At 44.6% G+C, this 122,388-nt stretch overlaps 5 protein-coding genes, 1 long non-coding RNA gene, 1 other non-coding gene and 2 pseudogenes across 10 annotated transcripts; 5 read left to right on the top strand and 4 right to left on the bottom strand.

The window, feature by feature from the left end:
* Positions 1 to 6,341: 6,341 nt before the first annotated feature.
* On the bottom strand, positions 6,342 to 9,915 carry LOC136470682 (uncharacterized; annotated as a pseudogene).
* A 12,840-nt stretch (positions 9,916 to 22,755) lies between these two features.
* Positions 22,756 to 30,541, top strand: LOC136478224 (diacylglycerol kinase 7-like). Its single transcript, XM_066476581.1, has 13 exons — positions 22,756 to 23,431; positions 24,700 to 24,822; positions 25,027 to 25,164; positions 25,247 to 25,332; positions 25,861 to 25,957; positions 26,255 to 26,324; positions 26,570 to 26,652; positions 27,723 to 27,793; positions 27,898 to 27,975; positions 29,161 to 29,248; positions 29,534 to 29,650; positions 29,955 to 30,136; positions 30,234 to 30,541. Exons 1-12 carry the CDS (start codon positions 23,063 to 23,065, stop codon positions 30,114 to 30,116), a joined length of 1,482 nt encoding a protein of 493 aa, XP_066332678.1. The 5' UTR covers positions 22,756 to 23,062; the 3' UTR covers positions 30,117 to 30,136; positions 30,234 to 30,541.
* A 182-nt stretch (positions 30,542 to 30,723) lies between these two features.
* LOC136478221 (glutamate receptor 2.8-like) lies at positions 30,724 to 36,995 on the bottom strand. The gene is made up of 4 exons (XM_066476578.1): positions 36,557 to 36,995; positions 32,505 to 33,811; positions 32,085 to 32,397; positions 30,724 to 31,985 (listed from the first exon to the last, which is right to left on the bottom strand). Exons 1-4 carry the CDS (start codon positions 36,864 to 36,866, stop codon positions 30,937 to 30,939), a joined length of 2,979 nt encoding a protein of 992 aa, XP_066332675.1. The 5' UTR covers positions 36,867 to 36,995; the 3' UTR covers positions 30,724 to 30,936.
* A 2,876-nt stretch (positions 36,996 to 39,871) lies between these two features.
* On the bottom strand, positions 39,872 to 44,774 carry LOC136478235 (uncharacterized; annotated as a pseudogene).
* A 39,943-nt stretch (positions 44,775 to 84,717) lies between these two features.
* LOC136478857 (small nucleolar RNA Z247) lies at positions 84,718 to 84,856 on the top strand. The gene has a single exon (XR_010764527.1). It is a non-coding gene; the product is annotated as a small nucleolar RNA Z247 (small nucleolar RNA).
* A 4,313-nt stretch (positions 84,857 to 89,169) lies between these two features.
* Positions 89,170 to 92,228, top strand: LOC136478230 (peptide chain release factor PrfB2, chloroplastic-like). The gene is made up of 7 exons (XM_066476585.1): positions 89,170 to 89,541; positions 89,753 to 89,965; positions 90,081 to 90,182; positions 90,339 to 90,476; positions 90,624 to 90,928; positions 91,053 to 91,206; positions 91,671 to 92,228. Exons 1-7 carry the CDS (start codon positions 89,185 to 89,187, stop codon positions 91,803 to 91,805), a joined length of 1,404 nt encoding a protein of 467 aa, XP_066332682.1. The 5' UTR covers positions 89,170 to 89,184; the 3' UTR covers positions 91,806 to 92,228.
* Positions 92,229 to 95,538: 3,310 nt separating this feature from the next.
* LOC136478222 (glutamate receptor 2.8-like) lies at positions 95,539 to 99,204 on the top strand. The gene is made up of 2 exons (XM_066476579.1): positions 95,539 to 96,929; positions 97,012 to 99,204. Exons 1-2 carry the CDS (start codon positions 95,675 to 95,677, stop codon positions 98,106 to 98,108), a joined length of 2,352 nt encoding a protein of 783 aa, XP_066332676.1. The 5' UTR covers positions 95,539 to 95,674; the 3' UTR covers positions 98,109 to 99,204.
* Positions 99,205 to 99,990: 786 nt separating this feature from the next.
* Positions 99,991 to 103,933, bottom strand: LOC136478228 (E3 ubiquitin-protein ligase At4g11680-like). The gene is made up of 5 exons (XM_066476583.1): positions 103,547 to 103,933; positions 101,109 to 101,901; positions 100,845 to 100,970; positions 100,485 to 100,770; positions 99,991 to 100,404 (listed from the first exon to the last, which is right to left on the bottom strand). The coding sequence occupies exons 2-5, from the start codon at positions 101,684 to 101,686 to the stop codon at positions 100,189 to 100,191; spliced, it is 1,206 nt and encodes a 401-aa protein (XP_066332680.1). The 5' UTR covers positions 101,687 to 101,901; positions 103,547 to 103,933; the 3' UTR covers positions 99,991 to 100,188.
* A 5,650-nt stretch (positions 103,934 to 109,583) lies between these two features.
* Positions 109,584 to 113,570, top strand: LOC136478236 (uncharacterized). Of its 4 annotated transcripts, XR_010764220.1 has the most exons (4): positions 109,584 to 109,761; positions 109,933 to 110,828; positions 111,392 to 112,745; positions 113,148 to 113,570. It is a non-coding gene; the product is annotated as an uncharacterized lncRNA (long non-coding RNA). The 4 variants fall into 4 exon arrangements; XR_010764219.1 differs by having other exon boundaries at positions 109,933 to 111,568; XR_010764217.1 differs by having other exon boundaries at positions 109,933 to 112,745.
* The last annotated feature ends 8,818 nt before the right edge of the window (positions 113,571 to 122,388 follow it).

The raw sequence follows: 122,388 nt of genomic DNA, 5'->3' as shown, positions 1-122,388 counted from the left end.
GATAAACACGGTAGCAATTCGTTTGTATTTGTGAATTATTGTCCTAACATTGACTAATTAGGTTCAAAAGATTCGTCTCGTAAAGTTCAACCAAACTGTATAATTGATTTTTGATTTCATCTACATTTAGTATTCCATACGTGTACCGCAAGTTTGATGTGACGGATAATCTTCTTTTTGCATAGTGCTAGAGTTGGGAGTTTGGGGAAACTAAGGCCCAGTTTAGATTGCGAAAAATTTGTGGCTCAAATGGACACTGTAGCGTTTTCGTTGTTATTTGACAATTAGTGTCCAATCCTAGTCTTAATTAGGCTTTTACAAAGATTCGTTCTCGTGGAGTTTTCGTCTCTTATAACTTGTGTGTAATTAGTTTGTATTTTTATTTATACATTTAATGCTTTATGCTGTGCGTTTTCATATTCGACTTGTGACGGTAACATCTTAAAAATTTAGGCTGTTTTGGGAGGAAAACTAACAGGGTCTAAACCAAGGGCACACTGGGCCCAGTGCAGGCCTAGGGAGGGCCTATCTCGTTTAGGGTCCGTGTCAGTCTTAGCCGTCTAGCGAGAGCAGCTGAGATCGAGGAGCATTCCTATGCGCGTGTGCAACGGCTAAACGGCCCATGCAAATTTTAGCTGACGAAATGAGTGTGCGTCTGTTCTTCTGGGGATGATACCTGCTGGCTAGCAACTTGTCATCTGTAGTGTCCACAACTTCTCGTCTCTCTTTGCATTCTTCGAGAAGGATTCTGATCGGACGGCGAAAGCTTACGACTAACGGTTCCTGTACTCTTCTTCTAGGCGTCAATGCAAACGAACGTTCCGGTCTTCCAGACTTGCAGTTGCGAAGGATTTTGTCGGTCCATGGAGATCTAGAAAAAAGATGACGTCGACCGTCGTTGGCTCCTGTGTGTCTGATTGTGATGAGTGATGACTACTGCGGTTCCCCCACCCCCGGAGCGGCCTTCGCGATCTCCGCCCGCCCGTCCCAACGGTTCAATTCAATTCGAAGCGGCCCAAGCAACCAAGACGGCCGCCGTCCTGGCATCCGTCCCTCCCCCTCGTCATCAATTCAAACAAGAAGAACCTTCCTTTTCCACCACCCAAACGTCAAGGACGCTGCCGACTGCCGGGCGCCGGCCGCGGCGCGCACGTGCAGGTGCCGTCTCCCTGGCCTCATTCGGCTTGGCTGGAAAACACTGTTTTTACTGAATTATTGTAAGAGAAAAATATAGTTTTAACTAAAAAATAAGCTAAATAGTACGGATTATAAGGTAAGCCAAACGGGACCCTCTCGCCATCGCTCCGTCCCGGTCCCCGCGGTCACCACGTTCCTCCATACACTCCACACGGTGACCTGTAGCATGGGGTAGGCGTGTGGCAGTGCTTGCATTGCTGGCTTGCTGCCACCCAATGCCCCCCGGGCCACGGCAAGCATGCACGAACTTGTTCCACATCTTACATGGCATTGTTTCCAATCGTCGTGCCACTGTACTGGTGTTCATGTAATCACGTTATTCAAAACCCATCAATGGAAACTGATATCTATTCTGTACTATGAGTAGACAAGACGATGATATAAACGAAAGACAAACATTGTGCTCCCTCCGTACAAAAAAAAAGTTAGGCTCAAGGGGATTGTATTGCTACGTAATCGTTATAGCCAGCGTTAAGATGGATGGCAAGTGTTTTGCATTGATTGGTGTACGTGTACATAGAGGGGTAGCCATTGAAGATCGAGTGAATCCAAAGACGCATTGCGTGTAGTGCAGGACCGAGCATCATAGTTATTGGGACCGGACCAAAATCGAACCGGTGAGGCCGTTGGTTTACTGGTTCAACCGTTTTGAACCGATTGAACCGCCGGTTCAATTATTTTGAACCGGACAAATCGAACCGGTCACAAATAGTTTGAACCGGTGTATATATATATATATGCTATAATTAATAATTGACGAATGATAAACAACATAAATTTAATTACACAACTATAAGGTTCATACAAATGTATATATAGAATGACATGTTCATAATTCAAAACATCAAGTGTCTGATGATAATAACATAACTTTCGTCTTCATATATAGTTCATACTTCATACATCCTAGAAATACAGAAAATATAGAATCACAGCTCACAGTCACAGAGTCACAGAGACACAAGTTCGTAGGTTCTTTAATACAAAATATCAAGTGTGTGATAACCGATAACATACTAACATGCTAAGAGTTCCAAACACACAACAGAACACATGGTAGATGGTACTCAATCAAAATTCTATCAGTCAATTAACAAAGTAATGCATGCCATATATCTTAGTGAATATATCTAACAAATCTTACTGAATATATCTAAAAAATCTTATTGAATATATCTAACAAATCTTATTGAAAGCATATAAAAAATCTCACTAGGCAAATACCAAATAAATGCAGGCCATATAGTGTCGTGGAGTGGAGGTGTTGTCATCTAATAAATGCAGACAAATACTAAACAAGCTCACCATTAGGCAGCCATGTCGTGGAGTGGAGGTGCTGTCTGGAAGCCGGAGATTGAAAAAGCAGAGCAGGAATCTGGATCCGTCCACCGCTCGTTGTCCTTGGCTCCTTTCCCGCCGCTGCCAAGTGCAGTGCACTGCAGGATTTGCCCGCCGAGGCGGCTCCTTGCCTGCCGCTCGCCGCGGCCACTTCTTCCCACGGTGGCCCGCCGAATCCGCCCACCGTACCACGCAGCAGCCCGCCGCGGCCCCTCGCCTGCTCTGCAGTCTGCACCGCGCCCGCTATGGCTCCCTGCTTGCTCTACACAGCTGCCCGTCGCCTGCTCTGCACCGCGCCCCGAGTGACCAAGCCCCCGGCTACGCGCACGCCGCTGCTAGGAGGAGCAGAGCCGCCGCCGCCGCCCAAAATGACCACAAAAAGGATAAGAGTGAATTTTTTCCCTCCCTCAGCATCAGCCAGCAAACAACCCTAAAGGACTCATTTTTACCGATGTACATCAATGCCCCTAAGTAGATAAGATTGTCCTGAGTGCACAGAGGGGTAACTTTGAAAAGAATCAAAAGCCCACCAGTTCGTATGGAACCGCCCGGTTCACCGGTTTGATGAAAAACCGGCCGGTTCAACCGGTTTTTGAACATAGTCCTTTAGGGTCTTTGAACAGACGGTCTTTGAACTGAGCCGGACCGGTATAGGCTCTGGTTCGGTATTTTACCGGTCCGACCGCCGGTCCAGTCCGGTCCAAATAACTCGGCCGAGCATCAGGCCCGGTTGGAAAACCCTCTTTAGTCTCGGTTTCCCAACTGAGATTACGAATCTGGGACTAAAGCCCCCCCCCCCTTTAGTCCCGGTTCTAGGAACCGAGACTGAAAGTGAACCTTTAGTCCCGGTTGCTATTATCAACCGGGACTAAATGTCCCCCAGACATTGCACCGGGGTGGCACGTTTTGTCCCGATTGGTGTTTCCAACCGATACTAAAATGTTTCTTTTTTCCATTTCATTACTTTTTATTTTATGGTTTCTTTTTAATTCAATTATTTTTTTGTTTCGATTAGCTTTTCGTATACGAATTCCTACGCTGCTAATATACATCCATATATACGTACGTATAAGGTTCCGTTCGAGCATTATACGTAAATAACACACAAAAATGTATGAAACTATATATATATATATACAAATATGCATGCATGAAATATGTACACATATAATAAAGTCACAAATGTACTCATGTCCTTGAGATTTCTTGCAACCCTAATAAAGCATGGTGACCGCGGCCACGTGGCCAACCTGCCCGAGACCGTGTCGTGCACGAATTTTAAAATGTCGATAGCAACTAAACTATTGAGGTTGACACTAAACCGCCTTCAGTATGCTAAAGAGGGTCTATTAGGCTACCAATCCGAGCTAAAACACGACACCACCTCTTAACTCAATTTCACAAAATAAATCCTCAAATATGGCATTGTCTTATTGTCAATAAACTTAAAGAATCTTCTGTCTTGAGCTGAATTCAATTTCAAGTTCTATTTCTAAGCAATTAGAAATACTAGCTAGCAATGTTATTTTTCTACAGTAAGAGTTGCATTATCATCTACAAAGTTTGTACTTCTAACTTTATTTAGGTGTTGCACACATGTTCTATAATATTTTTGCTCAGTAAAAATTGATTTTTAACCGTCATTGACATGCATGAGTTATTGAATTAGCTTTTATTTAACATTTTTATTAGTTATTTTAGGTTACAAGAAATTGATCTACACACTTTATCACATGCTTTATCACATAAACATAATGCTCATGACAGGGTTTAGTAGTTTGTTTAGGGCATAACACCGAGGGTGTTACATATACCTCGTCAGTATTTTCTTGCACAATAAGTTCTTGCTTGTCTTCAAAATTCAGTAAGTATTGAGAGCCGTCATTGAACTCCGGGTCGGCCTTATTCTGGTTGTTGGGGCCATATTGAGTGCCAGCATTGATAATGTTCATCATGGCCTCATTCTGGTTGTAGTTGTCTTGCGGCTCGGCCATCTTAATTACCACAACTATATATAAATAAAAACCATACACTAGTCATGAGTATGCAAATGTAGCGAGTCGGTGGCTTAAACTTAAATAACTATATATAGACTTCAGGGGTTATTATTTATGCCGAGCTCGATCTGGTTAGGGTTTGCACATTGGATAGGTTTGGAGCGGATTCATGCCACTTTAATTATGAAGAATCAAATTCAAATACATATAGCTATATAGAATTTAGGGTTATTATTTATGCCTTCGTTAGGGTTAGGAGCGAAGCTCGGTCGGGTTAGGGTTTGGAGCGGAGCTCGGCCGGGTTAATGTCAAAGTATATCAAAATTCATGTCACACTAATAATGTCAGTATATCAAAATTTAGATATATATACCAAAAACTTCATAGCACTAATAAAACAATCTTTTCAATAGTGACGAAGATTCAAATATATTTCTACAACTACATATTGTAGTACACTACTATATTTTTTCTACAATTCATAGCACTCAACATTTTATCTATATATATATATATTCAAGTAAACTACTACATTTTTTCTATTTTGTCTACAAATAAAATCTATCTATTTTTTATGCCGAAAAAATAAAATGCACACACACATCACACACACACGGTTGCAATTGCTCACATGTGCAAACGGGGTGGAGTTCCTCCGGCGAGCACGGCGAGGGACTAGGATGGCGAGCATGAGCATAAGAGCACATGGTGAGGGTCGAGGACGACAAGCACGTGCGTGTAGAGGTAGCCGGGGACGAAGTTCAAGCATGGACGACACGCTCCGGCGGTGAGGACGAGCGAGGGCACCGATGGGGTGATGAGGCCGGTGCTGGATCAGAGATGTTGTAGGCCAGAGACGAGGACGACGAAGCGCGCACGTGATGAGAGGCGGTGCTGGAGGCAGGTGCGTGGAGCCAGCAATGATGAGGACAAGGATCGATGATGGCGACGTATCCAAATCAGATCTGGGTGAGGGCGAGGACGACAGCGGTGGATCCAGATCTAGGCATTGCGCATGGATAGGAGAGGTGTGAGTCAGTCCTCCGGTGGAGATGGCGAGAGAGGTGCGCACGTGTGGAGGCGGTGCTAGAGGCGATGATGATCGGGCGGCGATGGCTCGGTGGCTCTCGGGTAAAGAACACGAGATGATGGATGGGGAGAAGAGAGGAGGCGATATATAGGAGTGACCTTTAGTCTCAGGTGAAGCCACGGCCTAGGACTAAAGGTCCTAAAGGTTGACCTTTAGCCCTGGGTGTAGGCACTACCCGGAAGTAAAGGGAATTTTGGCGGGCCGTGAAAACGCAACCCATTTTTAGTCCTGATTGGTTGATCCACCCAGGAGTAAAGGTGTGCTATAGTTTGGCTTCCTACCAATTTCTAGAAGTTTTTTCTTTTTTATATATTTCTTTTATATAAATATGCAGAGAATTGTTAATTGCCTAGTAAATAAAATAATAGCCAAAAAATACAAAAAAATTCCTCGACCTGGTTTTGCATTATTGTACACAAGAAAAATCTATAACCTAAACTCTTTTGTTTTACCATATAAATATTTAACATAGTGTAAATAATAATCACAATTCCCACCATGCAAAAATGTACTACTTAATTAAATTCATTAAAACTATTCTCCATAGGAAATTAGTTTTCACGTCTTATTAACGTTGATCATTTGGTTTTTCATCACACATTCTCCATAGGAAATCCACCGTCAAGCAGAAAATTCATTTAAACCATAGAAAATATGAAAACATAACAAAAAAATCTGAAGTCATAATTATTACATAATAGGTCTAATACATCACCATATCAAGCGAAAACAACAATGAACTTCTTCTTGACATATGTCCCTTGGTTATGATCGCCCCATAACCATGGAGTATCCTCATTAGTTAGGAGGATGCTTGGGTCACTGTTTACTATGAAGGATGGAATTCTGTCATTCTTTTCATAATCTTCTCACATGTCAAAGCTGTCCTCGATTCCCATGATGTTTCTTTTCCCTGAAAGAACTATGTGACGCTTTGGTTCATTGTCTGAGCCGTTGTCATTGTTTTTCCCTTTTTCGGTTTGGTAGACATATCCTTCACATAGAACACCTGATTCACATCCTTGGCTAAGATGAATGGTTTGTCTCTATACCCAAGATTGTTGAGGTCTACTGTTGTTATTCCGTACTGATGGTCCACTGTTACCCCACCTCCAGTTACCTTCACCCATTGGCACCGAAACAAAGGGACCTTAAAATAAGGTCCATAGTCTAGTTCACATATTTCCTCTATGCGGCCATAATATATTTCCTTATTCCCATTTGGGTCCATGGCATCTATGTAAACATCACTATTTTGGTTGGTGCTCCTTTTATCTTGGACTATCGTGTAAAATATATTGCCATTTATCTCGTACCTTTTGAATGTCAGGATATGCCAAGATGGTTCCCTAGACAACAAGTATAGTTGTCATCCAGACTCTCATCACCCTGACATCATTTTCGCAACCAACCATCAAAAGATTCCATGTGCTGACGCATAATCTAGGCTTCAGTCCTCCCTAGGAATTCGGATCATACAATGTCCTTTTGTATCTCGATATATGGATCCACCAAGGAGGAGTTTTGCAGAATTGTGTAGTGTGCTTTACGGAAATAATCATCCTCCTTGCTAATATATGCTTTCTTCCCTAGTGTTCCCTTTCCACTTAGTCTCCCCTCATGCTGTGATTCAGCAACACCAATCAGGTCAAGGTCAAGAATAATATCAACACAGAACTCAATGACCTCCTCTGTTTTGTAGCCCTTGGCGATGCTTCCTTCTGGGCGAGCATGGTTGTGAACATATTTCTTTAGGACTCCCATAAACCTTTCAAAGGGGAACATGTTGTGTAGAAACACAGGACCAAGAATACTAATCTATTTGATCAAGTAAACTAGGAGGTGCATCATAATATTAAAGAAGGATGGTAGGAACACCAACTCAAAGCTAACAAGACATTGGACCATATCATTTTGTAGCTTTGCAAGATGCATTGGATTGATCGCCTTCTGAGAAATTGTGTTGAGGAATGCATAGAGTTTCACGGTGGCTAATCGTACATTTAGAGCTAGAATTCCTCTCAATGCAACCAGAAGCAATTGCATCATAAGCACATGGTAGTCATGAGACTTTAAATTTAGAAATTTCTTCTATGCCACATTTATTATCTCCTTTACATTCGAGGAGAAGCCAGATGGGACCTTGATGTTGTTTAGGCATTCAAACATGCTTTCTGTTGGGTTCATAAACCTAGGATCTCTCATGGACCTGCTTTCCAGCAAAAGCTTAGCCCAAGCAGTGGATGTTGCGAACAACGCGCAACTCTTGGGCCGGCCCAAAAACCTAACGACAGGCCAGAAGGGTGATCTAATCTCCGACCGAGAGGCCTGGCCAAAGAGAAACAACACCCACTTCTGACTCTAGACTATCTCTCCGATCAGAAGGCCTCGCTTCCAACTCCGGCCCTCCTCTCCAATAGGAAGGCTTGGCTAAGGAGGAACAACGCTCGCTTTTGACTCTGGCCCGCCTCTTCGACCAGAAGGCCTGACCGAGGAGGAACAGCGCTCGCTTCTGACTCTAGCCCACCTCTCTGACCAGAAGGCCTGGCCAACAACGCTTCTGACTCTGACCCACGTCTCCAACTATGGATACACCAAACCTCTATTTATAGCTCTTCTCTGACTGGCGCAGTCGGAGCCAACTGGGACCAACGACCGGGGACGCCCGCTCGGTGAGGACTAGAAAAATGGGCGGAACAAGTAAAGCAGGACACTCAAGTCAACCGCAATACCGAGGGCCGAATCCTATATGCCTATAGTACCAACATGACATATCAGAAGGGTGCCCTACAACCTTCCAGGCATGTCAGAGCCCAAGCAGTATTATGGGCGCTGACATTTGCCCTATAGTGCTGCAGGCATCTTCAACTCCCATACCATGATAAACACGGTAAGGCTCCTCCCACATGCCTCTGGGCATCAACAGTGTTGTAGGCACCATCATTTGCCCTACATGGAGAACACGGTAAAAACCTCCCACATGCGTCAAACATCAACAGTGTTATGGACACCTATAATCATCTTTACCCGATGACATAGGCGACAAGACTTAGTAGCATACGTACTCTCTCTCTCTCTTGTAAGGACATCTCCTTCATCTATAAAAGGGGACACACTCTCTCCCAATAAGAAGATCAATCAGTTCACAACTCAAACAACACACACGATCCGAACGACCAAGGATCCCAATGAATAATAGACGTTCGAACACTTAGCGCACAGCGAAGCTCCCGTCACTCACGACCCTTCAGACCAGAGTTTGACTGGACCTCTTGCACCCCCCCTCTTTCTCTTTTCCGTTTGTAACCCCATAGCAAACTTCAAGCACCTGGGCTTAGGAATAAAGTCACCGACCGACTCAAACTAGACATAGGGCATGTTGCCTGAACCAGTATAAACCCTGTGTCATTGAGTGCTAGGCCACATTCGATCACAACGTACGACAAAATTATAAATATTTATATGTTGGTCACTTTCTGCACCGACACTTTCCTTCTCTTCTTTGCTAAGAGTGTAGCTGGCAGGACTTAAGTACTGGCATCCATCATCTACCTTCTCTGGATGCAGGTTCTCTTATTCTTTCATACACTACAGGTCCTATCTTGCTTCTAGTGTGTCCTTAGACTTCCTATACACACCCATGAAGCCTAGCAGGTTCACACAAAGATTCTTCATTAGGTGCATCACGTCGATCGCGCTGTGGACCTCTAGGACTTGCCAGTAGGGTAGCTCCCAAAATATGGACTTCTTCCATATGGGTGCATGTCCATTAGCATCATTCAGAACAGGTTGGCTACCATGTCTCTTCCCAAAGACTATTTATACATCCTTGACCATATTGAATACATCCTCACCACTATGGTTGTCAGGCTTTGTTTGGTGTTCTGCCTTACTTTTAAAATGCTTGCCTCTCTTTCTTAGGGCGTGATTCAATGGAAGAAATTGACGATGGCCCATGTACACGACCTTTCGACATTTTTTCAAAAATATACCTTTCATGTCATAAAAACAATGCGTGCATGCATTATATCCCTTGTTTGACTCTCCTAAAAGATTACTAAGAGCAGGCCAATCATTGATTATTACGAACAACAATGCTCGTAGGTCAAAGTGTTCCTGTTTATACTCATTCCACACACGTATGCCTGTGCTGCTCAACAAAAGTAGAAGTTCCTCAACTAATGGCCTCATGTACACATCAATGTTGTTTCTAGGATGCTTTGGGCCTTGGATGAGCTCTGGCATCATAATGAACTTCCGCTTCATGCACAGCCATAGAGAAAGGTTGTAGATACATAGAGTAACATGTCAAGTGCTATGACTGCTGCTCTACTCCCTGAAAGGATTCATGCCATCTGTACTTAAAGCAAACCTTATGTTTCTTATGTCATCTACAAACTTCAGGAATTCTCTATCGATTGCTCTCCACTACGATCTTCTTTGTGCCATCACAGCAATTTTGCATGCTCTTTGTTTCTGAACAATTATTTCAAGCATGGTATTATAGGAGCATACCACATCACCTTAGTAAGGATTCTCTTCATAGGATGTTCACTATCGCTCTAAACATCACCAATGTCATCTCGCCTGATCTTATACCGCGATGCACAACATACCGGGCATGCATCCAAATTCTCGTACTCCTTATCGTGGTAGAGGATGCAGTCATTAGGACATGCATGTATCTTCTGGATTTCTAATCCCAGAGGGCAAATGACCTGTTTTGCTGCGTATGTAGTGGCAGGCAATTTGTTTGCCTTTAGAAACATCTTCTTTGCGATAGTCAGTAACTCCCCAAATCCCTTGTTGGATACACCATTCTTTGTCTTCTATTGCAGCAATTCCAGTGTGGTACTCAACTTTTTTTTGCCCCTCTTCAGTAGTCGGGTATAGCAATTTTTTATGATCCTCTAGCATGTGCTCGAACTTGATCTTCTCCTTATCACTTTCACATTCTCTCTGTGCATCACATATGGCCTAACCAAGATCATCATCGGGCTCATCTTCTGCCGCTACCTCTTCTTCAGCAGCTACCTCTTCTCTAGCTTCCCCCATTGTAGTATCATTAAAGGCACCGTATTCAGCAAAACCATGAATAATCATGTTGTCATCATCCCCTTCTTCATCATCTTCTTCCATTATAATACCTCTTTCTTCGTGCTTAGTCCAACAAATATAGTTTGGCATGAAACCCGGCGTAAATAGGTGTTCGTGAATTTTCCTTGAGTAAGAATAATCCTTCTCATTCTTACATAGAACACATGAAGAACACATAAAACCATTCCGCGTGTTTGCCTTGGCCACATTTAAGAAATCATGCACGCCCCTCATGAACTCTGGGGAGCAGCGGTCAGCATTGTACATCCATTGCCGGTTCATCTGCATTACGTATATGACGTACACCATATCAAAAACTTGTAATAACCCATATTATACAACATGCATGGTTAGTAGTTAATTAAAAGATTCAAAATATCCATCAATCAACATAATTAATTAATATCATATACCACATAGTTGTTTCACGTACTCTCAAACATTAATTTATTAAAGCCTTGATACAATGTAGACAATCTTAAATAGCACTAAACAAACTAAACCTACAATGCACTTCAGCAGAATAAGGATTTCACGACCAATTCCAACTAAAATAGACAAATCATTCTTCTGCTGGTTCACTGCCTCTTCATACATAGGTGCACTCTCATCAGTCGCCTCAGTCTCCTTTGCAAGAGATTTCAACCGTCACAAGATCCAGTGCCATCCCATTGAAATTACAACAACAAATCAAGAACTTTAATCAAAATCATCATGAAAAGGGGCCACAAACCATAGCAAAACATGACAAAAAAATTACTCACTTCGCGATCCGGACACGTGTAGAAGATGCGCCCTTGGTTTAGAACCTTCTTCTTCACCATGTACTCCCTCACAATCTTCTGCCCACACTTGCTACACGCAATGAGAGGGAGGTCCGGCCTCAGTCACTTAGGGACCCATGCGAGGTCGAGGACCCGGAAGCAGTCGCCATCTACGACTCTCTATACTCATTTTCATCAACTACTATAAGTTTCTCATTTTGTGAACCATGAAATTAAATGAGCTATATACTAAAAACCCTTTAATTTCTCAATTTACTAAACCATGCATGAAATGAGGCAATGAAAGGTGCATACTAGTTTTGATGAGCTACTATAAGATTCCTTCATCTACATATGCAAACTATCAAGTGATTTTGAGCTCAAATGCTATATAAATAAAAAATATCCACCATTATTCACAATCTAGAAAACAAAAAATTTCTCTATTTCTAGACCATGAAATGAGGCAATGAAAGGTGCATACTAGTTTTGATGAACTACTATAAACTTCCGTTATCTTCATATTCAAACTATCAAGTGATTTCGAGCTCAAATGGTATATAAATAAAAAAATCCACCATCATTCACAATCTAAAAAACCATAAATTTCTCTATTTCTAGACCAAGAAATGAGCCATGCTAGTGATGAAACAGAGGAGGATGAAGTTGGTAACCTTTAGAACCGAAGAATGGATGAAGGAATGAAGTCTTCACCAATCCCACAAGCATGAACTCCTTCCACGAGCAAGAACAGAGAGGAGGTAGAGAGCTTGAAATGGCTCGGGCTGGGGAAGGAAGAAAGGGAAAGCATATAGCCCGGGACATGTAGTCCCAGTTTGTGGTATAAACCCGGACTACAGGTAGCGTTCTAGTCCCGGTTGGAGCCACCAACCGGGATTAAAGGTTTAGTCACGTCTGCTAGCTCTAAACGGTACTAGAGGGTGACTTTTAGTCCCGGTTTGAACCACGAACCGAGACTAAAGGTCTCCTCCTGCTCCCCTCCTGCAAAAGCTACGCCTCTAACCGTTGGGCAGGGGACTTTAGTCCCGGTTGGTTGCTCCAACCGGGACTAATCCTGTCTTTAGTCCCGGACCCAAAAATGGCCAGGACTAAAGCCTCGAACCGAAAGTCTATTCTCTACTAGTAGAACAAAGCGTGGCATTTGGCGGGATCCTTTATGTTTCTCCATCGCCGCCTCCACATAATGACATAAGCAAAGGCACATGCGCCCTCATAAGTAAATAACCACATAAGACCTTGTTTAGTTATACTTGTATCCACCTTAATCTACGTGTGTTAGAGTGGATTAAGCTAAAACTTAGTGTAATTTCTATCTCAATTCGCTCCAACGCACGTAGACTGAAATAGATATGAGTGTGCATCCAAACAAGCCATAAGTAATTTAAACCCTTCAATTACTGGCGGTGAATTAGCGAGATACTAGTAGAAAATGGATGTGTATATAGAAGTGTATATCTACTCTACATTTTTTAGTGCTAATGTGCAGTGGTTACTGGATGATGATTCTATGATAGGCACAATAAATTTGCCACGTATGGCGGCCTTTTATTTATTAACTTGACTAACAAATATGTCCGTGCGTTGCAACGGGAAATAAAATGAAAGAGTCCCATGGAATAATAAGTTTTTTTGGTTTGGATAATAAAAAATCAATCATGTTTTATTAATTGTTGCCCGCGTCACTACACTTAGCCACATGTATATGGCTTTTTTTTTTATCTGGCTTGCGTATACAGCTGCACGAAATAAATCGATCATGTTTTATGGTTGCCCACGTCACTACACCAAACCACAGGTATATGGCCTTCTCTTTGTTTATCTGGCTTGTATATATAGCAACACGAAAGTTACAGAATCAAATTGCGCATAGCACCTGGGCTACTGGCTACCGCTGCTACCGTGCTAATGTGGACGGAGAGTTCGAACTGAAAAATTAGAAGGGTTCTCACCAGGACGTTCAATGGAAAAATAATAAATAAAAGAAAAAACAAAAATGATTTGAATTAGAATTTCTATTCAGGTTACTCGATCAGATTGAGAAGATCTATTTGGATTAGGATTTCTATCTACCTAGGTTATCCTAAGAAACCCCACATATACGACCTAATACGTTTTGGAATTGGACTCCGTATCATACTAGACAAGAGCTATTTTAACTCGCTATTCTAACTCGTATGAGAGCATGGGTTATATATATATAAGTCTGGACGAAAGAAACTCTCCATGGTTCGGTAGTTAGAGAGGAACGGACCAAAACAAATGGACGGTCCAACAAAATGATTGAAATTTTGCATCTTTATTATTAGGTATGTAGATATAGATATAGATATGTAAGGTGTGGAGTACTGCTTGGACACGAACTAATCGTAGCTTAGCTGGTTAGGTTTCTTGTTGCGAAATCTATCCATTCAGGCTCCGCTCGAATTTGGTTATTTTAGCTTTTTCGCTGCAAAGACTCGTGCTCATCTCACCGGCTGCATATAGCAGTTCCAAGTTTTATCTCACTGACAACCAACAACGGCAGGCTGAGATACATGTGTTGACTCCGTCAATTCGAGGTGCTCATATGGTTAGTGTGTCCATGTTTAGGAGTATTTGCATTTGTACTGTGTTTTGAAAAAAAAAAGCGAACACTAATCGGACAATTGGTGATTGGAGGAGCACATTAGCGAGATGTAATTTGGTTTTGCTACTTTGCACTGCTTTTCTTAGCTCGGGGACTACTCTTGCGTCCTAGTTATTTGTTTCCCTATTTGGTTAATTACTTGATCCAATGGATCCATGGGAACCAAACATTAAGGGCCTCTTGGACATAGAAATTTAATTTTTAAAAATAAGTTTAGTTTTACATGAAAAATGTAAAAATTAACGTTCCAAAGAGGGTTTATGAATGAAACTCATAAAAAACAAAAGATCATATAAGTTTTCCTTCCACCTTCAAAATAAAATCCAATAACCTAAGCATCTTGCTATATGAGACGAAAAAAGTCCAATTTCATGTCGAAAATCCCTGCCCAGGTCTAGTCCAAACTCGTCTGCTATTTTTCACGGACCACATCAAAATTATTTTTCAAACCGGACACAGGTCTAGTCCAAAACGTGTGCTGTTTTTCAATATGGAAACATCAGCCTAGGCTCGAGAGCTAGCAGCCTGTTCGGCTGGGACTAAAATGATTGTATATGATTATGAATTAATATTGTTGGTTGATTTGATGTGAGAGAAAAATACTATTTTAATTAGAAATTTACGATCGTTTACGACGGAGCTAACATGCTGTGAGTCGCGGTTTGCTGTCCTTGCGTAAGGCTTTTGTTCTGGGCCGGGCCGGGCCGGGCCTGAAATGATCGGGTCTAGACTCCACCATCAACCGACGTGTCCGACGATGGAGCTCCCATCCGGGCCGGCGGGCCCCTTCAGGCTAGAGGCTACCGCGTCGGCGCGCACGTGCCGCTGGCGTCTCCCCGGGCCACTCTCGGACTGGCCCAGCCGCGCGTTTCCAAATTCCAAACCCTCTCTCTCTGTGTCTCTCGTAACCCGATTCGCTTACATGACAGGTAGGCCTGCATGATTCCGGGTCCACATGGCAACCAAACGTGCGCTTCAAGGCTGAGGTCACAGGCAGACCAGACACTGGATTTTTTTTAAATAAATAAAACGTAACCAGACACTGGAATAAAGCGTGTGGTTGCATTGAGTAACTTGTATGGGTGCCAACCACATTCTGCCAACCGTTACACATGACAGACAGGTAGGCAAAGCTAATGTGCCAAAGGAACGCATATATATGGACACATGCGAGATGTTCGCTGGTCTGGTTCCAGCGAACCAGCCGGCTGGTTCTCTTCTGGAGATTCAGTCAGTTTTAGATGTTATAGTATTTTTTTTCACAATAAATTAGTTGAAATAGTATTTTTTAGCTAAGTTTTAGACCAGCGAACGAGACCATGGTTAGGTGCACTCGCCAAGAGCAAGAGGGAAATAAACGCGCACGTATCATTTGATTCCAACCGTAAAGATTGCTGCTGTTTTCGGCCATGTTTAGATTGCAAAAAATTTCAACCCGATGAATAGTAGCACTTTCGTCTTATTTGGTAAATATTGTCCAATCGTGGACCAACTAAGCTCAAAAGATTCATCTCGTGATTTTCAACTAAACTGTGCAATTAGTTTTTTTTTATCTACATTTAATACTCCATGCAAGCGGCTAAAAATTGATGTGATGGAGAAAGAGTGAAAAAACATCTAAACAAGGCCTTTGTTTCGAAAGAGAAGAGATTTGCTCCTCCGCCGGTTTGAAGTGGAGTGGAAAGGCCTCTCCATCCCGCCCTGTTAAAGTAGATGGACAAATGATCTAAATAATAAAGCCCAACATTATCATGGCCCCGTTTGGCTCGCTGAAACTTGGCTGAAAGTGGTTGAAAAACACTGTTCTGGTTAAAATATTGTGAGAGAAAAATACTGTTCCGGCTGAAAAAAGAAGCCGAACAAGCCGAATATAAGGTAAGCCGAACGAAGCCCATATACTATATATATATATATATATATATATATATATATATATATATATATATATATATATATATATATATATTACTGCCCTCTCTCGTGGAAAAGACTACTTTTTTTCTTTGAACTAATTGGGAGAAAGTATTTTGAGCATATTATTACATCCAGAGCACAATAGCGAGATGAAGATTGATCATTGGGAGTTTTATTTATTTTTTTTAAAAGAAAAGGCTCAACGGACATAATTGCGTGTAAAACCGTTCGTCCAGCTTTCTCGAACAACATAGCGTGGAGAATTTTGAAACATTATTTTAAAATAACACATTTTTGACCCAAAGGAAATTGCTTGTTGCAAAAGTGGCGCACTAAAATGCCAATGATGTGACTGTTGACCTGTGCTGGAACTCACATTCTAAAAAAGACAAGATCCAACCTAGTAAAATGATACGAGCAATTTATAAAAGATGACCCACGTGGAAAAAAGCCATCCACAAATTAAAAGGAATATTGCTAGATGTCATATCGTGAATAGATTCTTTTTCTCCTTTGGTCTAGAGACTAAGGCCTTGTTTAGATCACCTCTAAATTCCAAATTTTTTTATTCTCTCTTCATCACATCAATTTTTGTACGTATGTATGGAGCATTAAATGTAGGTAAAAAAAATAACTAATTGTACAGTTTGGTTGTAAATCACGAGACGAATCTTTTGAGCCTAGTTAGCCCAAGATCGGACAAAGTTTGTCAAATACAAACGAAACGTGCTACAGTATCCAGATTGCAAAAATTTGCAATCTAAACGAGGCCTAAGAGGCAACGGGATATTTGGATTTCAAGTTCTCAATTCTTCTCAGGGCCAGTTTAGTTCCACCCCATTTTGCAAAATTTTTCAAGATTCTCCGTCACATCAAATCTTTAGACACATGTATGAAGTATTAAATATAAATAAAAAATAAAACTAATTATACAGTTTAGACGAAATTAACGAGACGAATCTTTTAAGCCTAATTAGACTATGATTGGATACTATTTACCAAATAACAACGAAAATGCTACAGTAGCATTTTACCAAAAATTTTGGCATCCAAACAAGCCCTCAAAGCAACACCCTCACGATAATAACGTGGTTGAATCTGTCAGCCTATAGGGTATAAAAGAAAAGGCTCCTATGCCATTTGATTTGGAGGTGGAAGCGGTAATTGTGTTTGGTTGAGTCCGAAAGAAGGCGCTTGCCTACGAGGTTTTAGGACAGGTGTAAATAGAGTGAAAATTTAGTTCTTAACACCTTTTTTTATGGGTATGGCCACGCACAACACAGTGATATAGATCTGCGCCGGGGTCAAAGAAGATTTACTATTCCATGTAAACACGATATCCACTGCAGTATTCAAGTTTGAAACCTTTTATAGAAAATACTGCAATGTTCAAAGTTTGAAATCTAGAACGTCTATACTTGGGGCAGAGTACATAAGAACAACTCCCCATGAGCTAGCCAGCCTGGGCGACGATCCTGGCGGCCGCCCCCCGCACCCCCACCGCCTAGTAGATCCAACCACTACTGCAACCCCTGCCTCCTCCGGTTGCGTCGTCGCACGAACCTACGCCACCACCTCCTCCCCGCCGCCGGACTCCAACCCGGCGCCGGCGGCTCCCCTTCCCTCCCTTCCCCTCCTTGCTCCATCCACACCTGTAGACCCCACCGCCACCATCACAAGCCCTGCCTCTCCCGAATGCAACACCACCAGATCCTGCGCTGCCACCACCTCTCTGTCGTCGCCACCGCAATCCGCCGCCCCGACACAGGCTTCCACTTCCTTCCCCGCTCCACTCAGATTCGGAGCTCCCACAACACCGGTGATGCCGCGGGATCCGAAGCTAGAGCTAGGGTTGGGGCTGGGATCCGGAGCTGTCGCGGCCGCCACCGAGTTCACCGCCGCCAGGTCCAGGGCTAGGGCGACGCTGCGGGCTCCCTCAACACTAGCGACGCAACTACCGCCGGGCGCTACCGTCGCCATGCACACCCCCACCGGGCCCAAATCCGTTGCCGTCCTGCCTATGCCTGACACAGTTGGAAGAATTGAGGACGAGACACTGGTCATCATCGAGGATGTCACAGAAGGCGAGGACGAGGACGAGGAGGAGGAGGATGCACGCTCGGGCAGGTTCTCACCATCCTCCCTCTCCGCGCTTGCCCCCCTTCTTCCCCACCCGTTGGTCAGCTGGCAGGAGCAAGTTCCGATGTTGGGAGAAGGACCCCGGTGTGGGTAGCTCCGACGACGAACTCGCTTCTTCTGCCACGCGCTTGTCGTACCTGGATGCCGCTCGTAAGGCTCTTTGGGCCACGCCTCCACCGTTTGTTGGGGCTTCGGACACGACGCAGTGCACTGCCGCCATGGAGAGAACTCATCCAGTGCCTACGAGGGGGGAGCGGCGCCGTCGACACAGGACCGGTGTGCCCAATGGCTGTGGGACTCCACCGCTGAACGCCGTGCGAGTGCTCGCGATGCGTCACCTTGGTACGTAGCCGACGGCAAGAGTCCCGGTGCACCAGCGCCTCGCCCTGCGCCATAGGGCGTCGGTGCCTAACACATCCCGACAGCCCCATCGAGGGCCCAACATCGACGCCAATGGTTTCTAGATTATTGTGAGTCATCGTCATCGGCACTACCTGGGGGAAATGGCACCCAAACGCCACCGCCCCATCCTGCCGGAGCTTGCGGGTCTCTGCTTCAACGTCTCGCACAAGACCACATCGCCGCTCAGTGTCGCTCCCCGTCCCGCTGCTTCCGTTGCTAGGGTACCGGCCATCGGGCCAAGGCATGCAAGCGTGTGTAGGGTCAAGATGGCGGACTAAAGGGGGGTGAATAGTCCTTTCTAAAACTTAATCGTGTCGGCTAACAAATGTGGAATTAAAACTATCCGTCTAGTCAAGACTACACCCCTCTATCTAAGTTCACAAGCACCTTGTAAAGATCCTAAAGAGGCAACAAAGGTGTCGGGCTAACTAGTGCCCACCTATCTAATTCTAGCTTGCAAGGTCACATCAACCTATGCAGCTAGTACTTCAAGCAAACAGGGGAGCACCTACAAAAACTAGTGAAGCAAAAGCACAAAGCCACCTAAGCTCACTAGCAATGCTCAATAACAAGGCTACACAAGCCAAATTATAGAGCGTAAATTACTTAGCTACATAAACTAAGCAATGTGACTAACAAGGTTACTAGAACCAAATTAGCCACGCAAGGGAGCTACTTCTATGCTACACAAGCAAGAAGGCAACTAGCAAGCTACTAAAGCTAAACTAGTCACAAGAGCAACTACACAAGCACAATGTAAATAAAAGTAATACAAGCTTGTGTTCATGGAATGCAAACCACCAAGAAGATGATGAAGACAATGTTGACACGGTGATTTTCTCCTGAGGTTCACTTGGTTGCCACCAAGCTACATCCCCGTTGTATCGACCACTCACTTGGTGGTTTGGCGGCTAATTGGCATCACCCGCTAAGCCCGCATGTCGGGCACCGCAAGAACCTACCCCAAAAAGTGAGGGTAGCTCAATGACACGCTCAATTAGAGTTACTCTTCGCGATCCCCGCGGGGTGAGCACAATCTCCCTTACAAATCCTCCTCCGGAGCACCACACAATCTTCTTGCGTGCTTCAACAGAGTCACAAGCCACCAAGCCATCTAGGAGGTGGCAACCTCAAAGAGTAACAAGCATCATTGGCTTGCAATGCGATCACCTAGTGCCACCCGGAGCAACCTCACGATACAATCACACTAGACTCACTCACTTACTCAATTGAATGAACACTATCAAGCAAGAGTGGGTTAGAGGGATCCCAAGCATCACCACATAGACACCAAGGCTCTAGTGTGCTCAGCAACCGGCCAAATGCCAGCCAACATTTCTATTTATAGCCCCACGGGCTAAACTAGTCGTTACCCCTTCACTAGACTTTCTGTGATGCGACCGGACGCGCAGATCACCTTGACCGGACACACCCGGTTAGCGTCTGGTCATAATCCACCATCCACATGTCAGCATGGATTCAACCGTGCACGTTGATCTTCAACGGTCGGTAGCTACGTCCCAACGGTCAAGTGATGACCGGACGCGCCGAGCCCTAGCCTAATGCTATCACGGCGCGTCAGATCACGCGTGCCAATGCTCGACCACCATCTGACCGGACGTGACTGCGCGCCACCTGACGCTGCACCACCACCTGAGTCAGGTCGACTCTAGAGAGCTCCCGAAGCCTCTAAACTACGACCGGACGTGTCAGGTTGGTCACGATCGGACGCAGCACTTGAGTCCGGTCCTTCACTGCTTGCCACGTGTCACTGCTGCTCCTCACGCCAAGACATCAGCGTACGTCATGACTGATCGGACGTAGCCTCAGCGCGTCAAGTCACCTCTTCACGCCAACGTCCGATCACATGACCGAGACCGTGCCCTCTTTGGAACACATGACCAGACACGTAGGTCCAAGCTAGGCCTGTGTCCGGTCACCTCAAGTGACCTATTTCGCCTCCATTTCTTCGCCGAGTTGATCCGTTTCAACTCCAACTTCTTCTCCTTTGCAAATGTACTAACACCATCAAGTGTACACCACCATGTGTGTGTGTTAGCATTTTCACAATCATTTTAAAGGAGTTAATCACTCAACTTGCCATGTCACTCGATCCTAGCAACGATGCAAAGTTAGATCACTCGAGTGGCATTAGATGACCGATATGTAAACAAGTTTGTCTCTCTTGATAGTACGGCCATCTATCATAAACCCGGTCATCAACTTCTCTACATACCTATGACCGGTGAAATAAAATACCCTAGGTTATACCTTTGCCTTGCGCATTCTATTCCATCTCCTCAAATATCGATGCAACACATGCACCAACATGATCAATGATGATATGATCCACTCCATATCATCACGTGACCGTATTGGTTCATCGATCATGACCCCACTTAATCTTTACCATTACTTCGGTCCATCGACACTAAGTCATCACTTAACTTACCCTTCACACTTGCAACCGGTCCATTGAGCCAAATCATGTCTTGATCTTCTCCACCTTGATCATATGATTCAATGTCATGTCTCATGTGCAATGAGCTCCTTTATCATCATATGTGTGAGCTTTGCAATATCTTTGAGCCATCTTCACCGTCATGGCATATGTTGCTCACACACATGTACTTGTAGACTAATCATCTGTGTATCTTACTCAAACACAATTAATCCATCTAAGGTTGTCGCTCAATTACCAAAACCAAACAAGAACCTTTCAGCGTGGTCGTTTGCCTGCGTGCAAGCGAGGCTCTTTGCCGGCGTGCAACCCTTTGTCCTCAGAGGCACATCACCCCGGCCGGGTTGCCATGGCGAGTCGCCTCGATGGTTGCGACGCGCCAGGCCAGGCGACGACACCGTCGTCACCTCGTCGTGTGCAGCAGTCGATCACGCCGTCATCGTCACCATAGCAGCAGCCTACCGCTATCACCACCTCTGGGTGACACTGATAGCCGTCCTAAGATCAAGGTCTTCATTGTCCCGAAGAACACGGAGCTTGTCACGTCTGAAGCGGACTTTTCCCTTGTTTTTGTCGCGCTCGTTGGTGGGAAGCAGCCAGCTGTCTCGCTAGAGGAGTTCTAGGCGCACCTTGCCTCGACGTTCGAGGTGTTGGAGGGCGCGGCCAGCGTCTGTGCCAGGCTTGGGGGCAACTTTGCACGTGAGCGTCAGCTGGACGACCGCCCTAGCTCGTCGTGCGAGGTTGTTGGTCTTGAGGCTAAGGCGGACCTAGTGCTGTGGAGCCGGCCGAGGGAACTGCCACCCACAGTCGTCTCAGCGCTAGACCCAATGTTGGTTGAAGTGGCAATCCAAGTTCCGCCCCCAAACCGTCGCTCCACTTCAGAACCAGGCCATGGGGACATGGGCACCATCGTGGTCGGCGATCCTAGCGATATCCAGCCGGTCTTGACTTCACCCAGGGGAATGGAGATGCTGGGCACATCGAGGGACTCCTCGAGCGTTGACGACACGGGTCTGCCAGCGTCGTCGGGGCCTGTACCCCTACACTTCATGAAACACTGGAGGCGTGGTTTTGCCTTACGTTGCAGACGCCCCTCATCCATGGGCCGCCTAGGCTGCACAGGCACCGGACGTTGGTCTCCGTTCGGTCGTTGTGGCGTAGTGACCGTCTTGCTGCGAAGCCACGCGAGGCGGACTCCACCAAGCAGGCTCAGTGCGTGCTCATGCAGAAGCTGGGAGTCACAGCAAGCTTGCCCAACGTCAACTTTGAGATGGTGCGCAAGTACAAATCAACCTTCCAGGCGCCGTTATCGGCCTCCACGTAGGAGGCGCTGCAACTTCTTTTCGGTGGGGAATTTGACCCGTTGGCCATGAACTTGGATGAGGTTTGAGGTATATTCTTGTCTCAGTAGCAAAATTGTATCTTATATAATCACGACCGTGTGTGAGAGATGTGTGCTGTGGGTTTGATAATTTTATAACAAAATTTTCTACTTCTGCTTAATGAAAAACGTGGCAAGACCTGATCTTAAAAAAAAAGAAATCTAGAACGTCTAAACTCAACACCAGGAGAGAGTGTACCCATTTACGCGACGAAAACGCGGTCCCCGAATTGTACGGGCCGTCCTGCAGGAGGCATCCAACGTAAGCTACAGTACACCTCAAATATATCGGAGCGACGGCAGTGGCCAACGCGGCATCCACTGCAGACGCCGAGAGACGGACGCGGCTGCCGCTGGCGTCTGGCGAGAGCGGTAGGAAAGAGAAACAAGAGCGCAGGCAGGCATCGGCACCAGTCAAAGCCACCGTCTTGATTACCCTTCCGTTTGTAAAACCTCTGTCTCGCCCACCAATAAAGTCCACAGCGATTTCATTTCTTTCCCCAATTCCGTCCACCAGCTCGCACCAGAGACCAGAGAGCAGCACACCAAGCAAGCGCGAGGGGGAGAAGAGACGAAGGGAAAAAAAATTTCGGAGCTGCTGAGCTTTGTCCCCGGAGGCGGCGAGGCGTATAGCCATGGAGCGGGAGGGGGAGGCGCCGGCCGCCACCGCCGTCGTGCGGAGGGCGCCCTCGACGGCGCCGTCGGCGCGGGTGTCGATCTGGGAGTCGGTGCGCGCGTGCGGGGTGTGGTCGAAGGAGGTGGACAAGGCCGAGCTGCGGAGGCAGGTCGTCATGCCGCTCTACCTGCGCCGCGCCGTCGCGGTCGCCGTCAAGGCCAAGGACGAGGCCGCCGGCGTGGCGGCGGCAACCGCGGAGGACCAGGCGGGGGAGGACGCGGACGGCCCGGCGGTGGCGCCCGTGGTGGTGTTCGTCAACTCGCGGAGCGGCGGGCGCCACGGGCCCGAGCTCAAGGTGCGGTTGCACGAGCTCATCACCGAGGAGCAGGTGGGTGACGCCATGGAGATTCTCTCGATGCTCGTGCAACTCTGCTTGCCCCAATTTTACTCCCCCTTTTTTTGTTCTCCCCAAATCGTAGTTTTGCTTTCGCGTTTGTCGATGCCGCTTTGTCGGTCGCTTGGTGTTTGAGCTTGCAAGTGATCGCTCGTGACACTCTAGTGGAATTTCACAGCGATTTTGACCTCAGAGACGTGTTTTTAGTCGAATTCCCTGGGTTCTCACATTGGTATTTTTGGAAAGAGAATATTAGCGTCACGCGATCTGTATGACGGCTCTCTAATAAAGCAGTAAAGCCTTGTGTGGATCAATTCAAACGTTACATGTTAGGTTAGCAGGCCGCCACTGCCTTTTTTGTGGAATTCACATGATAGATTGATATTGGTTCGACGGAAGACAAATATTTGTTGGATGGCTTAAAAAAAACAGTTATTTGTTGGCATAATAAATGCTTTGTACCGTTGGCTGTTGGGAAGGCTGTAGCTATTTGCATCTCACTTTGTCACATGGCCTCGGGCCTCGTTTAGATTGTAAATTTTTGTAATATGGACACTGTAGCACGTTTCGTTTGTATTTGATAAACTTTGTTCGATCATGAACTAACTAGGCTCAAAAGATTCGTCCCGTGATTTACAACCAAATTGTGTAATTAGGTATTTTTTTTACCTATATTTAATACTCCATGCATGCGTCCAAAAATTGATGTGATGGAGAGAGTGTGAAAAAATTTGGAACTATGATGGGATCTAAACAAGGCCTCGGATATATATAGGAGCAGATGAAAAATATTTAATTTGGTTGGTAGCAGGCAGGGGACGAATGGATCATGGATGACCTAGATAGAGATCATGTAGCATGATCGTTCTGTGGTCTTTCTGGGGGAAACAACTTTCAGGGTGATAGCATCCAGAGGGCAGTGATGGGACGTCCTTCTACTTCTTAGCTTGACATTTCTCTTGATAGGAAACCAGAGCTGTCAGCGACACTGATTTTGACACTGTTTGAATCTATCTAAATTTCTTATGCATTAAATCTTTGGGAATTTGGTTAACTTGTTGGTTGCTGATGTAACTATGGAGTATAAAAGGGCTATAACTGATGAAAAACTATAGGTAGAAAATTTATACAATTCCATGGAATCTGATAGGCTTGTGCATTGCTCTTAAGAGGTTGGACACCTCATCTAGCATTTTCTGTTGTTGATACGAACTATCAATTGGTCGAAACTGAACAGTATATACTGACAACCATTTTCCCAGGTCTTTGATCTTTCTGTTGTGAAGCCTTCAGATTTTGTTCACTATGGTTTGAGTTGTTTGGAGAAGTTAGCTGACCAAGGCGATAACCGTGCGAAGGCCGTTCGTGAGAAAATGAGAATTGTGGTATGTGCTTGATTCCTTTTGTTGTAATAGTGCCTTTCTTTATATTAACAACACACATCCAATTTTCTTTCCCTATCTAATAATTTATGAAAGGCTGTGGCTTTCTTCACTAATTTGAGCATCCAATAAATGGTTTGTGATGTTGCTTACACATTATCCTCCAACTACTTTGTGTAACATCCATGTGCTAGTTTTTCCTGGCAGGTTGCTGGGGGTGATGGCACAGTTGGTTGGGTGCTTGGATGTCTCTCGGATCTTTATAAGTTGAAAAGGGAACCAGTTCCACCTACAGGAATCATTCCACTTGGTACAGGAAATGATCTTGCTAGATCGTTTGGATGGGTAATGACCTATATATATTTGTTCTTTTACTTCTCTATGTAAATCTGTTTTCAATCCAAACAACTAATTAGCTCGTGCATAGGGTGGCTCTTTTCCCTTTGGCTGGCGCTCAGCTGTAAAGCGTTATCTCAGCAAAGCTTCCACTGCTCCCATTTGCCGTCTTGACAGGTTTGATCTTTGTTTGTTTTTTTGGCACTTTTTTTTTGGTTATACACATTCAAGTTTGACTAGTTGATTATCTAGAGGAGAAAACAATTAATATTGTGGAGTAGCTGGTCTTCTACTCCACCTTAATAAAAGTTCTGATCTACTATCTGCTTATCTGCTATAAATTCGCCAATAGTGAAGCAAGTTATTGCTCCATATAACTTGTGCACGTCTTTGTCACATTTGATCTCTTAGGGGTCTTTGCTTTGTGCCCTGGCAGACTTGCCTGGCGCAGGCAGCGATCCCAAGTGTCCCATTTTGGATACCTGTGGCTGCTGTCGCTCCTAGGAGGGTGCAAACCAAACACACCCTTAGTACCTGAGATGACTACTTACTCTAGATAGGCAGAATAATGTATTGTGATATTAATGGGTGTGTTTGTACATCTATATGATAGCATCATAACATAGTATCTACTGTATATGTTATGTTCCTATGCAGGTGTTTCATCCGTTTATATGCTGATAACCTCTACTGTTGTCCATGCAGCTGGCAAACTGTAATTCAGATGCCAGAAGGAGAAATAAAAGAGTTGCCATATGCACTTAAGAAAGTGGAACCTGGAGATCGGTTGGAGGTCAGCCAGGTTTGACTATCACTTCATGTCTTCGTCTGGATTTATATGCTACTTAAATATAAGTCGCCTACATTCACTACTCTTTCCATCTAAGCTCCTCTTATCGAGTTTGTTTATACCTTACAAATGCTAAGATTGCAAATGATAACAGAATCTGATAAGTAATGTTAGAACAAGATAGTAACATAAAAATAATGTGGTTGCTTGTTAAAAAGGCGCTGGAGGTTGTATTTTGTAGAGTATGCCATAGTACATTTAGTGATTTCTGATTTGGATTTATTAAAATGCTAATCTTATATGGTGCAGGAGAACGGCACAGAGTTATCCGAAAAGGCTTCTTTCTATAAAGGAGTATTCTACAACTACCTTAGCATTGGTATTTCGTTTGTTACCTTTCTCTTTGTTAAGGGTTTTCTTTTTTATCAGTTGAAAGGTCTCAAAGGTTTCATTTGCTGAGATAATAATGCTCAAATATGAATCCTTCAGAAGTTTGAAGCTAGTGCAGTAGATAGACTCAGATGTTCCATTTCCTTAGGTTTCATCAAGAATTTGAATTTTGATTAATGTTTTTAGTTGTTATAGTTTATTTTCATTGATAAATTTGCTATTTACTTTGAATAGGGATGGATGCTCAGGTTGCATACGGCTTCCATCATCTTCGTGATGAAAAACCGTATCTTGCACAAGGACCAGTTGCAAATAAGGTTCTAATAGGAACCCTCCAATGGTGTAATCTTAATATTGTCTCGCTTAAATACTGTGCTGTATGTTTCATCATTGTTATGTATGAAGTGTGATTATTGGCTAGCTCTCTTATTTTTGAGAATTGATTATTGGCTAGCTCATTTTGTTGGAACTACATAGCAAATTATTTTACTGAGTGAGCAGCATATATCCTTCCACTGAGACTGCCGGTTAGCAATATCTTTGTAGGTTGCCTGTTTCATCAGAATCTCATAATTATGATGATAAAATACCATGTAACGCCACACAGAAAAAAAAAAGGAAATTCTTAATCTCCTTATATTGTTATATATCTGTTGGATGAGCTGATGGTACTGCAAATTCTTCTAGACTATAACATTTTTTTTCTTGAACAAGCATGAGAGCTGTGTATCATTTTATTAAGAAGAAGCGAATTAGTAAAGGTGAGAGGGCAGAAAGTCCCTCCCCCGAAACACAACCCCTTGAACACACCTCAAACACATACCCTGAGAGAAACTGGAAAGGATTTGCCACACAAAAAGTTGTAGGTGACCAGCTCGCCCAAAAGATAGGGCTGGCAGCTGTAAATATACTCCCTCCGTACCCAAATAAGCCAAACATTTATGAGTTTGACCAACTTTATAGGGAAAAACATATCAGTATCTATGATACCAAATAAGTACACTATGAAAATATATTTCATGGTGTATCTAATAATACTAATTTTGTGTCATAAATATTTGTGTTCTTTTCTATAAAGTTCTGTCAAACTTACAAAAGTTTGACTTATGACAACTCTAGAAGTTGATTTATTCGGGGGTGGAGGTAGTATAACATTATAACCTACGAATAAGGAAAAAGAAAATAGGCTTCAAAGGCTTATATATATGCAAGTTTTTTTTTTTTCCATTTCATTTCCTTTAGCATATTCCTCTGGTACCTCCCAACTTCCTTTGGGACTAAAAGGCTTTGTTGTTGCATGCCATTTGGTATGCCAGATTCATGTCTTGGGTATTTACGTGACATAAAGTGGTTCTGCTGATGATCTCTGTTTTCTTACCCTATGCAGCTGATTTATGCTGGATATAGCTGCACTCAGGGGTGGTTTTGTACACCTTGTACAGCAAGTCCTCAGCTAAGGTAAACGATATGCTTTTACATGAACTTTGAACTATTCCTTCTCTAAGCTGCTCAAAATTGTCCTGCTACCTATCCAAAGCTCACATAATTCTTTGTTGATGCAGGGGGCTTAAGAACATTTTGCGACTTTCCATTAAAAAGGCCAATTGTTCAGAGTGGGAGCAAGTTCAAATGCCTTCAAGGTTAGTTATTGATATCTTTAACATTATAAAGTATAAACAGGCTACGGCAAAGAGCCTTAAGAACCTTGAAAATTTCCTGTGATACTTTGCCACTTCGTATGCGAATTTCTGTGTAGTTTAGGAATTAGTTTCTGACATTCACACCTATACTTATACTCCCTCTAGTCATATTTACATGATGTTTGAGCTTTTTAGAAAGAGTACAAGAATACTTTATGTTTTCTATGTTTGGTTCCAACTTCGGAGTTTGCACTATTTATCGCTCAAATGAACTGTTGCAATCATCCCTTGATTAGCTAGCTAATTACTACTAGGGACCAAAGTACCTTAATTGCTAGCCTCTTCACAACGTCGTCTAAACTGGCAAGTTGGCCCCTGCAAATAGCACGGTTAGACTCGTTACAATATTATTTTAATCATCATAATCCCTTTGATGGTAAATATAAGCTTCTTAGATATTTGGTATAAGATCAATACCCTTTATTAAAAAAATCACAAAAATGAATAAAAGAGCAAAAACTTAGTACTTACAATACAGTTGTACATAACAAAAAGATGGGGCACTGCAACTATGCCATTACAAATAAATTTCTGTTGTTGCATTGGATATTCAGTTTTGGTATAATTGTACTGGAACAAAGTTATTATGTTTTATAATTCAAATCAGAGTATATCAAATAATGCTGGAGAGGAATTGCCCTGCTGGATTTACATATTTGATTAGTATCTAGAATGACTATGTACAGGTGCAGTTAGTTTTGGATTACCGAGGTAGTACATGGCAATGACTCTGATTTGCTACTGTACATGAACTGATATGGCAGACACCTATATGGCTCACAATTCTTTTTAGCTGCAAATGTCCTATGTAAAGGCATGAAGTTGTATGTGGAGCTTCTTCATATCAGTTTGCAACTACACTGGCATAGTCACAGCTGTATTATTCAAAGTGCACATAACTTTTGAACTACTATCTATATTATGTCACAAGATTCTAGTTTACTAATCAATATCTGAATGCCTTGGATACTCATCCAATTGTTGTGAAAACTGGATGGTATATCCGCTCATAACAGATGCTAGAATGCTAGATGAGCATGCCTATAGAGAATTATCGTCTAAACTATTTACTGTTGAGGAGGATGCCCTGGAACTGCACTCACATCCTTTTCTCTGATAATGCAGTGTTAGATCCCTAGTTGTCCTAAATCTATACAACTATGGCAGTGGAAGGCATCCATGGGGTGATCTTAAACCTGAGTATCTTGAAAAGGTTAGTACTTGGATTGCCATGTGAATCACATATGATTTGACAATTTTACTTTCTGTTCCTAAATATAGGCTTTTGAGATCTTTTGACAACTCAAGTAGATGCCTTTGATGTTGCAAAATGGTTTAAAAAATGGGTCAGCTTAGCATTACTTTTCTAGAACTATTACTGTTTCTTTCAAGAATATGAAGTAGCCAGAATCAGTTTCAACTAGTGGGGTTTGTACAAGGGTTTTGTTTCTTTTGTGCACAATGGAATGTGATGTTAGCATTTTCTACCGATTTGCAGAGAGGCTTTGTTGAAGCTCATTCAGATGATGGCTTACTTGAAATATTTGGTCTGAAGGAAGGTTGGCATGCTTCATTTGTTATGGCTGAGCTTATCAAAGCAAAGCACATTGCCCAGGTACTTTATTTTTGTTGCCTTACTTTTTTGCATCATGTGTCTGCAAAAGATTTGTCTGTTGGGATAATCAGAGTGATAAGCAACTGTGTTGTTGTGATTTTTTTTTTTTATGAGACACCTTGATGTTGGGTTTTTTTTGCTAGTCATAATTATTTGGTATATTAAGGTTGTAGAAATTTGTGGGGCTTAGTTTAGTCGATGTTATTGAGCAGTTTAGTCAATGTCCTGAATTGTTCCTAACACGTCTTGTCCTACGAATGCTTTTTAATGGACTATATGATCCAAATCCATTTCCTGCTATCAGGCTGCAGCTATCAAATTTGAAATGAGGGGTGGCGAGTGGGATCGAGCATATATTCAAATGGATGGAGAGCCATGGAAACAACCACTCTTACAGGAGCACTCAACCATTGTGGAAATAAACAAAGTTCCCTATCATTCTCTCATGATAAATGAGGAGCAATGAGATTTCCCTATGTCAATCAGGTAAAATTCCAAAGTCCTGTGTTTCTTTAGGGTACCATTTCCTTGTTGGCATATCATTTCCTGATATCACCTCTGGTCTCATTGCAAATTGTATCAGGGTTGCATTCATAGATCGTTAGAATTGTGTACAGTTCAGGAGAAGCGGGCACTAGATTCTTAGAACTGGGTGGACTGCCGCGAGGATGCATGTTCGTTGGCCTTTACCGTGCCATGGTCGAAGTCATGGCCGGCGCATGATATGGCACCATGCATTGTTGTATTGTATCATATGCGTTGTTGTATCCTAAGTTCTTTTTGAAGGAAACAAAAGCTTGATTTGTTTGTATTGTAACGTTGTGTGTCAATGCAAAAGAATAATCTGGTGAAAAACACCTTATTAACTGTCAAATTGGACAGTTTGCTGTTTGCACTGTCCTAGAGCATGTTCATTTGCGTACGCGACGTGGTTCGCTCTCAAAATTTTCTTTGCCGTGACAACTATATCATCGTAGAAGCGCTGCTTTTTCTGGTTCAGGTCAGTTACAAACATGTACAGCCAGTGTCAAGATGAATCAACATGCAAGTGGCACTAGATATTTTTCTTCCTCAATTTGCTAGTCAGTTAACCATATTATCGAACTGAACATGTATTGGCTTCGGATTGCAACACATACTCTCCTAATGATGCACTCTGGACAGATTGTACCACAATACAAGTAGTGCGTTGTCAGCACTTCGCTGAGCTGATGTATGTACACTGTCTAGACATACTGACTTGGCTTGTTACGCATGCCAGGGAGCAATTCTCCTGTAATGTACAGTTACGGGGCCGTTGATCCTGGCATGTCCACCGACACAGACTGTGGCGCCTCCTGCATCCTCTGCTCGAACGAGGTCCCGAGCTCTGACGCCGGCGACGAACCGGCGTTGATCGTCTCCGATGGAGTGGAGGTGCTGAAACTGAGCGGGCTCATGCCAATGGCAATGGCTTCCTCCTCGGCCGCCGCCTGCACCGGCCCGTTCCCGCCACGGCCATTCCTGACGGACTCAAACTCAACCCATCTCTGCGTCTGGTTCCCATCCCTGATGGAGTCGCCGTTCCTCGTCTTGAACGTGGGGCACTTGAGGTCCTTCTGGTCGAAGTGCCGCAGCCACGCGCGCAGCCGGCGCATCGACGAGCTCCCCGAGCCTTCCTCCTCCGGCCGGACCTCGCCGTGCTCGCGGTAGACGAAGGTGGCGAGGTAGACGAGGAGCATGAGGCCGGACACGACGCCGGTGATGAGGAACAGCCCGCCGAAACTCCGGAAGCTGAGGTTGGAGGAGCCGAGGGCGGTGCCTCCGCCGCCGCCCTGGCTCGGGCACTTACCCGGCTCGCCGAACCACTTCTTCTCGATCTGCGCCATCTCCTCGCCTTCCGCCAGCGTCAGGACCGCGCGCGACACGTCCGCCGTCAGCGGGCTGCCCATCGGGAAGACGAACCCGAAGCCGTCGGTCTTGTAGACCGGGCCGAACATGGTGTAGCCGTCGCAGTACTGCGACAGGAAGAGCCTAAGGTACGGGATCTCGTCGAACACGGCGGCGACCTGCCCGCTGGACAGCGCGTCGGCGTACTCCGCCGCCGTGCTGTAGCTCCTCATCTTGGCCTTGTCGAAGCCTAGTTTCTGGAGTCGTTGCTTGATGAAGGAGCCCTCCTGGTACCCGATGAATTCCCCGGTCCGCTGGAGCTCCCTCACGTCGGTCACCGCCGGCTGGAGCTTCTGGACCGTCAGCATCGACGTCAGGCTTGCCGTGTAGCTCGACGTCAGGATCAGGACAAAGAACACCCAGATGATCACCACGAACCTCGACAGGTTGCTCTCCAGCTTCTCCTCTGCACGATAATGATGCAAAGCTCAATCTTTCAGCCATTGTTCTTGTTCAAGAAAGAAACTAAAGTTATTGGTGCTGAAGCGGATTCGTGCGCGCGTACTGTGCGAGAAGACGAGCGTGGAGAAGGCGAAGTAGAAGCTGAGGCCGAACTGCTGCCACGGGGCGCCTCGGAATTCGGGGTTGATCCGGTGCTCGATCGCCCACACCACGAAGCCGGTGAAGCAGAAGAAGGCGAGGCTGGCAAGCCACAGGCTGGTGGTCAGCGGCTGCAGGAAGATCCACATGCTCGTGCTCGTCTCCGTGCGCACCGCCACCACCATCGACCACCCCGAGTCCGTGAACGGCATGCTGAAGTCCACCTTGCCCAACCTGCTCGCCGTGATTGTCACGTCGCCGACGACGATGTCCGCTAGCTGCAGTCACCATCGGTACGAACCGACAAAGCTTCTCGATCAGCACATATACACACCCTACATGCATGGCTGGTATCTACCATCTGTCCTGCTTGGTGTGTACTGACCTGTTCCGGCACCTGGGACACGAGGTTGTCGTAGGACTCGGAGCTATCATCGTATGGCACGTACTGGTAGCTCACTGGATACGGCATGTAGTTGCGGATGACCGCGTCGAACACCTCGATGCAGTATCCTGTGACGTTTGCAGTTCGGTTGGTCGAGTCGACGCCGACGAACTCCTTGAATCCATGCTTCACCGGCACGGCGACGCGAAGCTGCCGTCCGTTCGGCGACACGACCCAGCCTCTTGGGGAGGATATGGAATCACCTGGCCAAAGGATTTTCTTCAGCCCCTTGGCGCCGTCGGCGCCCTGAGTCTGTGTGATCCCAGCCTCCGGCGTCCAGAACCCCACCGCCCTCGAGCTTCTCCCGACGATGTTGACGAACTCGTACGCCGGCGGCTGCAGCTGCCCGTCGACGAGGGCGAAGTTACCGGCGAGGCCGCGGAAGGTCGTCTCGCGCACCGCCTTGAGGAGCGTCGCTCCGGTTGCCGACACGCCGAGCCGGTCCAAATCCGTGACCGCCGCGCTCTGCGGCGTTGTCTGGAATGCCGGGCTGGAGACACCGGCCGCCTCGGCCGCCGCCGCGATCGCCCACGCCGTGTCGTACGACCAGAGCATCACGACGGTCGGGTCATGCGGGTAGATGTCGGCGCTCGGGTACTCCCGCCAGAGCCTCGCCCTGAACCGCGCGGAGAAGTTCCTCACTCGGTCCGTCATCCGCACGAACGGCCGGAGGCTGACGACCCCTTCCATGGCGCTGATGTCGTCGGGGCTCAGCGCATCCACGACGCTGCCGACGCCGTCGGTGGCGACCCACGCGTAGTCCTCCGTCATCATCCCGGCCTTCCTCGCCCGGCGGAAGAACCGCGCGGCCAGAAACGGGTTCATGTGCACGACGAACACGCGCGTCGGCATCGCCTTGAATCCGTAGAGCATCGCGTCGATGCGGTCGTCGTCCGCGTCGCTCGGCACGGCGGCGCGGTCCATGATCCTGGCGCCGACGCCCTGCAGCGCGCCGGCGAGCGCCGGAAGGATGCCGGACCCGTAGGGTGAGTCCTCGTAGACGACGGCCGCCGCGTGCCACCCGAACGCGGCGAGGACAGCGGCGACGGGCGCGGCCTGGAAGGAGTCGTTGGCACCGGTGCGCACGAAGAAGGGCGTCTGCGACGGGGAGAGCCCCGGGGAGGTGGCGGAGGAGGAGAGCACGGGCACGTGGGTGCGGTTGCCGATGTAGGCCACGAACTCGGCCTCCGCCGACGTCTGCGGGCCGATGATGGCCTGCACCTGCTCGTTCTTGATCAGGTCCACCGCTGCAAGCAAACAGAAACCAAATGCTTCCCGCTCAGGAATGGATATGATGGAGCAGAAGCCCATAAACATCTCGGCCCAAAGGATAGTTTGGCCCATAGACCGGCAACAGGCGTTGGAATTGGAACAGAAAAGGATTCTATGCAGCACCTGCACCTCTGCACCAGATAGATTATTTTCTCTCCAAGATTCTTGGTAAAAAGAAAGTTGAATTCCTTTCATATAATATTAGTGTGAAATATTTTTCATTTCACCTGCTAAATAAATACCTAGTTTGATGCTTTGCTTGTTGTATGGCACAAGAACAAAAGCTCGTCGTGTGAAAGAAGTTCAATTCCATAGACACTGACATAATAAAGCATCGAATCCTGATTAATTCCTTGACAGAAGATGGCTTTATTCGTGATGAGTAGCTGATTCTCTTGGTGAGAGGACTGTAGACAGAAAGATACTAGGTTCTTCTACACCCATTTAATTTCGTTGACCAAATGATCAGCAGACCTCAAAAATTGCTTGGTTGCCAAGCAGTCTGGTTTGTCCCTGGTTGACTGATGACTGCCACTAGCTAGGCTTCACCACCACTCCACGTCATAATCAGTTAATCCTATATAGAAAGTAAAGACAGGTGTTCTCCTGTTCAAAATTGACCTCTAAGATAAAAAGCACCATGCATATATCTGCAGGTGATAGATGGGTTTACGACAATAATCACAGCTACTGACAGTGACCGATCGAGAGCTACTACGTTTTCAGACGCTATCAATGGAAAACCGGTCGACTATTCCGAAGGACCAACCGACCAAAGAGAGAGAGAGAGAGAGGTCTATGCACCAATTGCATAGCATGGAGCTGAGTCCCCATCGGTCAACCGCTGCCAACGCGCATTCGGAGAGCACGCAGGCTACTGGTGGTCAGTCCCAGCAGATCCGATCGGCGCGCGGGCTCAAAATTTCCACGCGGAAACCGCAGGAATTTTCGTCAGTTGTTTGTCACTGGTGTGGTGTCTGACGACTGACACCAGTGATCGCAACCCATAATTGCAACTAACTGCCCCGTCAGGCTTATAAATACATGCTTGGTTTTGGTTAGGTCGCCACTAGCGAAAGAGACGCAAGACGTCCGCTGTAAAACTGATCCCGTGCTGTCGTAAAAAGTCGTAGGATGTGATACTGAGAGGGAGCTGTACGGATAACAAAAATATGTTTGTGTTAGATAAATAGTACTCGTACTGGTTCAGAATTTTCTATTTCTATCTGAGTAATTCTAGTTTTGAATCTAGATACGCGGACCAAGGAAGTATACTACTTTTGAATGGAACCAGCACAATTATATGCCCTCCACGGTAAATTATGATTGGTATAAGAAACTGGCATGGAGAATGAATCAGCCGTAAAAGTTTGTGGTGAAAACTGGGCAGTAAGATTAGGATCTAATCAATCTCTGTCACCTCACCTGCTTCCGTACTTGGACTGAAGTCTGGCATGTTTGAAGGTTTGCACAGAGCGGGCCTCGAGCTGGACCATGCATACTTGTCGCTCGCCTAGGCACGTGCCTCGGTGACGGAACACCAAGAGCTAGCTAGTCCAAGTCTGAGGCATGGATCATAGCAGCCCAGGATCGGAGAAGGCGACATATGCATGGCGCCCTGTTGGTCTCTAGTAAATAAATAAACCTATTATTATTATCGTGTCGACGGGCTGACAGGCAGACACGTATATGGAGTATCTTGTGAAATCTAATACAGTACTTACGTTTTTTTGTCCTCTTGGGAAGACGACCATGACATGTACTAGTCGTAGTAGGTAGTGCAAATGGCAGTTTAATCGGCTGGTGCAGGAACTGTTAATTTCCGATTGCTTGGTGAGGAAACTAAAATCTGCTGGTGGGGGGGACCGGGAGACATAGCAACTCAGCAAGGCGTTTTTAAGTGTAGAGCCGGTGAAAATGTGGACCAGATAAACCCGTAAGATGTACTGGTTCTTGGGTCGGTGTCGTATGGCTAGACGATAGCACGACGCTCGCGGTACGTACGACTACACTAAAAGCTCGAAAGCAACTGGACAGCTGAAGGAGAAGAGTTGGGTCAGGAGCTCCGGCGACGAGTTCAGATCGATCCGAGGAGATAACAAGTTAGATGGGGACGCGCGGTGCAGCATGACAAGCACAGCTACGCATGCAGCCATGGCCCTGCTTGCTTGAGATGGAGCAGGCGGGCACAGCCACAGGAACTAGTGCTCGTTCCTGGCTCATATCACATAGGAACCAGCTTGTTCGGTTGGCTGGTTCATATCGTTGCTGGTTCGTGAAGAAGTACTGTTGGCTGGTTTGTGTGAGAGAAAAATACTGTTCCGGCTGAAAATTTACAATCGTTTACGACACGCCACAGCCAAACGATCGTTTACGCGGCTGGTGGTGGCGGTTAGTTGCACAGCTATAGAGAAGGTATGCATGGACAGGCAAGACAAGCTATGCCCAGTTGCCCACCATGCATATCTACACAGTTCACTCATAAAGTTTTTTTTTTTTTAAAAAAAAAACACAGTTCACTCATCAAAATTGAGCATGCATATCTACACAGTTTACTGATCATCAAAATTGAGCATGCATATCTACTACTAGGGGAGTATCAAACTACTACCGAATTGAAGCACGCATGAATGAATGCATCTGAATTCCGAAACGGCGCCGCCCGCAGCGCGTGATGAGGTGGGGAGAGACGATCGAGCATTCGAGCTTATATATATTACCGGCGGAAGCGGCGCCGACGACGTCCCCGGTGGAGTCCCGGAAGCGCAGCGCGACCCTGGTCCTGGAGCCGGGGCGCGCGGCGTAGTAGTCCTCCACCGCCATCTCAATGCCGACCTTCCGCCGCTGCCCAGCCAGCGACGGCAGGTTGAGGATGACGCCCACGCGCACCCGTGCCGGCGCCGGCTGCTGCGCCGTGGCCACTCGCAGGCTCGCCTGGCACCAGACCAGCAGCGCGGCCGCCAGAACGAGCTCGAGGCGGCGGAGGGAGGAGACGGAAGCAGAAGACGAGTAGTAGCGCAGCCTCCCCATCGTCTACGGCCTACCTACCACCACTGGATGGATCACTCAGGCACTCAGCAGCTGTCTGGGAGGTGAGCAGTGCAGCGCAGGCGCGGCCGGCGGCTCTGTTCTGATGCTACCGAATAACTACAGCCGCGTGAGCTGCTGCTTCTCCCAGCAGCTAGCGATCTTTTATGCCCGGGCCGCGCGAGAACCGAGCGTGGCGGGGCGCCCATCCGATGGATCGGAGGCGAGCCGCGGAGCCGGCCGGCGTGATGTGAATGTGACGTGGTCTGTGGAGTGTTGCATTGGTGCTACGACGTTTGACCATTCCATGAGGCGTGGGACCGTGGGGGTGGAGCACAAGGTCGTGACACGGACGTGTCACGGTGGCAGCAAGCGCGCCATGCATGGAATCGAACGGAACGGATCCAACCAAGCCCAACGGGGACGGGGAAACTCCGGGACCAATGCCATTGCCATGGCTACCTCGTGCTCCTGGTCTTGGTCGTCCGCCCGTGTATTGGCCTTTGCCGGGAGAGAAAAAATTATTGGAAGAACCGATCGAGCACACGTTAGTGCCTGCACCGGATGTTCTCTCACCCCAAATCAATCAACGGTACTTTTAATCATGACTTATCAGCCAAACAAGTTCAAACAAACAGAACGAATGTACGTATGGTTGCCGACAGCAGACCGACAATGTAGTACTAAGCGCGCGTTTAGTTGCAGGAAGTTGGAATTTGGGGTTACTATAGCACTTTCGTTTTTATTTGGTAATTAGTGTTCAAACATGGACTAATTAGGCTCAAAACGTTCGTCTCGTAATTTCCCATCAAACTGTGCAATTAGTTTTTTTTCGTCTACATTTAATGCTCCATGCACGGACCGCAAATATTCAATGTGATGGCTACTGTAGCACTTTTTGGGATTTTGGGTTCGAACTAAACATGGGCTAAAAATTGACCTCTCTCTCACTAGACTTTTACAACGACAGGCTGGTGCCCTCAGTGGATCCAATACGCGCTTGCATTGGAGAACATTTTTTTGCGTTAGAAAACAAGTATGTATCCCACAAAGTTGTGTGTACTGCTACTGAATACTGATAGCAGATATTGACCATAGCAGACCTTTACGACGACGGACTGAGCACTTCTATTATACTTGCAAAATAAAATACAAGCTGTGTTTGGAATCTGTATCCCGTATAAGACGGGGTTGGTTAGCTCTCAAGTGTGCAGTATTCATCCTGTGGTAACTAGTAGTACAAGTATATGCATTTCTCTTCTGGAAGTACTCCAATATCGAAGAGGAGCTGCGCCACCCAACATGGACTGACTGACAAAATCTTGTCCTCGAGAGGGAATAGAGGACAAGTCACAAGAGCAGAGAGAATCTTTTGCCAGACAGGAAGGGAAACTAAAAATTTGCTCATGGTAGGTAGTTGGCTATATTAATTTAATTTCACCACAATATGATACAATGTGAGGTGACAAGTGTACCTACTCGATATAACATCTAGAGTATCATAACAGATCATTAGATTTCTAAGCTGTGTTTTTTTCTAAAAAACGAAGAGTAGCACAGTAGTTGAAAAGCTAATTAAAGACACAGTATCCAACGACAGAAATTTTCCTTTTCTAATAAAAAATGGGCTAATAATAACGTAAACCAGAGATATATTTTATTCTGGAAGATATATCTAGCAGCATGACCCTTGCATAGGTTTATTATTGTTTTATATACATTTGTCAAAGGTGGAAGCAAAGCTGAAGTTTCCTGGGGTTGTCAAACGCTAACTTGAAACAAAGAAAGTCAAGACTTTGTCATCTGGTTTTCCGATTCAACTGAATTCGCTTGCATCTCTAGAAATTAATTGATTCGCCCACTAGGATTAGGCTCCACTCCACGCCTCCACGTCATATATAGATGTTGACGTTACTGGGAAAATAATTGTGACATTACAACGTCAAAGCTCTTGCCACCTATATTAGGGAGAATAACTTACGAAAGAAAGGGAGATAAAAACTTAGATGCAAAGTCAAACTTATTTATGATAATATAGTTTTTGTTAGTTTTCTAATGCATGCGATACCTTTTGTTTTCAAGGGGAATGCATGTAATGAGATCTTGAAACTTCAAGCTTAATTCAGAACATTCCTCCTAAACTTTGGTGATAGCATGCATTATGAAATTTAGTCACTTTCGTGTACTCTATCAGATACAAAGATGACGCTTAGTCCAGCAATTTCCATAGAACTTCCTTGTTGTACTACTCTGACGTGGAATTAATCTTTTCAAAGCAGCCTTGTCACTAGGGCCAGAACTCGGTATTTTTCACTCTTTCGTCATTTTATCCACTGGGTAAGACTGGTGAATTGTACTGATCGAATTGGTAATGACAACGAAACCATCGATTTTGCAAAGTAATTTCCCCTGCCGTGATTTTCTAGTACATGGAAATAATTGTTTTTGACGAGGCTCTACAGCTCTAGTTGAAAATCAACACATTTGATGCTGCTTAATTTGTCTACATCAAACCCAATTAACAACGACGCCATAAGTTTGTCACTGACGTCTGGATTTGAAAACCACCTTTGTCACTGTCGTCTGGATTTACTACAGGTCACTCCTTTCGTCATCTTATATCCTGAGCAAGACTGGTGAAGTGACCATTATTATGCTACTGAAAACGCGTAGCGGTTCCCATGGGAGTAATTTATTTCTAATTGGATAATTGGAGAGTGACAAATGGTAATCAAACCAAGCACCGCGACAAGAAAATTTGAATGAAGAGAACATGCTGTTTTAACGTAAGAGAAGGACTGAGAACAGCTTGTTTGATGGGGCACTTGGAACTGAATTTTCTGTGGACCAGTTCAGAGTCTCCTGACAACGTTGTTTATTTCGGTTGTCGGCAAGCATCTATAATACGCGAGGGCGACTCCCTGTCTGGCAACGTCGCTTACTGATGGAATCCAGGCATTGTCAAAATGATGAATGCAAACCCAATTTTACAGCGTAGTTTAGAATTTTAAGGCAACATTTTATAGCATACTTTTATAAGCTGATCCATCTTTACCTTCAAGATGAGAGAAGCGAAGAAAGCAACAAGCCTAGCTATATATTACATCGACCAGGTAACATAGCACTACATCAGCAATTCAGCATAAACTTTCGCACTGAAGCTCGATCGAAGAACAGCAGCTTAACAACCGAATGAAACGTGGAATATGTACATCTATTTGCACTAGGAGTGTAGGACGACTAGCCAAACTTGTTCTGAATGTCAGTGCCTTCGAGCTCACCTTCCAAATGCAACATCTTCTGCATGACCATGAGCAGCTCGGGCCATTCACAATACAGAACTTCCTCAATGTCGTCACCGTCATTGTACCCATGCAAGTGGCTTCTTATATTTCTGTTGAGCCACAGTAGATCATGTGGACTCGTTCTGTACTCGTTTTGAACATTGACAACCCACCGGTTGATTTTTGTATTTGCCTTGGCAGTATCCAACCAGTCTTCCTTGTAGGGGAGACTAGAGAGTCTCCTCTTCTTCTTCTTGTTGTTTGTACACCCAAGATAATCGACAATTCTATCGTGTAGCATCAGGAAGACCTCAGTGCTGTGAAGTGTGAACACAAGTAACAAAATGAGCCTGTAGCAAAAAATGGGTAAAATAAGTAAAGACATTACCGGTTTTTAATGGGCAGCAGTGCAACATTGTTTACAATCAAGAATTCATCTTTCATTGTAAGGGTGTCCGATTCCAAGAGCAGGAGGAATTCTGCATAGTCCGGAGGCAATTTGGTGCTATCCCCACCCGAGATAGTAATTAACGCTGTCAGGATCCTGGACAGGCGTTTGTAGTCATCTCTTACACCCTCAATACTGAAGCCTTTACCAGTGAAACTGAACCCCCTTAGCTTGACACTCCCATTGCTCCCAATCCAGATGTTGGACACCTGCAGAGGAGCAGCAAGATACTTGCCAACTGAACTGAGTGGTGGCTCCTCAGTATCAATGCAAGTTTTCTGCTGATCCTAGTCGCTTTGTCAGATAATCGCCAGAATTCTTTCGTTGTTCCTAGCACTGGGACCTGGATTAGCATCATGTTGGCCATGGCGTAGCTCATTGCATCGTACAGCCTCTCGGCGGATGACTCGTCGATGTCCTTGGTGCTAACACAGAACGCAAAATGAGTGAAGACAATAAAATTGAATCAACGGAGCAGGGAGAAGATTCTCGCAATTATCTGAAGAAGCAACAACGAGCAGCATCTTACTTTTAATTGACAGGCAGACTCCTGCCATTTTTTTTCAAAAAAAAAAAGGAAAAGTGCAGCATCTTACTTGCATTGACACTGAGAAGTCACCACCACTCTGCTAGCAGGCACCTCATTGCTCCTCTGCTGGTGTCCAGTGTTTGGACCATCACCCTGCCAAAAATAGCCAATCACGCACACTAAACCGAAACATTTCAAGTGAAAAATGTACTAACTCCTCAGGAGTAACACATATTGATCCAGGAGGATCCTCATCAGTTTCCTTTCGAGAAAGACCAGTCTCTTGTCTTATTTTTTAAAGAAAATAAATCTCTTGTCATGGGAGGTTGTCAAAGGCTGGGCCGCTGAGATTCTCATATTACTACCCTAAGTCCCTAAATGAAGTCATGCACGCATAAGGCGATCTACATGACGTGTCAGAGGATGACCTTGCACGCATGGATTCGACTTAAAAAAATCATAACCTTTATCTTGAAAAGGTAAAATTTTGCTTAGAATTAAATATTAATCTAGATTGTGGATTTCTGAATATGCTGTCAAGGATTTAATGTTTTACTAAATTAAATTACAAAACATGGAATTAAGACCATCAGCCGTGGAGCCGGCAGTCTGAACAAGCACATGCACAATATGGACACAAAAAGGAGAGGGAAATGGAGAACACTGTATGTTAATGGCAGTATTTCTATATATCAAAGCAGGGAAGTTTGGCCGCTCCTCAGGGTGTCCACGTCACCCGAATTCCCCTGCCCGTCCGATTCTGCGATCGACGGCCCGTATTGGTTCCAACGGTCGCTACAGTACACCCCACCCGCTAGGAAACCCTCGCCGTCTCTCCCCGACCCCGACGGCCTCCTCCTCTCCGCTCTCTCTCTCTCTCTCTCTCTCTCTCTCTCTCTCTCTCTCTCTCTCTCTCTCTCTCTCTCTCTCTCTCCCTCTCTCGATCCATGCCACCATGGCGACGGTGCACGGACCGCACGGCCGGCGCGGCCGCCCTCCTCCTCCCCCTCCCCCCCCCCACCCCCCCAGATCTTGTTAATACCGATGTAGATTCAAACCTGCATCAGGCCAGCACCGACGGTGAGATTGAGGTCTGCCAGAGGTGAAGGAAGAGAAAAGGGAAAGGAGGGGTAGGACTGGAGAAGATAAACAAAGGAGATATAGACCCGAGACCTTCAGTCAGGCCGAATGGGCGATTGTTCATGATGGCATGGCATGCAGGATAGGGGTCGATTGACTTTCGAAGTTTCGATGAACATTCGGCTTGCTTTTCATCAGGCTAGTTCTCTTGCTCTACTTCATATAGAATGTGTTCCTTCGGAAATAAAAGAAATATTGTTTAAGCATGCAAAACACCAACTCAAATGCCAAGAATAAATGGTACTGTGGCAATGACAGTGTGATTACCCTCTGAAAAATGATAATCCTGTATTTTGTTTTTATTACTAGACTTACCGAGAAATATTTTAGTTCCTCAATGTCAACATATTTCAAATCCTCAAGCTCAACATCACCTGCATTAGACCCCTTAACGCGTGCTGCACATCTAATTCAATCAAACACAATGTCAATTTAGATCACGCCATGACTCAAGAAGACTAGACGAGAACTGGAAAGCTACCTTCTTAAGCTATCAAGAACCTCCAGATTATTTGGGTCACACTTCAAGCCCTCTAGGTAAGTTGCCAAAGCATTTTCATAACTTTCCATCAGGAACTGGACTTTAGCTTTACACACATAGCCCTTCAGAAAATTTGGATCTAGTTCAATACATTTCTCTGCATCCTCAAGACCTTGAGAAAAGGCTCCCAGATGGATGTGGCATAGAGCTCTGTTGCTAAATGCCTGTAAGATCAACCATAAATTAAATGAATTGCTACATCCAGGAGTGCCAAAGAAAAAATGGGTCAGTTCCACAGCATGTCTTTACAGCGAACAATGCATGCCAAATATGACCGATCATAGATGACGTTTTACCAATGCAAAATTTTAATTTACCAAAACTTTTACAAATTTCAAAAGAGGGTCTGGTCATATTTATTTGACATTCAGACATGGGGGAGTTAGCTTATTTTCTTCTTGTTTTCTTGCCTGAAACGTCATCTATATTTGACTGAAGATAGTACTACTTTACTAAGGATCTGGAGTTGCCTTTACTTGAGAAGGAAAATCAAGGGAACAATGAATATGCTTACTCTTGGATCCTTTGGGTTCATTTTCGTAGCTCGCGTGTAGTGTATTGCTGCTTCATGGTATTTCTTCTGAAAATTCATTGCCTGCAGCATTTCACAGTAAGGGGCAATTGTATCATTGTATGGCATATAACTAGTACTTAGGAATTGGATACATGATGCTTAAAAAACACAGATTACTAGGAGAAGTATCTACTCGTCCCTTTCTTTTGTGCTCTGTCTTCTTTCGCATGGAAATCCCCATACTATATACACACAAAAGTACTAAATGGAAATTTCTGAGAGTATTTCATTGTCGACCAAAATGTGTGTTTCCTTTGTGATTGATATAAAAGAATGCAGAACAAAGAAAGAATCAAGGAGAAAAGATATCCAAGCATGGACCTAACATTGGGAACAAGGATATGGAAGTTCAACAGCGCCAACATATTGAGAAGAGATAGTCTTATTTTATTTTATTTTCCTTTAGTTTCTACTTTCTTTTTCTTCTTGTTGTTTTCTTTTCTCTTTCTCTTGTGGTCCTTGTCCTTTTTGTTCTTTGCCGCCTTGGCTTTGCATATGTACAGCTTGCATTTCATTTTAATTTATTTAAATTAGGTAGGGGCCTCCCCTCCCGACTTCCTCAAAGAAACATTGCCCGATTTCACATTTCAATAGTGCTGTAATCGAGCAACATCCAAACCTTTCTCGCGGTATTGGTTGGCGGCCTCCTGATCCAATCGCTCCTGTTCCTCAACCTCCTTCCTCACGCTCTCCGCCTCGTTGAGCTTCTCGAGCGTCTCCTCGCTGTAATTTTTGGCCAGCGACAGCTTGAGGGCCCTTATCGCCGGCGTGTAATCCGCGGCGCTGCACGCGAGCTCGAGCAGCGCCGACGCCTTCCGAGACAGCGCCTTCGCGATCAGCTCGCTGTCGGAGCCCAGCTCCCTGCCGCGCTTCACGGCCTCGTCGCAGTCCCTCACGCACTCCTCGTACTGAACATGTCCCAAAGCGTTAGCGGCCGGCGGGTCGCAGCGAGGATATGGGATAGAATCAAAGAGGGAATGGAGAGGGGGAACGCGAACCGGGAGAGACCTTGCCAATGCGGAAGGAGGCGGCGGCGCGGTTGGTGAGGAACGTGATGTCCCTGGGGCCGAGGGTGTAGTGCTCCACGGCCTCCTTGGCGCGGCGCGCCGCCTCCGCCTGCTCCGCCTCCATCGCGCAACGACTCCCAGTGGGTGCGCGATGCGGTGGCGCTACGGCGATTGCGAGGGTAATTGGTCCTCCGCCAGCGGCTTGTGGAGGTGGCGGTCGGTAGTGCAGCGGCGGCGAGCACGAAGGAGCGGCGGCTTGCAGAGACAACGGCCGCCGCGGGTTGGTTTCTGTCTCTGACAAGTAGGAGTCACCGGGGTTGAAAAAGGGCTTCGCGTTTAGTGGGACATGTAACAATCCCCACTTTCCGAGCCGTCCCCACTGGACAGAATCGCGGGCCATCACTATAGCCGTTGAGGTAAAGATGGACAGAATCGCGGACCATCAGTATAGCGGTTGAGGCAAATGTTGTGTTTGCTAGGCTTTTATAAGATAATTCTAAAAAAGGTGTCATTATAATTTTCGCGGTATATTAGATCCTACTTTCGGTTTCTGTTTTTCCAAATGTGTGATTTTGTGGAGATGTTCATAGCTATTTCAATACAGATAGATAGGTAGGCTTTTCTAGATGTTTCAACCAAACTTTTTCATAACATATAGCAGCTTACAACTGTTTTTTTCGTACCTCGCAATTTACAACAGCTTTTCTACGGCTCAGCTAAACCAAACTGACACCAAGTCTCAGCTTCTCGTGACGTTTGAATGGCCGATTATATGAGAAAGGGAACAAGTGAGTCGAGGAGAGAAGAGAGGAGAGAGTTGAGAGTTAGGCTCTCGTACAAGCAACAAGTTGGACTTGACATGAGAGCCTATACACTGGTGGGTCCATAGTTCCATGCATCAAGGTGAATGTAAAGAGATTAGTAAAGAGAAGGTGTGGCATAAAGGTAAAAGTAACAATAAAAATGTTCTTATACACGAATAAAAGATCACTATCGTATAGTTTGGATCTTGCAGTTTGGCTGATTGCTAAATATTTGGCTTTATTATTAAACTTGATCTTAGATTAATAGGTCCTAACCCATCCATTTATTTTAGAGGCTAGCCCTTCTGATCAATTAACGCATTAGCCTTAATTTTGTGGTCGATCAGTCTCAGTGGATAGTATCCAGGTTCAAAAAGGCGGCGCTAGGCGGTCGCCTGGGCGCACTAATCGGTAGGCGAGGGGGTTCCGCCTAGCCTATGGGGTAGGCGGGCCCCTAGGCGGGTGGACGTCGCCGGTGAGGGAGGAGCAGCCTCTGGCAGAGTCTGACGACAGGCAAGGGGTGTATGCGGGTGGTGGCGGGCGCGTGAAAGGTCCTTGTTTGGTTTTAGTAATTGAGTGACAACCTATATGGACTAATTATGTTTAATATGAGATACACATGTGATTAGTCCATAGGTACATGTGTGTGAGCAACATATGCCATGGAGGTGAAAATGGCTCGGAGATGTTGCAAAGCTTACACATGTGATGAAGGAGCTCATTGCATATGAGACATGACATTGAGTCATGTGACTAAGGTGGAGAAGATCAAGACAAGGCACACGACAACAATGCAAATGGATATCTAGTTTGGTTGTTTCAAGTAGTATCTAGACTCAATTGATTCTTCAAGTGGTATTCACAAGTAGTGTCTAGATCAACTTACAAGTGATATCCTACAAGTGGTACTCATAAAGATAGCAAATATTCAAGAAATAGCTCTTATTGACAAATCAATCATACACGTGGTATCACATTTCTACACGTGGTATCAATCATACAAGACGGTGGTTCCACAAGTGATTCTCAACTTTAAATGATCATTAAGTGAAGAATGCTTTCCTCATCTACAAGAGTTCAAGATTAATGGATGACCCATGCTATGACATAGGGGGAGGTGCCCTACCAATCGGTATCAAGGTCAAAAGATCCTACATGAGTGATATCAAGGGCTACAAGTGGTGTCATTCCAACATATGGTGGCATCCATAAAAAATATAAGATTCAAGTGTCAACCATCTATCCCTAGAGCAACCTTTTGTATCAAGAGATGCACACCTTTTATGGAAATTGATGACAAAGGGGGAAAGATTAGTACAAAGATATCATGGAAAGTTGGATTTGGACATGGACATAGGCAAAGACGGAGCAACATTGAGGAATTGAGGGATCAAAATTCTTGAACAAGAGAAGCACATAAGTAGGGGGAGCAAGCTCATGAACTTGTTTGATTGCATTTGATATGTGCGTATTCATATGCTTGCTTGCATTGCATAAGTTTTTAAATTTAATATGCTTGCTTGTGTGGTGTATGCTAGTTGTAGAACTTGAATGATGATTTGATAACTAGTATGCATAAGACGGTAGCTAGACTTATATTTCTACACGTGGTACTAGAACCTTGTTTATAATATTGATCTCATGAGGTCTCTAGTGTTTATGTTGTCTAGCTACTCATGGTGCTAAGGATAGTGTTAAAATATGCACTCCGATTGGTATCACTCATCAAAGGTTAATTCTTTACATCTTATCATCATTGGTAGTAATTACTCTCCCACAATTCCTATCTATGCATATGTGCGAGCTTTAAACCAAATACTCTAGCACATATATAGGGGGAGCTAATACTATCAATTCGGGTTTGTTGTACTTGTCCAAAATTATTTACACATGATAAAATTGCTTGGGCAAGCAACATGAATCCAAAAGAGCTTAATTTCTATATCTTTGTAGAGTTGTCATAAATTACCAAAAAGGGTGAGATTGAAAGGTCCATGTTTGGTTTTGGTAATTGAGTGACAACCTAGGTGGACTAATTGTGTTTAATGTGAGATACATATATGATTAGTCCACAGATACATGTGTATGAGCAACATATGCCATGGAGGTGAAAATGGCTTGGAGATATTGCAAAGCTCACACATGTGATGAAGGGGCTCATTGCATATGAGATTTGACATTGAGTCATATGACTAAGGTGGAGAAGATCAAGACAAGGCTTGGCTCGATGGACCAGTTGCAAGTGTAAAGGGCAAGTTGAGTGATGACTTGGCGCCGATGGACTGAAGCAACGGTGAAGAGCAAGTGAAGTCAAGATCAATGAATCAATACGGTCATGTGATGATATGAAGTGGATCATATCATTTGTGACATGGTTGGTGCATGTGTTGCATCAATATTGGAGGAGATGGAATGGAATGGGCAAGACAAAGGTATAACCTAGGGCATTTCATTTCACCGATCATAGGTGTGTAGAGAAGTTTATGACCGGGTTTAGAATAGATGGTCGTATTATCAAGAGGGACAAACTTGTTTGCATATCGGTCATCTAGTGCTACTTGAGCGATCTAATTTTGCATACGTGTTAGGATCGAGTGGCGAAGTGAATTGAGTGATTAACTCCTTGAAAAATGTTTGTTGAAAATGCTAACACACATACACATGGTGGTGTACACTTGGTGGTGTTGGCACATTTACAAAGTTGAAGAAGTTGGAGTTGAAACGGATCAACTCGGTGAAGAAACAGAGGCGAAAAGAGGTCACTAGAGGTGACCGGACGTTGGCCTCAGCAAGACCTGCACGTCTGGTCTTCATGTGCAGAGCAAGGCGCGGTCGCGGTCTCCAATCAGACGTAGGCACTTGAAGATGATCGGACACGATGCTGGTGCGTCCGGTCAATGCTGATGATAGATGACGTGGCGGCACTGGACTTGGCGCGCAAAGGCAGAAGGGATCGAACGCTGGCCTGTGTCCGGTCGTGAATGATCTAACACGTTCGATTGCTGAAAAGCATCTCTGGACCATCTCTAGATGTGATTAGATGTGGCATGGGGCAGCGTTAGGTCAAGGCACCAGTGCGTTAGGTCTTTGGCTCGGTGGAGAGAGCGCCCGGGTGATCGGACGTGGCACGAGAGCGTCCGATCATGGCCCTGTGCGTCCGGTCATTGTTTAATGAGCGAGAGAAGCAGTCGACCATTGGGATCACACAGCCATGGTTAAACGTAGGGGTCACATGGCAGTCGATCTACGACTAGACCCTAGCACCTGCATGTCCGGTTGTTATATGCTGTGAGTCCGGTCGCCTCGTAGTGAACCTAGTGAAGGGGTATAACGGCTCTATTAGCTTGAGGGCTATAAAACCAAGCATTGGCCATCCTTGGGCTTGTTGCTGAGCATCCTTGAGCCTTGGTGGCTTGTGTAGGTGTGCTTGGGAGCCCTCCATCTCACATATGTTTGATAGTGTTCATCCGATTGTGTGAGAGAGTGATTCTAGTGCGATTGCATCATGAGGTTGCATCGAGTGGCACTAGGTGATCATGTTGTAAGCCGGTGGTGCTTGTTACTCTTGGAGGTTGCCACCTCCTAGACGGCTTGGTGGCTTATGACACCATTGAAGCATGCAAGAAGATTGTGTGGTGCTCCGGAGGAGGATTTGTGAGGAGGATTATGCTTACCCTACGAGGATCGTGAAGAGCAACTCTAGTAGAGCGTGCCATTGAGCTACCCTTACTTTTGGGGTAGGTTCTTGTGGTGCCCGACGTGCAGGCTTGGCGGGTGATGCCAATTAGCCGCTGAACCACCAAGTGAGCGGTCAACACAACGGAGACTAGCGTGTTGGCAAGCACGTGAACCTCAGGATAAAAGTCATCGTGTCATCCTTGTCTTACCATTGATTTGTATCCCCTTTACACAAGCTTGTCTTTACATTTCATACATTGTGCTTGTGTAGTTGCTCTTCTAATTAGTTAGCTTGTGTAGCTTGCTAGTTACCTTCTTGCTTGTGTAGCATAGAAGTAGCTTTCTTGCATGACTAATTCGATTTGAGTAACATTGCTTAGTTTGTGTAGCTAAGTAATTTGCACTCTATAATTTGGCTTGTGTAGCCTTGTTATTGAGCTTTGCTAGTGAGCTTAGGTGGCTTTGTGCTTTTGCTTACTAGCTTATGTAGGAACTTCCCCGTTGCAAAGTACTAGTGCATAGATTTGTGTGACCTTACTCTAGAATTGATTAGGTGAGCTCTAACTAGCCCAGCACCTTTGTTGTCTAATTAGGATCTTTATAAGATGCTAGTGAACTTAGATAGAGGGGTGTTGTCTTGGCTAGACCGATAGTTTTAATTTCGCATTTATCTCGATTAGCCGACGCGATTAATTTTAGAAGTGACTATTCATCTCCCCTCTAGTCCTCCATCTTGACCCTACATGTGGTATCAGAGCAAGGTCTCTTATTTATGGTCTTCACCGACCTGAGAGGATGGCAACTAGTGGGCTAGATGATTGTGAGACACATTTTTAATGGCACAAACTTTGCACTTTGGAAAAATCACATGCTTGATCATTTTCATGCAAAGAGATCTAAGTTTTGGTTTATTGTCACTAGCGGTCTCACTCACGTCTTAGGCCATAGAAATCTAACCAAAGCTCAATTAGTTCTCTTTGAACTTGATGCATATGCTTATTGTTATCTAATGGATGCTTTGAGTTTTGATTTGATTAAAAAGATAAACTACGTGGGAACCGCCCATGAGATATGGGAATCAAACAAGCACACCTTTGGTGATTCCTCCACATGGGATGATGACAAGTTCAAGAAGGAGGAGCCTAGGGAACAGGTGCATGAGTGTGTCGAGCATGACCATAATTTGGTGATTATGAAAGATTGCTCCACCTCATGGTCAAGTGATGATGATGATGGTACTACCACAAGATCACTTGACAAGATTGATAATATTTCCATAAGTGATGCACATGATGATCCTACCCCATGCACACTTGATGGTGATGATGGTTCATGCTTGGGCTATGAGAGTGATGTCTCTACAAGCTCTCCTACATCACCACACTGCTTCATGTCACAAGGTGACACTAAAGTATCTAATGCTAATGTGGTTGATCATGTTGATTCGTATAATGAGCTTGTTAGTAGACTTGCTAGCATGACCATGTCTTTAGAAAATGAGAAATCTAAAACAATGAAATTGGAAAATGAAAACTCATTTTCTAAAGAACTCATGTGAAGAACATAAGCACTTACTTGATGTTCTAAAATCTTCACATGGTGAGCTAAAATTGACTCATGAGAAACTACTTGCATCTCATGAAGAATTATTAGAACAACATACTTCTCTCATTAAAGTATTTTCAAATAAACTTAAAAGGAATGAGAGCTTATCACATGAGTCAAGTGATCAATTGCAACATGTGACTAACTCTTGTGATGTAGGGAAGAAGTATGTATCCACCTCTTGTGATGAATTATTATCTATGCCATGTTATTCACATTTAGATGCTTGTTCTACTTCTATGTCTTGTGAGACTAACCTTTTAAAGGAGAACAATGAGCTCAAAAATGAAGTGAAGAATTAGAGGTGCTACAACTCAAAGGTCACCTTTGAGCATATGTTGAAGAATAAAAAAAGCTATGGTGACAAGGGTGGAGATGGCTTCATCAAGAAGATGACCAAGGGCGAAAGAGAAAGGGCAAGAAAGATAAAGAAGCAAGAAAAGGAGAAGCTATCTCACTACATGTGCTTCAAATGCCATAAAGTGGGTAATCTTGCTAATGGTTGCCCCAATGAAGAAAAGCTCAAGTTAAAGAAAGAAGAAGAGAGGCTAAAGCATGTCAAGTGCTTTAAGTGCCGTACATAGGGACATCTCACCTCAATGTGCCCAACCAAGCAAGTGGTGAAGCAACAAGAAGAGCCTCAACCAAAGCTACAAGTTGAGCAAAAAAAGACACCCCAAGAGCAAGTCAAGATCAACCATGGAGATGGTGGTGACTTGAAGAAAAAGATGAAGAAAATAAGAAGGGGTGAAAGAGCAAGGCATCCAAAGCTTACTCAAGATGCCAAGATGATGAACAAAAATCAAGATGAGAAGAAAGTGTATGCTCACATCAAGTGCTTCAAGTGTGAGGATATGGGACACTTTGCCTCAAGGTGTCCAACCAAGCTTGTGAAGAAGGTTCAAGCAACTCATGAGAGGCAAGGCAATGAGAAGCAACACATGAGCAAGGAAGAAAAGGCTCAATCAAAGAGAGTTTGCTACTCATGGCGGAAAAGAGGACACATGGCTAATTTATGTCCCCTAGGTAACACTCCTAAGCCTATTTCAATTGATGATGATTCTATGCTTAGGAATGATAGCAATGGTACCTCATTGATTGTAATTGCAAAATATCCTGCTATTCATACTAAGGCTATGCCTAAGTATGTTGCACCTAACTTAAGAGGACCCAAACTAGTTTGGGTACCATCAAAAAGTGGATGATTGTTTGTAGGTATCATGGGCATTAGAGGCTTGGTTCAAGTGGTATTCATTGTGTTGATCATGTGATTAATCCAAGTGTTGACAAGTGATGATTATTATCCCAATGCCATGACAATATAGTGAAGTCCAAGAGCTATCAACATATAAGTGCAACATTCATATTGTGGATGATTTATTGATATATTTGGTGGCTTGCATATATATTAGTTGAAGCTTGCTATTGGATGATCATGAACTACCAAGGTATATCTCTAGTTGATCTCATTCATTTGGATGCATATGAGTTGATTGAATTGGATAAATATGTATATATTGCTTGCTATGAGATGATTGAATGGACTAATTGATTAGTAATTAAATTTGGATTGATTTGAGTTGGATCAATTCATAAGATGACCTTTAGTAAGTAGATTGAATGGATATATGTTTTGTGAAAGAATTCAAACAAGTTGAGTTCAAGTTTGATTCACATTTGGTGAAATATAGCTCAAGTATTGAAATATGTCCAAAATTGCAAAAACTGAGCTAGCTATGATCTTAGCCATGTTTGAGTGATAAAATCTTATTGGATTGGCTTGAAATTTGGTATGCATGCTCTAAACTTATGGTATTAAGTATGGTATGAATTTCATGAGAATTAGATAAGAGATGCTTCAGTTTTAGAGTAGATCTTATCAGCTACAGTGCAGCAGTTTTTAGCATGTGGCAGTGGTGGAATAATTAAAATCTAGTAGCAATATATAAGTCAAATAAAGTCCAAATTTTTATATCTGCTAGATGACTTAGTGAAGCACATCTCCACCAAATCTTGTGGTATTTGGATCTGTACATTGGGAGTTATGAAATAATCTTTGAAGGATACAGAATCTGCTAGAAAAGTGACAATTATTGGATTGATCAAGAGTTACTTGGATTGAAAGGTCCTCAAGTTAAAAACATGTTTATAAGAGATTGAGGCACCTAAGTTTGGTTTTGAGATGAGATAGAAGCATGACAAGTAATGTGAAAGGATCAAGACATCCAAGAGAGAGGTGAATTAGGCTAATTCTAAATTTCTTTCAATAATCAAGCCCTACACTTAACCCATTTCACCCCTTTGTGCCTAAAAGTGTTTGTATTATTCTACCGCATAAAAATTTTATACCCTAGGTTCTAATCCTACTCTATCATGGCAATTCTAAGAAAGTAAAGACATGAATTGAATTGCTCAAATGTAAATGCTCAAAGTAAAGAGGGGGAGAGGAATGCAATGATGTTTTTCCGAGGTATCAGAGAGTCGCCACTCCCTACTAATTCTTGTTGGAGCACCCACGCAAGGGTGTAGCTTCTCCTTGATCCACGCAAGGATCAACTGCTCTCTACGGGCTGATTCTTCGACACTCCATCATAGTGAATCATCCACAACCACTCACACCATGACTTGGGTCATCCACAAGCTCTGCTGGATGATCACCAAGCTTTCGATCACCACTGAGCCGTCTAGGTGATGGCGATCACCAAGAGTAATAAGCATAAACTCTCACTTGACCAAGACAAGCCTAATGAGAAAGGTGGATGCACACTTACCACTCCCTGTACACTAATGAGGTCCTTAATCTTGGATTCTCAAATCTCAATCACCCCACTAGGCTTTTGCACTCCCTTGCAATCCAAAGGTGTTTCTCAACTAAACAAATGGGCAAGAGAGCTGAATTGGACGAGTAGGAGATATATTTATATACCCTCATTCAAGACATGACCGTTAGCGTCCAACTCAGCATTTTTCGAAGTGACCGGATGCACAGGTCAATATGATCGGACGCGCAGGTCAGTTTATCATGGCTATAGTGCATGACCCTATCAGAGAGAGCCATTGGAGTGACCTAATGCTGATCAGCATCCGATCAGCGTCCACCGAATGCGTCTGGTCATTGAAAACCTTCTCTGGACCCTTACTGGTGTTGACCGGACTTAGCAAGCCTTGCCTCTGGTCATTTTCCTGTACAGCGTCCGATCTTCCCCGTCATCGTGGCCCCACTGCTATAGATACCGCTGGCTACATGTCCGATCGCCTTTTGCTTCAGCATCTGGTCGATGCCTGAGTCTTTGCTGTGCACATAGAAGAACTAACTGAACTCAGCAGGTCTGCGTCCAGTCCCTATGCTCCCAGCATTCGCTCATCAATATGACACTCCATTCACATCCAATTCGACACACTTTGTGAACGAAGTTGAATCCACTTGATCTTTGGGCTGTCCCTGAGCTACCTAGTGCTAAGTTTGATAAGTGTGCACCACACCTAAACTATTAGACTCACTTAGGTCAAGCTACTAGTTTATACCCTCCTTAATAATATGACCAAAGGAAAAATAAACTCCTAAACTACTCTAAGTGTCTCTGTAATGCCAAACGACACTTAGAACTAGTTCGTCCTTAACCTTGTCATCCATCCTTTGAAAATCAAAATGATTTCCATCTACAGGGGCAGGAAAACCATAATTGCCCAACCAATCATCATTACCATGACCTAACTCAAATTGCCTCTACAAAATACATGTTAGTCATAGTATCTCGTGTCATCATTAATCACTGAAACCCAACTAGGGGCCTAGATGCTTTCCATCTTCCCCTTTTTGGTGATTGATGACAACACTACCTTGAGTATATATATGAGAGATGGGTGAGGTTTTCAACATGCTTGGTTCATATAAGCATTTGACATTAAGAACAAAGGTGTTAGGCATGCTTATATGACCCAAGTCAACATAATGTACTCACAAGATATGAAGTAAGCACGAGTACACAAAGTAAAGCTCATTTGAATCGGAGTATAACGTGGAAGCAAAACAAATGAGCAAAAGCAAGTGACATGACATAAATATATCAAAGTAGAGAGCACACATGTCACATAAGTCTCACAAACACACAAATATCACAAATATCACAATGCATGAAAGTAAATGTAAATGCATGAAGTAGCACGTAAAAGAACAAGTCCATCTCACAAGCTTCCTCTAAATCTCACATACATGCTGTCGGTGTTTGTCCACCGATAGCCTACCACGGGGGTCCCCAGGGCAGTATTGTTTGGGCTTTAGCATATATGGAACTCGACGGTTAACGCAAAAGATAGTCAATTTATCCTAGTTCGGACCCTCGATCTTTGATCGAGTAATAGCCCTACGTCCAGTCGGCGTTAGCCTTTGCATTGGATTGATCATAAAGTGTTGTGTTGTACAATTGTTCTTTGAACTCCCCATCCAAGGGGCCCTGCCCTCCTTTATATAGTCAAGAGGCCAGAGTCCTAGTCGGTTTACAATGAGAGTTCCTAGTAGGATTATAGAGTAATACTACTACTAAGATTACAGGGAAGAATCCTAGTTAGACTAGTTCTCCCTTCCTTGCGGGGTATCCCATGGGTCCCGCACCGACAAGCCCCCGAGCACTTCATGGTTGAGTTTTGGAAGCCTCATCTTGTTCCTTCAAGTCTTGTCGAGCAGGAACAAGCGTCGTCCGAGTGCTTTCTTGAGCGAAACCGTATAGCGCTTCATGAGATCTTCGCGTGGCGTGTACCTTTTTGAAGAAAAAGTACTCCCATTTGGATGTAGCCCCCAAGCCTCTTGCTGTTTGGCACAAGGAGCTTGAGGGTCTTTTCTTGAAATCGCCCTGATTCTTCATCGGAGGGCTCCCGAGCATATACTTGGGTTCTTTGTCTAGGTTCTTTTTATCATGTGGCCTTGAAGTCGTCTGTCTTGAAGAAGTCTTCTGAGTGATGTGCGCTTTTTTGAAGGAAAAAGTGCACTCACTGAGTGTAGCCCCTAAGCCTCTTGCTATTTGGAACAAAAAGTTAGAGGGTCTTGAATTTGAGTTGTTCAATGAATTGAAAACTTCCCCTGTTGTAGCCCCCGAGCATTGTTCAAAAAGAACTTGGATACAGAATCTTGGCATATTCTCTGGTAGTCTGCTGTTGTTAGATGTAGAGTCTGCTGCTTTTAGACATAGAGTCTGCTGCTTTTAGATGTAGTTGTATGGTGGTGGTTGAGTGTAAATGCCTTTTGTTTACGGGTTGTACTATGTTGGTATATTCTCTTGAATATGCTTGTTGTTGAGTACTGTTCCTTCACGCCTGAATTCCCCTTCATTATTGAGTTCTGTCTTTTCACTGTGTCCTTTATTAGGCTTGTTCCGTTGGTGCTCTTGGTCCATGTACACCGCTCCTTTAGTCTATAAATAGCCCCCTGGAGTGCTGTTTTGATTCATTGAGCATTTTGTTGCTTGTTCTGAAGTCTCTATAGTCATGAATATGGTAGTTTATAAAGTAGAGCAGCATTCGGACGTATTTTGTAGTTCTTGTATGTCTTGTCATAGCTGGAGGAAGTCTTGTGATAGAGATTAGAGGTAGACTAATCCCACAACAGTAATGTACCGGGATGTACATGGCAGTAGTTGGAGGAAGTCTTATGATGTGGGCTTTGTTCCTTCATCTAGCAGTTCTAGGTTGATCTTTGCTGTTTGTCTTGAGACTGACTGGTACAGATCAACACCATATCCAGCATTACATTGGACTTGGGTAGACATATGCTTGCCGGCCTTCTCTGCTCCATGTTGTCCTATCGTTCTGCTGATTTCTGCCTTGGGTGCACTACGTCCGTCCTTTGAAGAAAATAGTGTAGCCAAGTGCGGTTTGTTCTACCGAGTAACGATTTGGAACACGTAGTTGTTCTAGAGCCTAGTTGTTTCTAGGTTCCTTTTTGCTACTTGCCTGTCGTAGTTCTGAGTTCATTGGGTCTTGTAAGATGTGTAATCTTGTATCTTTTGAAGTCATTCGTAATAGATAGAATCTTGTCTTCTGAGTTGTCATTCTTTATTCTACTAATGTCCTGGTTGTCTATGAGATTTCTGAGTTCTTTATGTTAGAACCAGGTTGTTATGTTCCTTGTGAGGTAACCTTTCGTTGCTTTATGGCTGATGAGTTCTTTTGCAGCCATATGGTACCTCTGCCATTTTGCTGGATGGATAAGTCTAAAATCTACCCGTTGAACTATATCATTGTGTGGATTTGTGCCTTCCATTATTTTAGCTGTGTCAGTAAATAGACCGTTGCGTTCTCATGTCGTGTTAAAATGGGCCTGGTGGGCCGTGTTTTTATCAGTGTAAAATCTATTTAAAGGCCTTTGTCCTCCTTTTCTTTGGTACCCTGCCTTCGCCTTGAAAAAACCCTAGCCTTTGCAACTCCGCCATCGCCATTGCCACTGCCATCTAAGCGCTGCCGTTCGAGCCTTATCTTTCCCTAGTGCTTTTTTGTCTCCATTAGTACATGGGTAGGAAGAAAGCCACGAGCAAGTCCTAGGCAACCTTCATGGACAAGGAGTCATCTCTTTCTATGATCGAGAACCAGGAGTTTGTGGCCATGAGGGCTGCCCAGAAGTCTTAGCCGGCTCCAACAATGACTAAAGACTAGCTTCGCGAGCTTGTTAGCGATGGTTTGATCTAGAGCAAGGACATTACTGAATGGAGAGCTCCAGGCGGGATTTGGGTCCCTGCTCTAGGCCCTAGTGAGATTATTCTCTTCATCTCCTTTATCTGTGCTGGACTTTGCCTTCCTGCTTCCGCCTTCCTTCATCAATTTCTTGGTTATTTTGGGGTTAGTTTGAACCATCTTACTCCCAATGCCATTCTCCATCTTTTTGTTTTTGTTCATCTCTGTGAAGCTTTCCTTGGAATTCCTCCTTCTCTTTCTCTCTTCCGTCACTTCTTTTATCTAAAGCCTCAACCCCGCCGCAAAGACACCAATGTTCTTGGTGGCTGTGGGATTTAGTTTCACTAGGGTCTTAAAAGCAAGTTCTTTGACTATGACCTGGTTAACTCTATGAGGGATTGGCGTGCTGACTGGTTCTATGCCACTAATTTGATTCCTTCTCTTGCTGTTCATTCTGGATCTGGTCCCTCAGTTAATGACTGGTGGGAAAAGAACTCCCTAACATTAGACGAGCTCTAAGTGATCCAGCCGTTCCTTGAGTGGATAAGCACTCTGAAGCAGTAGGGCTTGATTGGCTTCAGAATCGTCTCAAGTTTTCTTTGTCGTCGTGTGTAGCCTCTGAAGGAGCGAGAGAACTTTGGCTTTGAGTACTCTGGGGCTGAGGATCCTTCATGCATGGTCCTGACCCTTGAGTTGACCGACGAGGAAGTACTTGAGCGTCTTTAGAAGATGCTAAAAGGAGCAAGCGTTGTCCCGCTTACCATCTCCGAGTTCTGTGCAAAGAACCCGCCTCCAGCTGTAAGTTGTTTTCTCTTTGTGCAGGTACTTTTTGTATTTCTTTTTACTGTATCTATTTTTGCTTAATCTTCCTTGTCTTGTTGTCTTATTCTTTTCATAGGGATTCGGGCGTAACTTCATCAACCTGATTCCCCTTCACGACCTCCCTGCCATTGTGGGGGCTGGGGGTAGTCTTGCTAGGGCTTCTTTAACTAGTAAGTTGCAAACCGCCGTAATGCTTCCTAGTGTTTCTTCCACAAACCCTGATGTATATGTAGAGTATGTTCCTTGTTCAGTTCCCTGAGGCCCTCGTAGTGTTGGAAAGAGGGGGCGAGCTAAAAGTTCTTTTGGTTTGTCTTCTGCTAAGAAGTCCCGCCAGTCTAGTACTTGTCTAGGTACTCCAGTTGTAGCTAGCATGCTCTTAGGTGAGCATATTAATACACTCTATCCCTTTGTCTTCTTATTTTTATCTTGAACCGAGTACTTTTGTCCTTTTTAGCTGGTGTTTTGGCAACCTTGGTCGAGAGTGAGGCGGAAGAGGATGATGGTGCTGCCCTTGTTACTTGTCAGTGAGTTGTTTTCTTGCTTTCCTGTAGTTGAAACCTTCTTTTTGTTCTGACTTTGGTCTTGATCTCTTTGTAGTAAGCGGTCGTCGGGTACAAGTTCTTCTGGGGCACCGGCACCGAGTTCCTCTGAGATTCTAGTACCGAGTTCTTCCGTAGCTCTAGTACCAAGTTCTTCCAGGGCTCCAGTACCGGCTATGCCGCTCCTGCTGCCAAGTGGTGGGGACGTCTTTGCTGTCGTGGTTCCCCCTGCGAGGTCTTCTTTTGGTCTTATGAGGAAGAAGATAGCTGAGTAAGTGATTCCTTGTTATGCTTTTTTGCTTCTCTCTCCTTCCCTCGCTCATATTCTTTATCGTCGATTTTTCTTATGATTTTGCAGATCCTCGCCTTCCATTAACCCTCCATCTACTTCTTCTCAGTCCTCTGACCCACCTCTGTGCGCTAAGTCACTAGACTTGGGATGTTTGGTCGGCAAGGTTGCTATGAGGGAAGCTGGGTCCTCTACCGTTGCTGATCCTATTGCTCCGGAGGTGACCGTGGCCACGGCGGTGGGTACTTCTAGAGAGGTAGCCAGGGCTTCCTAGGATATAGCCCTGGTTCTGCCTTCTTTGCCTACGCCAGCTTCTCCCTCTACTCTCCTTGGAACCAGTAGTCATCGCTTGGATGATGAAGTGTTGCTGTAGTTCGATGCCACCCATCGTCTGTCAGAATTGACTACTGCCTGGAAGGCCCTTTTGACTTCCTTTGGTGAAAAGCTTCAGGTGAGTTTTGCTAGAGTTCTTTCTTTGGATGTTTGATCTTCATTTTCTTCTTATGCTTTCTTTCTCTCTCTCTTTTTGTTCAGTCTTTCTCTCGAGATCATACCGGCTTCTTTTTCTCGTCCGAAAACGAGAAGAAGTTGTCTTCTGAGGTAAGCGCCCTAAAGGCTAAGCTTGACCTCCTCTGGACTGAGTTGGAGACTGAGTGTCAGATGCACCAAAAGGAGGAGAAAACTCTTCGTGCTCGGGTGGTAGAGGTAGAGAAACAGAAGGATGCTGCGAAGAACGAGTGCAAAGGTACCACAGGTTCTTTTTGTTTCCTTTTGTATTTTGGCTTCCCTTTCTGCTGACTTTTTGTTTTTTCTTTTGTACTCTAATTTTCTTTTCCGCTGACTTGTTTCTGTTGCCTAGTCTAGCTCTCCAAGTTGAAAAGTAGAAGCTCTTGGAGGGTATTAAGGAGATGAGGACGCTCGCTCGAACTAGCCACAACAAGGCCAAGGAGGTAATTGCTCAAGCTGAAGAAGAACTTGTGCTTGCTAGATTAATTAGGCGTGGAGCTAACAGAGATCTTGTGCAGGCCCAAAAGACTATCGAGGACTTGACTGGCAAGTTGACAACAGCTACTGAAAACTAGAAAGCTTTGTGGAAGTCTTTTCAGTCAGTAGCCGACCTTCTTCGGACTTTAGCAGACGATGGTCATTCTTGGGCTCAATTCATTCCCCAAGTGCCGACCTGTTTCTAGGAGTCTGTGAAGCGTTGTGCCCATCTTTGCACCAGGAACATCCTTAACTAGGTCCGGGTTCTTTCTCCAGACTTTCCTTTGTCCAAGGTTGCCGATGAAGCCGAGAGCCAAGAGTACCTTGATGTTGTCGAGAGGTTAGAGCCCAAGGTCGATGACTTAGTTAGGAAGATTGTAGATAATCTCAATATTAATGTTTCTACTCCTGATGACAATGCTTGAATGTAATCGGCCCCTGCACTCCGTCTTTTGTAACAGAATACTTATACTCTTTCTTGAACAAAGATCCTCTATCTTTGTTGATGTCTTCTTTGTTTGGATGTCTAATCCTTGCTTACTCTTTAAATGTGTTGTCCAATTGATCAGAATTTTCTCCGAGTAGCTATCGATTCTGATTCTCATCCATGTTGTATAAACCACTTGCTGTATGTAGATCGTTGTATTTGACAAATTTTCTTGATTTGCCGAGTACTTGTCTGGCTTTCATCTGTGCCATGTGAAATAACTCGGTGTATGTAGATTGATGTCTTGACAGACTTCCTTGACTTGTCGAGTGCTTGTCTGGCTTTCGTCTGTGACCTATAAACAACTCGATATAGCCTGTTGTGTCGACAAACTTTGCATTCTTGTTAGTATTAAAAAAAGACTTAGGATATCTCTAGCTTCTTCTTCTTGGCTTAGCTCATAGTGTGGTCAGCATCTGGTCCTATCTATGGTTGCAAAAGTATCCTAGGACCGGCAAGCCCCCGAGCGCTTCACAGTAGAGTTCTGGAAGCCTTGTCTTATTTCCTTCAAGTCTTGTTGAGCAGGAACAAGCATTGTTCGAGTGCTTTCTTGAGCGAAACCATGTAGCACTTCTTGGGATCTTCTGAGTGTAGCCCCCGAGCCTCTTGCTATTTGGAACAAGGAGCTGGAGGGTCTTGTCTTGAAATTGCTCTATTTATGTTCAGGCTTATTCTTAGTCGTTTTTCTTTTTGGTTCAGGTGTTAGCTTATTAGCTACCCTCATCGGCGGGCTTAAGCATGTTTTTAGCTATTTTGCTCTCGGCCGGTATGCTCAGGCGTCTTTTCAGCCAGGCATGTTTTAGCCATTTTGCTTAGTGAAGACAACTTTGGAGAAAGTCATAACAAGACATGTTTTGTGGAAAGTCCATTTTATTGATCGTGAATCGTTGATAAGCCATAATAATACATATGTTGTTGATGAGCGCTATCTTTGTTGATCATGATCGTTGATCTCTTGTGTCTTGTATACATATTTTCCCTTGACTTGTTTTCATGTGTAGAATCTTTGTAGCTGACTGATGTGCCATGTATTGTTGACTTCTTTTCTGTCTTTAGTTATCAGCTTGTATGTGCCTGGTCTAGTGACTTTTGTGATGATAAAAGGACCTTCCCATAGACTGAGTAGTTTATGGCATCCGTCGGTTTTTTGTATTCTTCTTAGTACTAGGTCTTCGACTTGTAATGATCGAGACTGGGTATTCTTGTTGTAGTAGCGTCTTAGTCCTTGGAGGTATCTTGCTGACTAAAGGGTAGCATTTACTCTGACTTCTTCTGTACTATCGAGTTCTAATCTTTGGGTGTGTTCTACTTCTCCTTCGTCGTATTGTTCTATCCTTAGTGATGTCCAGATCAAGTCTGTGGGTAGTACTGCTTCTGATCCATACACTAGGAAGAAAGGTGAGTATCCGGTGGCTCTGCTTATTTAAGTCCGTAGCCCCCATACAACCTTGGGTAATTCTTCAATCCATTTTGATCCATAGTCTATTAGTTCTTCATACAATCTTGGTTTTAATCCAGCTAGTATGAGTCTGTTTGCCCTTTCACCTATCCGTTGGCCTCTGGATGTGCGACTGATGCACAATCTATTCTAAAACCATAGTCTTGTGCCAAACTTTGGAATTATGTGGCTGTGAAGGGAGAACCCAAATCCATGATGATTTGATTGGGCATGCCAAAGCAGTGCATAATGTCTTAGATGAACTCGACTACTTTGGCTGCGCTGTATTTTGCGAGTGGTTTGAATTCAATCCACTTGGTGAACTTGTCAATTGCTACGAAGATGTACTCGAAGCCGCCTTTTGCTTTCTTGAGGGGTCCTACTTGATCTAGCCCCCAGCATGAGGAAGGCCAAGCTGGTGGGATACAGATGAGGTTGTGAGCTGGCACATGAGCCTATCTTGCGAACATTTGACAACCTTTGCATCTTCTGACGAGTTCTTCTGCGTCTTTCAAAGCGGTTGGCCGGTAGTAACCGGTGCGGAATGCTTTTTCGACTAGTGTTCTTGAAGCGGCATGATTTCCACAGCAACCTGAGTGTATTTCGTCTAGGATCTCTTTGCCCTCTTCAAATGAGATACATTTTAGGAGTACTCCTGATGATGCGGCTCTTCTATAGAGCTTGTCTCCTACTAGGACGTAGTTCTTGCTTCTACGAACAACTCGGGTAGCTTCTTCTTTTTCTACTAGCAACTTGTTTTCTTTGATGTAATCAATAAAAATCTAGGTCCGTGAAGTGGTGATTACAAAGATCTAGTTGTCTTTGGCTGAGATTTTAGGGGTTATCTCACTGAGTTATTTGATAGAGGGAGCTGATAACTCCTCTATGAATACACCGGGTGGAACCTTCGCCCTATCTGATCTAAGCTTGGCGAGGATGTCTGCCACAATATTAGAATCGCGTAGGACGTGTAGAATTTCTAATCCTTGAAAATGTTTTTCGAGCTTTCATATTTCAGCATAGTAAGCGCCCATATTTTCTTTGGTGCAGTCCCAATCTTTGTTGACTTGATTGATTACTACTGCTGAATCTCTGTAAACGAGTAAACGTTTGATTCCGAGAGTAATTGCCACTCGTAGCCTGTGGATGAGGGCTTTGTATTCTGCCTCATTGTTTGTAGCTTGCCATAATATCTGAAGGACGTACTTGAGTTGCTTTCCGTCTGGAGAAATTAGGAGGACACCTACACCGACTCTGCCTAGCTTGAGTGATCCATCAAAGTACATCTTTCAATGATCAAGGATGGTACTTGACATAGGTTGTTGAATTTCTATCCATTCGGTAACAAAATCAGCCAGGGCTTAAGATTTAATTGCCTTCCGTGGTGTGAAATCGATATTGAGAGCGCCAAGTTCAACTACCCACTTAGATATGCGCCCCGTTGCATCTCTGTTGTGTAGGATGTCTTCGAGTGGGAAATCTATCACCACAGTAATCCTGTGGCTTTCAAAATAGTGGCGAAGCTTGCGTGAAGTGATCAGGAGGGCGTAGAGTAGTTTTTGCACATGCAGGTACCAAATTTTTAATTCTGACAGTACTTCACTGATGTAGTATATGGGACGTTGTACTTTATATACACGCCCTTCTTCTCTTTCTACAACAATCGTAGTGCTGATCACCGTAGAAGTTACCGCAATGTATAGCATCATGTTTTTGTATCTATTCGGAGGTGTGAGAACTGGTGAGGAGGTGAGGTATGCCTTGAGCTTCTTGAAAGCTTCGTTAGCTTCTTCTATCCACTCGAACTTGTCTGTCTTCTTCAGCAATTTAAAGAAAGATAACCCTTTTTTGTCCAGTCTTGATATGAAACGATTGAGGGTCGCCATGCAGCCTGTTAGTTTCTGCACATCTTTGATACTTCAAGGAGGGCCCATCTCTGTTATGGCTCAAATCTGCTTGGCGCTTGCTTCAATTCCGCGATGACTGACCAGGAATCCGAGTAGTTGTCCTAAAGGAACTCCGAATACACATTTGTTTGGATTCAATTTTCACCTCCATCTTTTCAGGTTTTTGAAGGTTTGCTTTAGGTCTTTAATTAGTGCATCCAGGTTCTTTGTCTTTACCACTACGTCATCCATGTATGCTTCTACGTTTTCGCCGATCTGATCACCAAGGTGTGTTTGAATAGCTCTTTGGTAGGTGGCTCTAGCATTCTTGAGTCCAAATGACATGGTCTTGTAGCAGTAGGCACCGAACGAAGTGATGAAAGATGTCTTGCTCTGGTCTTGTTCTTTTAATGCAATCTGGTGATATCCTAAATAGCAATCAAGAAAGGATAATAGGGTGGATCCTACCGTTGAGTCAACTATTTGATCAATGCACGGTAGCCCAAATGGATCTTTCGGGCAGTGTTTGTTGAGATCTGTGTAGTCGATGCACATGCACCACTCGTCTGTATTCTTTTTCTATATTAGAACTGGGTTTGCTAGCCAATCTGGATGAAGGATCTCTCTGATGAACCCGGCTGCCAATAGCTTCATGATTTCTTTTTTAATTGATGCTTTCTTGTCGGGTGAGAATCATTGTAGCCGTTGCTTTACGGGCTTGGAGCCTTTGTTGATATCAATTCTGTGGTCAGCCAACTCTCTTGGGACACCTAGCATGTCAGCTGGCTTCCAAGCGAAGATATATTTGTTGTCCCAAAGAAAGTTGGTGAGCACGAGTTCCTATTTTACCAAGAGGTGGGCGCTGATGGTTGCTGCTTTGGAGGGATCGCCAGTGCCTAGGTCGATTTGCTTGACATCGGCTTCTTTTGGTGGTGCGAGGATGCTGGGCTTTTTAGCCGGTATCTCTAACTCTTCTTGGCTTATTTCTACGGCAATAGTGGCTATTTCTTTTCTACCATTGTCGGCTTGTGCTTTTGCTGTAATTTGGATTGCCTGAACATCACAGTCAAATGCGCGCTTCAAATCACTTTGAAGAGAGAGAACACTATTAGGCCCTGGCATCTTAAGCAACAGGTATGGATAATGCGGTATTGACATGAATTTTGCTAGTGCTGGGCGCCTGAGGATTGCGTGATATGATGAATCAAAGTCCACGACTTCAAACTTGATGAACTCTGTACGGTAGTTTGAGGGAGTCCCAAAAGTAACCGGTAGAGTGATTTGTCCAAGTGGCATTGCTGCCTTGTCGGGTACTATGCCATAAAAAGGTGTGCTTGTTGGTGTGATCATCCCGGCAAGTTGTAGTCCCATCTTTCTTAGAGTTTCTGAAAAAATGATGTTGAGTCTGGCTCCTCCGTCGATTAGTACTTTTGTAACAGTCATACTGGCAATGGTTGGATCTAGAACCAGTGGGTAATGGTCTGCGTTCCCTACACTGGTCCATTGGTCTTCTCTTGAAAATTGGATTGGATATTCTGACCAATTGAGATATCTTGGTGTAGCAGGTTCTACTGCCATGATGGTTCATAACGCTAGCTTTTCTTGATGTTTGCTTCTAGAATCTGGAACTCTGGCAAAGATTATTGCTACTATCCCTCTAGATTTTTGGAATCCCTTGTCTTCATGGTTGTCTCATTCTTTTTTCTGATTGTCTTCTTTATTGTTCCCCTTACTATCTTTTCTAGTGTATCTTTCGTTGAAGGTGTAGCAATTTCCAATGGTGTGCTTTCCATTGGGGTGCAAGGGGCAATGTATGTTCTCAATGTTGTCATATCTTTTGGGCTTGATAAATTTCTTTGATTTGTCAGCCATTGCTACTGTGTTGTCTGGTCCATGTTTTCTTTCCTGTTATCTGTTGTTTCGATGATTTTGTCTGTCTGGGTTGTCTCGGTTGTTTTTATATGGGAATCTTTCTCTTGTTTTTTCCTCTGTAGTAATCATCTTTTCCACTGTTCGTCTGAATTCTTCATTGTTTCTTGGGTTCTCTTTGCAGAAATCTTGAAATTGCCACCTAGCCATGATTCCGTGAGAGAAAGGTTCGATTACTTCTCGTTATGTGATGTCATGTACTTGAGCTCGTAGTTCACCAAATCATCGATAGTAATTTCTTAGACTTTCACCTCCTTTCTGCTTGAGTCCTTTTAACTTTGCGTGGGTGATTGGGTGTGTAATGATACCCACAAAATTTTTGCAGAAAACTCTTTGCAAGTCCTCCCAATTTCTGATTGATCCTGGATTCAATTTGTCAAACCATTGCAGTGGCATGGTTTCTAAGGCCATGGGAAAGAACAAGGTCTTGATGTCATCGTCTCCTCCGACCAATTCAATTGATTGCAAGTAAATCCTGAGCCATTGCTTTGGTTCGGTCTTGCCGTCATACTTGGAGTGGTTGGATGGCTTGAACTTATGAGGCAGTCGTATTGAAGCAAGTCTATTTATGAAACAAGGGAATCTATCATGCGTTTTGGCTTCTGTGTATTCCAATTCGGCACCCCCTTCTTGCCAACTATTGTCTTGATGAGGGTAGTTTTGCGTGGCTATCTGAGTAGGTGCTTTGCTTCTGGCCTTTCTTGGTTGTTCGACTCGGTCGTTTTGACTATGATTCCTTCGACTCTCTCTGTTGTGACTTCCACTTGGTCCAAGTCTTTTGAAAGTGGACTTCCTTTGATTTTGATCTTCCTATTTATGAGATGTTGCCCTTCCATCGTGTGTCCTAAGGACTATTGATCAGAGGAAGTCCCAGAGCTATTCTTATTTTTCATTGGGATATGAAGTCAGCCTGAGTTCTTCTAGTGCTTCTCGGATCTTATCGTAGGGTGTATTCGCTGCTCGTCCTTCTTCGACCTCTTGCTTTGATTTTCTTCTATTGTACTCGGCTAGGTCTGACTCATATTTGATCCAAGTGTCCTTTCGCTGCTGAGCACGGTGTTGCCGTCCTTATTTCAATTTGTTCTTTCTCTCTCTGGTCTACCTTTGACTCTTAGTTTCACCATCATGCCCCTGGATAAATGGTGATATGTTGGATTTGGATTCATCTGAAGACCTGACGTCGGGTGCTTTTAGGGGGACCAATGGTGATCGAGGACGGTGAATCATGAATACTTCTCTAGCGTGAGTTGTTCTGTCATCGTTTATGGCTTCTGTACTACCAGAGTTGTTGATAACTCCAGTAGAGGCTTCAAGGTCACAGATCGAGTCTCCTTCTTGGTAGGGTAGAGCTATTGTTGTCACGTTGTCGACTAGTTGGGTGTTAATATCTTTAGGAACGGAACCCGGCCAGTGGATGATGCAGTCCTGAGATGTTATAGTTAAAACGAGACCTTCCTGGGCTCCTTTTAGTGGTATTCTAAGCACCGGATTGGTGGATCCTTCGGTCCGTGTCTGATAAGATGTTGCCCTGTTGTGGAGTCTGAACGGAAGAGGACCCGACTTCTTTTGAGTGTACTCCAAGTAGTATTCTGATAGGTTGACGCCGTGGTCTGGAGCTTCGTCAGAAAAGAACTCGGGTTTCCGAAAGAACTCGAATAAGACTCCGTTTTGGAAGTGGAACCTGAGTTTGAATCGGATGTGCGAAGTCACGAAATCTAAGTCAGATTGGACATTATGAGCTGCGTGAATCTTTCGGCAAGCTGTTCTGTCGTTGTCGCCGAAATGAAAAAGTCCTGATGATGATCTGAATCTCTAAGGAGACGGTTTTGAAGCTTGCCATCGTCGCCTGCCTCGCAGATCCATGAACCGAAGATGAAGGTTGATCCCTTCGAGAAGATCATATTGTCGAGGTCCATCGAGCTCTTAGATGTAAAGTCACCGAAAGCCCCTACCTAGCATGCCAGCTGTCGGTGTTTGTCCACTGATAGCCTACCATGGGAGTCCCCGGGGCAGTATTGTTTGGGCTTCAGCGTATGTGGAACTCGACGGTTAACGCAAGAGACAGTCGATTTATCCTAGTTTGGACCCTCGATCTTTGATCGAGTAATAGCCCTACGTCCAGTCGGCGTTAGGCTTTGCATTGGATTGATCTTAAAGTGTTGTGTTGTACAATTGTCCTCTGAACTCCCCATCCAAGGGGCCCTGCCCTCCTTTATATAGTCAGGAGGTCAGAGTCCTAGTCGGTTTACAATGAGAGTTCCTAGTAGGATTACAGAGTAATACTACTACTAAGATTATAGGGAAGAATCCTAGTTAGAATAGTTCTCCCTTCCTTGTAGGGTATCCTGTGGGTCCCACACCGACACATGCATAGGCTCAGCCCCTCTCGAGTCTGATCGATGCCTGCTGCTGTATCAAATCAAATGAAATCATATAACAACTCCTATCATGCAGGGCATTGCAGTGCAGTGGCTGTCCATTTCATTCCAGCTTTCAGATTACACATCCAAGTCTGTATTTTTCTCTAGATAGGTAATGGAGAGACCGGCCTGTGTCCTGGTTCTAAGGGACACATATAGGCCCGTTCATTTGGTTGAAATTGACTGAAAAATACTGTTCTGGCTAAATTATTGTGAGAGAAAAATATTATTCAAACTGAAAAAACAAGCTGAATAGTGCCATTTTTAAGGTCAGCCGAATGGGGCCATATTTAAGTTGCTGAGAAGGATATGTAAGAGATGGTACTACAGTCATATGGGGGATAGCAGGAATTGAAAGCTTAAGGCTATCTCTAACAACAACACCTAAAATATAAGACACATTCGTTCTTTAGGTAGCGCTATAGGCAAAAGGTTCAATACCTATTCGACATCTTCTCCAACAACAAGACCCAAAAGAGAATCTTTTCTGCAAATGAGTTTCTAGGAGAGAGGATGTCCATATTTGGGTTGTGCCTCTCAGGCAACCCAAAATAAGTCTCCCGTATAGGTACTCTGTTAAAAGCTGATTTTGGATCTCTTGCTATTTATTTTAGGCTTAGTTGTCCATATGGGTTTCTGTTGGAGACTGTGTAAGGAGTGTCATTACTGACGAAACCTGAAAGGACTATAGAGCCTTTATTGGCATAAATGTTGATGTTGTGTTCTCGGAATTCTGCTATCATCATGCATGGCAACATTAGCAAAAGTAAATGGATAATAATAGTTTTTCAAGCCATTGCTATGTACGTAAGTAGTCAGGTCACTTGTGAAGATTAATCTGCAATATTGTAAAAAGAAAAATTGTAATCTAGGGGTACTTAGAAACCATTGAATTTTAAACAAGGACCATCCAATGGGACCAAGCCTGATACGCCTAGTAACATCACTTGACACCTGACAGAATATGTTCTTGCATCGCCTTCGCCAAAGGAATTAAAATCTGGCTCACTAAACTCTTGGAATGGACTAGGAAATTTCTGGCTGCAGTAGGTTTGTTTTCTGAGTCCCTTGGCACTACAGTTATTAACATGCATAATTGCACAAATACTCCGTACTCGGCGTCCTCTTGATATCTTGAAATAAGTTTACATGATGAATGCTTGAGAATCTGAGATGATGTTAGTGCAGAAAGGATTGAAGATCTGCTCAAGGAATCGTCCCTGCATTTGGAACTTCCAATACCTACTAGGGTAGCACAATACAAGATGAAATCGGCAGCAGTATATTTTGTAATGAGATTTTCTTTCAAGGTCTTCCATGCAACCTATAACTTATCAGCAAAGTCCGATTATCTGTGATAGAAAACTCTTTGAAGGGCATTTTCTTTCTTTCTTTTTGTTCAACCTTTGAAGGACATTTTCAAATGCCAAGTATATGATCAGGTGATAAAAAACAAACAAAAATAATAAGGAATAGGTCTAATTTCCTACCTTGCCCGCTATATTCAGCCTGCTTAAACGTACCTAGTAAGGCCCAACAATATTAGCATGGGCCTATGCAGGGCTCATGTTCCGGCTGGTCTAAAACTTGGCTGAAACTGACTGAAAAACACTGTTCTGTCTAAATTGTTGTGGAAGAAAAATACTGTTCTGGCTGAAAAAACAAGCCGAATAAGCTGAATATGGGGTAAGCCGAACATGGCCTCAGTGGGCCTGCAAACATTGAACTAGCTTCCATGAAAAAATAGCCCAGCACAAGCAAATTTATTTTCTTTTGTTTTTCTTCATTAAGAAGAGTCAAACAATGATTCAGGCCAGCAGCATGTTTGGTTTACAGGACAAGGCAATCCGGGATGATCTGTACCTGAGCCAGAATAGTGACGTCAGCGCAACGCCACGCAGTAGGTCTAGGAACCAAACCGATCGGTTCTACCGAACCAAACCGATTGGTTCTTTGGTTTTTTAGGAAGTTCGGTTCTCAGGAAACTCGGTACCGATCGGTTCTTCAAAAAACTCGGTACCGACCAAGTTTGGTTTCGGTTAGTTCGGTTCGGTTCTCGGTTCCAACCAAACTAACCGACCAATTATTGAACATGTTACATTAGAAAAATTCAGCAACATTTTGGTTGTTTTCAAGGCATAAATGACATGGCAACATATGCAAATCAATAAGTCACAACCAAATAACCACAACCAACACATTAGCACATTAACAAATCACAAGTTCACAACCCAATTACTGATATCTTGATACAGATTTACAAGTTCCTCCCATCGGTTTTGGTTCTTTGGTTATTTCGGTTAACTGAAGGGAGGAACCGATTTAACCGAACAAAGTTTGGTTCCTAAGAACTAAGAACCGAACAGGTAACCGAAATTTTGGTTCTCGGTTAGTTCAGTTCGGTTCTCGGTTCTTGGTAAAATTTGCCCAGGGCTACCACACATAATAGAACAAGGTTGTTTTTGCTGGCTTAAACTGAAGAAGAGTACTCGAGATTCCTTTGGGTGTGTGTGTTATTATTCTTAATCTCCTTTTTATGTTTTTTCGTGATCGTATAATGTTGTCTTTTGACTAATTTGCATTATAGGCCCCGTTCGTTTCGCTGAAAAAACAAGCTAAAACATTGTTCCGGCTGATTTATTGTAAGAGAAAAATATTATTCTGACTGAAAAAACAAGCCAAAAAGTATGGATTATAACACAAGCGAACAGGGACATAACAAACTTGTTACATTTGCTATGTGTTTTCAAGATCCACTAAGCAACAACATGTTGCAGAGAACAAGAAATGTTCTCTTATTGAACTGCATCCTAGAACTATGCCAACAAGAGCTGCTGCGACGCGACCCTGAGCGAGTCCTGGCGGCGTCGACGCTAGCCATGGTGGCGCCTCAGTCCTCCACCGATTCGCTGGTTCCACCCCTCCACCGCCTTGTCTTCGACCGCCGCTATGGCTGGATGTAAGAGACACACACGACCCCCAGCCAGCTGCCCCATCTCTGTCTCACTCGCTCGCTCGCCACTGAGATCCTATTTCCATGTGCTCTGATGCTCCCTCCCTCCCCTTCCCTCCCACAGCTTTGATAAGTGGATGGACCCCGTCGACCAAGCCCTCTCCTACGGCCGCGGAATGTTAGTGCTTCCACTCCCATGTTCCATGGATGCTGGATTTCCTCAGGCAGAGTTCCTTCTTTTTCCCAATTTTCCTAGCCTCAACTCTCATTCATATCTGCACTGTTGCTTCTTAGGTTCTGTGCGGTGACGACGACATGGTCGCTGGTGAACGCTATGGCGTCCTCAGTAATCTCCTTGCTGGCAAGTTAGGATATGTGCTCAGTTTTGTCATCTTTGCTGGATTAGATAGTTGGGAAAAGGGGGCTGCTAGGATGCATTGGAGAAATCTAGGCAATAATAAAGTGCCATGCTTGCATCACTTTGTTCTTTTTACGGATTTGCAGTGACAATACAAGCTCTGGTATTCTAAGTTCTGAATTCTAACATGGATTTATCATTACTCCCTAGATTCACTGTGCTTTCACAACATCAGTTTATGGTCACGTCTTTTAACGTTTGGGGTTTATTATGAGTACAAGCTAGGCAACATCATCAGCACATGATTTACCCTCTCCCCTTTGGCATCAAGCACCAAAACCTAAGGGTCGGATGACAGGATAGGAGCAGACGAGTCAGATGTTGAGGTACGGTGAGAGATCTAAAACCGAGTTGCATCATCCTCAGACACTAAACTCTGAGCGGTCGAACCCTCTGGAGCTAGAAGTGTGGGTGAAGTGGTCTAGGTCTACTCGATGGACTTAGTAGGTGGGTTGGTCGGCTGTGACTCGAAAGCTAAGATGGTGGCCTGACCTAGTGGCTTAGAAGTTGTCTCTGTAGGAGCCACTACTATCACTGTCTCTATAGGAAGTGGAGCCACAACTACCTCTGTCGCTGTTGTTGAAGCCTCAAGAGTAGGAGTGACTATCGTGGGCGGCTCTAACAAAGCAACAGAAGATGGGAGAGTCCCGGTCGTCCTAGTAACCATAGCGGCTGAAGTAGGAGCAAGGACTCGAAACTCTAGAGGTGTAGGCTGTCCTGTGAGCTCACTGAAGGTAGCTCACTGAAGGTGGATTGGCATGAGTTGGTGATTATTTGTGGCCATCTCCCGGTGATTACAAGAGGTCTTGTGCCTTCCCCAGTGGAGCGTCGAAAGGTAACTCTAGTGGATTGCTCGTGTCATTGAGTAACCTCACTTGTGGGTAGGTTCTTGCAGTGTCCAATTATGTGAATGAGGTTTGTGCAACACCTCTTAGCCGCTGAACCACTAAGTGTGGGTCAACACAATGTGGACTAGCATGCTGGCAAGCACATGAACATCGGAAGAAAAATTGGTTGTCTCTTACCCTTTGGTATTCTTTTGGTGATTGAATTAGTATTCATCTTGTGATTGGTTCACTCCTCTACACGGTGGTATAATCACCCTACTTACTCATTTATATTCCCACAAACTAGTTGTAGCAAGCTCTTTAGTGTAGCTAGAATTGAGAGCTTGCTTTGTAGTTTAAGTTCATCTAGTGGAGCTCTTTAGTGTAGCAAGTGTGAGAGTTCTTAATGAGTAGTGACTTAGCAATTTGTGTGCTTAGTGATCATAGCAACTAGAATTGTTAGATAGGTGGCTTGAAATCCTTGTAGAGCTAGAGCAAGTTTGCATTTAGCTATTTGTTATACTAATCAAATTGCTCTAGTGATCTTATAGATTTTTAAATTAGCTATTCACCCCCCTTTAGCCATATTAGGACCTTTTAAGTGGTATCAGAGCCATGGTCACTGTTTGATTTAAGGCTTAACAACCTTCGGTGCAAAATATGGCTCAAATAGCATTTAACCATGTTGGGGACAAACCATCATTCTTTGATGGCACATCTTTTGATTATTGAAAGAGAAAAATGAAGATGTACCTTTGGTTCAATCAATGACAAGGTGTGGGATATGGTAGAGAATGAGTTTGTCATTCTTGACCCTACCAATCTCACCGATAATGATAAGATCAACAAACAATGCAATACCATGGAACTTAACACAATATATAATGGCATTGATTCAAAAGTGTTTGAGCAAATCAAAGATCTTGAGAAGGCAAGTGAAGTTTGGGTGAGACTAGAAGAAACATATGAGGGCACTTCAATGGTAAAAAGTGACAAGCTCTATATGCTCTAGGACAAGCTATCAAACTTCAAGATGAAGGATGATGAGTCCATTACAGATATGTTCTATAGGCTACAAGTCATCATCAATGATCTTAAGAGTTTGGGTGACAAGGTGAAGGATGAGGACTTCTCTCACAAGTTCTTGATGTGTTTGACAAAGAGATTCAAGACATTGAGAACCATCATCTTTAGAGGTGGATTGAAGGATGTCACTCCAAATGAGGTGCTTGGTGATGTGATGACCGAGGACCAATACAATAGTGATGGTGAAGAGCCTATGAAGGAAGAAGACAAGAAGAAGAGTGTGGCATTCAAGTCTAGCTCATCATCCAAGAACAAGGGCAAGTCCAAGAAAGAATCAAGTGATGATGAAGATCTTAGTGACATTGATGATGAAGCTATGGCTCTCTTTGTGCGCAAGATGAGAAATTCATGAAGAAGAAGGGCTATGGTGCAAGAAAGAGAAGAGATCACACCAAGAGCAAACAATATGTGAGAAGATGCTATAATTGCAAGAGACCTAATCACGTTGTAGCGGATTATCCCTACAATAGTGATAATGACAAGGATGAGAAGAAGAAGCACAAGAAGGATAAAAAGGAAAAGGAAAAGAAGAAGGAGAAGATGACCTTCCAAAAGAAGAAAAAGGGTGGAGGCTATGTGGTCACTTAGGATAGTGATGGCTCTTCGGATAGTGATGACTCTAGTGATGATGACAAGAAATCCATTAAGAAAGCACTAGCAAGCATCGCCATCAACAATAAGCCTTCCATCTTCGACACTCCATCGACATACCTCATAGCAAAGCCTACCAAGGTAAAATATCATGTGAGTGATGATGATGATGAGGAGTACACCAAGGAAGAGCTCATGGACATATGTGAGCAAGTGTACACTTGCTTTGAGATGAAGAGAAAGGAGTGCAAAGAATTGCGCAAGAAAGTTAAATTTCTTGAGCAATCCTTTGATGAGCTCAATGCCACTCATGAGAGGCTAATGGAAGCCCATGAGAAGTTTGGCAAAGCTTACTCTAAGCTTGAAAAGGCTCACTCCTCTCTCATCGAGCAATCCAAGAAGGAGGAAACCAAGAAGGAGCAAGTGATTGTTATATGTGATGTGGGATTAACTTGTGATATTATTGATGAATCTTTTTATAAGTCTATTGTTGTTGCTCCCACTAATCCTTCTTGTAGCACTACCACTTTTACTTCACCTTTAAGTAATGGTTTTACTTGTGATGCCTCACTAATGATGGAAAATGAGACCCTCAAAAAGGAGGTGAATGAGCTCACTCGTGCCTTAGGCAATGCCTATGGTGGAGATGCCCACTTGCTAAAGTATTTGGGTAGCCAAATGTTTTCTTTCAACAAAGAGGGATTAGGCTATACCCCCAAAAAAGGCAAGGCGGCCTTTGTTACTCCCAAAGCTAGCTTTGTGAAGGGCAATGGTCGGTTTTGTAATAGATGCAAGCAAGTTGGGCATATAGAGTAATATTGCAAGACTAACAAGAACAAGCAACCTAATATTTCCTCAGTTAGATTTGATTCTTATTACTTGCTTGTTAAGGGTGCCAATAGTGTGAAGGCTAAGTTCATTGGTACACCAATTGTGGGCCCAAAGAAGAAGGTCATTTGGGTACCAAAGACCTTGGTAACTAACCTTCAAGGACCTAAGCAAGTTTGGGTACATAAAAAGAATTGATCTTCTTTTATAGGTTAATTATAAAGCCGAAAAAAGGCATTGGGTGCTTGATAGTGAGTGCACACAACACATGATCGATGATTCAAGAATATTCAATTCAATCAATGAAAATGAGAGCAATGGGATTGATAGTATCACACTTGGTGACAATGGCAAAGGCAAGGTCAAAGGTCTTGGTAAGATTGCAATATCCAATGACTTGAGTATCTCTAATGTGCTACTACTAGAGAGCTTGAACTTTAACCTATTGTCGGTAGCTCAATTATGTGATCTTGGTTTCAAGTGCATATTTGGTGTGGATGAAGTAGAGATCATAAGTGTAGATGGCTCTAACTTGATATTCAAAGGATTTAGATATGAGAATCTATACTTGGTTGATTTCAATGATAGAGAAGCTCAATTATCAACATGTTTGCTCACTAAGTCTAGCATGGGTTGGTTATGGCATAGAAGGCTTGATCATGTTGGAATGAAACAATTGAACAAGTTGATCAAGTATGACCTAGTTAGAGGCTTGAAAGATGTCACATTTGAGAAGGATAAAGTTTGTAGTGCATGTCAAGCCAAAAAGCAAGTTGATAATACACATCCTAAGAAGAGCATGATGAGCACATCTAAGGCATTCGAGTTATTGCATATGGACTTATTTGGACCAACCACATACAATATCATTGGTGGAAACAAATATGGATTTGTGATTATGGATGATTTCACTAGATATACATGTGTGTTCTTTCTTGTTGACAAGAGTGATGTATTTGCAACCTTCAAGACATTCATCAAGAGAATTCACAATAACTTTGAAACAACCATCAAGAAAATGAGAAGTGACAATGGAAGTGAATTCAAGAACATAAGAGTTGATGATTTGGGTGATGAGTTTGGAATTAAACATCAATTTTTGGTCAAGTACACTCCACAACCAAATGGCCTAGTTGAGAGGAAGAATAGAATTTTGATTGACATAGCAAGATCAATGTTGAGTGAGTATAATGTGAGTCATTTATTTTGGGCTGAAGCAATCAATATGGCTTGCTATTATAGCAACTGCCTCTATTGACATCCCATGATGGAGAAGACACCATATGAGCTCTTGAATGGAAGAAAATCCAATATTGCATACTTTTGGGTTTTTGGTTGCAAAGCTACATATTGAAGAAAGGCACTAGATTGAGCAAGTTTAAGAAGAAATGTGATGAAAGTTTCGTGCTTGGTTACTCCACTACTAGCAAGGCTTATAGAGTTTGGAATTTGGCTAGTGGTACTCTTGAGGAGGTTCATGGTGTAGAATCTGATGAAACCAATGGTTCCTAAGAGAAAGATGAGAATCTAGATGATGTGAGAGGCACTCAATTGGTCAATGCAATGAAGAATATGGATGTTGGTGATATAAGGTCTAGAGAGGTGATTGATATTGAAGATAACAAAGATCAAGTGCTCTCTAACTCAAATGTGCAAGTTGACACAAATCAAGCTAGTCCATCCTCTCAAGTGCAAAATCAACAAGTGGCTAGTTCATCATATCAACCAAATGATCAATCAAATGCAAGCAATCAAGTGCAAGTGCTCCAACCAACCAATGTTGCAAGAGATCATCTATTGGATTCTATCATTGGTGATATCTCAAGAGGTGTGCAAACAAGATCAATATTAGCATCATTTGTGAACATTTCTCATTTGTGTCATCTATTGAACCTAAGAAGATAGATAAATCTTTGAAGGATGTTGATTGGGTGAATGTTATGCATGAAGACCTAAACAACTTCACAAGAAATCAAGTATAGGAGTTAGTTGATAGGCCTAAGAATCATAATATGATTGGAACAAAGTGGGTCTTTCAGAACAAGCAAGATCAAGATGGGATAGTAGTAAGGAACAAAGCAATATTAGTGGCTCAAGTTTACACTCAAGTTGAAAGTCTTGACATTAGAGAAACATATGCCCTGATTGCAAGATTAGAAGCAATTAGGATCTTGTTAGCTTATGCTTATGCCCACAACATCAAGTTGTACCAAATGGATGTGAAGAGTGCATTTCTCAATGGGTACATCAATAAGCTTGTGTATGTTGAGCAACCTCCCAATTTTGAAGATGAGAAGAAACCTAACCATGTCTACAAGTTGAAGAAGGCTTTGTATGGATTGAAACAAGCACCAAGAGCATGGTATAAGAGATTGAGGGATTTCCTACTCTCTAAGGGATTCAAGATGGGAAAGGTTGACACCACTCTCTTTACCAAGAAGCTAGGTAATGACTTATTTGTGTTGAAAATCTATGTTGATGATATCATATTTGGATCAACCAATCAAGATTTTTGTGAGGAGCTTGGAAAGATGATGGCAAGTGAGTATGAGATATCCATGATTGGAGAGCTTAGTTATTTTCTTGGTCTTTAAATCAAACAAATGAAGAATGGCACGTTTATGAGTCAAGTCAAGTACATCAAAGACATGCTCAAGAAGTTTGAAATGGATGATGGCTAGATGTGATGTTTAGTGTATGCATGTGAGCTAGATTTTAAACCTTACCAAGAGAAAGTCATTTGAAGGCAACAAAAAGAATATTAAGGTACTTGAAGCATACACAAAATGTTAGATTGTGGTATCACAAAGGAGCAAGATTTAAGTTGATTGAATATTCGAACTCTGATTATGTGGGATGCAAAGTTGAGAGAAAGAGCACATCAGGCACATGTCAACTATTGGAAAGATCACTTGTGTCATGGTCATCAAAGAAGCAATATAGTGTAGCATTTTCAACCGCCGAAGTGGAATACATTTCGACCGGTAGTTGTTGTGCTCAATTACTTTGGATGAAGGCTACTTTGGGTGACTTTAGAATCAAGTTGAAATAAGTGCCATTGCTTTGTGACAATGAGAGTGCTATCAAGCTCACCAACAATCCGGTTCAACATACAAAAACAAAGCACATAGATGTCAGCCATCATTTCATTAGAGATCACCAACAAAAAGATGACATTTGTATTGAGAGTGTGGGAACCGATGATCAACTTGCCGATACCTTAACCAAGCCACTTGATGAGAAGAGGTTTTGCAAGCTAAGAAATGAATTGAATATACTTGACTTCTTGAAGTTGATGCACCATCATATATGACATGCCTATCCTTCGAGCAAAGCAAGGTAAAGTTGATTGACATGTCATTCATCCATTGCTAAGGACTTGTTTAGTGCATCTAGTCCTTCCTCACATGTTAAATAGGTTCATTCATGAAAATCAAATGAATTTGATGCTTGTATGGTACCACTATTGCTTGTATGCTTGAAATTATCTAGTGGTAGCATATGACATGTTTGTGGGCTTGTGAACCTAGTGTTTGATCTATAAAATGAGCTATAAGTGTTTAACTCAACATGGTGCATGATAACCCTTATTTGGAGGTGTGAAGAAGCTTACCCTTGGATCAAACCGAGTTAAATATCTTTTGCAAGTGATCTAGATTGAACCAAATTACGAAAATGATCCTCACCTCATATGGTTTCACCCCAACCTATCTAAAATTTGAGCTCAACTTTTGTGCTAATTGTTGACAAAGGGGGAGAGAATACACAAAGATAGCAAGAGATAGGGGGAGCAAACAAATGAAAAGACACTGTAAGGGGATCAATTAAAATTTAAAGCACACAAGTAGAGGGAGCAAGCTCATAAACTTGTATGTGGCATTTGTATGTGCATTACATATATTTGATTGCATGGCACAAGTTTTAAAATTTTATATCCATGCTTGTGTGGTGTATGCTAGATCATAAAAAATGATTGATGAAATGAAAAACTAGCATGCATAGGAAAGGTAACTAGACTTGTGCTTATCATGTAAAAACTAGACCCTTTCTTATAATGTTGATTTCATAGGGTTTTCTAGTTTTTGTGAATGTCTAGTTACTAATGGTGCTAAGGATGGTGTATATTGGCAACTCTAATTGGTATCACGCTTCAAAGGTCCATTCTTTATATCTTAGCACCATTTGGTAGCTATTACTCTCCCAAACTTCGTATTCATGCATATGTGTAAGTTTTCAAATCCAAACTCTTAGCACATATGTAGGGGGAGCTAATACTACCAATTTGGGTTGATAAAACTTGTCCATAATCTTTTACACATGGTAATATGCTTTGGCAAGCAACATGAATCTAAGAAAATTTCATTGAATATCTTTGTAAATAGGTTGTCATTAATTACCAAAAAGGGGGAGATTGAAAGTCCTAGTTTGGTTTTGGATAATTGATGAAACCTAGCACAAACCTTTGTCATGAGCGGTGATATGAGCTAGGTTGGTGCGATCCAAGTGATTGAGCAAGATAAGATCCATGGTGATGAAGATGGACATGTGTTGACGATGATCAAGCTCTAACTTAGAAAAGAAGAAAGAGAAAAATAAAAACCGAGAAGATTAAGGCAAAGGTATAAGATAGGCTTTTATTTTGCACTCAAGACGCCATAGAGGGTGTGACTTAGGATCGATAGCCATACTATAAAGTGGGGAAATCTTTGGCTAAATGGTTTATCGAGTGCCACTAGGTGACATGACTTTTGCATATGCATTTAGGAACCTAGTGTGCTAACCTTGACCCTAGTAAAATGCTTTGAAAAATGCTAACACACGTGCACATAAGTTCTACACTTTGTGGTTAGCAAGTTGCAAGCAAGGGTGAAGTAGTTGTGGACTTAGAAAAAGAAAAAGAGGAGACAGTCCACGACCGACCACTGGCCGCGCGGTGATCGGACTCACCCCAGGCGCCTCCTGTCATTTATACCGAGGAGCAGTGGCGTGGCCGAGAGTGACCGGTCACTTTTTCAATCGAACGGACTCAAGCGCCAGCGCACGACCAGATGCTCAGGGCATGCGTCAGGTCATGGCTGACATAAGGTGACATAAGTGTCGCAGGCGTGCGGTGAAGGGCGAGACACTGACCAGATGCCAGGTGTGTTAGGTCACCTCTGATCGAACATGTTCGGTCACTAATTTTTGCATCTGGACCCTTACTGGAAATGAACAGATGTCGTATTGCTCAGCGTCAGGAGCACCGGAGTGTCATGTCCGGTCATCATTTAACTTAAGCGCTGACCATTTTCAACCATTGAAATCTGACGAACATAGTTGAATGGTGGGACACGTGGCAGCCATTAGGTGACCAGACTCACTCGACCAGGCGTAGGGCGGCGTCCGGTCGCAACGTCCGGTGAGCCCACGACAGAGCCAATGGCTCTATAAATAGTTGGTGGCTGGCTTGGGGCTCTCTTTCTTGGCACTTTGACATACTTGACATCCTTGTGAGCCTAAGAAAATCCTCCCACTCATCTCCATCATTGATTCATCATCATAATGAGATTGGGAGTGATTCCAAGTGCATTTACTTGAGTGATTACATCTAGTGGCACTTGGAGATCGTTTTGGCTGTGGATTTCTTGTTTCTCTTAGTGGTTGCCACCACCTAGATGGCTTGGAGCAGCGGTGGAGGATTGGCATGAGTTGGTGATTGTTCGTGGCTATCTCCCGGTGATTGTGAGGGGTCTTGTGCCTACCTTGGTGGAGCGCCGAAAGGTAACTCTAGTGCATTGCCCGTGTCATTGAGTTACCTCACTTATGGGTAGGTTCTTGCGGTGTCCAATTGTGTGGACGAGGTTCATACAACACCTCTTAGCTATCAAACCACCAAGTATTGGTCGACATAATGGAGACTTGTGTGCCGGCAAACACGTGAACCTCGGGAGAAAATTTGGTTGTCTCTTGCCCTTTGGTATTCTCCTAGTGATTGAATTGGTATTCATCTTGTGATTGGTTCACTCCTCTATGCGGTGGTATAATTACCCTACTCACTCATTTATATTCCCGCAAACTAGTTGTATCAAGCTCTTTAGTGTAGCTAGAATTGAGAGCTTGCTTTGTAGTTTAAGTTCATCTAGTGGAGCTCTTTAGTGGAGCAAGTGTGAGAGCTCTTAGTGAGTAGTGACTTAGCAATTTACGTGCTTAGTGATCATAGCAACTAGAATTATTGGATAGGTGGCTTGCAACCCTTGCAAAGCTAGAGCAAGTTTGCATTGAGCTATTTGTCATACTAATCAAATTACTCTAGTGATCTTGTAGATTTTTAAATAGGTTATTCACCCCCCTCTAGCCATATTAGGACCTTTCACTGAGGCTTGGCCTTGAGTTGTCTATCACTACCAACTATCAAACTACCTCACTGCCCAACTCGCTGCATAGAAGATAGAAAGATAGATATACATGTAAGCAACATATGTATCTTGGGAAGCAAGAACCTATTGGAAGCAAGCAATAGGGAAGAAAAGAGCAAATATGGCTTGCTACCTTAGGATGAGTCCAGGACCTACGAAGGGATAAGATGTTGATCACGGGGGCACCACAAGGTCAAGGCAAAACCACTGCATGCAGAAACAATGGCACATGGGGGTAAACAGAGTTGTACGCTAGTTTAGGCAATTGACCAAACAAAGTGGGCAAGGTGGAGGATCACCCGAAGAATAGCTACTGTGGCCAAGGAAACATCAGAGCATAGCTACTGGATGATAGAATAGGACACTACAATAGAGTCAGCAAAGAAAGGGATCAAGACAGTGCACTAAATTTGGTTTAGACATTATGCCGAGCACCTAACGGGCGTTCAGGGAACTCACCCAGGGCAAGGACAACAGCTAGAGAGAAAACACCCAGGAGAGAGCCCTAGACGTCGAGAATGGTAGGAGTGAGGTCACCAGGGTGAGTTTAGCCATCGGTGAGCTAGCAGAAGGAAGTGCACCAGTGACACTAGCGAGCATGACATGGTGGCGAAGGCACGGTGAACACAGGTGTGCGGTGGCTCAGCGTGGGTGAGGTGTACGTGGGCGATTGCTATGGCAAGGGGAGGCATGGACGTGGTAGGTAGATGTGGTGGCACAGGCATGGTGGCTAGAACAGACAAAAATCATGGTAGCACGGTGTTAAGGTTAGCAAGCGGGCGCGCGGCGGCGTACAGAGGGGTAGCCAGGCGTGGCTTGCTTCCGAATGAGGAAAAGAAAGGGATGTGGGCCTCGATTGATAGAGGTGAGAGTAAACATAGGGCGGTTGCTAAATTGGGAAGTGTGGTTCCTATGCGTCAGACAGAATAAGAAGATTAAAAGCGCTTTGACTCCATTAACCGGACGCGCCGAAAGAATTGATCTGACGCTGCTCCCTGACAACTTGTGCTATTATTGAACCAGCACATGTGCTTCTACTAAAATTATATAGGCCATTTCAGATATACAGCTAAGTCACAAAAGACTATAATTAGACCCCAAAAGACTATAGTTAGCCCTGTCCAAAATGCTATCTAACCAGCCTATACACATTAGAACTGAAGGTTTTCTTCGGCACAAGTTGGAGCTGTTATGAGCTGAGTAAACCTACCAATGACATTGTAATCTTGAGACTCCAGAACTTCATCTCTATTGCTGCCATCATTTTCCAATTCAACTTGGGGATGTACAACATCATTTTTATTTTGTGGCTACTAATAAAAATTCAACCAATTAGTTTCGATTGGAATGACAACATCATGCATACATTATGTAGCTTGCAAGTTTGCAACATACCTTTGTTCCTTTTTTTCTTTGGTTTAGCGGATTTTGGTGGTATGATAGACTTTGGTGGTATGGCAGATTTTGCTTGCTTCGCTTCCCCGTCGTAACTTATCGATCCAAGTCCTCTTTCTCTTCGAATTTTTTGACTGGACTTCCTTTTTCTTCAACTTTGCAGCACTAAGCAAATCATCACTTTGGTTCATATTTGGGTCAACATTTTCTTGTTCATTTGTTGGTTTTTCATTCACAGCACAGTTGGATACATTAAGTTTATCCTCAACTTGTGTGCAAAGGCAATCAAGAGCATTGTCGAGCAGCAAGCAACATTCTAGAGAGTTGGCGGCTTTATATGCCAAATTGTGGTATTTATGAGACATAAACTTCAATCGAAGTTGAGCTTCCAGTTTTGGGTTTTCTATCACATTTCTTCCTTGCCTATCTTGAATACTTCCGGTGCAAGTGAAGGAGGTGATTGTGTTCAAGGACAACATCAGTGACTTCATAATTTCCTTCCCCTCAGTTCAATGTAATTGCCATTCGTGCTTTGCAATCGGTTCTTGTTTCAGCTCTAAAACACCTTGTCACATGCTCTCTTTCCACTTTCCTTCGATGGCCTTCGTTGGCACAAACAAATCTACATGAAGTCACCTTGCCATCAAATTTGCTTAAATTTCTATATCTTTTTCTCACATCAAAGCCTGTACGACCCCCATATGCCACCCAAAATTGCAAGCCTCGTCTGGATTTCAAAACCTCAAACCAACTTCAAGTGTTCCCTTGTCAAGTTCTTCCATTGTCTTTCAATATCTAACCCAATTTTCCTTGTCAAATTATGTCACAAAGAACAAAAATTATAGCAAACAATTACTAGCACATGATGGCAGATTTGCATTTTTTATCAAACTAAACATAGATACTAGCTAGACTGGTATGGATTTTGGTAAAGAATAAATAGCAGCATTAGACTTAGACACAATCTGATAGGAAGCTAAGAAGAGGGGCGGTTCTGATGCCAGGCGGTGAAGCAACTCACATGGGTGGTGCTCCTCGCTAATGTCCCTGCAGCTGCAGCACTCCTAGAAAGCGTCCTTACGAAGGACGCTGGTTTGCTCGGTGCTCCTCGATGTTGTCTCAAGGGCAGCGCTGCTGGACGGCATCTTGTCGTCAGACTATGGTCTAGTGTTGTTGGGCTACCGGCGTAGCATGGCTTGGCTCTTTCGGGCGGAGGTTGTAGGTCAGCTTGTCTCCTCCAGGCAGTGGGTGGCGCAGCGCGTGGGAGACCAGGGCGGTGGTCGGTGGGCGGCGGCACAGTGCGTGAGAGACAGGCACGGCACGCGCGCAAATGGGTAGCCGCTCCCGCTTGTTTCTACGGGAAAAGCTAAAGATGTGCTGCAAAATCATGACCGAAAGGTAAGCCAAGGTCCAAAAGGTAAGCCGTGACTTCCTAGAGGGAAGGCACCGAATCTGAGTCCATCCCAGACGACCATTGTGACTCGCCCGTGGCCCCACCGACTGTTCCAAGTGAGATTACAGCGGCTGCATCACGAGCAGTGGTGCTGCCTGTTAGATGATATGATAGGTTTGCCCTGGTATGACCAGGTTCATTGTATTCTAGATGAGATCCTATTAGTTCGGTATAGATGGCAGGTTAGCCTAGATTGAAGGGATCATTGTTGTAACCATATATTGTTGTACTTACCACCATGGAGGGGTGATTCCTCTGGTATATAACACGCAACCTAGGAGACCGAGATGGCACCTGGTTCCTCCCAAACTTACATGGTACCAGAGCCATCTTCCTAATGGAGTTCGATCATGGCGTTCGCATCGGCGACGCTCGCCATCATCTCCCTCGGCCTCCTACCGGTCACCGAGAAGCTAACCAGGAGCAACCATGCCATGTGGCAGGCGTAGGTCTAGTCTGCCCTAAGGGGTGCTCAGGCGAAGCACTTCATTGATCTGGCAAGTCAACCGCCAGAGAAGTTTCTTGCAGCCAAGAGCGAGAAGAAAGTTGAAGGCAAGCCGGCCGTTGTGAACCCGAAGTATGAGAAGTGGGTCGCTAAGGACCAGCAGGTCCTCTCCTACCTCCTCACCTCTCTCTCGCGGGAGATTAGATCTTAGGTCACCACGGTGACCACGGCGGTGTCGGCTTGGGCCGCCATCGAGGCGCTCCATGCGTCACAGTCAAGGGCTCGTGTCATCAGCACTAGGATGGCGCTGGCCACTACGTCCAAGGGCGTAGCCTCTGTAAGTGATTATTTCACTAAAATGAAATCTTTGGCGGATGAGATGGCCTCAGCAGGGCGAAAACTGGAGGATGAGGAGCTTGTCTCCTACATACTAACCGGGTTAGATTCTAAATTTGACTCGGTTGTGACGGCGGTGTCGACACGTGTGGAGCCCATCACCGTGAACGAGCTTTATGCTCAACTCATCGCCCACGAGCAGCATCTGGAGATCTGCGGCGGCGGACAGCAGTACTCCACGAACATGGTTGCCAAGGGTGGCTGTGGTGACCGCGATGACCGCGGCAACTACTCCTACAACAGCGGTCGCGGCAGCGGCCATGGCAACCGTGGTGGCTTCAACCATGGTGGCCAGAAGGGAGGCCACAGAGGAGGACGCTTTTAGCCTGGTGTCTTTTGCCAGTTGTGTGGCAAGGAAGGGCACCCCGTCATTCGTTGTTTCAAAAGGTTCGATGCGTCTTTCACAGGACCACCGCAGAAGAGTGCATCTGTAGCAACTAGTTTGTATGATGTGGATACAAACTGGTACATGGACACGGGCGCCACCGACCATATTATTGGAGAACTAGAAAAGTTGATCATCCGTGACAAGTATCACGGCGGGGAACAAGTACATGCTGCCAACGGGACAGGTATGGAGATCACTAATGTTGGTCATAGTCGTTTGCATTCCCCTAATCTCCATCTAAGAAATATCCTTCATGTCCCACAATCACACAAAAATCTTTGTTCCGTTAATCATCTCACTCGAGACAATAATGTGTTTCTTGAATTTCATCCCAATTATTTTGCAATCAAGGAGCAGGTGACGAAGAAGGTCATTCACAAAGGCAGATGTGAAGGAGGGTTGTATCCCTTGTAGTCAGCCCAAAATAAGCAAGCACTCGGTGTCATCAAGCCTTCTGCATCCCTATGGCATCATAGGCTAGGCCATGCATCATCCCGTGTTGTGCAGCAAGTTCTGCACCGTCATAAACTTCCTTTCGTTCATGGGTCAAATAAGACTAGGGTTTGTGATGCATGTCAACAAGGCAAAAGTCACCAATTGCCTTACCCTAAGTCAAGTAGTTTGTTAAGTCATCCTCTAGATTTAGTTTTTTCCAATGTATGGGGGCCTGCCCCAAGTTCTGTTGGACACAAAAACTACTATGTGAGTTTCATTGATGATCACACCAAATATGTTTGGGTTTATTTCTTGAGTCACAAATCAGAGGTCTTCCAGTGTTTTTGTGATTTTCAAAACCTCATTGAACGACAATTTAGTTGAAAAATTTGTACCATACAAACAGACTAGGGTGGAGAATATCAGGCCCTACACTCCTTTTTTAATCGCATAGGCATAGATCATCATGTCTCATGCCCTCATGCACATCAACAAAATGGTTCAGCGGAACGCAAACATAGGCACATTGTTGAGATGGGTCTCACACTTCTTGCACACTCATCCATGCCATTGAAGTTCTAGGATGAAGCCTTTGCCACAGTTGTGTTCATCATCAACCGTCTTCCCTCTAAAGTCATCGCCGATCACACTCCTTTTGAGCGTCTGTTTGGGAACCAGCCTGACTACAGCTTCTTTCGCACCTTTGGGTGTGCCGTATGGCCCAACCTTAGATCATACAATTCCAAGAAACTCCAATTTAGATCCAAACAGTGTGTCTTTCTTGGCTATAGCAATATGCACAAAGGCTTAAAATGTCTTGATCCAAAAGAAGGCCATGTCTACATCTCTCGTGATGTAGTGTTTGATGAAACTGTTTTTCCGTTTGCTTCACTTCACCCAAATGCTGGTGCTAGGCTTTGCTCAGAGCTTGCCCTTCTTCCCGACATACTCAAAAACCGCTCCTCGGATTTTAGGGATGCAAATCTACATGATCAACATTTGTTATCTCCCACCTCTACTAATGAGTTACCCAAGTCTGGTGGTGTTGTTGCTGAAACAGGAACAGGAACGATGTATGCTGATCATCATTTTATGTGTTCCCCATCAGGGAGCTACCCTCCAAACGAAGCTGGTCCGATGGCGGCTGCGTTAGGGAGTTTAGGCAGATCAGCCTTGGGATCAGGAGGCCTGGTCCGGTCGAGAGTGTCGCCTTCCTCGCCTCACGACACGCGGGGGAGCACCTTCGGAGCCTCTGTGGCACCTTCAGATGGGATTGGCGTGGCCACACCAACCCTAGCATTGCACGATGATCCCGCTGACTAGGAGACAGCGCCTGGCCAGCTGCATGGCGACGTGACACCAAATTCGGCTGAGATCCTCTCGCTGGGGTCCTCTACAGCGACTGGATCCGTTTCATCTCCTACACCGAGACCTGCAACTCACCTACAACATGGAATTCAGCAGCCTAAAATTCATACTGATGGCACAGTACGCTGGTGCATGAGCTCTCAAACATCTATAGAAGAGCCGACCACAGTTGAGGAAGCACTTGGTGACCGAAATTGGGTAGCTGCTATGGATAGTGACTTAGTGAGCATCAAGCTTTGTTACGCAACAAGACATGGCACCTCGTGCCTCCCCCCAAGGGGAAGAATGCCATAGGCTGCAAATGGGTATATAAGATCAAACGTAGAGCTGATGGCACAATTGATAGATACAAAGCACGCTTGGTTGCAAAGGGGTTCAAACAACGGTATGGGATTGACTATGAAGACACGTTCAGTCCAGTTGTGAAGGCAGCAACCATACGTCTGATCTTGTCCATTGTAGTCTCAAGGGGTTGGTCTCTTCGTCAACTCGATGTACAGAATGATTTCCTTCATGGCATTCTGGAAGAAGAAGTGTATATGCATCAACCACCAGGCTATGCTGATAAAGCTCATCCCAACTATGTTTGCAAGTTGGACAAGGCACTCTACGGGCTTAAATAAGCACCTCGAGCATGGTATGCAAGGCTGTGCAAGAGATTGGAAAGTCTTGGTTTTGTTCCATCTAAAGCTGATACTTCGTTGTTTTACTACAACCGGGGCAAATACTGCATTTTTGTGTTGGTATATGTAGATGATATTATTGTAGCAAGCTCCTCACAAAGATGCAACAGAAGCACTGCTAAAAGATTTGCAAAAAGAATTTGCACTGAAGGACCTAGGTGACTTGCATTAGTTCTTAGGTATTGAAGTTAAAAAGCTATCAGATGGGTTACTGCTCTCGCAGGGAAGATATGCAGCTGATCTGCTTGCTCGATCTGGAATGAACCGAGCCAAGGCTGTTGACACTCCTCTATCTGTTTCAGAGAAACTCAGCTTAACCGATGGTACAAAGCTTGGAGATAAAGATGCAACACGGTATAGAAGTCTTGTTGGGGCATTACAATATTTAACTCTAACAAGACCAGATATATCCTTCTCTGTCAACAAGGTATGTCAATACCTCCACTCGCCTACCACTATACACTAGAGTGCAGTAAAAAGAATCTTGCGGTATGTTTGTGGTACTCTGAATTATGGGCTTAAGATCAAGAGATCAAAATCAATGATGATCAGTGCTTTCTCTGACGCTGATTGGGCGAGGTGTCCTGATGACTGCAGATCAACTGGTGGCTTCGTTGTGTTTCTAGGTGAAAATCTAGTGTCATGGACAGCCAGGAAGCAGGCGACCATGTCATGGTCTAGCACCGAAGCTGAGTATAAGGCCTTGGCAAATGCCACGGCTGAGATGATGTGGGTGCAGAAGTTGTTGAGCGAGCTCAAGATTGATCACCTCAGGGCTGCACGATTGTGGTGTGATAATTTGGGGGCAAAATACTTGTCTGCCAATCCAGTGTTTCATGCTAGAACGAAACACATAGAGATTGATTTCCACTTTGATAGAGAACAAGTGGCGCAAAAATTGTTGGACATCAGATTTATTAACTCAGCCGATCAGTTGGCCGATGGCTTCACCAAAGCAATTCCCGCTGCGAAGCTACGACAGTTTAGAGTCAATCTTAACATTGTAAGTGGCTAAGATTGAGGGAGAGTGTTAGATGATATGATAGGTTAGCCCTGGTATGATCAGGTTCATTGTATTCTAGATGAGATCCTATTAGGCCCCGTTTAGGTCCAAAAATTTTTGGATTTTGGCTACTGTAGCACTTTCGTTTGTATTTGGTAATTAGTGTCTAATTATGGATTAATTAGGTTCAAAAGTTTCGTCTCGCGATTTCTCACCCAACTATGTAATTATTTTTTTTTCGTCTACATTTAGTACTTCATGCATGTGCCGCAAGATTTGATGTGATGGGTACTGCGTAAAATTTTTTGAAATCTAAACGGAGCCTTAGTTCGGTATAGATGATAGGTTAGCCTAGATTGAAGGAATCATTGTTGTAATCATATATCGTTATACTTGTCACCGTGGAGGGACGATTCCTCTTGTATATAACACGCAACCCAGGAGACCGAGATGGCACCTGGTTCCTCCCAAACTTACACTGGCGACCACGTGCAAGGCTGCGATGGCGAGGAGCTGTCCTGTCTAGACGGGCTGTGCCTGTGCGCGAGGCGAGCTACATAGCGGCGGCGAGCACGTTTCAAGCCCACGAAAATGGCCTCCCGCCTCTTAACCAGATCAGCGGCGGCGCGCCTCGTCTCCCACCTCCACCGCAAGAGGCCAGGAACTACTCACTGCCTCCTCACGCATGGCGCCGCCTTGGTGGCCCTCCTGGGGCCCACTGATGGCCTCCCCCACGCCGCCGACTCCACTCTCCTCCGCGTTCCGGTGCGGTGGTTCTCCTCTCCGTCCACGGAGGCGGTGGCGGAGGCTCCGATGACCGCGGACGGCCTGACGGTAGACTCGATTGCCGACAAGAGGTGGACGATTCTTCCCGAAGCCGAGAGCGACTGGCGCAGCCATGCCGCCGCCGTCGCGCAGTCAGTCAAGCTCATCAAGAAGCGCCTCAAGGTACAATATTCACATGACATCCGATACTTAGTGCTTTTCCGTAGGCCAAATTGCCGAATTGCGTTCTATTGTTGCGCAAGGATGGTCCGTCATCTTAGGTTCTCGATTCATTCAGGCACTTCAGCGAACATCTTATGTGCGGAGTGTGTTTATGCTCGCTAACTGGGCATTTCTATCCTGTCTGAATTGAGCATTGTTTTTACTTGTTCAGTGGGGATGGATACTTGACAGAACGAAACAATTGGCTGTGGTGTTAGAGAGGCCAGACCTCTGGGAAGATCCAGTTTTTGCTGGGAGGGTTAGCCGTGAGCAGGGTGAGCTCATGGGCAAGATTAAGTCAGTGAACCAATTTGAGCAGGAATTGATTGAACACATTGAGATGTTACGGCTTGCACGTGAAGAAAACGATAATGAACTTGAGATGGTGAGTACAGTGCTCATTACATGATATAAAGCTTGAAATACAGCACAGATCCATTTTCCATTCATTGTACAAACCATCTATCTGTTTCAACTTTTATTTTAACTGTTTTGTGCAGGAAAGCATGAGGGCTTTAGCGGATATGAGAAGAAGTGCAAAGGAGAAAGAACTTAATGCGTTACTTTCTGGAGACAATGACTCTTGTTCTTGCTTCATTGAGGTTTATTTTGTGTCTCCCTCAATAATTTCATTATGTTTGTAAGAATTTTTCAGCTAACTGCTCCATCTAGAGCACTTGTAGTTGAAGTGCCAATGCTCATCTTATGCTTTCCTAACGAGGTTTTCAGTGGGTGATTCCTTATGATGATGGTTTCAGGTTCAGGCAGGGGCTGGTGGCACCGAGAGCATGGACTGGGCTGCAATGGTCATGAACATGTATAAGTCATGGGCCCAGCAACGAGGATATACAGTCACTGTGGTAGAAGAGATGCCTGGTGAAGTAGCAGGAATCAAGGTTGTTTTTTTCACTAGTATGTGTTGCTGAACATACAGTTTTTTTGCTATGAAATCTATTCCATCTGAACCATTTATTTTCTAATATGAGTAGTATTTAGATTACAAAAAAAAAAAGGAACTGATCTTAAACAGCTGCTTTTTCCAGAGGGCCACTATCAAAGTTGATGGTGAATATGCATTTGGATATGCCAAAGCTGAAGTAGGAGTCCATAGATTAGTGCGAATTTCTCCATTTGACAGTGGAAAGCGGCGGCACACTTCCTTTGCAGCTGTTGCTGTAATACCTATTCTTGGGGATGCCGCTAGCCGATACCAGATCAAAGATTCTGATCTTAGGATAGAACGTTTCCGTTCTGGTGGCCCTGGTGGTCAGCATGCCAACACTACAGAGAGTGCCATTCGAATTGTGCACATTCCAACTGGTATAAGTGCAACATCTCAAAATGAAAGGTAATTTTGATGTCTTCTCCTTTGCATTTCACAAGTTTATTCTTTGCTCGTTATGCTATTTCTACCGTTGAATGTTTTAAAAACATAAATGTTAAAGTTCTGTACTCCTAATTGAGAAATGCAGATCACAACACATGAACAAGGCATCCGCAATGGCAGTGCTCCAATCTCGTCTTGATCAGCTTGAGATTGCCCGCCAAGCACAGATGAATGCAGAGCACACACAATCACTCAACGAAATCAGCTGGGGCAACCAAATAAGATCTTATGTTCTCCATGTAAGCTTTCCATTTAGAATACCAAATTAAACTATCAACTCTTGTTATGATAAAACTGTGACCTCTCAGTAGCATTATCTGTGTTCTCAGTGTTCCCTTTAAGCTACTAGTCTATGGAGTTAATCTTTCTATTTCTGTTTTGTTTCCATACTCATCTCAGGATTTTTAAAAATTAAGAAGCTGCAAACTAGTGATTTCTTTCTGGTCCTTTATGGATACAATAATCACATGTTTTGATCTAAATTTTCTGACATGATCTTTCTAACTAGTGAAGTTTTGAAAAAAGAGAACATAAATCTTTCTATACAAATTATTATTGTCATAATCTTTCTAATGAACTATAGTATGGAATAGAGATGGATCTCTTAAGTGCAAACATCATAACTTACTGTTATTTCTGTGAGCATCCCTGTATAGTGTTCAACATATATCAGTAAATAGTTGTTCTTGTTGTGTTTTGTCAGCCATACCGTATGGTCAAAGATCTTCGAACGAACTATGAAGTATCTGATCCGGATTCAGTTCTAGAAGGAGATCTAGATGATTTCATCTTGAACTATTTGTCTTCGTCACTGGATGAAGCAGATGTAAGTACCTGAACAAAGAATCATGCTCGCCATTTTTCATGAGCTACCTGACAAACCACTTGGCTTTGAACAAACCAACTGAGACACTGCTGAAGTGCTAGCAACTGGAGGTGCTGATCCGGTCTTTTGTTTGGTAGCGAATACAACACGAGCTCAAATGATGAAAATTTAAGGTAAGGGATAGTAGTAGGTTGCAAGTGCAAAAATCAGAGTTAGCTGCGCAGGATAGAGTTTATATAGCAGACCAGGCAATATAGTGAAAATATTTGCTTGATAGTCGAGATGCGGTTACTTTTTCTGTACTGCCTTTACCGTTTGTGATGGATGTATAAACAGTCTGTCTCTAGTCAATCTAGCTCTTCTTTACTGTAGTGACAGTGTTGCACCCAAGTAGCTGAGGTGGTCTACAATAATTGATTGTTTTCTCCCATTCGTTGTTACATTGTTTGCTTGTTTTACTTTTTCCTAATTTTTTGTTGGGAGATTAAAAAAAAAGAATTACCACTATTGATGCGCTGTCAAACTGTCTAATACTACTAGATTATATTTTGGGCGGAAACTGTCAGACAATTTGACTCGAAAGTTTAGTTGTCCTGGTTAGTGGTTAGTGACACAGGTGGACTACCAGCCTATTCGTTTCGGCTTATTCGCTCGTATCTGGCTTATAATCCACGGCTTGAACAGCGTTTTTCTCTCACAGCAAACCAGCCAGCAGTACTTTCAGCCATGGCTTATAAGCCAATTCAGCCGAAACGAATAGGCTGTACAACAGGGTGATCCCTTGTCACCATTAGTGTTCAACATGGCTGCCGATGCACTGGACCACATATTCGCTAAAGCAAACCAGAAGGGGTTCATCAAGGGGTCCTACCTCATTTGTCCCCAGGGAGTTTCACTCAATTGTAGTATATTGATGACACGGTTATTATGACAGGATGTGATGATCAGTCCATTAGGAACCTAAAGTCTTTGTTGAATTGCTTCGAATGGATGTCAGGCTTCAAAATCAATTATCATAAGAGTGAAGCCATCATACATGAAGAGGTCCAGATTGCAACATTATAAACTGCTCAAGGGGTTATCTCCCCACGAAATATCTCGGGATCCCCTAAGTGACAGGAACATGGGTGTAAAGTCCCATGATTGAGAAAATGAAAAGGAAGCTGCAGCCGTGAAAAAGGAAAGAATGTGACCTCAGGGCGTAGACTGAATGACTGATTCAGACGAATGCTTCTCTAAGTAGCATCCCATCATCTATATGTGGGGACACATCAACCAATGGATACTATTAGATCCAAATATTTTTGGAGGGGGGGACATGATTCAAATATCACATGGTCAAATTTGAGAATATATGTAGGCCCAAGGATTTGGAGGTCTGGGAACATCAACACATAATTTTTTAACGAAGTCTTACTGCTAAAATGGATTTGGAGATTATACAATGGAGATGAGAATGACATGTGCTGCCAGCTGCTCAGTGCCAAATACATGAAAAACAAATGCCTCTCGAACTGTAACATAACAGCAAGGGAGGCTCACAATTCTAGTTAGGCATCAAAAAAGTGAAAGTAAATTCAAATGAGATCTTGGGAAATGTAGCTAACATTCTGTTCTTGGAGGATACATGGATAGGAGATATACCCCTGAAGCTACCATATCAAAAACGTTTCTCGGTCTGTAGCGATCCTGGTTGCACTGTTCAGGATTGCTGGGAGGAGGAGGATTGGGGGTGAGAATTCCAACGAACCTTAACTTCACTATATCAGATGACAGGTAAAGGATTTCCAAGACAAAGTTGTTTGGAAGTTGGAGAAGAAAGGGATGTACACTACTAGGTCTATGTATGGACTCATGGTGTCTCCTTATATTTTTGTCCTAATAATGACACAAAGTATGGTCCGAACTCCAAACTCTACCCTAATCAGCAAATCCAACTCAAGTCGCAAGTGTAAATAAATCGTATACATTAAGCACAATCCTAACAAGATCCGTGGACTGAAGTAGTGGGCATATTGGAGTGGTTTGTTAGTCGTGTTGCTGCCAATTTATCCGAAGTCTAAGACACACTTTTGAATGATTAGCAGAACTTGTACTTTGATGACGGTTTTCCAAATTACAGTGTTGTGTGGTGGTTCAAGCATCCCATGATTCTATGAACCGTGCTCGATAGGCTGAGGTCTTGTTTGGCCAAACTCTAATCCACTCCAATTCACATCTCAATATACGTGAATTTGCGTGGATCGAAGTGCAGCCAAGCAAACCCAAGATAAAGAAGTCGTGCACTCTTCTAGGAGATGACACCTATGATGTCCGGTGTGAGATGTGCATTGTGCATTGATGCACATGAAGGGCATTCCAGAGATACAAACTGTTGTATGCGTAACACCGTACGTGATGTTGGCCTGCAGATCCCTATCTTACCTTTTAGCCACGTGTTGTGTTCTGGACTCTGGAGTCCTGACTCCTGAGGACTCGAGCTTTCTTTTGACATCATTCCCTAGCTATGTGCATGTTTAGTTCCCAAAATTTTGCAAAATTTTTCAAGATTCCCCGTCACATCGAATCTTTGGACACATGCGTGAAGCATTAAATATAAATAAAAAATAAAATTAATTACACAGTTTAGACGAAATTCACGAGACGAATCTTTTAAGTCTAATTAGACTATGATTGGACACTAATTACCAAATAACAATGAAAGTGCTACAGTACCATTTCCTAAAAAAAAACGCAAGTAAACAAGACCTATGTTGCACACTTGGGACGTAACTCTTGTAGATAAAATACAACAATGTTTGGGGTGCTCACTGCTCAGCTTCGTCTATATCGGATGCTGGTGGTTAGCCGGTGTTTCCAATTGCTACCTCATCTGCATGTCGCGTTCGTCTGAGAGATCTAGGGCGCTGTAAAAGTAAATAAACTTCACTCAGCAAGCCATTGGTCACTGCCAAATAGTCGTTCAACGAGGGAGCATTCGAATAATAAACAAGGATGGGGGCGGCGCGATGCATTGCCATGGCATGCCACGGAGACACGCAATCTCGCCGCTGCCTCGCCCAGTATAAGAAGGTCCAGGTCCAGTCCTAAGGGCACAGGCAGCAGCAGCAGCAGCAGCAACCGATCGTCTTGGAGATGCAGACGCGTTTCGCCGCCACCTCCGCTTCCTTCGTCCTACTCTGCCTTCTGGCTGCTCTGCTCGGCCACCGGACCGCTGCCGCCGCTGCGGAGGCCGTCAATGTCGGCGTCATACTTGACCTGGCCTCTGCACCCGGGAAGAGATGGCGGACCAGCATTAGCATGGCGGTGGAGGACTACTACGCCGCGCACGCTAACTCCACCACCAAAGTGGAGCTGCATTTCCGGGACTCGTCCGGCGACGCCGTCGCCGCCGCTTCCGCCGGTGAGCTCGCCGTCACGGCAGTCTCTGGCAGCTGTCAGACACTCTATAACTCTGAGATGACCATGACTGACCTGTCGCTTGCAATGCAGCGGTGGACCTGATCAAGAACGCCAAGGCGCAGGCCATTATCGACGGGTCGCGGACGGCCGCCGAGGCCGAGTTCGTGGCGCGCATCGGTGACCGCGCCCACGTTCCCGTCGTGTCCTTCTCCGCGGTCCCCGCGACGCGGACCGCGCGCTTCTCCGTGGCCACGGCGCCGGACGACTCCTCGCAGGCCGCGCCCATCGCGGGCGTCCTGGAGAACTTCCACTGGCGCGCGGCGGTCCTGCTGCACGAGGACTCGCGCTTCGGCGCTGGCATCGTCCCGGCGCTCTCCGACGCGCTCCGGGGCGTCGGCGCCACCGTGGCGCACCGCGCCGCGGTGCCGGCCGACGCGTCCGACGACCGCCTCGACGCGGTGCTGTACCGCGCCTCGTCGATGACGGCTCGCGTCTTCGTCGTGCACATGTCATTTCCCCTGGCGCTGCGGCTGTTTCACAGGGCCAAGAACTCCGGCATGATGTCCGAAGGCTACGTCTGGATCGCCACGGCCGCAGTGGGCGACACCGGAGGCGACGGCGACGCGCTAGGCCGCGAGGACACCGACGCGATGCAGGGCGTGGTCAGCGTCCGCCAGTACGTGCCGCCCACGATCCAGGCCGGCGACTTTGCCAAACGGTTCAGGGCGAGGTTTCTGCCAGAGAACGATGGCTCTCAGGACACCACGGAGCCGACCACGTCGACGTTCAAGGCGTACGACACGGCGGTCGCGGTCGCCGCGGCAGTTGAGGCGGCCGGGATCTCTGGCTCGGATTTCGTGCCATCGAAAGGAGGGACGGGGCTGACGGAGCTGGACCAGCTCGGCGTGTCTGCCACCGGCGAGAACTTGCTCAAGGCTGTGCGCAACACGACATTCGACGGGCTGGCCGGGAAGTTCAGGCTGTCGGACGGGCAATCGCAGACGCCGGCGTACGAGATCGTGAACTTCGCCGCAGACGGGCTCAAGACGGTGGGGTTCTGGACCGCAAAGACTGGGATCTCACAGGAGTTCGCCGCCGACAGCAGTGAAGGCTTGAAGAAAGTCAATTTCCCTGGCGTGGAAGAATCTGACATGCGAATTCCGGACGGGTGGGCTTTCTCGCCGGTCGAGCGGGCGCTGGTCATCGCCGTGCCGGTGAAGCACGGGTTCCAGCAGTTCGTGCAGGTGTACAACGACACGACGAGCGGCAGGACGATAGTCTCCGGCTACAGCATCGACGTGTTCGAAGCGGCCATCAAGGCACTGCCCTACCCGGTGTACTACCAGTACGTGCCCTACTACGGCATCGGCAACGCGAGTTCATCTTCTTACGACCAGATGATAGACCTGATTCCCGAGGAGAAAGCCGATGCGGTCGTCGGCGATGTGTCCATCACCGTGGGCAGGATGGCGGAGGCGGACTTCACCATGCCGTTCACCGAATCGGGGTGGTCCATGGTCGTGGCGGTGCAAGCGCAGGAGGCCACGGGCATGTTCTTCTTCCTCAAGCCGCTCACGCCTGGGCTCTGGCTCGCCAGCCTCGCCGCCTTCATCTTCACCGGCTTCGTCATCTGGGTGATCGAGCACCGGATCAACCCCGAGTTCCGAGGCACGCCGCTGCAGCAGTTCGGCATCATCTTCCACTACGCCTTCTCTACCCTCGTCTTCGCGCACAGTAAGCTAAGCTAGCTCTGCTTCTTCCGCCACCAAGAAAACTGTTAAACTGATCAGTCTCTCATGGTGGTGATGGTGTGCAGGGGAGAATGTGGTGAGCAACCTGTCCAAGTTCCTGATGGTCATATGGGTGTTCGCCGTCCTGATCCTGACGTCGAGCTACACGGCCAGCTTGACATCGATGCTGACGGTCCAGAAGCTGAGGCCGGCAGTGACGGACGTGAACGATCTCCTCGACAACGGTGACTACGTCGGGTACCAGGAGGGTTCCTTCGTCTACGGCGAGCTCCTCAAGATGAACTTCGACCCGAGCAAGCTGAGGAGCTACAGCACGCCGGCCGAGTACGCGGACGCGCTGTCCAGGGGCTCGGACGACGGCGGGGTCGCCGCGGTGTTCGACGAGGTCCCGTACCTCAAGGTCTTCCTGTCGCAGCCGCAGTACTGCGACGGCTACGTCATGTCCGGCCCCGTCTACAAGGGCACGGGCCTCGGGTTCGCGTTCCCGAGAGGCTCCCCCATGGCGACGGAGGTGTCGCGCGCCATCGTGGGGCTGACGGAAGGCGACAACATCGACCTGATCGAGAGGAAATGGTTCGGCGTGCCGGGGTCGTGCGGCGATGGTGTCGACGCGGCCAACGCCAGCCTCACCCTGTGGAACTTCAGCGGGCTGTTCCTCATCACCGCCGTGGCGGCGACGCTCGTGCTCCTCGTCTACCTCGTCATGTTCATCTGCCGGGAGCGCCACGAGGTCCGGGCGGTGGCGGAGCCTGGGTCCGGGAGCGTGTCGCTGAAGCGGTTCCGCGCGTGGCTGCAGCACTACGACCGCAAGGACATGACGGCGCCCCACTTCAGGCAGCAGCAGAGCTGGAGCGACTCGCCGTCGACGAACGGCGGCAGCAGCCAAGGGAGGAAGAGGACAGAGCAGGACGAAGCCACAGCCACGCGCGATTTCGGCGGCCCCCGGGCGTCGCCTTTCAGCGACCACTCCCGCATGGACTCGGTTTCGGCTTCGCCGCTGGAGCGGAAGGGGTCCAACGAGTTCAGGACCCCGTTCGAGCAGCGGATGGGGGAGGCGGCAGCCGCGTCCGCGGAGAGACGCTCGTCCACACCGGAGCGCAAGCCGTCGCTGAAGCTTCCACAAGACACCGAGGAAAGAAAGAAGCTGCCATTATCCCCGTGAATGTGTTGCTCCGGTGAAGCAACGTGCTCCAAAAACAAGCAGAAATACTTGTGTTTATTTATTTATTAAAAACCGCGTACGATGCAAAATAATGCAATATGTACTACCTGCAGACGATTATGGTAATTTGTGGACGAGTAAACGTAGGGGACGTCTGTGTATGAACAAGAATTTCTTTTTTTTTTCGAAATTTTATGTACAAGAATTTCCAGTCCTGTCTAACATGGATCAAGCTTTTTATTTGAGAAGGTAAGATTTCATTGCATCACAAGCACAATAGAGAGATGGGTGATATGGAGATCTCGGTGATATGTTACCACAGGCGAAACGTTCAGCACACGCCTGACATTACAAGTCGGCGAATGAGCAAGAGCCTGGCACGAAAATAGGCATGAACACGAAAATAGGCATGAATTGCATTATTTTGCCCCAGGCGTGCGACATTGCTCAACATTAAACAAGTTTTGCCTCTTCCTGCCTATTTTCTTAGCAAGACATTAGTAATGAAAACTTATGTTCGGCTGGTATTAAAGCCGGCTGAAGCTGATTTATTGTGAGAGAAAAATATTGTAGATTCTAGCTAATAAGCCGGCTGATAAGTTCAAGCAAACAGGCCAAGGTACCGGGAATAAACAACCTTTTGATCCAATATATAGCCATAAAACAAACTATAATCTTCTACTCCCTTCGTTTTAAATCACAAGACTGTTTTGACTTTTCTACGTACATACATTTTGCTATATACTTAGATATATACTCTGATTGGTTACTCGCATTAGCATTGCATTGCATTAAAGACTATGCAGCATAACCTTAACCTGGATAAGGCAATGCAATTTGGTGTTGTTTCGTTTGCCTGGATAGGAGGTCGTATAGTGTTATTTGTGTGATTGGTTTTCTGCATAAGTAGCCAGACTATGTCTTAGGTTGCAGAGCGGGTGCAGGAGGAAGGATGCATAGCTGGATACACAAGATTTTGGTCGAATAGTAGGATGCATACTAGGCTTGCTTTGAGGACAGTGCTAGCCTGCTATACAGGTAACCAAACAGGGACGAACTGCACTGTAGAGGCCTAGATAAAGGGTTATGCAGACAATCAAACAGACCCTATGGCCCCGTTCGCTGGTCTGAAACTTGGCTGAAAAACACTGTTCTGGCTGAATTGTTGTGAGAGAAAAACACTGTTCCGGCTGAAAAAAGAAGTTAAACAAGCCATTTTTAAGACAAACGAACAGGACCTATGTCTAGATACATAGTAAAAATAATACACCTAAAAAAATATTTAATTTAGAATGGAGGAAGTACTAACTGGCGCTTCTAGCCCATTCAAGCGTTGATTCAAGCATATACCACCTTTACCCACTGGCACAGCCAGGTCAATCCCAAACTCTGCCAATGGTTATGTGTACGTACGTAGTTTGATAAACAGCATCAGCGGGCACCTAACGAGATTATTCAACCAACGTGTCGTAACAGTACCCACGAGGACTATGACACTAACAAATTTTAATGTTTAATCATAACTTTGTAAAAGTGAAAACTGAAAGATTCATCTCCAATCATGTACAATTATAGCTCCATATCGAGCCTACCAATAGAAAATGGACATATTCAAACAGGTGACATCCGTTATTGTTCATAAAGCTCTCAGCCTCATATCAAGCAGAAGTGCAGAACAGGCTCTTACCAGATTGTCATGAACTGAATTTCGTAACTTCAGTTTCTAGCATGAAAATGCTTCACTAAGAGTTTCACGCATGAAAATACTTCACTGGGAACACGTGATTAAAGAATCTCGCCTGCCTGTTTCGCGCTAGAAAGTAGAGACTCAAAAGAAGTCATGCAATGTCATCAAGAACAGAACATAAGGTGCAATCCTCGCTGTTGGGAAAACCTGGGTAGTATTGGCTTGCCATAGTTGGATGACAGCGAGAATAGCTGTAACTTCTCCAAGATAGCAGTGATTAAAAAAAAACTATGCGTCACTACAATCCATACATCAATCTCAAGCTTTATACATGAAGACGGGGAGCCACAATCTGATGTATTCTTATGTGATAAGCTGAGAGATCAGACCAACCTAATGCATTTCGATCTCCTGCACAGGAATGGCGTTCTGGTCTGATTGGCGGGTATCAGAAGTACCAGACGTGCCCGCTATCTCAGATTTGCACAGAGGGCAAAGTGCATTTATCTTGAGCCATTTATCAACACAATCCTTGTGGAAACAGTGTGCACATGGAAGTTCACGGAGCTCATCATTGTGCGCATACTTTGCAAGACAGATGCAGCAAACCTGCAATACCAAAGAGTAATAAGAAAACAAATAAGTGATGATGATTAAAAAAAACTCCTAAAAATTCAAGATAGACGTACAGCGTCTTCAGCAGAAAGCGATCGCTCCTTGTCAGTCCCTGCAGCCACTATCCCTCCTTCTTGGCCTTCAGCTTCACTTCCTGAACCATGGCGGCGTTTCTTGGTTTTGAATTTATATGTAGGCAAAGCATTGATAGATTCTGAGGTAGCACCCCTTGTATTGTTTGTATCTTCTCTAAAACCCATAACAGATATAATGCAGGGGAGACAACAGCATATCATTGCACAGAGGATGAACGGCATGGCATACCCAATGCAACTAAAAGTGAGGAACACAATGCACAACCTGGTGGGAAGTAAAAGTCAGCAACAGGATAAATGAGGTGGCATCTCATCCATGGAAGAACAGTTTGCATTTACCTGTACAAGTTTGGTGCATCAGCGGCAGAAGAATGGCCACCGAATATCCACACGTTTCCAACAACAAACCAGACGGCAAAGAAACAATCCAGGGCCATCTTGAAGTGGTCAAACAGCGCATTAATCCTGCAGATGGCACGGTGCATTCATCTTTAATGCATAGTCATTTTGCAGCATGCGTAAATGAACAAAAACAAGTGACAGTTAATCATATTCATTGTAAATATCGATCCATTTTTTTAAGAAAAAAGAAGGCAGGGGTACCTAGGATTAGCAAGCACAGCATTTCGTGCAGCATTTCTACGGCGTTCTGATGCACTTGCAGCATGAGTGGCTTCATTTGAGTTGTTACGAGCGGACCCTTGAGGTGCATGTGCTGGCTCATGCTCACCATTTACAATATTACGGTGTATATAGCGCCAGTAGAGATGGGGTAACGTTGCAAAACAACCAACAGTGTAACCTATGACCCACTCAAGTAATGGAGCCTGTGGGTGTTCCTTTCTTGACAGACAAAGAACAACAATGGCAGCTACAATCTGGCTCACGTTGACGATAACTTCAATTGAAATCCACAGTCCAGAATTCAAAGGGCTTCTGTGCCGACGAACATAGTTGTCATTTCTCCTAGTGCCTGAAGTCTGCCCTGCATTAGGTATGGCACCTATTGCTGATGGTGCCTGCAAGGCAGGTACTAGAGCTCTTGTTGAAGGCCTGTCCACAGGATTCAATTCTTCATGGTTCTCTCTACCAACACTATGAGAAACCGAAGCAGAAGGACCAATTTCCCTTGGAATATCAATTATGTGCTCAGGACCACTTACACCTGTTGCTTGCTCCATCCTCAGTGTTCGTACAGTATGACCTTGAGCTAAGTAACGTGAGAGGCTGAGTTCATCAGCATTCAGGAGTAGACAAGAAAAGAAGCAAGTTTCACATTTAGAAGCTCTGCAGTCTTCCTCAAAGGGCAGGAAATATTTCTCTGTGCCCAACAACAGAAGCTTCCAGATTTTAAATGAACCTTCAGGTATAGATCTCCAACTGCAAGATAGTTGGTCTGCGAGGCCACAAGGGAAAAAGAAACATTAGTCTTCTGCCATATGGACCGATAAAGAAACAAACAAATTCTATGACACATACTGAACCAATCCAGCAATATCATTCAAAATTCTACGCATTATGGATATTTTCACAAGAAAATACCCAATCAGTTAGGTTGAAGACAAAATGGTTACCAAACATAATATTGCCAAGGCCCAAGAGATTAAAAAAATATGGACTAAATATATTGCCATAATAAGTACACTACCTTTGTTTTGAGTTAGGCTAAAATGGTTAAATATTCGATTTAGCATGAGACTAGTAATGAGTAAATATAAAAGGCAGCAATAGAAAACTACAAATTGCGCATGATAGCATAATGACACTTCGGTCTATGGAATGGTATCGAATTTTTCATTACAGCAACAACCAGTTGCTTAGCCAGGCTAACACAAGTTCACAACCACAAAGATATACAACTTTTCATTTGGGCTGAGAAGAGTTTAATACTTGAATTCTCAAGAAAAAATCAATGCACAAAACACTAGAAAGAAAAGATTAAAAAATAAGCTGGGGAAATACTGGAAAGCATATGGAGGCGTGCTATTTTATTTTATTGGTGCCCACACCAGTGAAGGGCACATAAAAGAGTCTCAGAAATAACGAAACAGGCAAATTCGTGTGGGTAGGACAGATTGGTTCGATTCACCATAATACAGCATGACTTTAAAGGGTGCCATGTCTGAAATATAGCAATTAGCCATTGAGCACATCCCATGAGGTTTTATTTTCTTTTTTTTCTTTTTTTTTCGAACCAGGGCATTCCCCATTTACATTAACAAGCAACGGGAATACAGCATCAGAAGAGATGTTTAAGAAGCGAAAGATCCGGACAGTCCACCCTACTTGTCCATTTTTGTTTTATCTTCCTGCTCAGCCAAACTGATTCAGCCAACCTAGCAGAACGAAGGGGTCAGACAGACGCCAACTCTAACAAAGGACAACTGACAGTTCAACAAACAAGTCTTACAAAACGAACAAACCCATCGCATGAGTTGGGTTTGGAATTTTCGAAAACTAAACGCTTGCCCAGTTACAGGCCCAGGCCCTCTTACCCCCCATCACTTCATGAACATTGTCCTGTAATTTCTTGTGGCTAATCAACATAAGACAACCCTTCTCATTCCATCCAAAGTCGAAACAAAACCTTCTTCCTTCCTCTGCTGCCCATAGCATCGATGGTCTAATTTATACCAGATCACTCGCAACACCCACATCCTCAAAATTTGGAGGTCTAATCTTATTCCCAATCTACATGACTGGTATCCCCAATCTACATGACTGGTAGATTGACAGTCGAGAAGTGAACGACATTAGCTGCAGCCTCTATCCGACTATGAATAGTCCAGTTTTCTCTGTCCTGATGCATCGACTACAACGACAATATAATTCTGAACATTAAAAAAAGTAAAAAAAAAAATGGGCCCACAACAATCATATGGATTGGGACTACGCAGGAAAACCAAGACATAAACCACATCCAAGCAATTCAGTAACCTCGCGGGATCAAAGGAACACACGAACGAATTCGATGGTGCTATAAGTGGCCAGATCTGGGGAAGGGGAGGACCGAAGAGGCCGGAGTGTGATGGGAGCCGAACCTGTAGAAGAATTCGCCGGTGGACGCGACGGCAGCGGCGGCCCTCCCGTAGCAGGAGGGAGCAAGCGGGAGACGGCGCGCAGTCAGAGCCGGAGCGAGAGACGACGACCGCGTGCACGGAGCTTGCGCGTGTCAGACGAGACGGAAAAGGTAGACGAGGGTAAAGCCAACCCTAGCCCGGCGAGCTAGCACCAGATGCGCCCCCAAGACGGAAGGCGGCTGTGCCAGTGGACACTGCGGCGCGCGGCGCGCGGCGCAGAGGCGAGACGATCGGGGTCGGGACTGGCGGCCGCGAGGAAGGAGTCGCGTCCCTCGCCTGTGGTGGGTTGGGGGAGAGCGGAGGAAGAGGTGTTGGAGTTGGTGTGGCCTAGCTGTGCCGTCTCTCGTCTCTGGGACGGCGGGGAGTCGGGGAATCGGGTCTCGGGAGGATGCCTTCGGGTCTCCGCAAAGCGAGAGAATCCGTCAGAGAGATGGGCCAGGCCGGCGATGCGAGCTGAAGCAAGTAAAGCTTCTGTGTTTTTTTTTTTTTTACTCCGCGTGGCCTGCCGGCCCATATATATAGCAGAAATCAACAAATCCTACGCTGACCTCGTTTTAACTCCGAACTCCTCCAAAATACTCATCCCATCCTAAAATACAAGAGATCCAAAGTTCAAAATTTGTACCAAATACAAAGTATTTTGGATCATCAACCCCTTCTCTCCTCTGTTTTTTATGACAAAAAATATTGAAATCTCTTTTAGGCTTGACATCATCCAAAACAACCAACCAGTAGGTAAGTAACAATTGAACTACTTCCTCCATCCTAATGGGTAAGGGACAAGATGTTATTATGTTAGGCTCTTTATTTTATCTGGAAAAAACACTTGAATATCTTATATTTTAGGACAGAGTGAGTATACTTTTAGCCGGTTATTACAATAGCTACACCAATAGTAATATATAAAAAATACTAGTCCTTTCATAACAGGAGTTCTAAATAAAAGGAACAAGCATGCACTTCTAGCAAATCCGGTTGCTAAAGCTCTAAGAGCATCTCAAAGAGTTTTTCTAAAATTTACTTTTCGGGTCACCATTCGAAATGTTATTTGAGTAAAAATTCATTTCCATACCATTGTACCCTCCGACGGTTTTTTTATATCATGTGTGCACTCTAGAGAGCCATCCTCGCTCTCTAGCTTTAGCTAGCGAGAAATCTAGAATAGAGGATGTCTATATTTTAATATCTAATTAAAGAGTATGTCGGACAATATTTTTCACCAAAATTTTTATTCCATAAATTAGAAAAGGGGAAAGCTAAACATTATCTGGTTGTTTTAGAAGCTGAGAACATTGTCCGACACGCATCCAAGGGGAAAGCTAAACGTTCCCGTACCCGCTATATCCGTTATGGATGGATTCTTACCCATTTAGATGCCTGCGGGTAAAGATATGATTCCATCCTTGTCCCTTAATGGATCAAATACCCATCGGGTATCGGGTATCGGGGCCCTGTTGTCATCTTAAAAAGCCTGTTCGGTTGGCTGGTTCATATCATTGCTGGTTCGTAAAGAAGTACTGTTGGCTGATTTATGTGAGAAAAAAATATTATTCCGATTGAAAATTTCTGATCGTTTATGATAAGCCTCCGCCAAACAAACATGCTTTGTTAGTCGTGCGACTTGTCTTTGTGGGATGTATCAGGCAGGCTGTCTGATCCAGCCACGTTCGAGGGCATTCGTCCTACACGTGGTCGCCTGTGACTCTGTGAGAGCGTCTTTGAGCCTACACGCGCTGGTTTCCGCAGGGGCCGTGTCCGTGTCACACGCATCAACACGCGTGCTGGTTGCAGGGCCTTTATCACTTTCGTTATTTTTTCATCAGTCACACCAGCACTTAAGTGACGTAAGGATTATTGCATACTGGCACTTTTATTTATTTCTTATTTCTTTTTGAAAGCGTTGGCAAGTTGTATAGAATAGCTTATATACATAAATTTATCGAATAACTTATGTATGCAAGTTATGTTTGATATCTTTTGTACATAAGTTGTGTTTCATAACTTTTATATTTCTATTTTCTTTATTTTTCTTTATTCTTTTATTTCTATTTTGTTTTGTTTTATATGTTTTTAGTATATTATTTTCATTTTTTTTATTTTTTATCCTTCTTTTATATATCTTTTTTAAAAAAAATTGGCTTCGTTGGCAAGTTGTATAGAATAACTTATGTATACGGTTGTGTTTAATAAATTTTATACAGAAGTTTTATTTCATAACTTTTGTGTTTCTAAGTTTTGGTATAAGTTATAAGTTAATTTGTTCCTTTATGTTTATTAACTTTTTGTGTTTTCATGTTTTGACATAAGTTATAAGTTAATTCGTTCCTTTATGTTTAATAAATTTTGTACACAAGTTGTGTTTGATAATTTTTTTACATAAGTTGTGTTTGATAACTTTTATACATAAGTTGTGTTTCATAACTTTTGTGTTTTAAAATTTTGGCATAAGTTATAAGTTAATTCGTTCATTTATATTTAATAACCTTTTGTGTTTCCATGTTTTGTCATAAGTTATAAGTTAACTCGTTCCTTTATGTTTAATAACTTTCATACATAAGTTGCGTTTCATAACTTTTGTGTTTCTAAGTTTTGGCATAAATTATAAGTTAATACACATAGATTGTTATAAAAATAAAAGTCTCCAAAACAAATGCAAGCGAGATCAAGTTTTGTATGCCTCGTCACGTAAAATACACCGGTGCAGACGGGATTGAAAATTGATACACCATTCATAAGTTATAGCAATTTTAAATAATTTTTTTTGTTTTTTTTTCTAGCTTGCGTCAGGCTGACGTCACAACCCGTTAAAAATGGAAAGGGAGCATGCAAGGGTAGTGCTCGCAGTGTTGCGCGCTCACCTGTGTGTTTAAAATTCGATGATTCAAAATTTGTGTGTTGGAAGCTATCCACACACTCGATTCTTGTTATGCCTGACATCGGTTGTTTCCTGGCTATCAACACACGGTCGTTGGAAGCCTATGAAACATCCTAATGATAGGTAGACAGCCCCATTAGAAAGGATACAAACAGGTCTTCATTCCTGCAAAAATAAAAATAACAACAAAAATAGAACAATAATAATAACAATAAAGGGAAGCATTTTTTTCTTCAAATTTTGGTGCGCAACTCTCTCCTAGTCTGTTTTGTCCCTTTATTCCCCTGAGTAAGAATCCTAGTTACATTTACCAAAAATATTAGTACGTGATGAATTAGAGATAAGATTGTAATTAGTTTAATATCTCATCCTATCCGTGACCTAAACTCATGAACCATACTCATACATGTCAGGATATCACGCGTCCGACTATGAATGTTTGCGAGTTGTATGTTCCGCTGCAATGCAACGGTTTTATCGCTAGTCCATATCTATATCTATACCTGTTGACGGTAGTTATCATCCATCATAAACCGTCAATATAACTTAAAATCATGCATGAAAATGATCACCAACATAGACTTAGGGGTTTAAACTAACAATTTTCACGAGTTTTGGTGAATCTGTGTTTTCAGCAGAGTTTATTCAGAAAACTGTCAAGGTGGATCAAAACGTCAAATAAAATCACGCTTATCCGCAGCGAAAACTACTCCAGAAAGTTTCAGAGGACACCGAGCCATGTCACCGAAGCAGACCCCGAGGCGCTGCAGGCCGGGCGGCCCCCTGGTCCCACATGGCAGTCCCTTCTTTATACGTCGGTTCTCCACCGCCTTAAGGATTGCATCTACGCCGTTTATTTGATCCAAGGGCTCAGGATTGACGCTCCTGCCTATATATACTAGCCCCTGCCCCCCTCCCTCAGCAATGGTAATATGCCATAAGTCAAGAGTAGAGCAGAAATTAGGGTTTTCAGATAGAAGAGAATAAAGCTCTAATTCTTTAAAATTTTAGTATAGACTAGCTAGTAAGGTTCAAGTAGAGTTTGGGCTATTGCCCAGGATTCCGGATTCACCGTCTAGAGGCCAGTATATCAATTTTATCCCTCTTTATTTATGATTTTGTGCTACTTCAATATTATGTTGCTATTTATTATGTTTCTAGTTTGCTCTAGTAATATGCTTGATATAGTTATGATTGATGATGAATTTATGCATATGTTCACAAAGCGCTTAGCTCAATATTCGAGTGAGTTAAGTGGTCGACATTATGTAAGCGTGGTGCTTAAATATTATTTGACTGCGGTCGTATGGTAAATCACAAATGTGACACTCCCATTGAGGCCTTTGTAGTTCACTCCCCGTTTGTAGAGCAAGTAGAACTCGGTTGCGAAGGGAGACGAGTTCTGTTCTTGATCTTCCTTAGTAATGTTCCTTATGCATAGATCCAAAATTAATTATGTACATATGAGAGTGTATATACTTGAGTGTACAACAGACTTAGTAAATATGGAAGGACTTAGGAATCTATTGCTATTAATTAATCTCCTGCCTAGCCATACTACTTTTATAAGTATCTATTTCTATCACTGTTCGCCTAAACGGCCGTTTAGCCCGTTTACACACCGTTTAAACGCTACACGGTGGTACACCGTTTCCGTTTAATCGGTTGTTTTGACCGTTTAAACGGCCGTTTTTCCCGTTTAAACACCCGTTTTGCCCGAATAATAGGCTAAACGGTAGGTGACCGACTGTTTACCGTTTAGCGTTTAGGATAACACTGATTTCTATCTCTGCAATACCATCAATATTTTACACTTATCATTCATTTATCACTTGACTTACCCCTGCAATAGCATAAGAGTGATTATCTTATCATAAGTATACATATTTGTCAATCTCTCTGTGCCAACCCCATAGCTCCTCCCTGTGGATAAAATATAAATAACGATACCTGGTATACTCCCGGATGAAATGCTACAATGGTATATTATTTGTGCGCTTGTAGATTACTTAATATATATATTTACATGTGTTCTTAATAATTACCAACAACGCATTTCTAGCATCATGCTAGGGATGACAACTTAGTAAAGAGTGATGCTAAGAAATATATCAACAATAACTATATAGTATTAAAGTATGAAATATCTTTCTCCATCTCCCAGTCCGTCATACCCCACTCCCACCCCTCTTGTTCTTCTTCTGCCACTCATTGGCCCTGTTCGCTTCGCTGAAAAACAAGTTAAAATGTTGTTTCGACTAAAAAAAAGAAGCTGAAAAATACGGATTATAAGAGAAGTGAACATGACCATTTTTATCCTTCTCGCTTTCACGACCGTCCCTCGCTTCCACCCCTCTTGTCCAGTCACATGGTTTGTTATCTCTCACTTAGTTTGGAGTTACAAAAATCTTCATAGGCATCTCACCACTCATGCCAATGACCTACAAGCCGAGGCCAAGCCCATGCACGTTGCGACTTGGGACGACACGTGCGGCTAGCTTTTCATATTTTTAAACCTCACAACAGATACATGCAATAATCTTTTATTGTGGGTAGAATATATTGTGGCCTCAGGATTTAGTTGAAATAAGCTTGATCAAACCTAATTAAATGCAACAGAGCTAGCTCTATGTGACCATACAATAAATTCCGTTTGAAGGCACGAGCATATTTGTCGGTAGTAATTTATACCTAATAATAAAAAGGTAAAATTTCAGCCTCTTTTTTCGTCTGGGCCGTTTTTCGTCTGGCCCATTGAATAGCCCAACTGTCTCACTCGCTCACATTCGGCCTTCGGCAACCCAATCGCTCGCGTGTGAAAGGCCCGCTCGCTGGCGTTCCTGACGACGCACTCGCGTGCATGCCCGACGCTCCTCTCCCTTAAGCACCCCCTCCCCGTTGCGGTGGCGCACGGCGTCCATGTCCCCGCGCCCCCGGTGTGGCCGGTGTCTACGCACGCCGTCCATGTCCCTGCGTCCCCGGCGGCCGGTGGCCGGCGGGCGGCCGTCAACAACCCCGCGCCCTCCCCCACCGCGCCAATCCATCTCTGCCTACCGACGGGCGGCCCATCTGCGTCTGACTCCCGTTGGCCGGCTGCTGGCGCACGTCGTCCATGTCCTCACGCTCTCCCTCGCCGCGCCCATAGGTATCGGCCTCCCGACGGTCGTCTGTCGGAGGCCGCCGTACACGTCGCTCCCTCCTCTGCAGCGGTGGCGTCGCACGACACATCCGTCTTGATCGGCCTCCCGGTGTCCAGACCCAGACGGAATCGACTTGGTTCTCCATGTTCTATTCGATGCAGGTTTCTCTCTTTTCCCCCTTTTTTCCAGGATAATAATTCTCTCTTCGAGAATGGAATCGAATTGGTTCTCCATAACCTGTTCGATTCAGGTTTCTCCCTTTTTTCCTATTATAAATTAGCCTATGAATCATCTTTCTTGATATAAAAACAAATTTTAATTTTTGTTGACAGCGAAATCTCTGCATCCGAACCAGTTCGCCAGTTTTGAAGCTTGGTGTCGACGGATTGGAATTGAAAACAGGGACGTGCTGACAAGAGTAGCACTAGGGGTTACTTGAACATTGGTATAATTGATGGCTAGGATACTGAGAAGAGTAGTGCCGAGGAATTTTAAACCTAACTGCAAATATTGAAGCATTTATCCTTCCTATATTGGTGTAAAAAGAAAGGGCATCAAGACTTGTGAGCAAATAATCTTGTTGATAAAAGTTTGCAGATTTTGTTTCTTCACATCACAATAAATTGGGAGTATTTTATATCACCCAGTAGGCTTGGTTTTAGAACATTGGCGTGTTGATTCAGCTTTTGTAGTAGCCGCATTGTTCATTGCATTTTTTGGAGGTTGTGATTGTAGTCAGAACATTATCAACACTTTACAAGGAAGTTTGAAATTAGATGCTCTGTACAAATATTTTCGCCAACAAGTGACGTGGTGAGGTGGACATGTAAACAAGATGTACTTATTGATCATGTGCTCCCTGTTTAGATCTGAATATAGATAACATGTACTGCAACTATTAGCTGAATAATGCTCAGGGTTGAACCTTTTGGTTGTGTTTTTTATTCAGGTTTCTAGAAACATATCTCCGAGGTGCTGAACTTACTCTTCCACTCAGGTACAAGGAATTTTCAGACCCAACACCGCCCCTGCGCGCGCCTTGGGACCAAGGGTCCGGCCCTTCATGCAGCGTCACCGGAAGCTCGCTTCCCCAGCAGCGGAGCAGGTGAACAGGACAAGGTGGAGGCCAGGAGAATTTCGCGAGGCGAAGAAATCCATGAGCCACAGGTGCAAGGGGTGGGCGGAGGAGGTTCCCCTTTGTCCCGCAGAACTGAATAGGAATGTCCCTGTAAGTTGTTGTGAGTGTTGGGTTAACAGTTCATTCGCCTGACCTTGAGAAGTGTGATATTGGTCCGCAAAGTACAGTTAAGCATGTCATCTGAGAATTGCATTTTGCATTGACATTCATTTTCCTATTCCAGTTTCATTAGAGATGCTGATAGTCTTGATACTGCTTTTATGAAGTGTGATATTGGTTTTGGTTTAACAGTTCATTCAGGTCTTTTTAACTGTCATATCTCTCATGCATAAACCATGTTATTAGGGTGTCTGGTACATCTTTAGATGCTCTGTGATATATGTGAAGAACATTTACTCTAGAATTAAGCATAACTTTCACTTATCAAAAGCTGCTATATGAGTGCTTTTAAGAGAGACTCAATAGAGTTGTTTCAATACAGTTATGTTTTAATCATAGCTCATATGCAATTCTGTGTATCAACTAATGTTTTTCCTGCCTATGGAATTAAATCTAATTTGTGTCAGGGATAATCAATGTCTAAACTGAGTGCATATTTTTTTCAGAAGATTAGCTTTCTATTGTTCCTACAAATTATTAGTACTCTTTTTCAGTTATGCAGGATGATAATCTGCCGCTTTTTTTCGGTGATATGGATTGCGATTCAAACATAAAGTCCCAACGAAGTACGTTGGGCTCATTAAAGACATGTACAACAATGTTGTGACTAGTGTTCGAACAAGTGATGGAGGCACGGATGACTTCTCGATTAGGATAAGACTACATCAAGGGTCAGTTTTGAGTCCTTATCTGTTTGCCTTAGTGATGAGTGATGGATGATGTCACAAGGGACATACAAGGGGACATCCCTTGGTGTATGCTTTTCATGGACAATGTAGTGCTAGTTGATGAAAGCCGGACAGAAGTGAATCAGAAACTGGAGTTATGGCGGGAGACTTTGGAGCCCAAAGGTTTTAGACTCGGTAGAACTAAAACTGAGTATATGAGATGTGACTTCGGCACTACTACTCGGGAGGAGAAAGATATTAGTTTGGAAGGTTAAGTAGTGCCTAGAAAGGATACCTTTCGATATTTATGATCAATGCTACAGAGAGACGGGGAATCAAAACAAGGTGGATGAAGTGGCGCCAGGCATCTGGTGTCCTATGTGACAAAAGGGTACCACAGAAGCTAAAAGGCAAGTTTTATAGGACGACAATTAGACCTGCTATGTTGTATGGTGCAGAATGTTGGCTTATGAAAAGACGACATGTTCAACAGATAAGTGTCGCGGAAATACGTATGTTGGTCATATGAGAAGGGATCGAGTTCGGAACGATAATATACGTGATAGATTAGGGGTAGCACCAATTGAAGAAAAGCTTGTCCAACACTGGTTGAGATGGTTTGGACATGTCCAACGGAGACCTCCAGAGGCACCGGTGCGTAGTGGAATCCTAAACCAGGATAGTAACGTGAAGAGAGGCAGAGGAAGACCGAAGTTGACTTGGGTAGAGGCAATAAAAGGAGACTTCAAAGGATGGAATATACCCAAAGACTTAGCCTTAGATAGGAGTGCTCGGAAAATAGCTATTCACGTGCCTGAACCTTGATTGCTTCTGCTGGGTTTCAACTCTAGCCTACCCAATTTGTTTGGGACTTAAAGACTTTTTCGTCGTTCTTGTCGTCGTCATCTTTTTCAGTTATGTTGATGATATCCTTCAGCCCCACATCCTCAGGACCCCTTCGCGCCCAACGCACCCACATCCACTGTCCCGATCCTGACGCGCAGGAGACGGTGAGGCCTGGCGTGCTCCTTGCCCTCGACACAATCAGGAGGTTTGTGCTCGACTCCTTCGCGTGCTCAAGCGATCTGCGCTTGCACTCAATCTGGCTGGAGTGCTGCCGCCGCAGCGTTGGCCGGTAGGCGCTGGCCACCTCAGGCTCCTCCTCGCCTCCATCGCACGGGTACATTGCAATATGCTCACAATTTCCACTAGGATGTGAGTCAGCCCTCTTCATTCCTCCATCACCCCTGGTCTACTTTATTTGCTTCTAGATCTGGTGGTTTCGTATGTGACCATATGTGTTCATTACGGCTGCCTGCTAAGTCTCAATTAGATGTCAGATTGTTAGTTGTTTAGTGTAATGCTAGATAAATTAATCTCGGGATTTTCAGTGTACTGCTACTGATTGTCAGATTGATAATTGTGCATCATTTCTATGGGGGGATAGATTATTAAAGTGAGTACCAATGCCTTAGCCTAACATGAATTTCTAGAAATTTGATAACATTATTTTCTGTAATCATGTCCACTTTAATCTATTAATATTTAATAATCATGCCATTATTTATTTTCAAAATTTCAGTTACCTTGACTGCAAGGAGGAGCATTGGTACCCTGGGTTGATGGTGGTCCTGTGATGTGGATGACACGAACAAGCCGAGGGTCTCCATCTGGTGCCACCACACAATCAGCTTCCATGACATGGGGATGAGGTCTCAAGGAACACGTCTACCATCCAGTTTCAAGGATGTCGCTAATATGGATGTTTAATTATTGAGGTTTTACTCATACCATCAGTCTTATGAAATTAGTCCTTCATTAAGTTGAGCTGGAGGCAATAGGTTTTGCTATCGCTGCAGCAGTGCAGCCATCACTTGTGCTGTCCCTGTAGTTATTGCGTTGTTGGTCCATAATTTGGTGCTTATATGATGACAAGTGAACTTCTGCTGTAGATTAATTTTTATTATCTAGCTTATTTAAAGGATTGAACTTCTGAACCTCCCATCTATTTGGAAACTGTACCAAATTTGATGCATTTTGGAGTTGTTTTTAGTCTTTTCAGCTTATTGGCTATTTATTAAGAATCAACACATCGTTATGCATATGGGTGCCCCTATAAGAATCGACAATAGGCCTCGTTTGCTGGTCTGAAACTGGCTGAAAAATATTATTCCGGCTGAATTGTTGTGAGAGAAAAACACTATTCCGGCTGAAAAAAGAAGTCGAACAAGCCGAATATAGGGTAAGCCGAACAGGGCCTCTGAGTAGTAGTAGTAGTAGAAGAGAACGGGAATTAAATGGACTAGTCCATCACGCGCGTTCTTGCGCGCGTCGTTTATCCAACCAAAGATGCAGCGCAGGATTGAAAGCCTTTTTTTCTGGAAACCAGGTTAGAAACACTGAAAGTAACAAGACAATGCATTACCTTAAATCGATAAGCTAATTTTTTTTTTGTCTCAATGCAAGCTAAGAAATAGTGTTTTTGTTGAAACATTGTTGAGAGTCATAGTAATCTTAGGCTGTGTATGTGCTAATCAGATAGAAAGAAGGAACAGAATTGGTGCCCTGATCTTACTGCCTCTACTAAATCTGGAGTTAGTCATTGGGAGCTGCAAAATGCAAAATTGAAAATGAACCAACATTTTTTAATTCCAATGAACTAAGTAGAGGGTATTATATAGGTCAATGCTACACGCATCGATCAATCAGCTAATTAAATTCATAACTTAGTGAACTAAACATTAGTTTTTACCGTTCTAACTAATGCATCTTGCATCTCAGGTTTCACTCTATTAATAAATGAGAATAAAGGCAAGCAATTTAGAATTGTTCACTCTATTTCAAGTACACACCTTCATAGTAGCTTCTGAAATGAAGAGCTCATCAAATAGAAAGTGTTAGGCCTAAACAGTCACCTTGCCCAAATAGCACTGTAGCTCAATGACCATCAGCATCATAACATGGACCTAATTGTTTCTTACATTTGCTAGAGGATATGTATGTACAATTTTAAGATGGCTAGTAATAAATACGAATGGGGACATTTTCTGTAATGCTTTCGTCTTCGAGACTTCATGTAACTAAATCAAATAAATTTAATTCTCATAGACACGTAAAAATAATCGAAAATTGTACTAGATTTTACTAAGCACTAGCTGTTCGTGGGCATATTCAAATTGCTAAGCCTCATTAGCCCCTACTGTTTTACTTCAACTAGAGTACTGCCGTAACCCCATTGCTTCTAAAAGAAGCAAGCTTCGCTGTAGCATCATTATATAAAAGGACTATTCTGAGAAAGCATCATACCTTTTATGGAGCAGGACTGCACGAAACATTAGTGTTTACACACCGGACTGTAAGAAATAAAGTAGAACCAAATGATATTAGATTCATTAGGGCAAACACCGAACATGCAAAAATTAAGAACTAAATACAATTCATCTTGCATCAGGAGATAAGAGAATCTACAACGAAATAATAAAGGATAAAAGAAATCATCCATTTGGTCTTCAACCTGATGGTATAGAGAAGTCTGTACTGTGCAAGCAAGCAGAGAAGTCACAGAAAAACAGATCAAAATGTAAACTATAAAGTTAGCTCAATCTCTCTCCTTTTTTCAGTGGCCCAAGAACTAAACCTTACAATGACATAAGAAAGGCCAGTGCATACACCATGAGTAACAATGCAGGTTTATTTAGCAAAGGTTAACTGAGGAACAGATCTATTTGTTTCTCTGGGTTATATTACAGAAGCACAACACCAATCGCGGCACAATAGATCATACCATTTGTGTCTAAACAATCAAAGACGTATCTCAGTAATAAACTCAGGTTTATAAAGATATGGTTCATGAGACTGTGCAGAACTGCAAAAAAACGCTCATTCACATAATTAGGTGCCACATTATCTAATGAAAATAGCTAAGCGCAGTTGGTGTACACATATATTACACATAAGCTGGTACGCCGGTTACTGAATTGTACAGGAAGAGCGGTCACTTGTCGCACAACTATACATGATATCTGTTATTTGAAAAGTTGTAGGCACAGTGTAGATGCAGGGTGAATGTACATAGGAGTGGAAATTTTGCACCGTGCGCTGTCTGATTGGCTCCAAGCGTGCATGGTAGAAGTTTTTTTTTTTTTTTTTTTTTTTTTTTTTTGCTCCTATTGGCATCTGAGGTGCGCTTAGATTAGTATAATTGAACCAAGTGGGTTTACCTGACTTGATGAAGTTGTGGGAGGCATTGGTTTCAGATATATGTGTTCGATGACTCTGCTGAACTTGTTGGCGGCGTGGTTTGATCTTGGAGGCTTCCAGGTTTTTCTGGCCAACTCCAACGGCTTGGTTTTGCGTCTGGGTGCAAAGATACTGAGCCCTTGTTTAGATTGAGGTTAGGAATCAGTATTTGGTACTGTAGCATTTTCATTTGTATTTGATAATTATTGTCCAATCATGGCTTAACTAGGCTCAAAAGATTCGTCTTGTAATTTACAATCAAACTGTGTAATTAGTTATTTTTTATCTATATTTAATACTCCATGCATGTGTCCAAAGATTTGATGTGATGGAGAGAGAGTGAAAAAACTTACAATCTAAACAAGGTCTGAACCTGCATATGGAATGATGTAGAGTTCTAATTTTGAATGGAAAGCACCGGGGGAAGGGGGGGAAGCAAATGTAAAACCGTAATCGAACGATCAAAACTTTCTGCACTAACGTTGCCACCCTAAGCTCACGACAACTGCAGCCAAAGTGTAGAAAGCAATATCCATGAAAACATATGAAGATGCCCTAGGATAAAAAGATCATAAAACACAAACAGTGATAATCATGACTGCATATTCTCAAATGGTATAGCTGAAAAGAAGATATTTGGTGTCAAGCAACATTGAAACTGACATGTGCGGGAAAAAATAGCAATGCCATGTAAATATTGTCAGGTTTGACATATATGAATACCTCACTCACAATGACAAAGCAAAAAAACATAAAAGAGTGATAATCATGACCGCTTGTCGCAGGCCGTCCATGTTAGAAAAAATCACATCGTATATTTCAGATAAAGATATTTATTTGCAGCATCACTGGCATTGACATATGGTCAACCAAAAAATGCAAAATAGCAAAGGTACAAAAATACGTTCAGGTATATTAAAAACAACTCACAGTCATCATCACATCATCAGCAATGGCATATGCTCAGGCTTAAATAAATAAAACAACACCATAGTCACATGCTTATAATCCAGAAGAGGCACATAGAGGAGACTGCAATGGGATCATACAAAGGAGAGGGATGGTCTTGCTTCGCCTGGGAGACGCCAAGAAACGAATGCAACCAAGGGGGCACCACGGTCACAACCGTCGGAGCCAGCTGCGGCGGCGCAGCGCACACCGGGGATCGGCGGCGGCAGATCCGACCCCACCGTGGTCGTCACGCGTCTTAGGGAGAGAGAGAGGCCACGCCACCGTGCCGCCCGTGTTGCGTCAAGGTCCGTGCCTGAAGGAGAGGGAGAGAGAGAGGATAAGAGATGAAGACTGGCAGCTAGGGTTTCCTCGGGGCAGACGCGACCGCGGTCGTCGGGAGAGAGAAAGAGAGAGAACGCAAAGGTGGGGGAAGGAGCGGCGGAGGTGCCGAAGCGCCGCCTCGTGCGGCCACACGCAGCGCGGGGAGCCGGCCACGCCGCCCACTGCCGCATCAGGAGGGAAGGAGAGCGAGAATGGGAGGAAGAAACGGAGATGAGAGGCAGGAGAGGGAGGAAGGGAGGGAGGGAGGGAGGGAGAGACGAGGAGGAGGAGCATGGCCACCTCCGCCGCCCTCATCGCTCGCCCCGTTGCTGTCGCCCGTAGCGTCAGGAGAACGAGGGAGAGAGAGCGAAGAGAGGGAGGATGGGGTGAGAAGAAGAATCTAGAATGAGAAGCTAAAGCTGTTGTATACAGATTCTGACGAGAAGCGGTAGAAGGAGAGAAGAAACCAGAGAAACTAACCAGAAGCGGGTGCAGGCAAGAATCCGCTTCGAGCGATCTGGGCCGTTGCACCGAAGATCGGACGACCATGAGATTTCGGAGCGACGTGGCCAGGCTGAGAGGCGGCAAAACCAAACTGCCTTAATATATTAGAATGCCGCATCTTGCAACGCCTTTCACTAGCAGACCTCTTGTTTTGCTTGCATTGTCAACAGCAAAAATCCCCCACCATGATTTCTGGCATCAAATTATATTATTAACCCGTAGCAACGTACGGGCATATTTACTAGTAATTAAAATAGATAAAAGATATAAGGCAATAAAAATTAAAAAAAATGTGGAGACGTGATGGCCTATCTCGGATGAGTCTTCCCCTGCGCTCAGCTCGTCTGCTCCTTTTTTTCACTAATCCTATCCGCAAAGGTGGCCTGGCCTTTCGGCCTGGGGAATTCATGGCTGAAAGTTGAGCCTACACGGGAACGTGATAAATGGGCCACGGCCTCACCAACGAATCCCGCGGCCCACCAGCACGCCGGACACAGGTCTACTCCGTCAGCACAGCACTCACCAGTTCGACCATACAGTACTCCCCGTAGTTTCGGCGCCATGAAATCACTGGAGAACACTTTTTTTTTGCGCTGGCAGCTGCTTCGCTGACTGCCGTCAGAAATCCGGCGTAGCTTTTGCAGAAAAGCCGGCCGGTTACCAGTCGCTGAATCACACACTGTCAGTGACATTATACAGCCTGTTCGGATGCTCGTAAACGATCGTAAATTTCCAGCCAGGAACAGTGTTTTTCTCTCACACCAAACCAACCACCAGTAAATAATCCACGATACGATACGGCCTCCCGAACAGGCTGATGGTTGGGCATTCCACTTATAAGCTATACTTTTTCAATCAATAAATAATATTTTTTTCTCATAACAAATAAGCGAAAGTAACAGCACTTTGTATCGCAGTAGCAGGGGAAATCTGACAAGCCGATGGATGATGGTCGCGGCGCAGCCCAGCTTTTGCCGGTGAATGATTGAGCGGTTTTCTACTAGTATCCGCCCCCATTCGAGGGCACAAAGCATCGCGCGCCTTCTCTCGTCTGCCGGGACCATTCCTTGCTGCGGTGCAGCGTGCATGCTGCCCAAATGCGAGGCAGTGATGCACCAACACTCTCAACAGTGCACAGCATTCAATGTGATGCTGTACCTGTCCGGCTCCGTTGATGTGGTACGTATCTGAGTGGTCATAAACTGAGCGTGGTTCCGGCGTCTGATTTTGAACGTTGGCATCCGCAGTAAAAATTGGCCCGGGTGAGGCATGTAGCAATAGACTTTTCGCCCCCGCGTCGCTCCTCCTTGGGCGGCTCGGGCGAACACCAAACCTAGCGCCGCCGCCCACACCACCTCCATTCCTTGCCTCGTCGCTGCCGGAGCGGGTCACCGGAGGTCCGTGCGACCGCGAGGAAGGTGGCGGCAGGGTTTCTCTCCCGCACAGTGGAGGTCCTAGCAACCTCAAGCGACGGTGGTGGCGCCTCTCTCGGCTCCGGCGGGCGGATCCGCTTCCCCCTGGCTTGATCTGCGAAGGACGGCCACATCCGGTGGGTTGGAGCCCGATCCCGGCCCTACCGGTCTAGGAAGCAGCGGTGGAGCTCGAGACGCAAAGAATGTGTAGTGGTGGCGACTCGGAGGCCGCGCGAGCGGCGTGGATGGCTGCCTGGATCGGAGCTGCGGTGGGGCGAGGTGCCACGCGACGGCGGCGTGGAGGCGAGCGGCGCAGAGGGCCGTGCGGCGGTGCGGAGGGCCCATGGTGGCGGTGTGGAGCACTGTGCGGCGGCCGCGGGAGGACTGCGCGACGGCGGCGAGGCGCGCTCGGCGGAGGAGCAGCACCAGGTGTTGCGGCGCGCGCTAGGGTCCGCGCTGCGACGGCACGACGCCGAGCGCTGCGGGACTGCGACGGTGCCGTGAAGGTGGTGGATCCGGTGCAGGTGGCCGCGGACATTGAGGCGCGAAGGCTTTGATGTGGCGTAGATGGTGCTGTGATGGCAGATCGGCCGGTGGTCTGCAGGTGTTGGTCCATTTCGACGAGAGGCGCGTCTTCTTGAGGTCCTCCTTGTGCTGTCCTTGCTGTGCGTTGGATGCGCTCCATTGACCGACTGTGGTAGGACGGTTGAGGTTAGGGTGAAAGCCTGGACGGCGACGCCAGCGGCCGCCGCTTTCCTCCCAAGAGGCGTCCACCCCGTCCTACCCTGCCAGGTTCCCTTGGGTGAAAACCCTGCCTATTGGTGGGCCGGCGATGACGGCGCCTTTGGCGTCGCAATCTTCCTGAAGGCATTGTCGTGGGCATCGGCGTTGCGTCTAGCATCCCTCGCCCCGCGATGGCAACTAGTTGCGTCATTTGGGAAGTCGGAGCTGCCGTCCTTGACGAGTTTGGCAATGATGACTTGAAGGCATAGCTGGTTTGTGACAGTGTCATTGAGAGCTTTGTAGAATTCGTTTTCATTAGCTGCTTCTGGACTTGAGCTCGTGGCTGAGCTCGTAGTTGTAGGTACTGATACAAGTCGTGTAGCTGTTATAAGTAGTGTTGTATGGTTTTCTGGCCCGGTTTTCCTTATAAATTAGGTCAGTTCTCCTCTTCTTATTAATATAAAAGCCGGAACATAAGTTCACGGATCTGTAAAAAAAAAAAAATTGCCCCGGGTGCTCTCGAGATGACGCCTCCCCCGATTAACCTGGGCGGCCGTCCGGCCGAACTGGGCGGTTGTGCACCTGACCTGATGCAACCTGGACCTGAAGTAACAGAAGCTACGCTACCCTGCCTGCCTTCCATCAACATCAGCAACCAAGTTGAGAGAGTGTGCGTGACCACAGGACGTCACTGGGCACCCAGCACAGCACGCCTCGTGCTCATCACTACAAGTTCCTTTCTACGGATCCAGCGTGAAGCTCACTGATGAGCATGAGCGCCGCCGCCGCCGCCTTGCGATTCCGCGCGTGAAAAGTGGCGTGAGAACATACGGGTTCCCACGTGAGCATGTTGGCGGCGGCGACGCTCGTAGTGCACTGCACTGCTGCAGCCCCCCTGCCGCGTTTGCCAATCCGAATCAGCCGCCCATTCACTGGACCTTGCCGACCGATGGTGGGACTTGTTACCACTACCACCACCAGCCAGGCGTCGGCCGTACTCGTACATCGTCATCGGTTGCCACTGTACCCGTCCACACCTGGCAATGCGCAAGAATGACAAATCCGCAAGACCTTTTGTCCGTCCGTCCGTAAGCGGCGGGGGCGTGCACGTCAGCGTCGCGATACTGGCCAGGTTCTCGGCCTCGCTGTCGCGTCGCAGCTTGGCTGGCCGCCGGCCGGGCGAACGCCGTGCGTGGCGTCGCGGGCACCCGGCGCCTGGTTCCGTCGGCGACCGCGACGCAAGGCGAGGCTGATGGGTAGGCCGTCCGGTGTCGTCGTTGACTTGTTGCTCCAGAGCGCGCGACGGGTGCGTGCACCGCCTGGGAACTGGGAGGGAAGCCTTGCGACGGGCACTGCTTCCGCGGGCGCGTCTTTGCCCGTCGCGCAATACCACCATACCCATGCGTACATATCTGTGCTGTGACCTGTGAGCTGTGTGCGTGTTGTCGAGGCCATGACGTACAAATGGTGACAGCCGCCGGGCCTTCATCATCACCACCCCGCGTCCACGTCGGCGCGACACTTTTCAATCCCACTGGAATTGTGATCAAGACAGTTACATCGACGTTGCTTTCTTGTTGTTTTCTCCAACGTCAAACGAGAAGCTGCAACGAAAAGGAGGGCAATGGAAACAGAAGCAATATTCCCTTCTCTTTTCTTTTATATCCGGAGCCGGTGAGAAAGCGAGCTTTTTCTAACGAAGACGGTGCATGGGAGGTTTTCAGCGGCCACAATATAAAACTGTTGCGTATCAGCCTACGTACAATTTTCAACTCTGGTGGGGACTTTGTTAAAAGATAAAAATTGTTATTCGCTAATCCCAGAAACGAAAAACTACTGATGAGTTTGGGATGGAGTTCATGACATCGAAAGCTATACATATAAAACGATATGCATATGCCGAAAGCAAGTCAGTCCCCTGCCACTGACCAATAGGATTGATCGATAGATCTTATCGACTCTTGAAAAGCAAGTGGCAGATCCCTATCACCCAACCCATTTATACATCCCCGTCTCTCTATCGAGTACTAGCATCAAAGTTTTATGATGCCATCTGCTTTGTTTACTTCTAGTACTGGCACAGCTACATGGCTAGGTGAGAAGGTCCCACAGAAGCACGGATTTGGGGTGTCGTGGTTGTTTGATTTCCGTCATTTCTCCCTGTCACCCTTGTGGCCGTGAGGGTACATTACGAATTTACGATACGATCTACTCATAGTAGATGTAGATGGCTATGCTTTCCTTTGTTATTATACGCTAACCGCCGTTGTTTCTTAGTCGTGTTTATACGATCTATAAATATACAAGGTTTCCCCCAAACTGCCAAATGACGTTAGGAAGCATCATACGCCTGCTTCTGTGTTCTCGTGAATATCTGCCGTCCTTTTCTTTGGATCGACATAGTGCATGCAGTTCCGGAAAAACAAAGATAACAAAAAAAAATAGTAATAGTAATAATACATGCTTCATTGATACTGAGAATGAAGATGGCTCCAATTATCCCCGGCTTAGTCAAATTTATAGCTAAGTACATTATCCTTTTCTACGAATTTGGTACTAGCCGATGTTGATGCAAAGGTACGCCCAGAGAAGGATCATTTGTGACTACTTGAGTACTTGCCAACCTTAGCAGTAGTGTTCATTAGCTTCAGTTTAGTAATAGCCTCAGGCTAC

Source organism: Miscanthus floridulus, chromosome 8 (assembly GCF_019320115.1).
Source record: "Miscanthus floridulus cultivar M001 chromosome 8, ASM1932011v1, whole genome shotgun sequence".
NCBI classification, from domain to species: Eukaryota; Viridiplantae; Streptophyta; class Magnoliopsida; order Poales; family Poaceae; genus Miscanthus; species Miscanthus floridulus.
Note: the sequence above shows the minus strand (reverse complement) of the source record. Positions and strands in the feature narration are given on the sequence as shown.

What these genes read in the sequence shown, in the direction of transcription:
- LOC136478224 (XM_066476581.1), top strand. Translation starts at nt 23,063, where the DNA reads ATGGAGCGGGAGGGGGAGGCGCCGGCCGCCACCGCCGTCGTGCGGAGG. An exon ending in CCCATTTGCCGTCTTGACAG is followed by an intron (nt 25,333 to 25,860) that starts GTTTGATCTTTG and finishes TTGTCCATGCAG; the next exon opens with CTGGCAAACTGTAATTCAGA. An exon ending in AACCTGAGTATCTTGAAAAG is followed by an intron (nt 29,249 to 29,533) that starts GTTAGTACTTGG and finishes ACCGATTTGCAG; the next exon opens with AGAGGCTTTGTTGAAGCTCA.
- LOC136478221 (XM_066476578.1), bottom strand. Translation starts at nt 36,866, where the DNA reads ATGGGGAGGCTGCGCTACTACTCGTCTTCTGCTTCCGTCTCCTCCCTC. An exon ending in TGTCCCAGGTGCCGGAACAG is followed by an intron (nt 32,398 to 32,504) that starts GTCAGTACACAC and finishes TGGTGACTGCAG; the next exon opens with CTAGCGGACATCGTCGTCGG. An exon ending in CACGCTCGTCTTCTCGCACA is followed by an intron (nt 31,986 to 32,084) that starts GTACGCGCGCAC and finishes ATTATCGTGCAG; the next exon opens with AGGAGAAGCTGGAGAGCAAC.
- LOC136478230 (XM_066476585.1), top strand. Translation starts at nt 89,185, where the DNA reads ATGGCCTCCCGCCTCTTAACCAGATCAGCGGCGGCGCGCCTCGTCTCC. An exon ending in GTGAAGTAGCAGGAATCAAG is followed by an intron (nt 90,477 to 90,623) that starts GTTGTTTTTTTC and finishes TGCTTTTTCCAG; the next exon opens with AGGGCCACTATCAAAGTTGA. An exon ending in GCAACATCTCAAAATGAAAG is followed by an intron (nt 90,929 to 91,052) that starts GTAATTTTGATG and finishes TGAGAAATGCAG; the next exon opens with ATCACAACACATGAACAAGG.
- LOC136478222 (XM_066476579.1), top strand. Translation starts at nt 95,675, where the DNA reads ATGACGGCTCGCGTCTTCGTCGTGCACATGTCATTTCCCCTGGCGCTG. An exon ending in TACCCTCGTCTTCGCGCACA is followed by an intron (nt 96,930 to 97,011) that starts GTAAGCTAAGCT and finishes GATGGTGTGCAG; the next exon opens with GGGAGAATGTGGTGAGCAAC.
- LOC136478228 (XM_066476583.1), bottom strand. Translation starts at nt 101,686, where the DNA reads ATGGAGCAAGCAACAGGTGTAAGTGGTCCTGAGCACATAATTGATATT. An exon ending in GCTGTGCTTGCTAATCCTAG is followed by an intron (nt 100,971 to 101,108) that starts GTACCCCTGCCT and finishes TGCCATCTGCAG; the next exon opens with GATTAATGCGCTGTTTGACC. An exon ending in GATGCACCAAACTTGTACAG is followed by an intron (nt 100,771 to 100,844) that starts GTAAATGCAAAC and finishes ACTTCCCACCAG; the next exon opens with GTTGTGCATTGTGTTCCTCA.